A 112,606-nucleotide genomic window follows, 5' to 3' on the forward strand; every position below is an offset into this window, starting at 1 on the left:
TAACCAAGGCTGGATGATCTTATAAAATGAAACGGACAAAAACAAACGAACGGCGTTACAATGTTTACATCGACCCAGGTCGAGGTTCGTGGGCGCCGCCATGTTTATGGTCACGTGTGAACACGACAAGATGGCGCCTACTGGCACGCTCTCGTGTATGGGCGATTGCATTGAAGGGCCGCCCTGTGATTTTAGTCAATTGCACTGCATGGAAAGAGGCGCGCTTTTTTCGCCCGGAAGAGGTTCCTTCCCGTCCAGCGTAACAATGTCAGGTAAGCTTGACCTTTTATGCCCATTTGCGTAGATCATTAGACTGCGATTTTGTGCAGGAAGCGCAGTGATTCGCGCAGGCTAATAGTCAAGAAAGTGATCACAGAAATGGTGCTGCGCGTCACAGCGCTCTGCGCCTATGCCTGATGGCGGGGGTCCGTCCTTACTGTTTGATTTATACTTGATGTAGCTGAAAAATATACCGGGCACGGAACTTTACCCATTACTATAATTATTTACACATTATTTTACTGATATGAGCTCCATTCTTAGTTCATTATGCTTTTATTGATGCACAGTTGTGATTTCTAAAATGTGTGCAGGTCGGAATTTGAGCCCTGAAGAGGCTCTGGAGATTTTCTTCAGCTTGCCTGATAATCCATGTTGTAGCGACGCTGAAGGGGATAGCTCGAGCGATGAAGAGTACCAACCAGAGTTAGCACCATCTGATGAAGATGCCGAAAATACGGCACCTTCAACGGAGCCGTCAAGAAGTGCAGGAAAGAAATCTAAAAGGCAACGTGCTCAACAACAGAAGAAACGAAAAAAACGGCGTAAAACTAGCCAAGTCGCTGATTCCACCCCACTTGATGAGCAGCGACATGAGGATGATGGGTCACTCTGGACATCAAACGAACCAGTGAATCTTCCAGATACCACAAAATGCTGGGATCAGCGCTATTCGGATGCTCCTCGGAACACCGCTTGTGAATGTTTCGCTCTGTACTTCACGGAAGACGTGCTTGACATGATGGTCCTTGAAACCAACCGTTATGCCGCACAGAAGACGCGAAAAGGATGGTACGATGTGACAAAGGAAGAAATGAAAGCCTTCATCGGGGTTCTACTTTTGATGAGTGTACATCCGCTCCACCACTTTTATTTGTATTGGAGCAGCGACTCATTCTACCGAGTGAACGAGGTATGCCGGGTGATGACATTCAAACGGTTTCAGATGCTAATGAACTGCCTTCATCTGCATGACAACACTCAAGAATAGAAGAGGGGCGAGCCAGGACACGATAAGCTCGCGAAGGTCCGTCCTCTTGTCGATGCCCTGAACAAGAGTTTCACTGCACACTACACACCATCCCAAAACCAAAGTGTCGACGAAAGCATGATTGATGGGGGGAAACATGATTTCAAAGGGAGATCAACTCTCAAGTAATATATGCCCATAAAACCCATCAAACGCGGGTACAAAGTGTGGTGCAGGGCGGACTCTGCAACAGGGTATCTCTGCCAGTTTCAGATATATGAGGGGAAAGACAGCGTTCGACCATCTGATGTTGGCTTGGGGGAGCATGTTGTGCTGCAACTGTCAGAGGGAGTCAAGGAGGGCACACAGCTCTACTTCGACAATTTTTTCACCACCACATCCTTGCTGGAGAAGTTGTCAGAGAAGGGTGTATATGCTGCAGGTACACTACGCACCAACCGAAGAGACCTGCCTCCTGAGATAAAGAGTGACAACAAGCTGCAAAAAGGCGAGTACATCTGGAGGAGCAAGGGAAAACTCACAGCTTATCAGTGGAGAGACAACAAAAATGTGAACGCGTTGTCCAATTTTCACAATCCAAATGATGTGTGCGAGGTCAGCAGACGGCTGTCTACTGATGCTAAAATTGGAGTGACATGCCCAAAAGTTCTGGCTGACTACAACCAGTGGATGGGAGGGGTGGACAGGTTCGACCAAAAACGAAACAGCTACCGCTGTGACAGGCGTTCAAAAAAATGGTGGTACAGGATTTTTTACTACCTCCTAGATGCCGCGGTCGTCAATTCATTCATTCAGTACGGTGCCGAGAATGAGGGTACATTCTTCTGGTTCCGCTTAGTCCTAGGACGACAACTCACCAATGGGCTCAGCTTCCGGACCAACAAGTGCGCAACGGCCCATAAACACAGGAAGAATGGGAGGCCCAGTGGTCGCCAGATGACCCGGGTCCCGCTGGAAATGAGAAATTTGGGGCAATCTCACCACCCTCAGCGAGTGGAGAGCAGGAGGAGATGCAGGTGGTGCTCAACAAATAGCAGGCAGGTGCGCACGAACTTCATCTGCATTCAGTGTGAAGTACCCCTTTGTGCTGAGTGTTTCCACCCCTTCCACTCATGAATTTCAGTGGACACCACTTCTAGTGCAATGTGTTTTCTTCAAGTTTAGTCCTGTTCAAATTTTACCCGCTTTTGCAAATAAAGTTCCTTCATCAAAGACAGCGGTACGCATATGTACCACTTGCAGTTGGCAAGTACGAGGATGGTGGTACAAATAGGTACCACTTTTATCTCGAAAACTATAGGCCTATCGAGGTCGGGACAAGTTGTTATTGACCATGGCACAAGCTCCTAATCAATATTTATGAAGCATAATGTCCGAAAAATTCAGGAAAAGGTCGCGCCTTATAAAGGGTTAATACCGTAATTGCACGATTCCAAGACAAGTGTTTTCTAAAATATGGAACATCAAAAATCCGGCTCGTCTTGCAATCGAAATCATGCCCTCGTGGCCCCTGCAATTGCTAACCAATCCCGCTGGGAGAGGCGAGGAAGAGGGGGACGGAGAGAGAGAGAAAGGGAACAATAGCTGTTGGAAACTTTCCAAAGAGCACGTGATAGAGCTGGTCCAATGGAAGGCACTTTCACCCGCTAGCCATTTATGCTATCTCGCTGATCTCGACGAGGCTGGTCTCGCCATTTGCATCCCGCATGTGGTATTGTTCACTTCAATCATGTTCTCCTACTATATTGCATTGAGATTTGGTATGGCACCCACTCCCATGTTTTACCCAGTTGCATTCAAGCGCACGGTTATTGAGGCAGCAAAGGCAACTGGAAATAACGTGGAGGCTGGAAGGTGCTATGGTGTTTCCGAAGCAAATGTGCATAGGTAGCTTAGCCAAGAAGAAAAGTTGTGTGAGTGTTCGTTGAGCCGGAAGGCCTTCAGGGGACCAAAGTGTGGACAACAAGCCAACATCGAAGAGGACCTGGCCGACTTCATCAGGGATCTGCGCAGCAAGTGCGTCGCAGTCACCGCCGAAATGATCCAAGTGAAAGCACGTCAACTCGTCCGTGAGAAGAAAGTCCTGCCCACGATCTTCAAAGCCAGCAGTTCGTGGGTGCAGAAGTTTATGAAGAGGAAAGGATTCTCCTTGCGAAGACGGACGTCGGTATGCCAGCGACTCCCACAGTACTTCAAGGAGAAGCTGAGTGAGTTTCAGCGTACCGTACTTCAGCTTGGACAACAGCACGGGTACACGCTCGGACAAATCGGAAATACAAATCAGATGCCTGTCTGGTTCGACATGCCGTCGAACGTCATTGTGGATGATGTGGTTGTGCAAGAAATGAAAGTGCGCACGACTGGCTGTGAGACGCAGAGGATCACAGTCAAGCTGTCTTGCACAGCGGATGGGAGGAAGCGTCCTCGTTACGTGATATTTAACAGGAAGACCCTGCCCAAGAATGAATAATTCCCTCATGGTGCTGTCATCAGGTGCAACGAGAAAGCATGGATGACATCCGAACTGTTCGATGACTGGTTGAAGAGTGTCTGGTTTCACCGTCCAGGTGCTCTCTTGCATTGGTGCTCAATGTTGGTGGTGGATGCGTATAGGGGTCACACAAGTGACCACAGCAAGGGACTAATCCACGACCACGGCAGTGACCTGGTCATAATCCCAGGCGGCGTGACGTCGCAGGTACAGCCTCTGAATGTCGGCATGAACAAGCAATTCAAGGATGGGCTCCAGAGGCTGTATGCCGAACGGAGCCAACAGGTGACCAGCAGCTGACACCGACTGGCCGCTTAAAGCGTGCATCACTGAGTCAACTGGTGTCGTGGCGGAATGCCATCCCGGACACAGTGATTACGCGTGCGTTTAAGAAGTGCGGCATCTCGAACGCATTGCAATTTAGCTCAAAGATTGTGGACTTGTCCTACATATCACGTTATACGAAAGCAAACACGAGAAGCAACCGTGACTCGCACCCTACATGACTAACGAAAGGGCACTCCAAGTGAAGTGAACCTGGCACTCCTTGTACTGATCTCTGTGAATTACTCGCCACCATGTGCAAAGGCAACTGCAGACTTTGTAGAAAGAATGGACAGCTTGTCTAATGCCATCAACACCTCAAAGATAGCTAAAAAGGTAAAGGTATGCTATGCAAACATGAACAGTCCCAGCACCTGTAAGTTTTGAATCAATGCCTGTCGTGGACTTAAAGACTGAACTCTACAGCCCACAACAGCAACATACGATAAGAGGGTGGCAGATTACCATCAGTGGTGTGCTACTACTGAGAGCTGAAATACACAGGCATTTTCCATTCACACATCTGCAAACTCGACGGCTGCAACAGGATCCACCTGAAAATCTCTCTACTGTAATTCGTAGCCTGAAATATATCCATGTCAAAGCTCATGAAACCTTAAAACCAGGGCAACTTGAGGAAGACAGCTCCCTCATGCTTTCGGACCTGGGATGCAGTGGTTGTGCCTCTCAGACCAGAGTGCCTGAAGCAATACAAAACACAGAAAACACAGAGACCACCACCACACCACAGCGAAGCGCTCTGCAAAATGATCCACCGCAAAATTTGGAAGAGGGCATTGTTGAACATAATATGTGCTACTACATGAGTGGATGCTTTATCAAAGAGTTTCCTACGAAAAGCTCAAAGGACTGTGTTTGGCGAATGCTGTGAAGGTCTTGTGATGACTGGAAGCCAGATTTACATGCAAATGCATATTTTTTTTCCCTGCTAAGTGTTTGGCTGTAGACGTTGAAAAGCCATGTCATACCTGCCAACTTGGGAACATCCAAATTAGGGAGATTTCAAAAGCCGGGGGGGGGGGGGGGGGGGGGGGAGAAAGCCGTTGTTGGGTGGCTTTTATTTGCATATGTAACGGGAGCACACTTCAACCCAGCAGGCTCATCGGGCACAAGTTTTGCAGCAACAGACTTTGCCCTCTCCAAGAAACTATCTGGGTGTCAAGCTGTGACAAGGCTATGACACTTTCTCAAAAGAACGTGAGGACACAAAACTATGTCTCTGTTCTCTTTGCGAGGTACGCAAGGTCGAAACAGCTAGTGCAAAGGCACCTTTGTTGCCCGAAAACATGGAGGAAATGCCCGGAAACTAGAAGTGCTAGAACTAGAACCATGACCAGAACCCCTGAACTCCGTAACACAGAGGCTCCGGGAAGCGGCAGCGATGCCGATGGCAATTGGGCTGGTATTCGATTGACGTTTTCGTCTGTGTGCCCAGAGAAAAAGCAGGCGTTTGAGATATAGAGAGGGAAACTGCATTTTCCGGGAGATTTGCTTCTCGGCCGTACAATCGTACAAACCAGTCCGAATCCGGGAGTCTCCCGGATGAATCGGGAGAGTTGGCAGGTATGCCATGTTTGAGGATGTTTTAATCAAATTTGGAACAATGTTTAAATGCATCTGAATGTATATTCAGCACGTAGATGCATATTTCAAGTTTTTGCTGCATATATCCAGGGGCCCACTCATGCCGCTACGACTGCAAGGAAAGGACGTGAGAAACATCAGGCAAAAGTTCCTAGAATCCTAGCTAGCGGGCCCTTGTACCTGGCCTACTGCAACCTCCACGGGAGTATGCTTGTCAGCTTTTTGGCGACAGACCCTGTCGCTCCTGCAGGAAAATGCAATACTGCTACGATCGCTAGATACCACAGTGGAAGCTGATTAAAAAAGACCAGCTGGAGGCCAGGCAGCCCTTTTGGCACGTCCTTCCCTCATCAACTAGCACACGGGGAAGGGCATCTACCACCGAGACGCAGGTGAGTCATACCCCTGTGTTACCCCCCCCCCCCCCCCCAGTCAGAACCAGCCAGTAGAACAGCTCACTGCACGTCAGCGTAGCGCTTGATATCTGAGGACCTCTTTGACAATCTAATGCAGTATCACCCCCCAACACACCCACACTGTCCTAGTCCCACCTCATAAATGAGATTATCTTGTCTCTCCTTCCAAAAGTGGCCATAACACCCGTCCCCATGAAAGAGGATTGGTTTGCTTCACTTCTCTTCCTTGGCCCCAAGAAGGAGGGCTGTGCTTAGCAAATCCTAAACCTTCATCAGCTCAATTCATACTTCAAGCTCGAACACTTCAAGATAGAGGAATGACATACTGTGCAGTCTTTAATCCAACCAAAGGACTTCATGACCAACATACACATGCAAGATGGCTACTTGTCCATCCCAATACATCCCGATCATAAGAACATCCTTTGTTGGAAGTGGGAAACCCACTTGCATTGGTGAAATGTTCTTCCATTTGGCCTAGCTTCAGCCCCGCAAGTATTTATGAAGCTCCTCAAGCCACTAGTGACCCTCTTCCGTTAGAATGGGTTATATGGGATCGTGCAGACTGTATGAAAAAGCACAAATGGAAGGTGCATTTTCATAAGAACTTCTTCAGTGTGTCGGAACTGGACGATTTCACTGGACAATTTCGTAACGTGTGCAGAATGGATTAGCTGTGCCACAACTGCTGCCTGCACCTCAAGAACGTACGTATCAGTTACCGAGGACACCACCTGATGTTCCACGCACCTCACTGGACACCACCTACACTGATGAAGGTGAGATTGTAGAAGGCCTGAACGCAACCCTGAGCTCTTCCTTCAAAAACGTTTCTCTGCTGAAACCACCATCGCGAGTGAGGGAGTAATCCTGACAGTTTTATGCTAAATGAATGCTCAGCAAAAATGTGGAAGCTTTCAGCAAAGCCCTTCAGAAGAAAATGTCAGCACTCAGCAGTGTATGTTGCACAGTCAACAGAGCAAGATGTTGCATGCCATTTTTGTCCAGAGTGGATAGAACATTTCTAGCTGGCTTTCTGTGTTCTCCTACCAAGAATGGTGCTGGTTATTAACACTTGTACCAACGAGCCTTACAAAAGAAGAAATTATTGCTGTCACACCAGAGGTGACAAAACGTATATCTGACAGGTCAAGAACACTTTCTGAAAAAGTAGGTGTGTACGCGAGTCCTAATCCATATGCGGGACATGATTTGAAAAAAGAAAAAGAAAAAGAAAAGAGGATGTTTCCCTGACTCTTCATTACTACACAGACGATGACCTTGACTGCTCCACGCAAAGCCCCAACAAACATGATGTAGTTGCGGAATACGTTGAAAGAAAAAAGGGTCATCGTGTGAAGCAGTACATGACAAGAACTATAAGGGAAACTGACAACATTTTCCGAGAGGCTCCTCCGAATGCAACTGTGGGACCCTCTAAGTTCTACTCTCTGCAACCAAAGTGGGTCAAGTGCACCTTATACAGAAAAGACTGCCTCTGTGTTTATTATGCGAACTTCACATTGTGCTTGACTGTAATAATGAATGCAACTCGCATATGCTTGTCCACTGCGAGTGCTGTAAAAGCATTCTTTCCGTGTAGTGTACCATTCGGAAGATGCGTCCTCCGGGAGGACAAAGAATATTGTCACAAGTGTGGGTTGACGTAGCGCGATCTGCAAACAGATGAGGAATATGATGTCACATTGACAATGCGGAAGAAAAGAGATCTGGGTGATCCCGCGTTCCTGAGGGAAGTGAGGGACATTGTTCTGCAATACATCCCCTATGAGTATGTTCGTGGAACTCAAAGAAGTGCTATATCTGCAGCAAAGTCGTCCCTTGCGGGATGATCGGCAGTGCTCCTTTTTGACTTCACCGAAAACTGGAGTGTAATCGTCTGCATTCTGTTCAGGGTTATCATTGGTGTCACAAACAAATTTCCATTTTTACGTGTGTGGAGCTGCCGGTTTCGGAGGGCACCGGCAGCTTTCTAAACTTCAACTCGCACCACCCCATCGTGGATAAACGAAGTCTGGTGAGGACCTTGCTCCATCGATCCCAGCGGCTACGTCTACCCCGGAACTACAGGCATCCGAGACACCTTAATCTCCGAATATCTCAGCAAACGAGGCTCCCCCGTCGATTTATTCAGAATGCACAGGGGAGAATACAAGGGACAACAGAACATGACACTACCCGCTTCAGCCAAGGGACAGTGACGATTCCCTATGTCAAAGGCGTTTGAGTCCATCCACATGATGTTATTGACGCTGAAAAATCGGGACGACATTCAAACCATATGTCAAACTGAGAAACCTAGTCTCGAATCCAAAGGACCCCATCCCACAAGAAGACCAGTCTGGAGTGGTCTATGAACTACAATGCCAAGACTGCAACACGTGCTACATTGATGAGGCAGGCCGCAAATGGAGCACTCGCTTCAAAGAACACAAGCGGTACGTAAAAAACGCGACTCACACCACAAGGTTCAAGACGGAACTTACTGAGCATTATTGGGACATTGTTTCGACTTCAACAACACAAAGACCTTGGCATGCGAACAAATGTGGGGACCCAGAAAACTTCTGAAGTCTTGGCACATACGCAGTAATCCTTCAACTTGTAAAAAAGAACGTGGCCCCTTTCCCAAACTATACTCCATCTCCTTAAACAGCGACTGGTTTTTGACTCTCGCATTCAGTCTGGCACTGATGATGTCTGCCGTAAGACGGAGAAAACGTCTGATTAAGCAGTTGAGTGATTTCATGCCAAATCAGGCAGGGTGGTCTGGTCGACCTCTCCAATTTTTTTTCTTTCAAACATATATTAAAGCCTTGGCTCTAGGAGGCATATTGGTGCTGAAAGTAGTTGAAAATTATTGGTTGTTATTTTTTAATGAATTACCATTCAGATGTGGGCATTTCGACGTGGGTTTTTGGCTTCCCCCTGATTGTGTTTTTTCTGTAGAAGTTGCAATAAAGCATCGTTTATCGTTATCAACCACTGCATTTCCTACGAAGTTTGATGCCACCTATTTTCATAACTATTCAACATATTCAGATGAATTCTTTTTCACATATTGTCAGGGATGGGTAGCATTGCATCCGAAGTTCTGAAGATTCTAAGCTTTACCTTTGAGGGGATAAGAAATTGCAAATTTGCCTCATTTCCAAAATATGGTACCTTTTGGGAACTTCACTAGTCGTCTACCAATTGTGATACCCGAAAGTCATCTACATCATTGTGTTTCTCTCAAAATGCACTTTCTTTTTATAGCAAGTACATCGTATTGTGATTTGGGGCAACACATCCAACAGTCTTTTTGTGAGGGGTGTCTACTAAAAATGCGTAAATTCAACAGTGCGCATCCCAGATATTCCTACTCGTGGCATCGTTCATTTTACTGACAAACATTCATGACAACTCAAAACAGCACATAAGAAATGAAAAATTGCTTCAGAGATAGTCAAAGTTACGTTGCAAACGACGTTCGAACGTAACTTCAACCATCTCTGAAGCAATTTTTTTTTTTGCTTTGCTTTTGCTGTTGCAAAATCACAACTGAGAGACGACTAGTGAGGTTCCCAAAATGTACCATATTTTATTAATGAGGCAAATTTGCGATTTTTTTATCCCCTCAAAGGCAAACCTTAGAATCTTCAGAACTAAGGATGCAATGCTATCCACCCCAACAATATGTGGAAACAAAAATTCAGCTGATGTAAAAGAGTTATGAAGATACGTGGCGTCAAACTTCGTAGGAAGTGCAACAGTTGAAATGCCCACATATGAATGATAATTCATTAAAAAACTATCACGGTGGCTAGCGTTACAGGAACGGTAACGGAAACAGACAGTTGACGTTACAGGAGTGACGTCACCGGGGACACACACCAGCGCCGCAGCGCGGCGCATATCTGGGCGGTTTCAAACTAGCAGCTCTGTTTCCAAAGTGCGGTAACACTTGCAGCCTGTTAAAGCTACAGCAGCGGTAACATTAGCGGCCAGCTACAGTTACCACAGTTACATAGTGACGTCACTGGCGACAAAAGCGCCGTAGCGCGACAGCGGCATCGGGTGGCACGGTGTCAGCTGACCACACGTGTTCCCCGTGGTCAGCGGCTGAATCAGCACGGCAGCAGTAAACGCAACGCGCAACGTCACATGCTCTGTGCGTGTGTACCCAACCTACGGCCCACTCGGAAAGCGCTGGCGCCATGAAGCTAGGCGACAAGTTCAGAACGTTCAAAGAATTCAAAGAACGCCTGGAGATGTATTCAAAGCAGATGTTTACGCAGGTCTACACGCGCAGTTCGATGCCAGTCGCGGTAGCTCGCTCTTCAAAGGGTGTAAGAACGTACATAAACAAGAATTTATCTATGTAGGAAGCGAAGTTTTGCTGCATTCACGTAGGTAAGTATATCTCAGCCTTCTCTGCTTTTCACTGTGTAGCTAACATGGTTGGCATTCGTTAACATATTTCTCATCTTTAATATTTACAGAAGAAGAAGACACAGAAGTCTTCCCGAGCCGACTGTCTGAAGCTGCCCTTGATGATGCAGTTGACCTCAAGATCATTTCGATTCGAAGTTTTTTACAGCTGATGCTTGGGCTGCTGTCTGTAACGTTGTGCGTACCTAGAGATGCAATATGACGTGGAAGTGCAATTTGTGTAGGGAAACTCTGGATGATGAATCTATTTCATGCGACTCATGCCTGCTCTGGTATGATACACGTCCATCTAAACAAAGCCTCACAAGTTCAGCGCCATGGTTCTGTGAGAAGTGCAGTAGAAAATAAATTGTCCTGATTGTTCTTGTAAATCCCTGGCTCCCATCCCTGCACAAATACACAGTTTACTGCAACAAAGTTAGTGCATGATGGGACAACTTGAAGACAGGGGACAAGTTGAGGTCACTTCAGTTCTTTGCTAAGTGTAACATCAGGGAGGGGAGAGCTGATGCCTGTGCTTGGAATTGGAAATTTTGTAAGACACTGCACCGTATGCAATAAATGGATCCAGTGTGCTATGTGCAAGGTGTCCTGGGACGGAGTTCATGTTGGAGTGTCTTGCTTGCCTTTCTTCACGTGTGGGATGTCGGCGTGCATGAATCTGGATAGCGTTAAGCCATTAAGTGCTTCCGGCCCACTGATCTCGATTGTAAAAGGCTGGATCGCGGATAGGGAGCGCAAGCGTGAAGAAACCGGCCGCCATCTTACTGTACCTACAACAACCGCCGCAGCGATCACGGCAACTTCTTGCAATTACAGTCGTACCAATTGTACTGGCAAGGATACAGGGCCTAAATTTATAGAGGCGAGTCATTCTTTATCAAGGAATAAATAGGCGTCCATTGTGTATGTTTAGTTGACCATTATGAAGTGTTTTTTTGCCCAAGACGAGCACTGGATGCAGGTTGTTTGATCGCTCTTCCGAGGTTCAATCGAACACACTTGCATTTTTTCCAGGCAGCAAATGCAGTTCGAGTGCATAATATGCTTGGGAGAACGTGTTACACTACACTGGTAGTGTTGTCATCAATATATGTGCGAACACTCGAGCGCTTTTCTGCATGCATTGCTAGCATGGTACACGGTGTTCTCTACGGACGCGAGTGCACATTCATTTCTTTGAGTTACCTTCGCGCACAAGTGCGGTATTACGTCATAATGAGACCAAGATTGTCACCCCTTTTTCATGTATTGGCATTGTTTTGTGCCTTGGTTTGATTTGTGAGAAAGAATCCTACGTAACGGTGGTGTGGCGCGACTTGAGTACCGCCTTTGTGTCTGAGCTATATCGTCAGCTTGTTGCGATAATAATAATTTGTAGCGTGTCGTGCTATTTGTAGCAGTTTTTAAGGCAAAAGTGGTCTCTCAATACATATTTCCTCATGGGGCTACTCAGAGGATCGTCTGTGCAGTGTGATGCGACTGAGTGTACAGGTAAGTATCATGTTCCCCATCCACGGGTTTCTACTTTACAGGAAGGAACCACCTCAGTGCACGCACTGTGGTTAGCCTCTCTCAATTTTGCACATTTTCTAACATGTTCACATCTGAAACACATCTTATACACCTTAGGCTCCTTCACCCAGCAATATAATAATTATAGTTCTTTTTAGAATAGTTTTTATCTTACCTTTAGTAGTTATCTTTTCAATTTTTAGAAGATACAGGGATTGTAAACCCTGTTTTAAACTGATGTTTTAACATTTGTCCAATGCATTTATTAAACGTATTTATTTTTAACTAGTTGCATTCAAACCGATGTTCTGATGTATTATGACCTTTGTTGTCGATGCACCATAAAAATTGGAATAATCATCATCAATACAGGTTACTTCACAGCTGCCTCGACATACTCAAGAAATGGGTGCAGAATCTGCGTAATGCCTAGAAACTTTGATTACCATAGCACCTCCAGAAAGTAAAAGCATATGTGTCACATGGGATTTTTAAAGGTATTCACAGTATATAATACCTTGTATTAACTGCTGCAGATCTATGCCGCCTCTACAGTACGCCCTCAGAAATTAAAACTTGTCAGGGAACTGTGATAATTGTTTCAGTTAATAGGCATGAACATATATGCTATAAGTAGAAAATTCTTGAGAATGCACTTCTCTGGCTACTGATGTTGTTTACATCTACTGTTGATCACATTCATTTATCACATATTATATTCTTATATATTATTCTTCTTATATATATTATTATATTATCACATATTTGATCACATTAAATTTAAAATTCAGCATCTATGAGAAAATATCAGGAGGGAAGTTGCTATTCATTGCTCATTCCAACCTAAAATTGAGTGCTACAAATTTAGAGAGTGTACCTGTCCATTGTCATACCTAATATATATATTGTCATTGTAGGAAGATCACAAAACAATAAATGTAGTCTTTTGCAACCTCCCTGCACGTTCATTGTATCCTGAAACGCATAAGTGCAAGAAATAAATGTTGAACTTGAAAAATGTATATTCTCTTTACTCATCATCAGTGATCTTCTTTACAAAAGCATATCGTGTTAGACTTTTTTGTTTACGATTCACAGACAGGGTACATGAGGGCCAAAATGACAAAATCACAACTGTTTCAAGCTCCAAATCGTCCTGTTGCAATTTGCAGACCATATGTGTGTAGTGCAACAGGGCCCTTGCACATCAAAATGTAAGATGGGAATCACAGCTAATGCAAAGTGTTTCCTATGAGAAACTTCGATGCTGAACAAAGCTGTGCAAACTGCGGAAGGTGCCATAGAAGATCTTCAGAAAGCATGTCTGGTCTCTCAACGGTGCTACGACGCTCCCTTTTTGATGACGATGATACTGATTGGAGTTTCAGATGTGCAGCTGCATTTTTTCGAATGTGCTCCACATAACAAGCATGACAAAGTCAGCACTGGATAGCAGGCCCCCGTCCCTAAGCAGCTTTGCTCAAGCTGCAGTTGTATTCAGCAAAAGCATGTGAGTACTCGAGAAGGACATTCAGTTTGGCACAACCGCGCCTGCAAATAATCAGAACAAATGAAGGAAGAAACAAACAAACATAGAAGGGTTGTACTTCAAAAAGAGATAAGTCCTGTGTCTCAAGGAGGTGTTACCACTTTCTGATTAACTTAATTGATTAAGCTTGCATCACTACCTGGCGTGATCTAATTGCGTGAAGTAATTATTTGGGCTGCTTCGGTGTGTCCATATTTGTGAGGCAAGGCACCGCTGTCGTTCACTAAAAGATTCTTTCTGCGGCGATGCTTGATATAAATCATACGAAACGCATACACTGCTAAAACAACGGCTGTGATTCTACAGAACGATCTCTTTCTGCCTGTGAGTATATCTTTCCCGGACCGTTCATTATGGAACAATTTTTGTCCAGAACGCAGCATGGGATATTATATACATGGTTGTTGTTAACCTCACATCGTTTCTTATTGATATATTGGCTGGGAAACGTGCTGTAGTACAATCCCCAGTGCTGCACTGCAGTGACTGTCTAGTTTCGGAATGCAAAACATAACCTAATTACGAATCGAACTGCAGGACACCTGTGAAACACTGTTAGGATACATCAGTATACTGGCACCTTACAAAATTGTGTGACGACAAACAACGATCAACGCCTCCAGCGCAATAAATACTCACAATCTCCGTTGCCTCCCATTGTTTTCTATGGGCACACACAGCACTTTAGGGCCTCCCAACATGGCGGCCCGAATGCACGCCTCTCTCCCACGAGCCCCTCTCCCATGCGCGATCCAGCCTTTATACATGGAGATCAGTGCAGTCGACAAGACGCATGGAGGAAGGAAACACAGGAGCGGCCGTTTCGAACAGATTTCCGTGGGACACCTCTGGCGGTCGCCCCTGGGTGTACAAACAATGGGTGTACGTGCTCCGGCAATGAGTCTGTTTTGTCATCGTTTGTAATCTCAGTTAAATAAAACCATCTGTAAAAATGTAACACTGGTCACTCCAGGGAAACCGCTAACATGGCGCAGCACGACAGGATTGACGACAGATCTCAGCCATGAGTAAAGTTTCAACGTGCCCATCGAAATACCGACACCCACGAGGCTACAGACGTAAGAAACATGGCAGAAAACGGCTCGAACGATGATTTCCGCAACGAAATACTGGAAATCAAGAAGCAAATACGTGCCATCACTGAGGCATTGAATGCCTTGACGAACGCAACAAAAACGAGCGGAACGCAACACGAAGCTCTGCCGAATAATGAACAACGTCAACCTCCGCATACCACACGTCAGGTTCACCGAACGTAACTGACAATACGGACAATTCATAACGCCAGATGGGAAGTACGAGTACCTAAGAATGGCGTTTGGTTTCTGCAAGGCTCCCCAGACTATGCAAACAGTCATGCGCAGGACATTCGAAGTACTTCCAAACACAATCACCTACATGGACGACGTGGGACAAGGCTCCAGAACGATACAAGAAGCGCTCAAGATACTAGAAGCAGCACTCATCAGAGCAGTGCAAAACGGTCTCTGAATCAACATAAAGAAATGCCAGCTCATACGATCCAAAGTGACATTTCTTGGTTACGTAATCAACGCCGAAGGACGCACTCCCGACCTCGCGCGCACAGCCGACGTAGACAAATTTAGACCGCACGAAGACTCGAAACGACTCCTCTCGTTCCTTCAGTTCTGCAGCTACTACAGAAGATTCATAAAGGATTTCTCCGCAATCACACAACCTCTACGAGAAATCCTGCAGAAGGACTCCAAGTTCTGCTGGTCAGGTGAGTGCCAACAAAGAGTTGACAACCTCAAAACAAAGCTGAAAAATCCGCCCACGCTAGCTGCGTTCCAGCTTCAACGCCCCACCACCGTGTACGTTGACGCATCTCAGGCTGGTCTCGGTGCCATCCTCGCCCAAACACACAGCAAGATAGAAAAAGTCGTCGAATTTGCAAGCAGAGCACTCAACGCTCGAGACTCCCTCATGCACGCAAGTATGCTGGAATGCATGGCCCTCCACTGGGCAGTAACAGAGAAATTCAGCATATACCTCGGGCGGACCAAGATTCACTGTAGCCAGAGACAGCATGTGTCTCACTTATCTTGTCCAAAACGGCCTCAAAAACCTCAGATTCGCACGCTGGACACTCGACCTCGCGGAGTACGACTTCATCATCAGACACAGTCCAGGAAAGTCAAATGCAGCAGCTGACGCACTACCCAGATTGCATGAGACTTCGGAGAAGCTCAAAACCTCACAGAGTGCAGAGGACACCATGTGTCACTTAGTCGTATCCAGCCCTGGATCTTGTCTGTGCGATCACCAGGCCAATGACCCATTTTGTCGATCCATCATGCCTAAGATCAGCCAGGGTACAGGCTATCAGCTGAACAACGGCATCATAGTAAAAACTATCGTCCGTGACAATTTCAGTCGTCAGGTAGTCGTCGTCCCCGAAACACTTCGGGAAACTGTAATTAAAGTGTGCCATGACCAAACTGGACACATGGATGTATCAAGAACGAAGGACCAAATACAGAAAAAGTTTTGGTGGCCTCAAATGCCGTCTGAGATCGCAGAATATGTGCGCAGTTGTGACACCTGCAGACGGATAAACCACAGGACAACTGCGAACGAAGGTGTCCTTATTCCAAGAAAAATTCCAGAGGATCCCAATGCTGAGATGATGACAAGAGTTTATTCCCAATCTGAAGTCGCCTCAAGCTACTTTTGATGCCGAGGAGGAACTGTCTGATAACGAAGGCGGTGAAGGAGCTGATGAGGATGACAGCATCACTAGAGGTGCTGAATCCTGTGAGTCTTCGGTGGACAACAGAACATGGAACAAGAACAGCTAAGGAGCAATGCAGACACTTTTTCAAATGAATTTTCCCGAGCCTGATGACATGGACACACTCACTGGGTCCTTCAGAGGATTGTGACCACAGATATGCTGGATCATCTTAGTGAGCAAACAAACATTTACAGTACACAGGCTAATGGGGATTGTGTGGCCACAACAAAAGAGGAGCTGGAACAATACCTGGGACTTTATTTGCAAATAGGGTTAGTTCAGGTGCCTGTTACACAATGCTATTGGGAAGGTGGTACATGGTACATTCCTGTTTGTGACACTATGTCAAGGAACAGGTTTCAAAAAACTGATGCAGTGCATTCACATAGTCAGCAACATCGATGCCAGGATGATGACAGAAAGGACAACAAACTTGGGAAACTCCGTCCGTGGATCTCAAGCCTCCAACAAAACTGTGCTTCCATTGAACAGGAAGAATTCAATGCCGTGGATGAGATCATGATGCCTTTCAGAAGCCGCAGCAACATGAAGCAATACATGCCTGATGAGGCAACCCCTGGGGGTTTCAAACTCTGGGGCCGTGCAGGAGTTATTGGCATCCTGTACAAATTCGAGGTGCATCAAGGTCGCAGCAACAAAAACGACGACTTTGGTCTTGGTTGTGACACGGTCCTAGAAATGTGTTCAGGTGTTCCACAAAACAAAGGGTTCAAAGTTGCTGCCAATAACTTTGTCAGGAATGTAGGCCTGGTGGCAGAAATGAAGAAAAGAGGCATCGAATACGTTGGTACATTGTCTAGATTCCTGGGAAAGATCCACGCCCTTGTATAGACTATCGCCGGCTAACTGTGATAGCACGCGGGGAGACTTATCTCATACCTAACATAAGAGAACGGGTAGAAACTGAAAGTAAGGCAAAATTCATTTCTACGATTCATCTGGTGCGGGGATAGTGGCAGGTGCCGTTATCTGAACGTGCAAGTTCATGTACGGTACGCAGCACATGTCTCTCCCTTGCTACCGTCCCAGCATGTTAGTGTTCGGGCTCAAAAACGCACCGTTTTGCTCCTCTAAGCTTATGGATAGTGTTTTGAACGGATTGAGCGACTTCACGCTACCTTATTTCGATGACGTAGCGGTGTTTTTGAACACCTGGAACAAACATGTTGTACACCTGAGAACAGCGTTAGGTTGTCTTCGACAGGCAGGACTCATTGTGTGTCCTCAAAAGTGCTAACTGGGGAGTGCAGAAGTAACTTAGCTGGGGCGCATCATCGGGTAAGGGTTCCGCCACCCCCTGGAAAAATTGCTGCTGTACTCGACTATCCCCAACCCACGACTAAGTCTGATATACGGGCCTTCCTCGGCCTTGCAGGATATTGCCAACACTATATCCTGAACTACTATCAGTTAGCACCAACTCTTACGGATGCACTTCGCAAAAGTGAGCCCCAAATTGTAGAGTGGGACTCAAATAAAGAGGAGGTGTTTCAGTCGCTATAGGCGGCGCTGACATGGCAGCCTGTATTAGCCGCACCAGATTACATTCGTACTTTCATTGTACAGTGCGACACGAGTGATCGTGGTATTGGCGCAGTATTGTGTCAGCTTGTCAGCTGGATGGATGCGGCCGAGAACGACCATGTCTATACACAAGCCACAAAACGACTATTCGGGAGGGAGCATATAGTGCATCAGAAAAAGAGTGTGCATGCCTCGTGTGGGTGGTACAGAAACTGTCATGCTACCTGGCAGGGTGAAGGTTTATCATCGAGACAGCTCACTGCGCTGTAACGTGGCTGCAGGACATGTCCCCCCCCCCCCCCCCCCCAAAAAAAATGACCGTTTACAGCGGCGCAGCCTTGCGCTTCAGTAATACAATAATAAGATTCAGTACAAAAGAGGAAGTCTACGCGGAAATGCCGATGGCCTTAGCTGAGGGTTCTGATCACTGAATGAGACAATGTTGTGTAATCAACTGTAAATAAATTGTAAAGGAGGAGTACGCCATATTTCTGGTACATGTGACTATGATCCATGCATCTTATTTGAATATTATGTGTCGAATGATTCCTTTAGTGTAGAATAATTAAGGCGAGAGATGTGGATCACTCCTTGAGCAGGAGTTGCTATGTTGCCATTGTTCACAATTGCTGTGGCCCCATCTGAAGCAAGCGCAGGGTCCACAGTGTCTCGATGCCGAGCATTCTCCTGACAAGCTGCTCGAGGATCAAGCCTAGCTGAGATCATGGATGCCTTGGTTCAAAAAATTAATCCTGCCATGTGCTCATCAAATCAGTGGAGCAACGCAAGAAACTGCTTCCTTCGTGATGACCAGCCAGCAGGGGAGTTGTTGTTGAGACACACACCGGACCATGGGGTGCCACTCCCACGCCGACTGCTCTCTTCGCCCAATAATCAGAATAAACTACTTGATGTCTTCGGAATTCATCAATCAAGACAACAAACGAAAACTTGAGAGTTTGGAATAGAACTGTAATTTATCGGAATAAACAAGCATATAATTGAAATAACGATTGTATTCTTGTCATCATTGTTCTGAGAAAACAAGGCCCGTAATGAAAGAAGCCCACTCATCCCGGCAACACGATGAATCGTCCGCAGAAGCAGGAGGCACGGTGCCCTCCCTATTCTCATGCACATATGAACTGTCAAGATTGTTTCGAGAATTCAACTGACGTCAGTGCACAGTGACTTAAAAGTGCTGGTCCGCAAAAATGGTCTGTCTGTTCCCATCAACATTTTGGCAATGTAATAAGTGTTGTTTGTTATTCGAGAAAGACCCCTGCATGGTACCTACATTAAGCTACGGCTCAGACCCAAGATCCCAACAATGCTCACACGTTGTTGGGGCTTACAACAGTTTTATCACAGTAATAGACCTCCATAACTACATCCCTGTACAAGTACTGTAGTCCCGTACAAGTAGTATATTGCCATATATAAGTAGACTTTTTTTCTTGTAAACTGATGTCAGGGGTGTCAACCTATACGCAGGATCGGTCGACTTATACGCAGAGATACACGGACCGACCAGATCAAGCGTCCCCATCTTGCAACATTGGTGGCCCAGGCAAGTGGTGCGTCATGTGACATAATGCGGAATGACACAACATTTCACTTTGTGGACGTTTCTCGGCGAGTGTGTACGTTTTTCGAAGATACCATCACACCAACAGTACACCACGTTGTTTAAGAGAAAGGTAATCCTCTTTGCCGAAGCAAACAGCAACGTCGCAGCGGAGCACAACTTCAGTGTTTCCGAAAAGTGATCATACCTGGCGGGATGACGTCGATCCTGCAACCTCTCGACGTGACGCTAAACAAGCCATTCAAGGACAGAGTCGGTGTGCTGTAGCGTCGGTTCTGCATAAAATCATGACGTTGGTACTTCTACATATTTTACCACACGATTATCATTACTGTTGTGAATGTTTGGAACTTGTATAGGTGGCATTGTGTGCAGGTACAGATCAGAGCCGTATATAGGGAGAGTTGGGTCATTCTTTGACGTTTCGCCGCCGTGGGAGGAGGAGCGTTCCGTGACCTAAAACGCGTCATCATCCCCCACTTTACGCCGTCCTGGGGCGGATTACTGGCCATTGCATCGGTGCGTCGGCCTAACGTGGCAACGCCCACTGTCGGGCAAGCGCGTGCTGCCGACGCACGATCTGTCCGCTGGGTAGGCGAGCTATGGCGGGCTAGAGTGAACGGTGTACCGATCGCCCCCTTTAGTACATGGAGAGCGCGTGGGCATGGCTGAGGACAAGATGGCGTCGATTTGCACGAGCATTTGCGGTGTTGCTCGCCTGGCGGGAACATTTTTGTGTCGCTCAGTAGAACACCTGGCTTCGAGTCACGTGCTTCTTCCGCAAGATGCGTGGACCCACACCGCACCGCTTTGAGGTACTGAAGCGTGCCATCCGCGCCAGAAGGCACCAGAAATAAAGCAGTGTCGCACAAGGACTGTCGTCGGACTGTGGGACCGCTATCCGTTTTTGCTTCTATTTTCATTCATTAGATCCAGCGCGTGGCCATGCGTACGTCATTGTTGAAGCGACACCGTAGCTATATAAGCACCATAGCTGATTACGCGCTATACGTTACGAGACGGACGGGAATGGAACAGCGAAAGCGAACTTCGCGGTCTTGTTTCTTGTCAAGTTGCAACGGGGGCAGAAAAGGTACGTCCTTGTTCCGCGCACCACGGGATCGACAAGCTCGACAGGCTCGAGCGCACGACACCTTAGAGATGTACAGGTGCGACAAAACGACGGAAATAATCGAGAATAGGGCTGGAAATAATCGAGAAAATACAACTGTTTAAAATTGATTTTAACTGTTTGTTTGAAAATACAATTATTTATTATTACTTTATTTTATTTTTTTGCGAACCGAAGGTTGACAAAAGAAACGGTCAAAATTTTCAGACAATGTCGTTGGGCTCTATACCAACATGTTCCGGGACGGGATTTCCTGCGCAGCCTGCGAAATATTCAGATTTACGGGGGGATCGCTGTCGTTATGGGCATCACTAAGCTTGTTGGCTTGCTTTCACCATTTTAGCGCGGTTTCTATGTTCCTTACGTGAAATGTTTACTGGCAAACGTCACGTTGAGATTTTGAACATGAGTGTGAAGTCTGGCCAACCAGACTGGGAATGACGGCCGGAGAAAACAATTTTGTTACGCACTTACGTTCGATTCTTCTCGCTTTATAAATGCTGCGGGTCCTTGTCGCTTCATTATGCAGGAGGATTGCTCATATAGTTTTTTAATCGAACCAATAATCACGTAAAGACATATAGTAACTATGGCCCTTTTTCATTTGCACAATATTTCTTCTAAAAACCGACAACCAACCAAACAAACAGAAAAAAAGCTTTCTGCGATTCAAATTTACAGGTAGTTTTATACCTGTACCGCTTTATTCTTTTATAACACGGCTCTTTGCTTTAACGGCTGTCTCAGAGAGAGCTGAAGGTCGCCAGATAGGCCCGAATGTTGTGAACAAACAGAAGTTTTCATAACTGTACGATAGCAGACAGTATACTATGCTTATACATCGCTGAGAAAACTTCAAGGCTCAACCCTGCGTGAACTCATCCGGCCTTGAATACCGTTACTGTCACTGTTGTTCCATATGATATGCCTCACATGATATGGTGCTCACCTGCAGGCAAATTCACGACATACGGAGGCGCTTCACGACGTTCTACAGTATTTAGACGACTGGGAAGCCCACGCTGGACAGCGTGGATTTCTGAGTCACGGCACTGCAGAAGGGCTGCGTGTTACCCTGACAAGCACCAAAGGACTTCTAATGGACTTAACTCAGGACGTAGGCTACGCATACCTTCTTACGTCACGACTCAGTCAAGACTGCGTCGAACGCCTGTTCGGCATCATACGGCAATCCCTCGGATGCAATCAACACCATTTGGCTTCAGAGTTCTTAGCAGTAGTGAATTGGTTGAGCTTCTACAATCTCGCAAAGGCTCCAGAAAGCGGCGCTGTTGGCGAAGGAGTTGTTTCTGCTCTGTTGCGTCCTGAGGTTGCATCTCCAACGCCGTCTTCTTTAAGAGAACGTGTCGACGCAGCGTTGTACGTCGGAAACCTTAAGGGTGCAGAAGCAGCACTGGACCATTTGCCGTATGTCGCCGCGCAAAGCGATGCACGCCTGGTACACTACATAGCAGGCTGTGCTGCGCGCAAGTGTCTGTCCAAGCACCAATGCGTAGAGAGCAGAGAACTGTGTTTTGGAAACTGGGAACAGCCGCCGTGCGACACGCCCGATGATATCACGAGGATGTTTGATAGGGGAGGCTTGCTATGTCAAACGCCAGCTCTTTACAGGCTTGTGCTTGCGGTCGAGAATGATGTCTCGCAGTGCTTTAGCGCTATTGAGCTTCACTCGGAGGCGATACTAGACGTGATAGCGTCTGTGAACAGGGCTGGCATACCACTTGTTGGGTGCCGTGAACACAACATTGCACTAACAAGGAATGTTGTTTAAATTTTATTGCCTGACGCGGGTACATTTTTTTATCAAAGGCCTCAACCGAGAAAAACAAGAACGCGACAAAAGGCGACGCCTCAATAAGCTGGCAAAATGTTGACTGAATTCTGCTGTGATTGGCGGCGGTTACAAGACGCGAACACACGTGGGTCTGCGCTTAAAGTCCCAGACCGGTCTCTCAGTATTTATCTGTGTGTATAGTTTCATTCAGGGCGAATGCTTCTGAGTAGCTTTGTTGGAAGCTGAAGCGTTCTTTTCCCCCTCCCACGCCTATTTAAAATGTTTCCATTTGCGTTCGCCCTGTGTAAAGCTCACACTCAGGGTTGTTAAGTAACCAAGTAAAAGTACAACTGAGTACTGGTAACTAGATACCTTTTGTGTATCTGGAGTAAAATGGCGAATGCATTTTGCTGCAGGTACTAGTAAGTGTAACGGAGTTTCTTTCTACAGGTAACTTTTACTCTTTTTCAAGTATTGTTTCAGTACTTTTGAATCAGAAAATAATTGAAAAAAAAAATCCAGTTCCACATACCACCTTGTTATGTGTCGTCTAGAAAGTACTTTAAATTATAGAATTAAATTGTAGAATCATGGTCTTTGTTCACGGGCATCTAGTCGGTGTATAACCAATTTTAAATAAAGGCATTTTATGTTTCATATCTGATATACGCACAGAATTCACAAAACGAGGCAGAGGACCCGAAGAGAAACGGTAGTAGCGTAACAAATTATTCAATTCGTAGTACGTAGAAAGTAACTGTAAAAGTACCGAGTATATTTTTGGTGGTATCTGTAACTGTACCGGTCTATTTGCAAAATGGTGTAACTGTAGCTGTAGCCCAGATATATTTTTTAAAATAACTTTAACAACCCTGCTCACCCTCCCTTGATAGCGTCGCGGTTAAGACAAATAAATGCTGGTCTGAAAAAGTGGTGGTGGCTTTCGCGTATCTGTCACATTGTTTCGTGTCTTAAAAAAATAAGTACGAGCACTGCGCAAGCTACTAGCACGCGCACATTTTCTTCTCGCGGCAGAGCCGTTCCGGTCGTATGATGGGCAGGACTCCAGGACACGCTTGGGTGCACTTCGCCAAGCTAATCACGTGGTAGTGGAGGCGTTTCCAGAGACAGCGCATCGAGCCCGTGGTAGCCACATGTCGGCAGGCCCGCCGTCCGGCGCAGTCTGCAGCCTCCGTTCGGCACACCATTCGTTCTAGCCCGCCATAGGCGAGGAGCAACGACGCTACTCTCGATGGCATACGGGAGTCTGTCAAGCAAAAAGCCTAAATTTGACGACATTAACTTACTTTGTATTTACTTCAAAGAAATATAAATTTTTTTACGTGGAAAGAAACCTTCTTGCACATACTTCGCTAGATGAGCACGTAAGACACGAATCAGCCAATGCAGTGCAGTGCCGTCGGCTGCCGTCATCGGCTCGAAGAGAATCCTTCGGTGCTCGGAGCTGTCTCTTTTTCTTTTCACGTGAAACATGTGTTGAGGGTTAATTGCGTATTGTATTTTAGCATTACATTGGTAGAAGACGAGGACGGTGATCTGTGCACTATACGCCGCGTGGAAGATTGCTATGCTGACGAGGATAAAGTTATTTGGTGGACTCACGGTGTGCTTGCTGAGCTTTTCGAGTGACCTCCTCCTCCTTTTTAGTTGTACAACTAAACTAAGCAGTTATTCGGGTAAGAGCTCAGGGCGACACACAGCCTGCTGTGGCTTCCAGAGAGTTGCCGGCTACAGCAAGCAGCCAAGCTCAAAATGTGCACAGCGGAGCAGATGTCGACGGAGGAGGAGGCAGGTGCCACCATCAATATCGCACCAACTCCTTGAAGAGCGAACGAGAATGGTGGAACAACAACGGCGGACCGCAGGAAGCATTGACCGCCTATATTAGGTATGCCAATCAGAGTTACTAACAATACTGACAATAAAATATGTGCTGGCTCATTCCCGTGGGAACTGGTTCCAATATCACAATATTTTGCGCACAAGCTTCTGCATGACTATCATCATGACAATGCATGACTATCCATGACACAAGAAAACGATGCAGAGACGAGGACAGATAGAAAGACACAAACCAGGCATTGACTCACACCCGATTTATTGAAACGATGGAAAAGCAATGTAGAAACATAGCACATGTGCATACCCGGGAGCAAAATAAAATTCATTCACCCTTGTCCCTTTGTGTTACACACCCACCACGGAAAGCGAGCCTGAGAAACAAAGCTATTATCTGTTATCAAGAAATGTGGGTTCTTTTGGCAACAACATGATAAGGCTGACTAACACATCTTTCTTTTCACCAGCATGTGTAAGTACGATATGCTGCAATTGTCTCACGTGTGGTCTGTTGGTAAGAGGCACTGATGATCATACTACAGAAGTTTCTTAATTGTGTCATGGATCTTCTCGACTTGCCCAAATCTACAGCATTTTGTGTATGTGCCTGCCTAATGACCATTGGCTGTGGTGCGGTTCATGAGTCAGTGCGTCTGGGCATTTGTTACATTTTGGTACACAGTAGCTTGTAACAAGTTTCGTTTGATGTGTAACCTCCCAACTTCTGATTTTTCAGGCATGTTCGACAGTCGCCATGGAGAGGCTGCCACGGAGAAAGAAAAAAAAGAGCGGCGGCGAAGGGTAAATTATTTCCTCTCTCAGAAAATGTGCGATTTGAGGAGAAGGAAATAAAGGCGTATAGACAAACACGAGGCTTGGTGCTTTTTTTCTACAGCTTCACTACACACTCGGCTGTTTGCTGCATGTAGCTTTGCCACAGTAGTCCACCAAACTTTCGCAGAAGCGTGCACCAAGCACAGATACATGATTTGCTGTTTGTACTTTTGCTGGCCCACCATAAAACCATCGACGTGGTGTGCCACCAAATTTCCTGGTGGCCCAGTGGTCTGCAAGGGTTTCTGGTGGCCCACTGCAATTTCTGGTGGTCCACTACAGTTCCTGGTGGCCCTCGTCCCAAATTACGTGCTGGTAGTCCACCAGATTATACGTCTGGTGGAATTTTCAAAAGGGCAGAAAAAGCATACAAATGAATAGCGCAAATATTGCTAGTTTTTTTTTATTGCAGTGTCCAAATACTTCATAAATAAAGGAATGTCATGTTTGTGCAAGACGAAGTTAACTTCACAATGGTGGGTTACAAACACACTAACTCAGCTTATGCGGGTGATAACATTCCCTACATGGGAAACACTCATGTCATGTCCATGTTTCCATATACATCCTGTATGTGTATACACGAGGCTTTGGACAGTCGGAAGAAGGAAACAAACTGCTCTTCCGACAACCATGTGAAGACATCCTTGTGAACACGAAATGTCCTCGTTGACTTCACTGAAGCGGCTCCTTGTTCCACTAGAAACGCGTACACAAGCGCCATTTTGAACGATGAACATCGCAGCGTATGCGTCGGCTGACCTCCTCGCCCAATGGCTACGAGCGCCATACGCCCGGCGACGGTGGTCGCGTTTTCTTATTCAACCCGAGTAGCCAGGGAGTTGGGTAACGACGTCAGAGCCTTTATCATCACGTGACTCCAGAGTAGCCACATTTGAGCGTAATTTTCGAACGGCTAGAGTTACGCTGCGCTCAAAATGGCGGACTGGCCTGACGGGTGAGACGATGTCTGTTTACTGGCATACTGTCTGTTTAACAACTTACCGCAGATGCGTCCACTCTAGCAGATTTTGAAAATGTTCGACAGTTTTTAACCAGTCCTACATTTCGAAATTGAACACCACCCATATTGTCTGTCAACAACAGTTGGTAGCAGACGACGCATCGTCGTCTGCTAGCTTGTGTGTGACGTCAGAACGACGGCTACCCTTCTTCAGAGCAGAGTAGAGTAGAGTTGTCACTCCCTGGCTAATTTTTGCCGCAGAGTCATGACGTCATTTCCGCTAATCTGGCTACTCTGGCTGAGAGTAACTCGGAGTTGCCAGAGTTGAATAAGAAAACGAGTAAGGTCACTTCTTCCTTCTGACGACGAAGCGGGTCACGTACAGCACGCGTTACTATGGAGACGACGCTGCGCTACGCACCGACAAGTGGCCAGTAATCCGCCCCTGGTCAGAGCCACCATTGCACGCCTCATCGCTCCAGCTGGTCGCATGGAATAAGGCGCAGTCGTGCAGTGAAGAACTGCGTCCAGCTTCTATTTCGGTGATTTGGATCGCGGTTTAGCTGGACATGGGGTGCTGCAGTGCTGTGGGATGCAGCAATTCCGGTCGGAAAGGTTTCCGCATGTATACTTTCCTGGGGGACGCGAAAAGACGGCGTGAATGGCAATTGAGAACCAAGCGAGGTGGTGGCTGGACACCGAAGGCAAAAAGCCAGCTCTGTGAGGTAAGTTTCTTGCATCTTAGTGTTCATTAAACATTCCTTGGTTAGTGCGGCGTCTTCTTGTTGATATTTGAAGCACACATAGCAAAGATAGGCCCAGACGCGGCCAGCTCGGCCTTGTGTTGTGGGCGTATCTTGCCGTGAGCACGTGCATGATCGGCCAGACTTTCACCACTTGCCGGTGCAATCTTGTATGTGCATATGTAGCCCTTTTCCTTAGCGTTTCACATCAGAGCAAACGTTAGAGCTGCTGAGGACCGTTGTGCAGGATACATGAAGCTGTTTATTTGTCTTTTGCGGATCGCCAGTGCTTCTTAAGATCCTTTAATCACATGCTACTTTTCCTATGCTTTCTCAGGAATTAAATTCCAGCCAGGCATTCTGCATGATGTCTTTGAACTGTTGGATGCAAAAGTTCCTGCCCTCAACACTCAAGAGAAGTGCTGCCTATTAATGATTGACGAAATGGCGATACAGCAACGACTGGAATACGACCCAAGCACCAGCTCTGTTCGCGGATATGCCACCCTTCCAGTACCCGGAAAGGACGGTAAAGCTATTGCTACTCATGGCTTAGTTTTCATGCTGTGTGGAATTTCTACACGGTGGAAACAGGTTGTGGCGTATCACTACACAGGTGCTTATATTTATTTATTTATTTCATTTTCTTTTCATTTATGTATATCCCCCAAAAGTGCTCCAACAGAACATATGACGGTTTATTCTTTGTAGCTCACAGCTACGTATTGAGCGACTGCATCCCATAATGTCTGTTCATGTGTTCTCTGTATAGCAGCGGTTATAGCATGTGATTTTACTAAGTGGGATACAAGTTTTATGTCTGTTTATGATGGCTCTCAATAAAATTGTTTTCTTTGTGACAACAATGTCATTTTTGTGCTCAATGTGTGTGTCATTCGTGTTGAGCCGGCTGGCGATTCTGGCCGGGACCTGGCGATTCAGGTAAAGAAATAGTTTAATCATTTACTTTTCAGACACGATGAAGGACGTCAAATGTCCGTAGTGTAGCACCACTATGAAGATATCACGATATGCAACGGTCATGCCGCTCACCTGCAACGTTGTTCACATGGTTCATTTGTGTAAGTTGTGATGTCCACACATTCCAAGGGCAGTATTTAACGAGGCAATATTGAAAACTCTCTACTTCGCCACAGTTCGTATCGTCTAAGGACATATCTGACTACACCCATATTAGCTACATATTTTTAAGTGCTACCCGTAGTTTCTCTCGTTGCAATAGTTACTCGAATCCCCGGTTGTAGTTGTTACTGGAATAGGCGGTATGCGGAATGAAAGTGCTGGTCACATAAAAACTGAACAACCAGACGGCATTATAGAACGAAATCCCGGAAGTTCTAAATCGACTTTTCGTCTAAAACATTGCTCGTGATTATCGTGCCTGAGGCATCCGCGTCGTTCACGCTTCATACAGATTTAATCATGGCAAAGGCGACAGGGCAAACATGTGCTGTTAGTCATTTCAGAACATCCACACAACTCAACGTTGCGCGTTTGATTCTGTTGCGGCAGAGCTCACCAACATCCACAGAGACTCAACTTCATACGATTCAAGCATGCACGCCGGTGCGCAGTGAGGCCCCTAATGGCGGACGTGCCCAGAGGGATCGCCGACCTGTCAATCAACTATCGCCGGGGCGCGTCATATGACGCGGCTTGACATTAGGCTCCTCCCAATGGCCAAACTCTCCCTATATATGGCTCTGGTACAGATGAGACCAATGAAGCTTCGGGTATTCATTGACCATGTGTAGAATAACCTAATGAAGGGTGGGAAAAGCATAAGGGGATGCCCATCATCTCTGCCAAGCCCCAGAACCAAAAAACAGAAGCTCGCCAGTACAAGCAGGGCCCTTGTGAACGATATTTGAAAGGATGATGTCGGACATCTTCCTGTTTTTTCCCGACAGCAGGCAACAGCGTAAGAACTGCCCGCGAAGTGCCAACAAGTTCAGCTTTGTAACATGTTGCAAATGTACTGTGTGCCTGTACTTTACGAAAGAACAAAACTGCTTTTATCAGTTTCACAGGAGTGCCCACTGTATCATATATGCTACATCTCATGATCTCCATACTGTGTGAATAACGATCTTTTTTTTTTTCTCTTGTCCAGGAGGCATTCTGACCTGAATGCTCACATCTCACGTTTTTCCTATAGTTCTATTGGGATGTGGGCTTTACAGGGTCTTGAGCAACTGGCCTCTTCTCACACTAGAGTGTCCCACAATGGTCCTCGTGATCATAGGTTCATTACATTTTCTATCCACATGTCACCTGCGAAGACACACAAAAACCCTAAGCTCATAAAGAACTGCAACACTTAAAATTTTGTGGCTATTAATGCAGATTTAGCCTCATTCTTTGAAGAATTTTCTGCAAATTTCAACAACCGATCTGTGGAAGAAAACTGGACCTTGTTCAAGAGGAAAATAAGAACACTAAAAAATGCTTTCATTCCTTATCATTATGTTACCTCATCATAATCTTCACATTGGTACAACAGCGCTGTGAAGCGACTGCTTGCCCAGAAGAAACACTTATTTCGGTCCGCATGTTTGTCAAACATGACATGGGTGTGGAATCGCTATGACACAGTGGAAAAGGAGTTCAAATATTGTGTCAGAAAATCCAAGGCTTCCTTTTTTCGTAATACTTTGCCATCTTTGCTTCATAACAACCCAAGGGAATTCTGGTGAACGATTTCTCCGCCTGTGAGAACCTCCCGGCGATTAAATGATGGATTCGGCTCACTAGCACCAGGTAATCAATGCTGTACCCTTTTAAATGATTCTTTGTATCTGGCTTAACCCGTGAAAAACACTTCATTCTTGCCTCCTGTTCACTCTCCTAACTTTCTGCAGATGGAAAGCATTACAATTTCTTACAATGGAGTACTAAATAACTGAAGAATGTAAGCTCCGATGAGAAACTGGTCGAGTTTCAGAAGTATGTGACAAAGCTCAGGACGGCATGCAACTATCCACTTAACCACATTGGAAACGCGGACAAAACGCCTGTGTTCACTGACATGGCGCACACTAGTACAGCTCCGGTCAACCTTAATAACAACACTGGAAAAAAATTAGGTCTCATTTCCGAGTGCGATAACAGCCACCCTTTGAGCACTGGGAGAATGTTAATTGAACAAAATCCTTGCGTGAAACTAACAGAATAATTTTGTTCAATTAAGATTTCCTCATGACCCCAAGGGATGCTGTAATCACACTCGGGCACGAGACCACATTTTTTCCAGTGTTATTATTAAGGTTGACCGGCGCTGTACTACCATTTGTGGCAAAGGAAGTAAGGATATTTACATCGTAACCAGGATCAATGAGAAGATCAGAATAACAGTGATGTTGGCATGCACAGGTGACGGACACAATCTTCCACCTTTCATTATCCTAAAGCGAAGACAAGGAACGATTCGCAAGAAACCTTATTGTCTGCGTTCAGCCGAAAGTCACGACTGAATTAAATAGTCGCTTGGGCCTGACCCTGTCATCTGTTGAGCGTATACATGGGCTTGGGAGACACAGTGAATCTAAACATCGCCCGGTCATTCTCAGCCTCTACAATTACTCTGAGAAATCCAATGTGCTGCGCAACTGTTCAAAGTTGAAAGGATCCAGTATTTCCATATCGGAAGACTACTTAAAAAAGGTCCGGCTGTTACGGAAAAAGCTGTGGGAAAGCGCGGCTGAGAATAGATGACGTGGCGACAGGGTCTCATTGCATTTACCAAATTAAGGATAAACAATGATTTTTTTTCTTGGGATACTATCTTGGACAGGAGGATTCTGGATAGATCTTTACTGTTATCTCGGAAAACGGATTGACGTAATGTTTGTCCAGGTAACTTGAGATTACTGAATGTAAATGCTAGAAGCCTGTTGAATAAAACGATAGAATTGGAAAATATTTTGATGTCTTTTAATCCACATGTTACTGTAATTACGGAGACGTGGTTGTCAGAGGATATAAGTGAGTCTGAGATTATACTGCCAGGGTATAATATTGAACGCTTCGATCGCAAATCGAGGGGAGGAGGCGTAGCAATACTATTGAGTAATGATATTTCTTTCGTTAGACTACCTGATATAGTTGGAGTGCAGTCAGTCTGGGTGAAGTTATTGTCATTTCATCCGAATATTGTTGTTGGAGCTGTTTACCGCCCACCGCAAAGTGCTGTACAAGTGCTGGAAAACTTGTTTGCCCATGTCGATCTTCTGTCAAAGAAACATCAGCTTATCGTTGCCAGAGACTTTAATCTGCCTAACGTTGATTGGTCAAATTTAAGCCCAGCAAACCAGAGTTGCCAAAGTACACATTTCAGATGAACTTATGTCAAGTGGTAAAAGATTACACTAGGTCATGTGGTTCGTCCAATTCCATTCTTGATCTCATTTTTGTATCAAAGGGTATTGAAGAGAACGTTCGTGAGTGTGCGGTTCTCAACGGTATTTCTGATCATGAGTTAGTACTCCTTGACGTTGAATTATATCGTCAGGCATCGTCCCATAGGCATAGTAGATTTTATGATTTCAGTCGTGCTCAAGATGAGTGTGTGTTTGATTTGTTGGACATTAATCTCGAGAAGTTTTGGGATGTTTTTGATGACCCAGCGTGTGGTGTTGACGAGCTATGGGCTTTCTTTGTGAAAGCTCATAGCTCGTCAATTGCCAACGTGGTCAATTACGCGACAGGGCACGATTTATTAAAAAAAAGCGAAAAAAATATTTCTACAATTCCGAATTATCCACCCTTTCGTTTCTTTGCTTCCGCATGAAATCAGTCATTTATTATTTATTCGGAAAATGTCATGGTGGTGGTGGTGGTGGTGGTGGTTGTGGTGGTTGTGGTGGTTGTGGTGAAAGGGCTCGCCGTTGTCGGCCTCACAGAAGTGGGCAACGTCATGAATGACGCCCTGGGGAATGTGTGTCCTGGGCAGACTTCTAAGGGAACTGTGCCGACATATGTGTGAAAGCGATATACCACCAAGGAAACCGAAAAAAGTGCGTATTCATAATCCTCAGGATATTCTCCATCTGAAGAGGAAGGCGAACGGATTATGGAAACAAAGCAGGGCCCGTCCTGAGCTCTCAGTTTGTTTTCGGGACATATCCAAAAGACTGGAAGGGGAAATTCGCTCTGCCAAATACCATTTTTATAACGTAACTTTGCACAAGTTTCTAAAAGAGGAACCGGCTAAGTTGTGACGTTTCTTGTCCCCAACTAAGAAGCAATTTGATAAACTTCAGGTGGGCGACACTGTCTCTTGTGACCCTAATGTCATTGGTGAGTTCAGAGTATATGAATGAGCACTTTTGTTCGGTGTTTACACATGATAATGGACTACAGCCGGATTACGATGAGTACATTGGTCAACCGATCCCACTCTGCATCTCCTTGTTTGGTGCCGTGGAAATGATCCACGCGTCTTAGATGGAAATCAGCAGCCAGTGCATTGAACATTGCTTTCCCAAAGCGAGGTTCATGGATGTTGTCGACGAAGATGATGCGGTTAGGAGGCTTCTCAACAAGGTGGGCTCCACGCTGATGGGCGCTGATATCGCAGAGCCGTTCACGGATGAAAGCATTGTGAGTGAAGTAAGGGTAGAATGTGACCCACAGGATTCTGACAAGGGTGACGAAAAGACGGAATCTCACCCAGCGACAGTAAGTTCATTGGCAGCGATTGAGTACATTGCTTCCCTGAAGCAGCTTGTGTGCAGCAAAGCTCTGGAGCACGATCATTTGGCCACACTGAATAAGCACGAGAGCGCAGTGATAGGCTCGACTTTCGGCGCGCAGGCCCATAAAATAAACTCACACAGATGTAAATTCTGATGTTTCCTGGCTTCACTATGGAAGGCTCACTTAATAAGAACACTCGGATGTAACGCACAAATACCGCGCGACAGTGAAGTTCGTTATACAAGTGGGCTCGACTGAATTGGGTGAGGCTACGACACTCTATCATTCCTTCCGTCAACCACAGTTGCAAAGACGTATTGCCTTAGGCACTCCAACACTGCATTTTGAGCAGTCGCAGCCATTTCATCAATGAAGGCAGTGGTCTTCGTCTGTCCACACCAGTGGAGCTTCACTTCACCACGTTTTGGAAGCGTCTTCCGGAACAATGGTCACACATGGTCGCTTACACTCTGCGGATGTTTGTGGTTAACCAGAAAACCTGTGTAAATGCACTTGGCACGAATGAGGAACACGTTCAGGTATTTCGTCTGTTGGCGGAGGGCCATCAGAGACGAAACTATCGTACGAGGCTAGACTGACGATAGCACGTCTTCTCGAGAAACAATGAAACACATGATCTGCCATGACCTCCAGCCTTGGATGGTCATGTCGCGAAACACGTAAACGCGATATCTAATTCTTCAAGAATGCATTTGCGCAGCTTTTAAAGAAAAATGAGAGAAGAAAGGCCCAAGGCCGCAATTTTCCGGGAGACTAGAGCGCGCATCCGTACATTCGGGAGACTGAACGAAATCCGGGACAGTTGGCAGGTATGTAATTAGTGTTGGCTAGGTTACTTGAGTGTCCTTTGCGAGCACCCTATGCAATGCATTATTAGGAGCACAAAAAAAAAAAAAAAAAACGGCAAGTAGTAGTTGGGTTGAAACTAGCCAGCCCGTCATGTTGGCCTAATGCGAGTGACAATCTGTCCTGCATCAAAATGCTGGAGTTGGACCAATCCTCTCCGGAGAGGGGCGGAGAAGGGAATACAACAGCTTCCCTCATCTTTCCCTTTCAACTCGTGAAGGTGTCACTCCAATTTGCTCCAACGCCATGTCTTGTTTTTTTGTTTCTTGTGTGTGCTGATTTCACTTGTTACAAACCTCTGTAACTGGAACTACAGTCATATACAGGGTGTTTGCTCTAACTTGTCCAGAAATTTTATTTAAAGCCAGCGATAAAAGATAAAGAAGCGCTACTTTTCAGCTACTTGACTAAGAAACAGGTGCTACTAGTGAAGCAGTACCTGTTTCTTACTCAAGTAGCAGAAAAGTACCACTTGCTCTTTTATCGCTCGCTTTGAATATAATTTCTGGACACATTAGAGCAAACACCCTGTATAAGCTACGCTCACAACAACAAGCTTTCCCCCATGCACTTTGCTGCTAACCTAGGTCATCGGCTTTCAGGAGTCACGTGGTGCGCAGCGTCCCGCGCAGAGAACTGTGGGCACCATCATCTTGGGGCTCTCGTTAAGCAGATGTGACTGTTCTATTCCAGAGTTTTGTTTTGCACCCAGGATGCTGCGAAAGCTGCGATATGCCATGCTGCGTGGCACTGTGTTGTAAGGGATATAAATTGTACAGATTTCCTCCCTGAAAGAAGGACGAATATCGTCACGCAGCGTGGGTGCACATCATGAATCACAAAGGATTCAAAGTTACAGAGCTTTCAAGACTTCGCCAGGTACGGCTACAGGCCTATTGCTCTGCCAACTGCTGCAGCAACGTTGGAGGAAGCAGTTACAGTTAACTTTTCTTTGGAGGACCATTTCAAACCCAGTCAGTTACAACAGAACAGGGCTGAGGGCAGACAGCTTTTGGAATGAAACACTATCCCCGTGATACCACAGAACGACGAGAGCAAAGCCTGCAAGGAACTGCCAAATCCGTTTCCTGTGACAGACATTCAGGAACCAGTAAGGAAAGGTTCAATAACACACTTTTAAATTGTTACGAACAAAACAAAGGCAAATCCCTACGAGGTGTTAGAAGATTGTAATGAGGTTTGATACAGTTTCATGTACTGTATTAAATACAGCACCAGATGCCCGACCTAAATGAAATTCATTTTGTATGAAGAAGGAAGGAAGTACTTGAAAAGGTCAACTGTAGGACTCAAACCCACATCTTCTGGATTACCAATGAGACCAGTAATCCAGAAGATGTGGGTTTGAGTCCTACAGCTGGCTAACCCTTTCAGTGACTTCCTTCCTTCTTCATACATTGTTCTTAGGAACTAGAGGCTTTGTGTGTTTGTCCTTCTGTGTTCCAGCCTCAGAACATCAATACCCATCGTGTTGATTTTGTAAACTGACTAAATGTACTCGAGTGGCAGAGTGGTGTATTGTTTGCAGAGATGTGCTGTAACTACTTTTTAGTAGTTTAACAATAACCACATCTGGTCATATATGGCACACACAGTTGAAAGGGACTTTTTCCTGCCAAAACGAGGCGTCTCATGTCTCTTTAAATCTCTGCACTCTGCCATATCAAGTACACATTGCTCTTTACATTGACAGACACATGCTGCCATCTATCGCGATAGAGGGGAACAGGTATTTTGAAACTATACGGCATTGGAAAGCCCACACTTTTCGTGTTTACCTGAAAGTTTTGAATCTCTGGGCAGGACACACCCAGACCACAGCTGGAAAACTTTTTTATTCTGACACTGCCAAGGGACCAAGCCACTGCATGAGCAGGTACGTGTTTGATACTGGCAGATATCAATAGAGGTAACCCACTTCTTCCGCTTGTGCCCAATGTGGCACAACATGCAGTCAGGTGAATGAATCAACAAAATGAGGGGGCGCTTTTGTTTTGCTGGTAGGGCAAATTGTCCTTCGAAAAATGGCTCGTAGACAGCTTATTCTGTTTCCTTTATTGCAAATATATCGCTTTTTGTGAACTTTTACAGTGATGGACACTCGAGTCTCCTATGGAGAGACCGCGCTCCTGGCAATGGCGCTGACAGCGAAGACTGTGAACTGTCGGATGACAATGATGAAAGCTATCATCCAGAATCAAATCAAAAACCTATGACTGTGTAAGCTCGTCTTTAGGCACAGAGAGTGGTGAAGACAACCTGAGCACACGTTTGCCACGTCCACAAGAAAAGAAGGCTGCACCACCGAAGTGGTCGACCAGAAGACTGCAACGGGACAACGATGCCATCAAATTCTCTGGAGATGTCACCCTTCCTTCTGAGATACATGATATGAACACGCCACAGCATTTTTTCAGGTTTTTCATGACTAAGGAGATTCTAGAGTAGAGCACTGCCCAGGCCCGCACCCGTCCAGGGCCCAACGTCTTCTATAGATTTCCAGTCCGGGCCCGGCCCGGCCCGGGCTCAGCCCATATCAGACTGTTTCCATGCTCAGGCCTGGTCCCAATGCTGCTCTATGCTCAATGCGTTCTCGAGGCTCGGAGGCGTATTTAGATTTACTAAAGAGCCCAAATGGTACTATGGTACTGTGAAGTTACACGTAAGGTTTGTCTGCGCAGCGTGGTGACATGTTGCACATGCCGCAGGGTAGGAATGCGGATAATTTGGACCCCCTGGGGTTCCTTTGAAGTGCGCTATCCTCTGGTCTCCCTTCAAATCCGCGTATTGAAAGAGCACAGCGCAGCCAGAAAAAGGACGCAGCTAATTAGCTAATTGGTGGAGAGTGAGGAGGTATGCTCTTTGTTTTACAGGCTGTGTTTCTCTGCCGGCAAGCCGCTGTGTGCTTGGTGCTTGCTTGCTTGGGAAGGCAGCGCGCAGTGGCGCATGGGCGATATGTATGTACCTTGTGGATCAAGAGACTCATTTCCGCTCTATTGCGCATGCACCGGTGTTATTCCCCCTTCTCGAACTCACACGCGAACGAAATATGTGAGAACACCCAACCTAACCGACCCTCGTACCGGACTTTGACACAAACGAAATATGTCAGAACACCTAACCTAACTGACCCTCGTGTCGTACTTGCTCAGCGTGCCCGCCACATCAAACGTCCCCAAATGTGTGTGAGTGCACGTGTGAAATCCAGACCAATTACACGAAATAAGCATGATCACATATAAAAAAGTGATAGCTCTCAGATGAGAATACCATGATACACCACGCCCAATGAAAAAAAAGTGACATTAAAATTCAGCTGTCCAGTCCCGCCAAAAATGTTCGCGTACATGCCTGACCATGATCTGTCAAGCCCGTACCCGGCCCCGACCTGGTGGTGAAACCCGAGCCCGGTCCAGGCCCGCATAAAAAAACGCAAATCCCGGCCCGGCTTTGCATTTTCGGGCCTTTCGGGCAAGCCCGGGCCAGTGCAGTGCTCTATTCTAGAGCACATCACGGCACAAACAAACCTGTACTCCGTGTAGTCTCGCCCTAATAAGCCTGCCGCAATCTCTGTGGAAGAAATTCAGCAGTATTTTGGCACTACGCTGTTTATGTCAATCGTGCAGTTACCGGCTACCAGATTGTATTGGAACACATACGTGGGACAGGCTGCAGTGTCATACGTGCTTTCTCTGCAACCGATGGGAAGAGATCAAACAGTTTTTACATTTCAATGATAATGCAAGGTTTGTCCCGAGTGGCGAACCTGGTCATGACAGGCTTTCCAAGATACGTCCGCTTTTGACCATGCTGAACGACAGCACGTCTCATTCCCAAAGAAGAGCACCTAGCGATTGGTGAGCAGATAATCCACACGAAATCTCGATCTTCTCTCAAACAGTACAATCCTGAAAAACCTCACAAGTGGGAATACAAAGCATTTGTACTGAGCGGCGTGTCAGGCTTCAAGGAGCATCTACTCCAGCACTTACTATCATGTATCACATAGAATTTCCCTTTAGATTCAGCTAGAAATAGCCGCCTTCAAAGATGGAGAGACAGCCCTGTGCGCTTCCCTTCTCCCTAGTCACCCAATTTCCCTCTTTCGCCATCTTTCCTCTCGGCTCTGAGTGAGATAGGCACCATAATTTTTGCTCCCCACTGTTTTCTTAGTTTTGTTATAGTTTTTCGATCTCGTTCTACACCATTTAGTGTAATCAAACTTTGTTAGTCTTCCTTTTCGATCTGTACACCTGTTCCGAACCGTCCTCAAATCGTCATTTAAACTTCTCCTGACAACTTTCGGTTGTTCATGGATCAACTACTCATTCTGAAACTTACCTTACCCCGTGCAGGCGCACCAGAACAAGCTGTGTTTATGGCTAACCCGCTTAGGGCGTAAGAAACTTTTGCTAGGATAGGCTGTCCTCAAAACTAGCCCGCTTAGGGCGCAAATAGGGCGCCTAGGCACACCGTGCACCATGCAAGCCCGTTCAGGGCATGATTCGTCACATTTACAGCACACGGGTTTTTGGTACCAGCCCGCTTAGCGCATGAGTTTTTCTCCGCCCGCCTATAGCCCGCCTATAGGGCACATGTGTGACTGCTCCCGTAACGCAAACTGTGTGCCATACAAGACCGATTAGGACCCAATTTAGGCACTGTATAGTGCATGTAGGGCCCAAGTGTCTTTCTTCTATGGCAAATTTAGTTCGATAAAAGCCCGCTTAGGGCATAATTTTACTGCAGAGAACAGACTATGTATCACCTTAGTAATAGTTACCACAGAGCTTGAGAATGGCCTTTTACGAGGCGAGGTGCAACCCAACTTCTGACTGCGTACATGCATGATATATCGAGAGCGACACCATCTTCTAGTGTCGCCTTGATTCCTTCTCGAGCCCCCTTGTCACTAATATCTAATGCCTTCCGAGGAAAAATTCCTATGCTCCTCCCTGATGAAGCGAGTGCCTTCTGCAACAAATCTTTTCACCCCTCTTTAGAAATGGCCTCCCCTAGCCGGGATGCACGGATGCCATCGAGCAGCAGCTCGCTGGCATTGTTGCCTTTCTACAAGACTCAATGGCACAACGACAAAACGTCATATTTGACGGCCTCGAGGAGGTGCCAGTCACCGGGGAAGACTACCAAGATTTTGAGGTCCCACAAGACCCCGCTTTGGAGGCCAACTCTGATCCTGTCTCAACAGACCCCACCTTCGGGGCCCCACCAGATCCCACCATGAAGATCGGCTCCGTGGGGGCCCCAACGGACCCCACAGCTGAGAATACCCCAGCAGTGACAGGGCAGACCTCTGCCACTTCACCTCCCACTGCCACGGTGGAAGACCCTAGGGAGCAGCCTGGTGTGGCCTTCCTCCTACCACCTCCTGAGGACACCTCTACCTTATGTCCTCCAGAGGTGGCAGACTTCTTGTCAAGGGCCTGGAGTCTGGAGGGTCGAACGGAGAGGTGCCGCCGCCCTAAGCGAATGCCACTATTGAAGCTTCCCTTCCTCCGACCCTCGACAGGGAGATCCTGGTCTTTGGAGCAGGGCGCTCCTTCGCCGTTAATCAAACCAGAGATAAGAGACTCCAGCAGCTCCAGGATTCCAACCTGGAGCTGCTGGAGGCTCCGGTAGTTCTCACTGGAGCAGTTGAACGCCCCCCCTCGAATACCGCTGTGGCGGTGACCAGAGCCACTGCCATCATAGTGCGAACAAATGGACTCATCCTGAAAGAGCGGCGAGGGGGTGTCATAGCGCCCTTCCCGGACTCAATGAGGTCCATGGCACAGGCACTACCAGAGCCAGCAGGGGACGATGCAGCCCGATTATTCGGGCGTCATTTTTTGACGAGCATTCAAGAGAATGCGGCCCTGCTGTGTTCACTGGACTCCACAGTGGAGACTGGGCTGAAGTGGCCGGTAGCAGAGGGCGCATAAGTGCATAAGCGCCCAAAATTCGCTTTCCGGCATCCCTTTCCGGCACCCCTCCCCCATTCCCGGCCAACAGAGGGAGGGTCTACGGCCGCCGAGGTGGAGGTAAGAACCCCTTTGTCTATTTCCCACACACTCTCCAATCCAGTAGGTCAAATAGCACGATGCCTGCCTCAATGGCTATCTCTTACCCAAGACCCTTGAGTACTTCAGGTGGTACAGGGTTATCGGTTAGACCTTGCGGCTCCCCCAGTCCAACGCCATCCTCCACCGAACCTATCGTTATCAAAGACTCAGACACAGTTGGTCGATCGGGAAGTTGGCCTCCTCCTCTCCAGGGGTGCCATTTCACCAATTCCGCAGAGAAACGTGCAGTTCCTATCTCCTCTCTTCCGTGTACCCAAGAAGGACGGGGGGGCATCGCCCAGTATTAAACCTCCGAAACCTCAATCAGTTTATAAGGTACGAACATTTCAAAATGGAAGGTTGGGATACTGTCAAGTCGCTGATTCAACAGAACGACTTCTTGACACGGATAGACCTTCAGGATGCATACTTGTCAGTCCCAATCCATGGAGAGCACAGACCCCTTCTATGTTTGAAATGGGGTCAACCTCAACTTTTCCAGTGGAATGTCCTCCCCTTCGGCCTCGCATCTGCCCCACGGGTGTTCACAAAACTCCTGAAACCCGTAGTGGCCTTCTTTCGCTCGAAGAGCACTCTGATGGTAATCTACCTCAACGACATCCTTCTGCTCCACCAAGATCCTCAGGAACTCCTTTTGGTCACAGAAGAGTTGAGGTCGACTCTCACATCACTCGGCTTCCAGGTCAATGCCGCAAAATCCCACACTCTTCCATGTCATTGCCTCCGTATCCTCGGTTTCTCGCTCAATACCCAAACCATGCCAGTCAGTCTTTCACCCGAAAAGATGGAATCTCTTTCCAACCTTCTGAGAAGTACGTTATCCAAACAGGTTTCCTCTGAGAGAGACCTCTCTCACTTGATTGGTAAACTGAATGCAACCACACTAGCTATTTTTCCTGCCCCCTTGCATTACAGGGCCCTCCAACACCTCTACAACACAGCACTGTCTCGGGGCACTTGGGATGCTCCAATTCCCTTATCACCAGAGGCTTCAGAGGAATTGAGGTGGTGGGTGCATAAACGTGCATAGTTCATCAGGCAGCCACAGCTAATTATATGGTTAGCTACATTATACCACAGTATTAGAATACGGGTGCATGTGATTCTGTTTATATGGTGAATCTCACCTTTAGTGGATATAACTGTAATACAGCGATTGAGCACCATGTTCTTAAAAAAAGTTGACCGTTTCCGGCGCCTCCTCAGGAAGGGCATTTACCCGTACACATGAATACGGCTGCATGTGATTCTGTTTATATGGTGCATATCACCTTTAGTGGTGTAGGCACTTCTTTCTTTTCGTTTTTGTTTATTCGCCGCAACGTGGCGAAGGTGTGAGCGACGTAGGAGAGGGGCGTGGCGGGTGAGGAGGATATAGGCACACGGGCGCGTGTGGTTCGCGGGACTTTGGTTTGACGCAGCTGTGCGGTTGGGATCACGCCTGTGTAACTAACAAGGTATGAGATAAACTTTTGTTGTTTGTTGTTTGAACCTTTTGCTTGCTGTGTCTTCCTTGGTGACGGAACGGACGGCTGGCGCCCCGAGGTTGTGGAAACACAGGTTCCCACAGTGGATATAACTGTAATACAGCGATTGAGCAGCATGTTCTTAAAAAAAGTTGACCGTTTCCGGAGCCTCCTCAGGTAGGGCATTTACCCGTACACATGAATACGGCTGCATGTGATTCTGTTTATATGGTGCATATCACCTTTAGTGGTGTAGGCACTTCTTTCTTTTCTTTTTTGTTTATTCGCCGCAACGTGGCGAAGGTGTGAGCGACGTAGGAGAGGGGCGTGGCGGGTGAGGAGGATATAGGCACACGGGCGCGTGTGGTTCGCGGGACTTTGGTTTGACGCAGCTGTGCGGTTGGGATCACGCCTGTGTAACTAACAAGGTATGAGATAAACTTTTGTTGTTTGTTGTTTGAACCTTTTGCTTGCTGTGTCTTCCTTGGTGACGGAACGGACGGCTGGCGCCCCGAGGTTGTGGAAACACGGGTTCCCACAGTGGATATAACTGTAATACAGCGATTGAGCAGCATGTTCTTAAAAAAAGTTGACCGTTTCCGGAGCCTCCTCATGTAGGGCATCTACCCGTACACATGAATACAGCTGCATGTGATTCTGTTTATACGGTGCATCTCACCTTTAGTGGATATAACTGTAATACAGCGATTGAGCACCATGTTCTTAAAAGAAGTTGACCGTTTCCGTCGCTTCCTCAGGAAGGGCATTTACTCGTACATATGAATACGGCTGCATGTGATTCTGTTTATATGGTGCATCTCACATTTAGTGGATATAACTGTAATACAGCAATTGGGCACCATGTTCTTAAAAGAAGTTGACCGTTTCCGGCGCCTCCTCAGGAAGGGCATTTACCCGAGAGAGACCTCTCTCACTTGATTGGCAAACTGAATGCAACCACACTAGCTATTTTTCCTGCCCCCTTGCATTACAGGGCCCTCCAACACCTCTACAACACAGCACTGTCTCGGGGCACTTGGGATGCTCCAATTCCCTTATCACCAGAGGCTTCAGAGGAATTGAAGTGGTGGGTGCATAAACGTGCATAGTTCATCAGGCAGCCACAGCTAATTATATGGTTAGCTACATTATACCACAGTATTAGAATACGGGTGCATGTGATTCTGTTTATATGGTGAATCTCACCTTTAGTGGATATAACTGTAATACAGCGATTGAGCACCATGTTCTTAAAAAAAGTTGACCGTTTCCGGCGCCTCCTCAGGAAGGGCATTTACCCGTACACATGAATACGGCTGCATGTGATTCTGTTTATATGGTGCATATCACCTTTAGTGGTGTAGGCACTTCTTTCTTTTCGTTTTTGTTTATTCGCCGCAACGTGGCGAAGGTGTGAGCGACGTAGGAGAGGGGCGTGGCGGGTGAGGAGGATATAGGCACACGGGCGCGTGTGGTTCGCGGGACTTTGGTTTGACGCAGCTGTGCGGTTGGGATCACGCCTGTGTAACTAACAAGGTATGAGATAAACTTTTGTTGTTTGTTGTTTGAACCTTTTGCTTGCTGCGTCTTCCTTGGTGACGGAACGGACGGCTGGCACCCCGAGGTTGTGGAAACACGGGTTCCCACAGTGGATATAACTGTAATACAGCGATTGAGCAGCATGTTCTTAAAAAAAGTTGACCGTTTCCGGAGCCTCCTCATGTAGGGCATCTACCCGTACACATGAATACAGCTGCATGTGATTCTGTTTATACGGTGCATCTCACCTTTAGTGGATATAACTGTAATACAGCGATTGAGCAGCATGTTCTTAAAAGAAGTTGACCGTTTCCGTCGCTTCCTCAGGAAGGGCATTTACTCGTACATATGAATACGGCTGCATGTGATTCTGTTTATATGGTGCATCTCACATTTAGTGGATATAACTGTAATACAGCAATTGGGCACCATGTTCTTAAAAGAAGTTGACCGTTTCCGGCGCCTCCTCAGGAAGGGCATTTACCCGTACTATGAATACGGCTGCATGTGATTCTGTTTATATGGTGCATCTCACATTTAGTGGATATAACTGTAATACAGCGATTGGGCATCATGTTCTTAAAAAAAGTTGACCGTTTCCGGCGCCTCCTCAGGAAGGGCATTTACCCGGGAGAGACCTCTCTCACTTGATTGGCAAACTGAATGCAACCACACTAGCTATTTTTCCTGCCCCCTTGCATTACAGGGCCCTCCAACACCTCTACAACACAGCACTGTCTCGGGGCACTTGGGATGCTCCAATTCCCTTATCACCAGAGGCTTCAGAGGAATTGAGGTGGTGGGTGCATAAACGTGCATAGTTCATCAGGCAGCCACAGCTAATTATATGGTTAGCTACATTATACCACAGTATTAGAATACGGGTGCATGTGATTCTGTTTATATGGTGAATCTCACCTTTAGTGGATATAACTGTAATACAGCGATTGAGCACCATGTTCTTAAAAAAAGTTGACCGTTTCCGGCGCCTCCTCAGGAAGGGCATTTACCCGTACACATGAATACGGCTGCATGTGATTCTGTTTATATGGTGCATATCACCTTTAGTGGTGTAGGCACTTCTTTCTTTTCGTTTTTGTTTATTCGCCGCAACGTGGCGAAGGTGTGAGCGACGTAGGAGAGGGGCGTGGCGGGTGAGGAGGATATAGGCACACGGGCGCGTGTGGTTCGCGGGACTTTGGTTTGACGCAGCTGTGCGGTTGGGATCACGCCTGTGTAACTAACAAGGTATGAGATAAACTTTTGTTGTTTGTTGTTTGAACCTTTTGCTTGCTGTGTCTTCCTTGGTGACGGAACGGACGGCTGGCACCCCGAGGTTGTGGAAACACGGGTTCCCACAGTGGATATAACTGTAATACAGCGATTGAGCAGCATGTTCTTAAAAAAAGTTGAACGTTTCCGGAGCCTCCTCAGGAAGGGCATTTACGCGTACACATGAATACGGCTCCATGTGATTCTGTTTATATGGTGCATCTCACATTTAGTGGATATAACTGTAATACAGCGATTGGGCACCATGTTCTTAAAAGAAGTTGACCGTTTCCGGCGCCTCCTCAGGAAGGGCATTTACCCGTACACATGAATACGGCTGCATGTGATTCTGTTTATATGGTGCATCTCACCTTTAGTGGATATAACTGTAATACAGCGATTGGGCATCATGTTCTTAAAAATAGTTGACCGTTTCCGGCGCCTCCTCAGGAAGGGTATTTACCCGTACACATGAATACGGCTGCATGTGATTCTGTTTATATGGTGCATCTCACATTTAGTGGATATAACTGTAATACAGCGATTGGGCACCATGTTCTTAAAAGAAGTTGACCGTTTCCGGCGCCTCCTCAGGAAGGGCATTTACCCGTACACATGAATACGGCTACATGTGATTCTGTTTATATGGTGCATCTCACCTTTAGTGGATATATCTGTGACACAGCGATTGGGCACCATGTTCTTAAAAAAAGTTTACCGTTTCCGGAGCCTCCTCAGGTAGGGCATTTACCCGCACACATGAATACGGCTACATGTGCTTCTGTTTATATGGTGCATCTCACATTTAGTGGATATAACTGTAATACAGCGATTGGGCACCATGTTCTTAAAAGAAGTTGACCGTTTCCGGCGCCTCCTCAGGAAGGGCATTTACCCGTACACATGAATACGGCTACATGTGATTCTGTTTATATGGTGCATCTCACCTTTAGTGGATATATCTGTGACACAGCGATTGGGCAGCATGTTCTTAAAAAAAGTTTACCGTTTCCGGAGCCTCCTCAGGTAGGGCATTTACCCGCACACATGAATACGGCTACATGTGCTTCTGTTTATATGGTGCATCTCACCTTTAGTGGATATAACTGTAATACAGCGATTGAGCACCATGTTGTTAAAAAAAGTTGACCGTTTCCGGCACCTCCTCAGAAAGGGCGTTTACCCGTACACCTTTGTCGACAGTTTCGAAGCGTACAATTTGCTCGCACTACCGCCAAAGGAAGCTTTCAAGAGTGACCTAACGACCAAGAGATCACGGACGAGGACTATCAGTACGCCCTCGAAGCTGCAGAATTCTTGTGGTTAAATGTACTCCTGCCGCTGTCCTGCATGCAGATACACACATGCTTTCGAAAAGAAACAGTCACAGGGGAGCCGAACCTCAACTAAAGGGACTAGTGAGCCGCCACAAAATATAATGTGCCCCATTAATTTACACTAAGCTCCATATATAAACCATAATTTGTTCGAATGTGTTCTAACATTATAAGTAATTTAAATACAAATAACTTTTTTGGTTCTGCTCAGCACTGTTTTCAAACAGGCTTTTCATGCAATTACCTTCTTATGGATTTTCTTTATGGATTTCGGAAGAGTGGTAGCCCATGTTTGAATATTCCAATTCTCGATGTCGCCAATCACTCTAAAAATGCTATTTAGCACTGTTTTCACGATGTAAGGTGTTTTCAACGTGATTTTTCCATTTCCGGCGCATGTTTGAATATTCGAATTTTTGACGTCGCCAACCCTCTTTATTAACAACAATATAGACTGTACCCTAGTGGACTGTTGCCGCCTCTTTGAGCTCTGTGCTTTGCTTCTCCAGTTGGACCTTGAAAAGGCTTTCGATAAAGCGAGCCATGTTTTCCTTTTCCTGCTGTTGCGGAAGGTAAACGCACAGAGACGACATCAGTCACAGACCTTGCTTGCTACTTGCCTTTGGTGCAAAGATTCGTTCTTTGCTGTAATAAGAGCTGGGTCCACAACTTTTTCAAGCTGGTACGTTGACTTTTTTTTTTCTTACGCTTTCGGTTAGCTGCCAGAGAGACGCCCCTTCAATACCTTTCAACTTGCCAGGTCATAGCACAGATACCAATTAAAAAATTATTATAACAGAGTTGGGCTATAACATGAACATCGAACACAAGAAACACAGTTCTTTTTTATCTCAAAATTTAAATCACTCCAACTTCATGGACAGCCCAGGTACCCTTCTTCAATTGATTAGCCACTGACGTATATCTCCCACTGTAGCCATTTCACCCAAACTCTGTGTCCCCTTCCATGCATACACTGTCTAGACATATTGTTCTCTGGAGGTCACTTTCGCCCTTTGCCCATCGGTTTAGCCTTCCTTCCCAATCAGGTTACTAGATCATAATCCCTTTGGCACTTATAATATGCCGCTTCCTGTGTGCCACCTTTGCCAGCACTTTTAACAGGTTTCCCATTTTTCTTCATTGAAACATGTCAGATTTCTGCATTCCTTCCGTTAACCCCTCTACTGTGCCTGCGGGTTTGTGACCATGTTTTTCCAGCCACGTGGTACTTGTCAGCCCTCTGTTAATTTGTATCCTTTACCCTCTCTCTTTTCGTATATTGATGTGTGTGCCATCCAACTGTATATATATTTGTAACTCCAATGCTGTTGTTTTTGTACCTGACAAAATGCAGTCCTCTGCATGAAAGCTTGTATCCCTTAAAGGAAAGCTTCAGTGTTTTATATTTTTGTTGTTACTTGTGCCAAGTGGATCTTGACCCAACCCTCTACATTCTTCAACTTTCATATTATGGTAAGAAATGTGGAATTTATGCCATCAACAATTAATTCAGCTAGATTCAGTTCCATTTGGATTGAATAAGTTTATGAAGTAAAAATGAAACAATGTTGAATTTGGTACCTTACCAGCTTTTCTAATGCAGAAATAGAGAGAGAGAAAGAAAAAAACGCACTTCTTCATAATCCACTCTATTCCTCTAGAGAGAAATTGACATGTCGACTGGAGCTGTTGAGCTCCCTTCTGCTGCACCTTGTGGTGGACCCACCACTATCACATTCTGGTAAGAAATGCGGAAGCTACTCAATAAACAATTCATTCCGCCTATCCGCTTGATTCAGTTTGGTTTAGTACGAACAGGTTTAAGAAACGAAAATGAAACAAGAACATTGCTTTCGTTCCCTAGCAATCTCCTTCAACACAGAAAAGGAAAAGAAATACTGCAAGTAAAGCCCTTCCTTTTCTGCGATTCTGCAAAAACTCGCGGAATTGTGGGTCTGCTGCAGAATATGAGGTTTTGCGCAGAATTTTGCAGAAACCACTCGCGTAACTCCGTTTATGTGCGAGATGAATGGACTTTGCTTGCACCGGGTTGGCTTGTGTTACAGCGTAGATGTGGCAACCGGATAAGGCCACCAGGCCGTGATATGGTCCTATCTGTGTGCTGGAATCTGTGGCTCTAACATATTGGGATCCTGGAGTGGAATGCAAACGCTGACCCCTGCTTTGGTGTCCATAGCTGTCAAGTGCCTCCGTGTGACAGTAAACTCTGTACATGCAGAGAGGTCACTTAGCAAGTACAATTTGATAGCCAGTGAAACGTCACTCCCTCTCAGAAGAAAGTACAATGTATCTTGTTATGCTAAGTCACAAAAGTTTTTGGAGTTGTAACGGTGTTCCTTGACACTAAGAGCTAATAGAGAGTATTTACTGTCTGAACTAGGGCAATTTGCCTTTCACCGCAGAAAAATGCAGAATTCATAGTTACCTGCTGTGGAATTCAGGATTTGTCGCAGCAGAAAAAGAAGGGCCTTAACTGTAAGTGTATTATTATTCGCGGTGTATTAATTTTCTCGAATCACGATGTCTGTCACTTTCAGACATGTATTCGTGTACTTAATTTTGCGTTTCGAGGACAGTCCTTCCCTTCCTGGGGACAGCACAAAGGCTGGGTCAGAAGACAGTTTTTTTTTTTCCTTTGTGTGACGTGAAAAGATATCGTCCCAGAATGGGGCTCCGTAATCTACACCAGGTTCCTAGCGGGGGAAACACATGGGCACCCGCGTTCCCTGACGTCACCACACTTCAAAGGGATTAGCAAATTACTAGCTGCTCATTGTATACCACAAGGCCATCGGCGTCCCGTAGAACCAGAGCAAGTTCGTGACAGAGTTCTGAAACTGGTGCAAACGTCAGTCGCAAGTAGTGCAGAAACACAGCGACCAGACATGCAACAATGTCACTGTCACTGTCACTTCAGTATTTCACGCCATAGAAAGCGGCCGAGCAACACACAACGTACTCCTTGGCTGCCATCTCACACACCAGGCTGCCAGGTGAGAAACACACTCTTTCGACTGCCAATCTCTATGTCCATAAGGCTGATTCATTGGCCATTCAAGGGAAATGAAAGCGTGGCTCCTACTGTTTCTATGACGAGGAGCTCCGGTATAAGATAGGCAGGTATGCTGAGAATGGCAACCTTGCTGCAGTTCAAAAGTTTTCTGAAGGCTACATGCAAACAGGACTAGTTTCAAACACGTGAAATAAAGCATAGAATAAAGTAATGCACCTCAGTATTTTCCGTCATTGTTGTATTAACTCATTTGGCACAGTGTGCTTTTTTTGGACACAGCCAGTATAACTTTATTCGCGCGAGTACAATTTTTCTGGCGTCGCGAAATTCGCGAAAATTAGTACACCATGAATAATAATGCACTTACAGTATGCCCTCACTAATTTACTCAATATGTTACACTAAAACCTTAGTACAGTTGCACATCTTTGCATGCTTGGTCTCTGTGGTCTCATGAAACTGCTTTCGGCACGTGGATTTGCGTACCAAGTGAGCAGTGAGGAGTGCGGCAAAAACGCCGCCGTGGACAAGGACGACGATCGCCATTTTAATAGTGTCCTGCCCACTGCGGTGCAGCTTTTGGATTACTTTGCAATTGACGAGGGTGTCACCGTAGCCGGACTGTTGACAGAGTACGAAATTGTCTGGTGCGTTGGAAACAACACTCCTTTGAATTTAGGATTTAGGATTTTTCCGAAGGGGGGGTGTCCTCTATGGACAAGTGCCAGGTGCATGCTGGGATTGGTCCATTGAACCCTATTTCAAGTCTGGAATTGAGAGGGGGGGTCAGGACATCCGGACCCCCCCCCTAAATCCGCCCCTGATTGGGTCAGACTGGTGGTCCGAACTGATCCATGATCCGATCCGATCACTGATACGTGGTCACAGCCAGTTCCGATTCCAGGAACCAGAAAGACACTGGTTACTATTGTGAGTCAGCGCTCCTAGTCGGTGACAAAGGTGCGCTTGTTCTTGTGTTTTGCACAGTTAGAGAGCTGTTTTTGCAGTATTTTGGGTTAGTAATGATCATTGGCTTCGTTGGTAATGCCCGCCTGTTCTGTACATCACAGCACAAGTTCTACACAAAAAGGAATATGCGTTTTCCGCTTCCATTTGGGTGCCAGCTCCGGACATCAGCTACCCAAATGGATCAGAATCGTCCACAAGGGTAATTTTACACCAACTGCAAACCCACGCATAGGTGAAACAAGATTATTTCGATGTGTTCTGCATTTGAGGCTATCTCTGGTTGCTTTTCTGTCGCGTTGCTGCTAGAAAAACGTAGGGCATCACATTAAGCCTACTAGCAGATCTCGACAAAGCACTTTGAGGAAGACCAGTTTGAAAGAAACAGAGCGGATGGTCGTGTCCTTCTCAAATGGAACGCTGTACCGACGATTTGCTACTGGGCAAGACGGCTTGTGTGCCTGGCGCACGATGGTGAGTTATCTTTGGAAAGTGGTTGGCTTTTACTAGTATTTATCCATATGTTTGATGAGGGCTTTCATGTACTTAATTGTTCTGCACAGAGACCTGCTTGCCAATCTGAGGAATCCCCTGTCACCCAAAACGGTAGTGGCACTGAAGAAGTCACAAGCACTAACACCAATGCAGGCGTGCGCAAAATTGCCATCCCACATCCTCAAGATGTCATTGCTCTTTACGTCTATTCTGTCCATTCACGCGGACGTTTGAGGTCTGGTAACGAGTACAATGCGCTTTCACTCTTTCCGCATTCTTCTTCCAATCAGCTCCTACTACTTCCCCGCGCAATGTACCAGTCCGAAAAGCGCGGCACCATTATTGGGGGGAGACACACGACGTGCGACATTCCGTCGCAAGGGCCGACGCGAATATGGAAATGGTCCATTAACTTAATTGCCTCTTAGAAGCCATTATCCTATGACGTGACATTCGATATTCGAAGGACAATTTTGTAGATATTCGTATTCGATTCATATTCGAAAATTTCAGTATTCGCACACCTCTAGAGATGTAGTGTAAAAGGGGGGGGGGGGGGGATGCTAACTGCAGCCTCTTACGAACTGTCAATACCATGCTCTGCCCAGGTTCTGCAAAACAAGTAGCTACAGCATTTGCATCACAGAACGCAGTCCTTCACATGGGTGGTGGCACATGCATTACTGCAGTACAGGGTGAATGTAAGTACATAATCTTGTTGTCTCCTTTTGTGTTTGCCTCTGGCCACAAGAGGCAATATTTCATGTGCAAGCATGGGTCTGATAATTAATGCCATACGGCAGATGAATCCGCTGACTGTAGCATGGATGACGAAGTCGTGACAAGCGCACATCCTGACAGTGAGCTGACACTGAACGGTATGCAAGGCAGCAGTGTAGTGACTTCAGTATTTCTTCATGAACTCCATATTATTTATCACCCAATACAGTCGCCGTTCAATTTTTCTGACTCTATGGAGACCGCGCAAAAGTCCGAATAATCAAGCAGTCTTTTATACATGAACTCTATGGAACCCTCGGCCATTCCGTGGAAGAGTTAATCGAGCATGTTCGAAAAATCGGTCGGCGACTGTAGATTCAGCTGCAGAGAGCTTGGCATCACTTTCATTCCTTACGGACGCTACTTCGTCAAGCATGAGAGAGACATCCTCTGGAGTCCTAGATGTGTGTCCTAGATTCTGTTTGGGACCCTGTGGCCAGACTGTTGAAGGAGTACACAGAGATTGTCACGAGGGGAAATTTGTAAGTGTGGCGTCGGTTGCTCCCTCGCCACCAATTGGGAAGTTGTCGGGTACATACGTGATTCAGTCATTAAAGTGTTTGCTGTGTTCGAGAACGTGTCGTGTCGTCCCTCCTCTGTCCCTTTCTCGGGTTCCAATTTTTCACCATGTACCTGCTGGCCTGCACCCTTGCCCTTTTGCCATCCTCTGGAGCCCCTACATCCATGAGTGAAGCAAATCTTGCGACACATGGACTTGTGTTTATGCTGGAGGGATCGTCAAGCAGATGGAAACACACCATTGGATATCATTTTTCAGGTAGTTCATTAATGTCGTACTGAGATTCCAAGATGTCAGTTTAGTGTGTGGGGAACATTTTCACTGTTTGGATAAGGCCTTTCTGTCGCATGAGTGGGGTAAAAGAGGAGGACGATGACCTTGGAGGCAGGTGGTAAAAGAGGACGACGAAGTAGTTGGTAGTGGCAGTGTGGACGTGGAAGCACACAGGAGCAGATTGTAAGATGTACGTGATTAAAATAGCGCATTGCTTGGTACATCTTGTGTTTGTCGTTGTGTTTCGCCTTCCACTGGGATCAAATGGACAGGCTTTGCCCCCGGGGGTGGGAATAGGCTCCCACAAGTGTGACCATGATTGTCAATTGATATGCGAACGAAATCTGAAAATTTTATCTACAAAAGAATTTCAAGCGGTACTCTTGGTTGGATAGTACTGTATAGTACCGAGCACGACTATTTACTAGCACGAGGGTTGATGACTTTAATCATCATTCTAGAGACGTGACATTTGACATGAATGTTTCTTATACCCATCTAATTTTGCAGGTAAATCCCATCTCCCCTGAATCTCTACGGGACGTGGTGTCATCAGAAAGTGTGAAGGTGTTGGCGTTGCAGTAGGTACGTTTGTGTCAGACATGGAACTATGCTACCAGGCCTTATAGAGAAAGTGTGGGATTTCTGCAATCCGCAGTGAAACAGCAGTTTCATGTACCCAACCACGTGCAGAAGACAGCGACCACAAGCGTTCTTCATTGCTGATGCACCCCATACATTGAAGAACATTAGAGCCCATCTCGTAACGGGACAGTCCACACACTTGCCAAAGGAGACTGTCGTGCAGAATGGCCTGCCTACTGCAAAAGTATTGCATCTCACCATATGATCCCACCAAATGACAGTCGTCAAGCTGGCATGTGTATCACGCGACATGACATTTTCTTTGCACGTGGGTATCGATCCGGCATGTAAGGAGACTGGCAGAGATCAATGCAGAGTTGTCATTGAACCTTGCTCCACACCTTGAATTACCTTGAATTAATTAGGGGTGGATGACGTCCGAACTGTTCGATGAATGGCTCAAGTTGGTGTGGTTTCGCCGAACGGGGAGCCTGTTGCGCAGTCGCTCAATGCTGGTGCTGGACTCTTTTAAGTGTCACAGAGGTGATCACAGCAAAGAAATGCTTCGAGCAAATGGCAGCGACTTGGTAGTCATTCCGGGTGGCATGACGTCGCAAATTCAGCCCCTGGACGCTGATCAACAAACCTTTCAAGGATCACCTTCGGAAGCTCTACAGCGACTGGATGGAACAAGAAGAGCATCAGCTTACTCCAACCGGGCGTTTGAAGTGTGCTTCTCTGAGCCAAGTGGTTACGTGGATCCTGGATGCATGGCGGGCAATCTCCGACAGCATTGTTGTGCGGGTGTTCAAGAAATGCAGCACCTCCAACGCGATGGACGGAAGCGAAGACGACCTCTTATGGGAGGACTCGGACAAGGAGAACAGTGGTGACTCTAACGTGTCATGATTTGAAATAGATGAAAGCTGAGAGTTCTGTATAAAGTGAGTTGGGTACCGATTTCTTGTCTGCTTTTCTCTTTTTTTCCGAATTTTACGAGTGAATATATGGAAGTTGTCCAAATACTGTATGTATGTGGGGTCGTGCAAATACGGTATTTCGACATTCAGATAATTCCGACATTGGTCGTAGATCCCGTAGATCCGAATTGACACGTTGTTACTGCACATGGAAATGGACATGTCTTCTGTTGAGATTCAGCAGTCTGCTACACAACTGTACATTATGGTGGGCCTATCGCTGTCACACGCAGGTAAGAAATTTACTCTCTTCTAAGGAACCTTTAGTGCTTGTCTCCTCGCGACAAATTGATACTACTCACACAGCTGAACCTGAGGAAGCTAACAGTTCCTTGGAAGTGAGCAGAATGCTGCCAGAGTCTGTGCTTTTTGACAGTAGCAAGAAATCTTGTAAAAGTGGAAATAAATGATTCGAAAGATTTACAGTTTGAGACAAAGTTGATGGAATAGGGCACTGGTGTATTTCTTCATCAGAGCAGCTGCTTGCTAGCCATCATGAAAAGACTGAATAAGAAATGGGCGACCGGCTGTCCTTCTCTTAGTATGTTTTTTTTTTTTTTTTTGATTGGGTGTTAGCGCCGCGAAGCAACTGTGGCTATGAGCGACGTACAGATGTGGACAGACGGAGAGAGGATAGCAGGAAGGAGTGGGGGACAGGGGGGTTAGTATGCCTCCTGGGCCGACTTCAGGGGGAACTGTGCCGACATTCGTCTGGAAAGTCTTCGGAAAACCCAGGGAAAACCTCAGACAGCACAGCCGGCGGTAGGATTCGAACCCACCACCTCCCAGTCTTCAGCACGACCTTGGTTACCACCAACGAGCGGACGCCTTAGCCCACTCGGCCATGCCGCTGGTCTCTCTTAGTATGTGTGACCACTCCTGTTCGCTGTTAGGGTGTCTTTCCAATAGACTCTATTGGAATGACACTCTACACAGAGGTGCTGCATTCCTCCATTCAATAGAGGAATGCAACACCTCTGTGTCCCATGAACTTCTGTCCCAAGCTGTGCAACATCTGATAAGCATTCTAGACAAGCATATCGCAGCACACTCGCACAACTCACCACTTACAGAAGTAATGCTGCCAGGCTCCGAAGATGCATGTTTCATATCACCGTGTCAGGAATGGCTGTACTGCGGTTGGATACCGTGCCAGCACGAGTTCCTGATTGATGATTTGAAATGCTGGCTGAATGTTGCACAGAAGGATTTCTGCAATCCGCAGTGAAACAGCAGTTTCATGTACCCAACCACGTGCAGAAGACAGCGACCACAAGCGTTCTTCATTGCTGATGCACCCCATACATTGAAGAACATTAGAGCCCATCTTGTAACGGGACAGTCCACACACTTGCCAAAGGAGACTGTCGTGCAGAATGGCCTGCCTACTGCAAAAGTATTGCATCTCACTATATGATCCCACCAAATGACAGTCGTCAAGCTGGCATGTGTATCACGCAACATGACATTTTCTTTGCACGTGGGTATCGATCCGGCATGTAAGGAGACTGGCAGAGATCAATGCAGAGTTGTCATTGAACCTTGCTCCACACCTTGAATTACGTTTCCTGGACAACAAGCACTCTGATAAGATGAACGTCTCGTCAGCAGTGGCTGTACTGAATAAGGCAGTACAGTAAATCTCGGTTATAACGAACTCGACGGTCGCGCGCAACCCGTTCATTATATCCGAAGTTCGCTATAAATGGAATGGACAAAAAATTTGATCCAAAAGGCCAGCAGTGTAAGAAACATGAGTCATGTGTGCCGTTCATTGAAAATACATCGTTAATGGCGCCTGTTTATACACAGTTGCGGAGATCACGACGTTTTCTAAGTCATCAAGGTGGTCCAGGTGGGCCGCGGCGAGTGCCTTCGCGTACACAAAATCGCGGAGCGAAGCAACATACTTGAGTGCCTCCGCTGTAGTTAAAATGTAAGGAGGGGAAGACACTGTGTCATCATCATCGTCATCGGAAAGTTCGTTTGGCGGCGGGCGCACGTCGGCAATGATGTCCGAATCACTGAAGTCCGCGACGGCCTGTGCGTCGTCATCTGCTGTCGCGAACTCCTCGAAAGACTGACAGCCGTCAGTCAGATCAAACGTCACACCAAAAAAGCCTTGGCAAGGAAGACGCCGCTGCCAAACGGGTGCACGTGCAGCGCGCGCTGATGGTGACAGCGCATTGGCTGCAGAGCGAGGTCACGTGCAAGCGGCGCCTGACAAATCCGCGGGCGTCTGACGTCGCGCGCTCGCCTTCTCCAGTGGTCGAGGGAGCTCTTTCGGTCGCAGTAACCGAAGGCTCCTCGGCAATTCGTTCATAATAGGCGGGGGCAATATCCATAGACTCAATACAAATTTTGACGGTCGTTCGTGAGGCATTCGTTATAACCAAAGATTCGTTATAAGTGGGGCTGTTATAACCGAGATTTACTGTATCCACAGGGACTCGTCGAGATGAAGAAGATAGCATGTGATGCCCTCACGACTGCAAGTTCACTGCTGGTTTTGCCCGATAATGTTACGCAGCTTTAGCATAGCAATGAGCCATGCTGAGGAGGACAAGCATGAGGGATCAGTGGAGTTTCTCCAGGGCTTTGCAAAGCTCTTCAAGGCTCTTTCAATCAGTGCACCTAACCAGAGGGAGTCATTCAAACCAGTGCAGGCAGGACTACTTGCGTCAACAACAGCTTCTCTGCAAATTCAAGAGTCACCTGAGTCAAGATGCCCTTTAGAACCTTTTCTCAACAGTCAGACTGAAGAATCCAGTGCTGCGACCACTAGAATTTAAATCAACGCTTTGCCTAATCACAGTTTCACAGCTCTTCTGTCCTAGCTCAAGAGTAAGCTACAGTGTGTGATGAAAGAACTGACTTGATTGACTTTATGCAGTGTAACACGGAGTGCAATGATATACAGTCGCCGACCGCTTTTTCGGACTCGACGGGAACCGCGCAGGTGTCCGAATAATCGAGCAGTCCGAAAAAGCGATTTTCGTCCAAAATACACTTTTATTCATTCGTAGGTTCAAAAAAATTGTCAATCTGCAGCTGCCGTGCGTTTTTCATTCTTTGCGCAAGAATGTCTGCTTGTATGTCCCGGAGAGTCGTGTCTTCACTGTACACCGACGAAAGCAGAGCTACCGCGCGTGCCAGTTCCGCGTTCGAAGGCACCACCACCGCAAATTGTGATGAATCCTCCTCCGGTTCCGACTCGCTGTTGGGTCCATCGGACACCTCGCGAATGATGTCGTCGTCTGTCAGTTCAGCGCATGGTTCCACTGCGCTGTCCATGCCCACGAACTTCTCAAACGTCACGGAGGCTGGTATTCCTACGCCGCCGTTGCGCAACTCCATCAGGATGTCTTCCGCGTCGGGAATATCGGGCACTGGGTCGCAGCTTTTGAAAGATTCTTCGTTGCGAACAACAAATCCCGCGTGTCGGAAGCAGTTCCGAAGGGTCTGCTGCGGCACTGCTTTCCAGGCCTCCGACAGCATACTCATGGCCGACAATAAGTTGACCGCGTAAGTCTTTCCGTTGTCGAGACACAGAAGGGTACGACTCAACAGCCGTCTCCGATAGTTCACTTTAAGGTTGTGGATGACCCCTTGGTCCATCGGTTGGATGACACTAGTCGTGTTTGGCGGAAGAAACTCCAGCTTGATTGCCTGCAGATTGAGTATGTGCCCGTGCGCTGCGCAGTTGTCCACGAAAAGCAAAACCGCTCGTTTCTGGGCGTGGAACTTCCGATCCAGCCTTCGTACGTAGTCCTCGAAGAGCTGCTGCGTAATCCATGCTTTTCGATTTGCTTCGTACCACACTGGCAATGACTTGGTACCTTTGAAGCACCTGGGGTTGTTCGATTTTCCTATCACGAGAATTGGTAACTTCTCCGTGCCAGACATGTTGCTCCCGACCATGACAGTTACTCTTTCTTTGCTGTGCTTTCCTCCGTGGCAAGCCTCGCCAGAGAAAGCGAGTGTTTTGTCCGGCATCATTTTATAAAATAAGCCGGTCTCGTCACAATTGAAAATGTCGTCCGGCGAGTACTGCTGCAGCAATGACTGCAGTCTGTCGCTGTAGTTCTCCACGATCGTCATATCGACAGCACCACTTTCCCCACACATTTTTTTGAACGCGAGATCGTACCTTTTCTTGAAGTTACGGAGCCAGCCGTCACTGAACTTGAAGTCATGAATGTCCATCCGAAGGGCAAGCGTTTCTGCCTTCTGCTTCAGCAAGTCTCCAGACACGGGGACGCGCTTCGCTATTGTGGCACTGAGCCACATATGAAGAGCTTTTTCCAGCGCTGGGTGACTCCCTTGACTGAAGTTCTTCATTTGGGACGTGGACACTTTTCCCGCTGCTGCTTCTATCTTCACATGGTGCTTGATGTAGTCCGACACCGTCTGTTTAGAAATGCCGAACTCCCGGGCGACTTCTGCTTGCGACCGGCCACTTTTCACTTGCTTTATGATCGCGGCCTTCTTCTCCATCGTCGTGGTCTTGTATTTGCCGCGATTCCTGGGCTGCTTGGCCGTTGGTTGCGGCAAGGCAGAAGCTGGTGCCATTTCACGTGGTCACCTAACAGAGTCAAATCACCTGAAGCGTAAACGGCTCGCGCACGCGGAGCCAAACAGGCCACGTGACCCAACCCCTCCAACCAATGAGGTCCTTCTGTTCACGTGTGAAGGAGAAGGGGGTTGGAGGGATTGCTCCGAAATCCGGAAGGCTTTGACCCCGCTGAAACGAGGCCGTCCACAGCAAGCAGAGCCCGTGATGACTCAACCGCGCGCGCGAACTTGCCCATCTGGACAGAAGCGAAGTCCTAAAAAGCGAACCGCGGGGGCAGTTTCGCGTCCGAATTTCCGGTCGTCCTTATACATTAGCCCTATGAGGCGCGTGACCGTGCCATGAGGGCGTCCGAATTACCGAGCATGTCCGAAAAATCGGCGTCCGAAAAATCGGTCGGCGACTGTACCCCGTAAAGGTGAACCGGAACCATTTGACTTGACGTTCTCATCAGGGGACTTCGACGACATGGAGCAGCAGTCCCTCACATATCTTGCAGGATATATAAGCAATGCAATGTGGCGGTACAAACTTTGTGAGAAGTGCAAAGACTTTCTGCGAGATAGCCCTGCCCAGACTCATGGCCGCATTTCTTGCCCTCAAGTCCTACCAGCAACTAGACGAAGAAAATCCGCTCGCCACACCATCCATACATGTGGTTCAGCTGTTGCAACACGCTGACAAGGTGTTTGGTCCTTTGTTGTGAAGGAGTTGAGGAGCAAACAAGCAGGCCAGTGCAGATTCCAGACTGCCATGGACTTTCTGCGAAACTGGTGGATTTTTATTTAATGTTACGAATCCACTTGCGAAAGCCTAATGCTCTGGCTGCAGTAAAACATAAGCCTTCCGAAAAAGCTTGGCGCAAAAGTGTTGGCATGAGGACATTCAAGCAACATGCAGTACCGTATTTGCCCGAATGTAGGTCGACCCCTTTTTCCCAAATCAGCTTCTAAAAACTAGGAGGTCGACTTACAATCCGGTCAACGCTTCCGTGGTGTCCTAATTTCCGGAGCACTTGAGGGAAAACCCGGGAGAATGCAGGGTCCATGTTCCGGATTACGTGGCATGCGTCATTTGCGCGATTTGAGCACTGCCAAGCGAAACTGAACACAAGACGCTAAGCGACACTACCGTGCACATCATGGGGAAGGTTCGGCGTTCACTTCCTGCATCTTTCAAGCGGCGTGTAATCCTCTATGCTGAAGAGACGAAGAACTGTGCCGCCGAACGGGAGTTCGGTGTCTCCGAACGAGTTGTGCGTCAGTGGCAAAAACAACAATCAAAACAGCGATCTTCGACTGCAGCGCAACACGCCGTGGGTTCAGAGGGCCAAGGACAGGACATTACCCGACACTTGAAGCAAAGCTGAAAACATTCGTTGAAGAAACGCGAGACAGCAAACTTTTGGTGAGCTGCGAGATGATCCAGATTGAAGCAAGACGCCTTGCCAACGAAGAAAACATTCCGGGCTCACAGTTCAAGGCAAGTCGACACTGGGTCACAGACTTCATGCGACGGAACGGGCTGGCCCTTCGTCGACGGACCACGATCGCCCAAAAGCTTCCTGAGGCGTACGAGGAGAAGGTGTTGGCGTTCCACCGCTATTTCCTGAAGCTCCGGAACCAACAAAACTACATGATCGGGCAAATCGGCAATGCTGACCAGACGCCAGTGTTTTTTGACATGACGAGCAACACTACAGTGGCAGCGAAAGGCAGCCGGGAAGTGAGCCTTCTCTCGCCGGGAAACGAGAAGTTCCGTTTTACAGTTATGCTGTCGTGCCTTGCTGACGGCACAAAGCTCAGGCCGTACATCATATTCAAGCGGAAGACACTGCCAAAAGGTGAACAATTTCCAAAAGAAGTCATCGTTCGGGCGAACGAAAACGGCTTCATGAACTAAGACGTGGTTGCAAAATGGATTCGTCTTGTCTGGTGCCTGCGACCTGGAGTACTTTTGCGACCGAAGAACCTGCTCGTTCTTGACTCCTTTCGCGGACACATTACCGAAAAGGTGAAGAAGGTGCTCCGTGACGCAGGTACGGACATGCTTGTGATTCCCGGGGGACTCACTAGTCAACTGCAGCCGCTCGACGTGAGTGTCAATAAGCCGTTTAAGAATCACGTGCTTACTCCAGCCGGGAGGATCAAGAGGGCGCCACTCACGGAAGTCTGCAAGTGGGTGGCATCGGCGTGGGCAGCCTTGCCCCGGGACCTTTTGATGCACGTTCAAGAAGTGTGGACTGTTTGGATGATGATGTCTCCTACAGCAGTGACGAAGAGTGCGGCAGCACGACAGAGGAAGAGTCTTCTGACGAGAGAGGCAGAACCCGAGACGAGGAGGGAAGAAGGACGACACAACAAGAATTCTCGAAAACATGCACCAGCTTGTCAGCGCCCTCTCGTTTCTTTCGATCTTCTTCTGACGACGAATAAATATCTTTTTCTGTGTGAAAAACTTTTTTTCCATTTTTGCCTATCCAAAAGTGTGTGTGTGTGGGGGGGTCGACTTACATTCGGGTCGACTTATTTTCGGGTAAATACGGTAGTTATAGCTACTACACTAAAGGAACGTCCCAAGGTTAATGCAGTTTAGGGAAAACGTCCTGCTTATTTTCCCTCATAGAACACTCGTTTCTCATCCGTGACATGCAGAGTAACGTGGAGGAGCTGTGTTCCGCGTTGAGAGAGTGCGCGGGAAAGAGAAATGCAGCCACCACTTGGCAGCACAACAGAGTCTGCTCGTCACCATGCATCAGTGTCATTACTCTATCTCCTATTTGGTGACTCTGGTCACCGTATTTGCACGATTGCAAGACAAGTTTTTCTTCAAAAAATGGTGCCGCGAAAATGAGGGTCGTCTTGCAATCGAAATCGTACGCTCCCGCCAAAAGAAAGGAAGAGGGAAACGGCAAACAGAAGGGGGGATTGAGGGGCGACCCCACGTGTTGCTTGCAGCCTTCCAGTTTTCTCCTCCCTTAGTTTTTGGATGTTTCACGTGTTCTCCAGTGCTAGTTGCATTTTGAATTTCCACGTGCGTTTCGTGATGGCCCCCAAGCGTGTCTTCTACTCTGCCTCGTTGAAGAGAAAGGTGATTAAAGCTGCTGAAGCCACGAGGAACAACGTTCAAGTTGGACAGCGTTTCGGAGTTTCCAAGCCGAATGTTCGAAGGTGGCTTGGCCAACGGAAGGAAATACAGTGGAACCTCGTTAATATGTACCTGCTTAAACGGTAGTTCCAGTTAAACGGTAGTTATGTCAACTTCCATAGAGGCCCATATATTTTCTGCCCGTTAAACCGTAGCAGCTTGCAGTCCTCATATCGGTTAATGCGTACCTCCTCCATCGCGAAAAACCGTCCACCGCCACAAGATTCCTCCCTCGTCGACCGCTCCGCGCATGCACGGGTGCCAGGGTTCAAGGGCGAATAATACGTGGCTTCTCGGGATGGGAGGAGGACACGTCATTCTCTTGCGAGGCGAAGTGACGCTCTTCCGCGGAGAGGAAGTAGGCCAGGGGTTCAATACGCGCCCTCGCTGGTTTGGTTTCTCGGGTCTTTTGTTTGCTACGGTCATTCGAACTCTGGGACACGTACAGTGCGGACACTTCAGGTACGGTTGTTACTGTTGTTGGAGAGACGCAGAATGGTGAAGCACCGAGTTTTAAAGATCAAGGAGAAGATAGACATCATTCACACCATCGAGTGAGAAGCAAAGGAGTCGGCATTGGCACGCGAGAGAGGACTGCCACTAACGACAGTTTGCGGGGTGTGGAACTCCAGAGAGAAGATTTTCAAAAGTGTTGCTTCCACCAGCGTTAACCGGTGCCGTGTGCGTGGTTCCGCGTTTCCAAATGTTGAAGCTGCGGTGGTGCAATGGCTCAAGCAAGTGCGGGCAAGAAACCTACCAGTCAGCGGTCCACTCCTGATCGAGAAGGCCCAATGTTTTGCCTTGCAGTTGAACCATGACGACTTCGTGTGCAGCAGTGGTTGGCTGGCAAGATTCAAGGCCTGGCACAGCATCAAGGGTTGTATCCGGCGAAGCCGCAGCGGCAGACATAGACGGTGCCCATGACTGGAAGAACGGAAAGCTACAGGAAATTCTCGGTGGTTATGCTCCCGAGGACATATTCAACATGGACGAGTCTGCACTATTTTACAGACTTGGCATTCAGAGGCGAGGTCTGTACCGGCGGGAAACACGCCAAGGAAAGAATCTCCGTTGCCTTTTGGGGTCAACATGATAGGTAGCGAAAAGCTGTCACTCCTAGTCATCGGAAAGACTGCAAACCCAAGATGCTTCAAGGGTAGGAAGCTGCCGTCGGGCGTGCTTTATCGAAGCAATGCGAAAGCATGGATGACTTCGAAAGTCTTTGAAGAGTATGTGCGACTTTTGGACCGTCGGTTCACGGCGAAGGGAAGGAAGATAGTCATAGCGCTGGACAATGCATCGTCACATACCCAGCTGGAGAACTGGACATCCGTGGAGTTAGCCTTCCTGCCCCCCAACACGACTGCGATTGTTCAGCCCCTGGACCAAGGGGTGATTCGCTCCGTGAAGCAGATCTACAGGAAAAATATCATGCGCAGGATCTTGCTGGAGATGGAAAATGACAAGACCTACGCAACTGATCTCCTCGGCGCAGTTCATTTGCTACAGCATTCGTGGCAGCAGGTGGAACCTTCGACAGTTGAGAACTGCTTCCGACATGCAGGGTTCATGGTGTGCACGGACAGTACAGTCCAGGGTGAGAACAGTGAGGAGGACAACGCCGACGACGAATGTGAAGGCATTCTTTTGGAGTTGCTGGAGCGCCAGGGTGCTGCAGACAGTGTGCAATTCCATGTGTTTCCGGACATTGATAACGGAGTGGAAACGTGTCCCGACTGGTCGGACAGTGAGATTGTCGCCTCTATGGTAAGTGAGTCGTCGTCCGCCACAAGTGGTGATACAGACAATGACGAGGACGACAGAGAAGAGATTGAAGATTCGGAAGGCCCGTCAGTTGCAGAAGCTGTGCAGGCATTGGAAGTTATGCGACAGTTTGCCGTAAGGAGGGGACTCCTTGAGGAGCTCAGCAGTGGGCTCGGCGCGTTCGGAAAGGTGGTGATCGACACAAGGCAACCTCGGTGTCAAGCTAAAATCCTCGACTTTCTTGTGGAAATCGAATAAATGCCGATATGCTATGCTTTTTTATGCTGTGTTTGACTTGTTTGCTTCAACCGCGCAGGTAAGCGAGCAATATTTTGTAATTTCGGTTAAACTGTACTACCGGTTAGTACGTAGTTTTTTCGCGTCCCCGCCAGGTACGCACTAATGAGGTTTCACTGTATTCGACTGTTCCAGCACGAGGAAAACCTTTGGTGGCCCAAAGACCGGGCGCCATGTTGACGTAGAAAAGGAAGTCTCCGAGTATTTCAGTGTTGCGAGGCAGATGTGTCACGGTCACTGCGGAGATGATTCAAGCAAAGGCACGTCAGATCGCACGCAAGAAAGGCCTACCGCACCCGACATTCAAGGCAAGCAGGTCATGGGTGCAAAAGTTCATGAAGCGAGCAGGATTCTCGTTACGAAGGAGACCGTCAGTCTGTCAGAGGTTGCCTTCGCACTTTGAGGAGAAACTTTGTGAATTTCCACGATTCGTGATACGACAGTGCCAGCAGCACTCCTACCCTTTGGGCCAGATCGGCAATGCCGATCAAACACCCATATGGTTTGACATGCCGCCAAACACAACGGTCGAGGACAGAGGTGTGAAGCAAGTGAAGATTCGCACCTCGGGGTGTGAGAAGCAAAGGGTGACAGTCATGCTGTCCTGCACAGCTGACGGTCACAAACTGCCACCCTACATCATCTTCGCCAGAAAGACGCTTCCGAAGAAGGGGCAGTTTCCACGGGGTGCCGTCCCCAGGTGCAACGAGAAGGGGTGGATGACGTCCGAACTGTTCGATGAATGGCTGAAGTTGGTGTGGTTTCGCCGAACGGGGTGCCTGTTGTGCAGTCGCTCGATGCTGGTGCTGGACTCTTAAGTGTCACACGGGTGATCACAGCAAAGAAATGCTTCGAGCAAATGGCAGCGACTTGGTAGTCATTCTGGGTGGCATGACGTCGCAAATTCAGCCCCTGGACGTGGCGATCAACAAACCTTTCAAGGATCACCTTCGGAAGCTCTACAGCGACTGGATGGAACAAGAAGAGCATCAGCTTACTCCAACCGGGCGTTTGAAGTGTGCTTCTCTGAGCCAAGTGGTTACGTGGATCCTGGATGCGTGGCGGGCAATCCCCGAGAGCATTGTTGTGCGGGCGTTCAAGAAATGCAGCACCTCCAACGCGATGGACGGAAGCGAAGACGACCTCTTATGGGAGGACTCGGGCAAGGAGAACAGTGGTGACTCTAACGTGTCATGATTTGAGATAGATGAAAGCTGAGAGTTCTGTATAAAGTGAGTTGGGTACCGATTTCTTGTCTGCTCTTCTCTTTTTTTCCGAATTTTACGAGTGAATATATGGAAGTTGTCCAAATACTGTATGTATGTGGGGTCGTGCAAATACGGTATTTCGACATTCAGATAATTCCGACATTGGTCGTAGATCCCGTAGATCCGAATTGACACGTTGTTACTGCACATGGAAACGGACATGTCTTCTGTTGAGATTCAGCAGTCTGCTACACAACTGTACATTATGGTGGGCCTATCGCTGTCACACGCAGGTAAGAAATTTACTCTCTTCTAAAGAACCTTTCGTGCTTGTCTCCTCGCGACAAATTGATACTACTCACACAGCTGAACCTGAGGAAGCTTACAGTTCCTTGGAAGTGAGCAGAATGCTGCCAGAGTCTGTGCTTTTTGACAGTAGCAAGAAATCTTGTAAAAGTGGAAATAAATGATTCAAAAGATTTACAGTTTGAGACAAAGTTGATGGAATAGGGCACTGGTGTATTTCTTCATCAGAGCAGCCGCTTGCTAGCCATCATGAAAAGACTGAACAAGAAATGGGCGACCGGCTGTCCTTCTCTTAGTATGTGTGACCACTCCTGTTCGCTGTTAGGGTGTCATTCCAATAGACTCTATTGGAATGACACTCTACACAGAGGTGCTGCATTCCTCCATTCAATAGAGGAATGCAACACCTCTGTGTCCCATGAACTTCTGTCCCAAGCTGTGCAACATCTGATAAGCATTCTAGACAAGCATATCGCAGCACACTCGCACAACTCACCACTTACAGAAGTAATGCTGCCAGGCTCCGACGATGCATGTTTCATATCGCCATGTCAGGAATGGCTGTACTGCGGTTGGATACCGTGCCAGCACGAGTTCCTGATTGATGATTTGAAATGCTGGCTGAATGTTGCACAGAAGGAAGTCCTTTAACTGGAGCACAACCTGGAGGCTCCTGAAAGTGTCCACTGCTTCATGTACTTGATAGTGCTTGTGGTTCCAGTGCTTGATGTTGACTCTTTTCAGAAAGCACGAAGAGGTACCTGGCACCCGACCAGCTCAGGAGCATGAAAAACACCGGTGCACGTGCTAGCAGGTAGGATTTACTTGTTCCCGTTCGCTGTAAATGCTCTGCAACAAGAGTGTAAAAATAGCTGAAACATTCATCATTCTAATAGAGTCTTCCCTTGCATATTTAGTACGATGCAACTGCCCTCAAAGCATTGAAGTTAAGACTTGGCTGCAGCTAAGTAGGGTATGAATTTGTCAATGCTGAACTTCTACCACTACCCTCAGAAAGAGCTTTACAGAGAAAGATTGAGAATATGAAGCTTCAACCAGCCATACCTCATAAGCTGATTCAAATGTGCAAGTGAAGATGTGGTTGCGTGGATAGGAACAACACACACACATTTTAGTGTGAGTTCACACCAATAGCAACAATTTCTCCATTTTAAAAGGCATTTTCGAGGAGCTCCTTCCTGCACTTTGAGTGAAATTTGAGCAAACGTGAAATTGGAGCTACATAGTCTCTATGAAATGCAGCTGACATCAGGTCTGGATTTCGAGCCCACACATAAGACTATAAGAGGGCAGGCAACAGCACCACTGCCCCGGGTGCACTGTTAAGGAGCCCACGCGCCTAGCAATGAATGGTCTTGTCATCATGCCGGCCAGCCTGTCTTCTCTTTCGAAACAAGTCATGGCATGAATGAGAGAGTATGCAAGAGCTGCGTCTGAGTCTACCTCAACCTCACAGGTCAGTCTAGAACAGATAGTGTGCTTTGACAACATTTTGGCATAGATTCATTCATAAGACAATTTTACAGGCTGGACAAACATCTACGCAGACAATAGGAGGCGTACGCTCAGTCTCACAGTTGTGTGGCCTATTAAGAATTACCCTGATACGTCGGTACCTTTGTATGAGTGCTGTACCCCTTACCGAAATATGGTATCGCGATACTAATACCTGTTACTTGGGTAAACAGTATTGAAATACCTATATTGATAATTCTTTTGTGAAGTAACGGAGTACCGCTACCGTCACTACAAAGAGTAATAAGATAAATTTTCCAATACTTTTGTTGGAAATACAAAGACGATGCAACATAGAAAATCACGCTTATATGAACACCCCATTTATATAACAGCAAATTGGGAGAGGGCAGTTCTGCAGTAAAGAGACAGCACATTTATTATGTAGCTCAGACACTTTGCTTGACTTTTATCAATAGCTGGTTCCGACAGAGGCCAATATGGCAGTTGCGTTAGCGTCAGGCTCGGGCGGCCCTGGCGGCTCTGAGCCACCACAGCCATGTATGGGGATACACGACTCTGGCCTATGTATACCGTGAAGTCCAATGACCAAGGAAAGCTATCCGGAGTTAAGAATACCTCAGTACATGTAAGCGTGACTCTGGGCAGCTGAGCAGTCGAATCCCTAGCGCACTGTTAAGGGCTTGACCTCTGTTTATTGACGTCAATTCTCTTGGTATAATTCCTGTTATGGATGATGTAGGTGTGCCCACAGGCTTCTTGTAGAGCGCTAGGCAGACCAGTGACAATGAATAATAGTAAGAAATATGGTCGATGACTATAGGCCTACGCTCTGGTTTCTTTACTGGAGTGGTCTGTGACATGGCGGTATTCAGGTAATTGCCCTTTACTCTTCTTGCTGTCACCCTCACAGTTTCTGTTGCTTTGTTGCTACGATATTTTAATTTAATTTATCTACGATAATTTTACGTTGCCGATGTCGTCACAACTGTCCTCAACTAACAACCACGTGCACCGACTGCCTGATGCTGGGGCGCTCGTTGAATAGCTTTCACTCTCCTCCGCAAATGCCAGTGTGACCTACGAAGCTGCCAGTCAGCAGCTTGGATGACGGAAACGCGGACCCTACGGCAACTACACTACTGAAGTAAAGTTCAAGATAGTGAACTACGCTATTGAAAACGGTAACAAGGCAGCAGTGAGCTAATTTCCGTTGGAACTTGGCAAGGCAACCACCGAAAGCACTGCACGCCCAATAGGGGACTCCTTTAAGAAAAGCCAACGTACCCATCGTGATGTGGATACGGAGCTGTCTGAGTTTCCGCGAAATCCTCGCGGAGTCAGGCCTTTGCTTGGAGAACTAGACTGTGATATCCAGGCTCACATACGTGAGTTATGAAGGTGTGGCGGAATTGTGAATGTGCAAATATGCATAGCAGCAGCATTAGGAATCGTCTGAGCCCAAAACCGACACTTTTGCCAGAGTTCGGTGGAACCCTTGGCAAGCCATGGGCAAAATCATTTTTGAAGAGATTGGGACTTGTTCGACGAAAGGCAACAAAAGCTGCGCGAAAGCTTCCAGATGACTTTCACTTGGTGAGGGACAAGTTTCATGAGACCGTTACTTCTCTCATGAAGGAGTTAGACATCCCAAACAACCTCGTGATAAATTTCGACCAGACGGGTGTAAAGCTGGCACCAGTAAGCGCCTGGACAATGGAACAGCACGGCATTTCTAAAGTCGGGGTAGCCGCTTTAGACGACAAGAGAGAAATCACCGTCGTCCTGTCGTCAACGCTGTCCGGTGACATGCTGCCGCCTCGAGTGATCTATGCTGGTAAAACAGAAAAGTGCCATGCCAAGGTCACCTTCCCTGACGGTTGGGATGTGTGGCATTCGGAGAGTCACTCGAGCAACGAAGCCACGATGACTCGTTTCGCTGATCACATCAACGTGCCCTATGTGGAAACCCATCGAAACCAGACTGGTAACCCTATATTTTTTATGTCTTATGTCAGGACCAAACGTTTCCTCTAGAAGCTCACAGACAACAGCATCAAGTATGTTTTCGTTCCTGCTAGCTGTACAAGCGAGCTCCAGCCAAACTATCTCGTCACTAACAACATTCTCAAGACGTTACTGCGGGATTTGTTCACGTAGTGGCATGCAGAGCAATGCACTTTGCAATGAACAGCAGTGATTGTTACACATTTACGAAAGCTTACCTCCGCAGTAGCGTAGTGAAACAAATACAAGCTGGCTGGCTGATCCAGTGTTACGAAAGCCTCAAAGCATGGGTCAGCGATGTGCGTACTGGGTTCATGAAGGCGGAGATTAACGGCGTCCAGGCGGAAGGGTACCACGGTCAACATGAGCACATCAGTGAGTTAACTAGAGAAACTTGTGGTTATTGAGTGAACTAGAGAAATTTGTGAAAACTGTGAAGCAACTAGTGACTGCATTGACCTAAATTCAAGTTACTGCCATACCGTAATAAAGGTGTGAATGAGTGACTTCGATTGTAAATTTTCTTATTGAAAATTTAAATTTTTTGTTAATGCTACTGTATAAGCATCATGGTAGGGGACCGAGAGACACGGAACAACAAGGACGGACAACAAATTCTCAGATGAGTCTATACCAGCTTGCCTGCACCCTGTCCCTTCTTTCTCTAGTGCTATCAGCATATTTCACGAGGCTTTGAATTCGTGAACAAAATGCAATCGCAAGATTCGCGAAAATTACTACTTTTAGAGTAATCCTCACGTGCATCCTGTAGGTAGCAGCAGTATCACATGTGTTGCACATGCCATTCCCACCAGTGCCCTCCCCTCCCCGTGTTTTTGCCTGTAACCTCCGAGCACATGGTTTTAAACTCCGACGTGATAACGCAGGAGGACCATACTATTTACGACATCTTCCTAGCAGATCTCAAGTATACTCAGCCGAGTGCTGGTTTTCAGCTGGTCGGGATGAGCAAACAATGGCTACAATGTATTGTTGTCCCAGACCATTTGCTCCCTTTATATTTCCACAGAGAGCAATCCCCGCAGTTAGGGACGTAGAAAGGTCCGCCCAGCTTCAACTACGTACTTTTCGGATGGATTCTTCTAGACCTGCTTCCAGCTGCTGCAGTATGCGTCCCAGCACGCAGCACACGTAGCAGTCACTATTTCGGTCATTAGATGATGATGATTGAGGTTTTATGGCGCACAAGTGACTATGGTTATGGTGTGCCAAAACTGTGGTGAAAATTATGACTAGTTATAAATCAAAGTATAGTGAACCCTCGTTAGTATGACCCCAGATAATCTGACATGCTCGCTTTATGACCATTGTTCTTGGGAACCGTTTCCCTGCCATGTAAATTCACCTCGTTGGTATGACAATCCGCTTCTCCGACAATGACCAAGATTTTTGTCAAAGGAACGGTCAAACACATGTGTTGTCTTCTCGTTATTATGACCGCGTCACAAAATCTTTGGAGTAGCCCGAGAAAGATGGTGACCCTATAGGGTCATTAAGTGACTCTGAGTCACAGGTACCCAGTACAGTTAAACTAGGACGCCAAGGTCATACATGACTCCCGATTTTCGGACTTTGGGATCACTCATAGCACATTTCGGACCGCTGAAGTGCTTCAAAAGGGAAGTGACATCGAGACCAGGTCACACTGTGCTGCTGCTGTTGCAGAAGTTAGAATGACCGGAATGAAGCGGACAGAGTTAACTGCTGGGATGAAGAAACGGATCTGCATTCGCTTTAAAGAGAGCCCTTCCTCACACCAAGACCTGGTTGAATGGGGAAAGCGGGAGCTTTCGCTGGATGTAGGACGGTCTACCATCACTGCGAAGGAGGCTAGTGAGGCACTGAAAGTTGCATTACTATTCTTTGAGCAACACAAGGACATTTATAATGTGTGTGCAATTGATGGTGCAATCGTCCATTTAGATAACTTGATTATTGATGATTGCACCAACCAAACATTGGTAACCAACTATTTCAAGAAATAAATAATCATGATTGCTTGTGTAGGGTTTTGTCCTCGTGTTGTTTTGCCTTTTGTCTTTCCGTAGTGGTCTGTCCGGTCAGACGAGGGCGCGTTTCTCGTTAGTATGACAATTCAGTTGATGACGAAAATCCACGGAAGCATCAGTGGTCGAGGGTTCACTGTATTATGGTAAAACAGTATCACAAAGTGTGACACGAACCATGATCTGACGCGGTAAAAATGTGTATAAAACTATATAACTGATAGGCAGCCAATACTATCTCTGAAAAAGTTGTGACTCCTTAAAAACAGCAACCAGGGTTCATCGCCCAGCAGGGGAGCTGTTCTCGATGAAGTAATGCGTGCATTACTTCGTTTGCAAGCTATCATTGGTCGCAGAGCGCAGAAAGCGTGAAGATACCTCTCTCGCGCGCAACCAATGCTAAAGCAATTAAGCATGCAGTTGCATTGTTGCACTGGGCGACCGCCTCATGAGACCGCCCTTGCATTCCGTTGCCGGAAACGGAAGAGCACAATGTGAAGGAAAGATTTGTGGGAATATGTAAGAGTGTAGCAATATGCAACTTAATTGCGATGAGACAATTTGCTCGGACTTGTAAGAGCTAAAGGGATGAAAATATGTGAACGTGAGCGGATTGCATTACGAAGATGCTGACGGTATGGTGGCGCTCGCGCATGAAATTTTGCTGCAATTTTGAACAAACCGAGAGGCGGGAACAAAATTTGTGCAAGTGTAATGGCCATTGGAGCGATTGCCATAGTTCTTGTCTTGTGAACACCGTCGCAGTATTCATCTAAATTTTTGAGGACATTCCTCTAATTTCCTCGTTTGACAAGTACACAATAGTTATTCGCTATGTGCGGGCATCGTCGCGTGCATGGAACATATGATGCAGCCGCATCCTCGCGAGCTCGGGCCATCGACAGTGACCAGCGAAGTGACCATTGCTAAGCTCGCATTGCCGACGTCTATTTTAGTTCCCCATGAGAATCAGTGCTTGTCAAGTTCTTCGAATGGGAGGACATCCGTCCCCACCCACCCACCCACCCATGCACACACGCGCACACACACACACACACACCTGACGCCTTTGAGCAGAGTAGGCTAGACAGGAGGAGCAAGCTGAGACAGGATACTGTGCTTACCTTGTTTGACTTTCGGTGTGAGTATACTTGTGTGTGACCCATTGCATGCTTTTTGACTGACTCAGTGGTGGAACTGACAAACTGCTGTTCGTAGCAGTTCTTGTAGCAGGAAAAATGCAGTTTGGTAGCATGCATCCATCGTATATTTCTCGTGTGTGAAGTAAAATTTTCAGACATGTTTGAGACTTCGTGTTGTGTCTGTCCCTTTGTGTTCCCTAGTCTCGGGGGTTTTACATTATGCGTCATTTTCACAAGCTCGCTTGCTTCCTAGCCATTTTTTCATTGTCAAGAATATGATGTTCTTCAGTCGCCGAATCAGAGTGCGGTTAGATGGTAGAGGGTACCAAAGCGACAGCAGCACTTCGTAACCTGCAGTTCCACAGCTGAATTTGAGCTTAATTGTTTCCACTCACCATGCGTTGCCCTTGTTGTGTGGTTGAAGAGCTGCCTTCTGATCTTCATTTAGAAAGGGCATGTTTAGGAGTTCCTGCAACTGCTCTTCTAAAGCTGCTGCCCTTCTTCGAAGTTCCTTCACTGTGTTTCGAGAAGCTGTCTGCTTCAACTCAAGGTCATCTTTCTGTCTCTGGGCATCATGGAGAAGTTTTCTTAGCTCTGCAGATTTGAAGTCGTCACCTTTGGCTGGGGCCCAGGCTGACAGTGGGACCACCTCCCTGCTTTCGTTGCTTGCATTATCCAGACTCACTGGGATGTCCTGCTGCACAGGGTTTTCTTCAGCAAAATTGTTCTGGCTTGCAAGACCGATGGTAACGTCCGGAGACTGATCCACTGATGTCTGTTGGCTTCCTTTGAGGAATGTGTATATAAAAAAATCACTTTTTGGACGGAACGGAGGACAATGAGCTGTGTGCAGTTAGTAACAAAGAACACAGTAGCATAGAAAGTGACGATAATTAAACGGCATTGTGCATTGATTCCAACTGCTATTCTGCCTCCCAATCCCTGTTTACCTTTTCCAAAATCATGTACCCTAAACTCGGGGGTCATCTTATATTCAAGGTCGTCTTAGATTCGAGAAAATACAGTATATATCTGTCGTTACATTATTTTTGTAAACTGAAGAAGGGCAGCCTCCACATGGAAGCTTGTAATATTAAACGTGCAATGTTTGGTTCTGTGCAATTTCTTTCGTAAATGTGTTTTGTAGATTTCATTATGCAAAATATGCAAGAGTGTAGACTTATATATGCCCTCACTGACTACGTGTCCACCAGCCATAAAAGCCATATACAGTCAACCCTCGATTTATGAACACCCTCGGTTCCCCGAAAAATCGTTCATAAATCGAAAATTCCGTTAACTGAGTACTATCAAGCAAATTGAACAGTATTTCCGAGTTGGGATTGTGTTTATAATGCCATATATTGTGTAATTTTGCCTTTGACCATGCCTTCTGCTGTATCAGTCTCACAAAGAACAGACGTTAGCGCATTCACACTCTGTTTATTATGCGATACTAAATTGTTTAATTTTGCTTTGGACCATGCCTTCCGCTGTGTCAATCTTGGAAAGAAGAGATGTCACCACATTCGCACTGGACTGCTCTCGGATACCCTCCGGGATTTTTAACCTCCGTTTATTAATCTCCGGGTGACAGCTACCACCTTATTCATCAACTGAGGTCAGGAACACTTGGTCGCACCTTGTGCGACCCCGGAAAACCCGTTCGTTGTTCGGATTTCGAGGGGTTAAGAACCGAGGGTGCAATACCTGGAAAACGGTTTGTCCGTTCAGGCGTCATTCATAAGACCACGGAATAATCCCTTTGAAGGTTTCTGTTGACCTCGGAACGATTCGTTCATAAATTGAGGGCAAAAACGCTGGGCAACTTCTAGTTGGTTCCCAGAAATTCCGTTCATTATTCGAATATCGAGGTTCATAAAACGAGGGAAAAATGAATGGAAAAAGTTTGGTTCCCCGTGCTCGTGTTCATAAAACGAGGGAATTCATAAATCGAAGGTTCATAAATCGAGGGTTGACTGTATATAATATACACAATTTGTCGATCTCAAATTCAAGCACATACCTTCAGGATGACAATACTAAATCAGTTACGTGAATCAGAAACTAAACTGTAGCATCTTTTGCTAACTATCGTAGTGGCAAGGGCCTCTGGGATTTTTCACAATGGGTCCACACTGTGGTACGATAATACCAACTCTATAAAATGGAGGAGAAACATGATGTCATTGATGGAGCGGTGCGGAAACAGGCGAGCTGGTGGCGACGAACATCCACAATGGAACCCTGAGGTTGAGGGGCACATAAACGACACAGATCTGAGGTCTGCTTTGTTTATGTCCCCTCAATCTCAGGGTTCTGTTATGGATGATATAATGGAGATATGGATCTTTGACCATGTTTACTGCTGTTGCCAGAAAAAAAAGATTGCACTAACATGTTGATGATTAACTGCTAAAGCTATGCCAATAATTATTTTGGAACTGCGGCAACTAAAAAGTGAAGTCATACAGCCAAAGTGAATAGTACATAACCAAAGCTACTATGAAGCAAAAAAAGAATAAAGCAAGTACAACTCCTAATGGTATGAAATACAAAAATTACACAGAACAAAACATAAAAAATTTAATTGAACAAGTTTTTGTGCAGAGGTCACACTTCTTCAGGTTACAAAAGGATGTAACGACAGAAATATACAGTTAATGAGAGGGAGAAGGAAATGACACAGAAAGAAAAACAGAATTGGACGTCAAGCACAAATGGCAACAGCATCAGTTCTGTTGCTGCCATTTGTGGGTAAGGTTCTTAAGTTCACTGATGTTTTTCTTTTACATCATTTCCTTCTTCCTCGAGAGTTACCCTATATTTCTGTCATTAGATTCTTTTTTGTAACGTGATGAAGTGTGGCTACAGCACGAAAGCTAATGATGATGATTCAGGGTTGTATAGAGCAAGGGCAGCTTCGCACGAGAGTTTGTTCTCTCAAATTTGTGATGTTTGATTCTGTGTAATTCCTTTGTGTTCCATACCTAATGTTACATAATGGAACTGGGTGTGTGCACAGCTGCAGCAAAAGCGAAGCGAAAATCAAAAGCTGCTTGTGGCACTTCCAGCACTTTCTTTACATGTGTGGTTGTGGCATCTGGTGTGCTAAGAACAGTGCTCTGTCCAAGTGATCTGTAATAAACCAAAGGACGTATGCCGAAACATTCCAACGCTGTTTTCTTAAACGACCCCACAAAAAGATTTGCATAATTTGGAGAGACACGTGAACCCATAGCAACCCCGTGGATTTGTATGTACTGTGCATTAGAAAAAACGAAGCTAATTTAGTTTAAAACTAGTTCTAAAAGGGGGAATTATGACTGCTGTTTCAAAAATATTGGATGGATATAATTGAATAAATCTCTCAACGTATTTCAGACCTTCAGAATGTGGAATATTAGTGTACAGGGAGACCACATCCATCATAGCTGGGTCATTCCAGGCCAAATCACCCAAAGGTCGTGCTCGACCACCCTCAGTTTTGCTTCCAAAAATGATCATGCACTCCTTACTGCAAATAAAGATATTTTCCCCGAGTTTACGGCAATATATAGAACTGCTGTCGATTTAGGCGGTGTCAAAGTTCGTCAGAATCGCGAAAACCATGTTGCGAAAAAAGTGACCTATCCAGCAGGGTTTTGCGTCTAGGTGAACTTTAGTGACATAGAATGAAAGAGCATGGCCCTAACATTATGGCGCTTTCTCTTCTATGGTAATATTGTGGTCGTATGATTTGGTAGTATTATTGATTGTGTGCTTAATTTCATTATATACTGCTTGAATGTAGTTATCGATTAGAGGACTATTTTTGCTAGGGTCTGGAGTCCAAGTGGATGGCTTCTTATACACGTCAGCGTTGCTAATGGGCGTACCGTGGAAAAATGTTCGAAGGTGCATAGGCCCTGCAAATCGTTTAGCATTTCTAATTCATCTGTATTAGGCTGTGTAGGGACTAAAAACTAAGGCCTTTAGATAGAACACTGAGTTCCGGTTGACTTAGCTCAACAGTGGAAAAATTAAATACCAACTGCGAAAGTATGGAAGAGGGTGGCTCTATTAGGTAAAGGGGCTAGCACACATCTAGAGGGTCAAGTGACGTTAACGCAACATCTTCATGGCTGGCTTTGTTGCATTTAACAGAGTTTAGCTCATTAAGCCTTTTAAAAGCAAATGATGTTAGCTCAGACAGATCTGGTTCGCTAACACTGGGTGCTAATTGGCGTAGCTGATTATCAGAACCCTTTATCACATGAGACATCTTGCAATCTCGGATAATTGAAAAGAGACATTTTTTAACACATTTTGCCAAAGTAGAGCACTTCGCGGCGAATGAAAATAAAAAGTTGCACTCAATTTTAAAGTCATGCCTTTGGGGCTAACTCCATGCTTAATACAATCTGATAAGAAGGAACGATGAGAGACTAACTTAATTTTTTTGTCAAGTACTTTGCGTGCATTTAAAAAATAGCTACTGGAAGCATGCGGCATATGCTCATGAAGTCAAGTGTGGCTACGCCATTTACCCTTTTTGGTCAATTGGCGTTGTTTCCTAGCGATGTTTCGTTTTTGGCCCAACGATGTCTCTGGTTGCAGCGCAGGATAACCGTTCTCAGTTCGGCTCTGTTGGGGTGAAGATTCTACGGATGGCCTTACTTCTGGCACGGGGTAGATGTCTGTAGTTGAGGCTGAACTTGGCTCGATGAAGACTGAAGAGGTTGAAGGTCCGTCCGAGGTTCATTGCACTTACTAGACGTCTCCGACTCAGGGGAGCCACTGGAGCTTGCAGCTGTAGCACAGGAGGCAGCCAGAGTGGGGAAATCTTCCCCGTGGACAGGCAGCAGAGAAGGAACAGAAGAGCAAGGTACGGCATGATGCGTCAGAATGCTCCGGTAACGAGAGCCAAGCGCACGAGATCCCTTAGGGTTCATGTGATGACCATCCAGGGCAAGGAATTGCCAAGAGTACATCACGATTCCCCTGTGACGATGGGCATGAAGGTTATATGAGGAGAACTTAGGAATAAACCGTATAAGAATAAATTGTCAACTGAAACTGATTAATTACTCGAAAAAATCACTAGGTTTCGACACAGTTTATTTTTTTCCTGCGAATATTTTTCGCTGAAGGTCCCGATACGTATAACACAGGCTATGTAAGCATGCAAACTGAAATCTAACAGTTAGGATGATTATTTAATTGGTGAGCATACAGAAATTCAGATGAAGTACCTTCATGAAACGCCCAGTATAATACCATTACCAAAAGGGCTAAAGTGCAAGCGGGCTGCCGCTTGTGACTTCTGTTCAATGTCCCTATGGAAATATTTGGCCTCATGGAATATCATATTCCATTCCGAATATACAACTCGTCCCTTCAAGGTTCAATTATGAATATTTGCACAGCTCTATCAGATGCACGAATTTTCAGTTTACGAACATTGTGATAGGCATGGGCTTTAGGAATATACTACATCCTTAAAGGGGCACTAAAATGTAAAAACAAATTAACTTCAAATCACGTTCCATTATGTTGATTTCATACTTGTTATCATAATTCAAAACTTTGATTGCGTTACGAGGCAACAATAAAAAATACGGGACTCTTTCTTGCTTCGGCGCTAGGCAATGGTCGTTTTTTCAGCTCGTGCACCGGCGTGTTTAGTCCATGCTGCACGTGCATGCGCGTGCAATGCCATTGACCAGTCCCGGCAAAAAACATAGTCCACATTGGGAAGTCAACTGGCGCCCCTGTCCGAAGGACGGGAAAATAAATGTTGTCAGTGGAACATCTGCGAGAACCGTTGTAGGCTCCAATTCAGTGAGTCTGTATTGAGTCTGTAAAAATGAAGCAGTGCGCATCGTGCTGTGCATATACGGAACACTACGATCGGACCCGTTCCAAATCCCCATGGCCTCGATGGGTAAGCGCACAGTTGTCCTGCTGTCTCATTGGATGCCACCAATCATCGCTTCCTGTGGATTGCATTTGTTGCCGCCAAAGATGGCTCTGTTTTCACTGCATTTTTCTTCTAAACCGCAGCGCTGTGTGAACTAATTTTGCTTGATGAAAGATGAAAGTCACTGAAAAGGTTAGCCAGCTGTAGGACTCGAACCCACATCTTCTGGTTCGAGTCCTACAGCTGGCTAATCTTTTCAGTGACTTTCATCTTTCATTGTTAATTTCTTAGGCAAATTGAGGCTTTGTATGTATTTGTCCCTTCTATGTTGTTCCAGCCTCAGAACATCCAGTTCTTTCATGATCATAATTTTGCTTGTATTATACTAACTGAAACACGGATTTTCATTTCAAAACAAGTTGTTTTTGCATTTTAGTGCACCTTTAAGGATTCCCCTTCTGTCTTCTTGGATGGAACGTTTCAAAATTGCTGTCAGATGTGAAACGAATTCTGAGATATGAAGAATGATTGACCATTAAAGGGAAAGAAGAAAAATCTGCAGTGGTGTTTTGGTCATTGTGACCAAACCAAATCCTGCAAAATGCATTCAACGATACCGTGTACACATACTTTGGCCACAAAAGGTAATCTATGTGGAATTAAAATTGTGTATCCATTGCACACCCCCACTAGCCTTTCCCTGCACAGTTTGGACATCAAAGTACTCCTGCATCTAGTAAACATTATTGCATCTGGAGCATCTAAGGAAATGTTGACATTATGATCATCGGACTTGACTGCAACAGGGTAGCAATATTAGGCACAATTAGCGATATTAGGTGCACGGCTGAAGACGGTCATGGGGAGAACGAAGAAACTGCACTTTGCAATTGCAAAACATTGCTGACAAGTTGAGAACCAAACCGAAGTGAGGGCATCATGTAACACAGTGATGTACAAATGCCTAGCACAATTATGCTCCCTAGTTGTCAAACACATTTTGCATTAAATGTCCAAATCATGCTAGTGCCAATAGGCTCTTTTTGTTAGGAGTACTTAGAAGCAATAGTGATCTGATCCGTATAATTTTGAAGTGAATACTTCTTAGACATGCTTCACATTGCAGTTGGGGATTTCAAAGTAGTGAGCTTACAAGTAAAAGGTGTGAATGTCTGTGGATATCCATGCAAAAATTGTACATTCATCCACCCTTGCACTTCCACCAAACAAAAGGCTCCTGTGAGCGGAGCACAAGGGGGAACTTTCAGCAGCCTCATCCCCAACTGTACAGCTTTACTGGGAATATGTCTCACAACTGCACACAACAGAGGTTCTCTAGATATCGACTATGCATAGGTTGCCCCCTCTTGCAGGCGCACCCATGAATGCAGCTTCCGCATTTCATTCTTGAAACTCTCATATAAAATACTTGTAGACATACAAATATCAGGGTCTGCATAACAAAACGCAAATATCGAACACCCCACATGCTTAAACAGTTTTACACTTGTCCAGTGTTGTAGCGCGCCATCATAAGAAAGTAATAAACGATTCGTGGGACATTTCAGTCCTTTGAAGGGTAGTGTTAAATGCTTGTAATTGCTGGGGCTGCTGCATACAACAACTTGGATATTGAGGCAGCCACTTGGAAGTACAGCTGTGATCTTCCTACTTATCTCTAAATGAAGCGACGCACAACACACTCAAACGACACACACAATGTCGCAAGTCAACTTGTTGTTTGAGCGTGTTATGTGTCGCTTCATTTATAGATATGTATCAACCTGCTCGGTCTCTGCTACAATGTCTTCCTACTTTGTTGAACACAACTGCTATTATCGGAACTCATTTAGCGTGGCCTGGTACGTATCGTGAAAAGTGAGTCATGCACAGTTTACATATGCCAGCTGAATTGTTCGCAGTGTTCTTTCCACTGCAAGCCAATAGTTCAACACATACACCGCACATAAGCGTAAGCTTCAGTGTAGCCATCAAAACGAATGTAGTCCTAAAGGAGCCCAGCCAACCAAAATATTTCTGTGTCTGGCGAATTACGAAAGAGTGTAACTTGATGTGACAACTAACACAAAAAAATTCTCTGTACGCAGTATTTTTCTTGGAATGCCCCAGAACATCGACGCGCACGTTCCCCCTCGACCCGTTCTGCAGGCTGAAACGAGGAGGAGGATTGTGATGTCATCAGGGTTAGAAGAGAGACTGCGCTCCAATTGGGGCTGGCACTTTTTGCACTTTTTTTCTTTTTTGTTTCTATTCCCAGTTCTCTCTCAGCGTAGCACACAGCGCTTCTCCAAACGAGCAAACCAGTCAACGGGTTGTACCGCGATGACATCAAAACGACTCCGGCGGTTAGTTGCGGGCATTACCACCGTTACTCGCAGTCACGATTTTCAAAATCAAATTCTGTGACATGTATGCATCCGTCGAGTGAATCACTTGGCATGGTGCGTTTCAGCAGTCAGGTTAACGGCTTGGTTTGAAAAAAATGGTTGTGACTGAAGCACTCTCTGTGCTCTTTTAAGGCTGTACTGATCAGTCCAGCTGTTCTGATGGGTATATAGTCGTGCCTCGTTAATATGGACACTTTTGTTCCTCGCTAAAATTATCCATAAAGTGAATCGTCCATAATAACAAATCGTCCAATATTTTATAACATTTATTAGGAAGAAAACTCAGTAATCAGTGCTTTCTTGTACACATACCTCCTGGAGCTCAAAGTCGACAGAATTTCAGCAATTTTGATTGCTTGAGATCTGTCCCCCTTATCTTCGAAGAACTGGAGCGCCGTTTGCAGACCTGCTCGAGCCATGTGATCTGTCCTCAATGATGAACTCGGGAGAAACTGAAGTCACACAAAGTCCCCTTGCTCTTTATGACAGCTATGACGTCATGATGCCCATACCAGAAGCATCCCCTGCACTACTGCTAGCCTCCTTTTGACCTTTAGGTGTCTTCAGTGACACAGGAGGAAATTTCAAAGAACGGCGCGTCATCCTCTTGCGTTCTCGTAAAGGTTGTTACCCTGGAAGGGTGGCACAATAACCCCCAGAATTCTTGAGTGACAAAAGAAAGAAGAAATTTGGAACAAGGCCTCGTCATCTGATTCTCCTAGGGGTTGTCGTCCTGAGAACATGTCCATAATAATGAGGCAAAAATACATAGGGTTCATATGGAATTAGAACCAGCTTGTGCTGTCCATTGTCCGAAAAGTGGGTTTCCATATTACCGAGACACAAATACATGGCAAAAGTTTCGTTCCATAATTTTGTCCATATTTTGTTTGTCCAAAAGTTTGTCCATAATTCGCGTCGTCCATATTAACGGGGGCCATATTAACAAGGCGCGACTGTATACACCAATGCAAGAGGGGGTGCCAGACCCAGGAGCCTGGTTGGGCCATAAGGCAAGGGCGAAAAGAATTTTTTAGCTCAGAAGTGCAGATGAGCTCTTTTGCACCTTCCTGTTTACAGGGCTTCTTGTGTGCGTGGGGCGAAGGGCACATTTATCCTGCTCCATGCAGATAATCACCTGGGGATGGCTCTGCTGACGAGTATTGACTCCGGTGTACTTTCTGGCAGGGTAGGGTAACGGCAATGGTAACAGAAACAGTATATTACCGAAATTGGAGATGGTAACGATAACGGAAACTCATACCACGGTCCTCCATTACCGGAAACAGAAACGGAAACAAATTTGTCGTCCGGTATTCAATTCGAGTAATGGCTATTCCTGTTGTGCGATGACATTTGTTTTTGTATTTTGATGACTCAGTTCCCTGTAATGCTCTAAATACTACACGAGAGCATTGAAAGAAAGCGCAAATTGGATCTCGAGGGTGCATCCCTCACTTACGTCGTCCCAGTCCTCATAACTCCATGACATCAACACATGACTATACTCCACCATAGCACGAGGATGACAGCCTACGATTTTTAGTTGCTTATTTTGTACTTTTTTTTTCTTTTCACTGTGGCCATGGCAGTATTATTTAACATTGAGAGCGTCCGCTGATGAATGCCACATTGAATGAAAGTTACGCCCATCTTGAGTTGCTGGACTCAGAGTGACTGAAGACTGAATATATGTTCCTACATATTTTTTTTCTTCTTTTCTTTAAATCTTGCAAGATGTGCGCATCCCAACGCTGTAAAATTACTTGTGTAGTGTGCACGCGTGACACCAAAGCAGCACTTGGGCAAAACAGGGTGCTGAGAGAGCCGGACAGGCTGTCCTCCCGCAGCTCTGTAACAACCCTTCCATTACAGGAAACAGTAACGGAAACGTAACGGAAACGAAATTGAAAGGCCGGTATCAGAAACGGATAACGGAAACGAAAATATGGCAGTAACGAAAATGGAAACGGTAACCAAAATACTTTCGTTATCCTTCCCTGCTTTCTGGTGAGGTTACCTTGAATGATGCAGCGAGTCACAAATATTACAACATCACTGACTCTGCTAAAAGTACTCTGGGATTAGACACTGAGCAAAATGTGGTAGGAAGGGAAGACCACAAAATATTCTAACAGCCCAGATTTACATAGTAGGTTACACTTTAAGCATCAGCCAAACTAAAGTTTTGCAAAATCTATTTTGACAGAGAAAACCAACTGAGAGTTATAGCCACAGAGGTGAAACCCCGTCAGCAAAGAACATGTAGACCATGTATAGAGGGCAAGGCATACCAGAATATGGCAGATACCAGTAGCGGACTCGCGTATATAGAAATGTGTCAATTTATTTTTTATTATATGTTTATGGCACGAAGCAGCTGTGGCCATGAGCTGTGTGCAGAGGGAGAGAGGATAGCGAAAAGGAGAGGAGAGCGTGTGAATGTCCTCGACCTTTGATGTTTGCTCGGGCTTGAAATGTCCCTGAGGAATGTTACCCGATGCAGAAGCTTTCCAATCACTCTTCTCATGGGGAAATGTGGAGTAATTGAAACTTCAGAATGTGGGGAAACTGATTTATACCTATTCTGTGAATGCAAATGTTGTGTGTGTTAGTTCTGAAGGCATGCGAATGTGCTCGAAGATCATTGACCAGGGGAGGTGTTTTCTTATACAACCAGTGTACATAAAGTAGTTTCAAGCCCGCAGGTACACTACATCACGAACCAGAGTCGTGCTTACACCCAAGCCAATCACTAATATCCTCAGACCTGTGGGGGTTTCGAACTGTAGGAGCACTTCTGTACCATAGTAATGTAAATGTAATTGGCCCAGCATCACCAGCTTGTTTGCTTCCTAACCATCCTTTCATTGTCGTTTGGATAACATTGTTTGTGGTGCGCTGTTCAGAGGAGGACACAAACTTAGTAACTGATCCAGATGGCAGGTAATAAACTACCACCACGCTAATAGGTTAGAATATCGATCTGCTTTAGACCAGTGGGTTTGACAGGGGGATCAGCAGAATCAATACTGCCAACAAAGATGCAATGTAGTTGTGAAATGATAGGCAAACCCAACACCACTGCCTTACCCTGATTGCATAATGTATACAGTCAACCCTCGATTTATGAACACCCTCGGTTCCCGGAAAAATCGTTCATAAATCGAGGGATTCATAAATCGAAAATTCCGTTAAGTCAGTACTATCGAGCTGACGAAACAGTACTTGCATGTTGGGATTGTGTTTATAATACAATATATTGTGTAATTTTGCTTTCGACCATGCCTTCTGCTGTACACTTGGTCGACCCTAATGCGTCCCCGGAAAAGCAGTTTGTTGTTCGGATTTCGAGGGGATAAAAACCGAGGGTTCAATATCTGGAAAAAGATTCGTCCGTTCCGGCATCATTCTTAAGACCACGGAATAATACCTTTGAAGATTTCTGTTGACCTCAGAACGATCTGTTCATAAATTGAGGGCAAAAGCGCTGGGCAACTCCTAGTTGGTTCCCAGAAATTCCATTCATTATTCGGATATCGAGGTTCATAAAACGAGGGGAAAATACATGTAAAAAGTTTGGTTCCTCGTGCTCCTGTTCATAAAACGAGGGAATTCATAAATCGAAGGTTCATAAATCGGGGGTTGACTGTATTGGCATATTAATTCGCAACTTAAATACTTATTTTGGCCTGCCAATGACCAGGTGCATAAAGCGATGCAGTGATATCCTGCAGCAGTAATTATTACTTTGGTGCTTCTGTGTCTCATTTCATTGTTCCTGTTACTTCGTTCCACTGATTTTGTTTCAGTTAAAGAAAAGATCTCTCCAGGTAATGCAGAAAAACAATGTCGCACATTAAACTACTATATGCATCCGTTGACAAAGTGCTGCGCGACGGAGCTCCAATTGTGAAAATGAATGGAACTTCAAGTGCAGAACCCAAATGACACACTTGGTAGGACGTAAGGCATTAAAGTGGTATCTAACATGGCCAAAGACTGCTGTCATCTTGTAAAGCAGTATGTGAAAAGCATTCCCACAAAATATTTCTGTCCGAAGTTGTTTCACCACAGCGCAATTAATTTGGAAAATTAATTGCTGCCGCTGCCGCTGTGACAGGCCTGAGCGCTCCAACTGCAGACCACACCCACTCTACTGTGACGTTGGTGGTAGAGAGCCCCTCATTCATTCGTAGGAAAAACCGTCTGCTACGAACATTGTGAGCTGTTTCTTGTTGATTTCTATTCTTTATATGATTTATATCACGTTTTCTAACGAAAAACAAAGCATATATGCAGCCTGAGAAAATAAGATTACGATCACAAGAGTAATATATCCGTGGCTTCTGTGCAATCTCAGAATTCACAGTAGCAGAAAGCAAGCGATGGTGGCGGTATTGTGGCGCCACCTGTTAGCGCCTGAACCAACTGCGCGCTGAAAATGGTCGGACAGCCTGCACACTGTCGGGAAGCACGGGGTTTTCGTTGTACAAGACACAGTTAATTTCGGGCTGCACCACTCGTTCTTCACGTAGTGTCTGCGTTCCCAAAAAATCGTGGTTGTGTCGTGGACAGAATTCAAACCCTCCGTTTCGGATATCACGTAGCCAGAGAACGCATGGAGTCTCCGAAGCGGTAGCAGACGCTCTGGCCTCCGCGGTGTTGCTCACCTCGATCATGTGATCCCAGGTCCAATGAGGAGTGTCCTCACCACTTGCGTCACATAGTGACGCTTATCATGTGTATCGTGAAGGCGAAGGAGGGTGTTTCACGCAGGGGAGGTTCAGGGAGCTATTGCAGGCGTCCCAATTTCGCTACGGTTGCACTAATTGTGGGAAAACTGTTTTCGGCCGCCTAACATTCCCAAACTTTTGGCGGTGACGGACCCCCGGAAGCGATGAGAACTAATTCAAGGACCCCCCCCCCCCCACACACACACAAATATACCGGGATACGCGCTGTGTACACAGCATTGCAGACCGCGTTTAATATGCGCGACAGGGTTTTTTTTTTTTTTAATTGGGTGTTAGCGCCGCGAAGCAACTGTGGCTATGAGCGCGACAGGGTATAACAGGGTACGAAATTACATTTGTGCAGGCATAAACATGGTCAAGTGACTGTCTAGACAGAAGCGAAGTTGACTTCCAACGCCGCGTTCAGTGCCAGGTATCATCTGTAGTGCCACCATCACTGCAAGAGGTCCGCAGGCTGCCAAATATAAAATGCGCTAAACACAGGAACACTCTCAGTCAGTTCGAACTCGAAGCAAAACGATATGACGCACTGTATTTCCCATGCTAGCCAGTGCATAACCAGCAACCTCGTCAGCTGCTGCGTGCTTTCGATACAGCTTCAGAAACGATTCCGGACTGGTTTCTTCGTCTTGTTTGTATGTGTATGACGCGTACAAACGTGCATTGCATGACTTTTCTATCAGAAATTAGAAGCTAGCCGTTGAAGCATGCTTGTAGCAATTTTGGAAGTTCTGCTTGTTTGGAAATCGGGCAGCATGTACGAGCGCGTGTTTGTGGGGACGAAAATCCTCACTGAAATGTGAGAGACGGTCGCGGACCCCCACGGACACTCTCGCGGACCCCCACGGACACTCTCGCGGACCCCCAGGGGTCCACGGACCACACTTTGGGAAACACTGCTCTAGAGTGCTCCTTTAAGTAGCACAGTGAGGAGGAGTTTGTAGAATCGGTAATATTGTGACACACAGCATGGAATAAGTAAAGCAGGGTTGTGGGACATATTCCCCCCTGTAACAGTGCGCTGATATGGGGAAAGTAGTTGGGTCAGTATTCCTGGTTCACACAGTGTAGAAACATGATTGAATATGACACAGTTTTTGTGCCGGGGCCATTTAGTGGGAACTTTTCACAGACAGCTATGCGAGCACGAGGAATGTATTTGCGTGTGTCAGATACCCAGCAGGGGTTGCTCCGTTACTTCCCAAGTCGGAAGATTTTTCTAACACATGGTGTGCTAACCACATTAAATCTCCTCCGCACCAAACAAAGGTAACTTTAAGTGGTCTCAACATTAAGTAAGGAACCCGTTTAGATGCTCATTAACTTGAAAGAAATGAACCCAAAGTCCAAAGTAGCACTTCGTGTCATATGGCTTATGCTGCATAGTTGCCACCCATTTGTTTCTGCTCTATGATGCATCTATGTAGGTTCATTAGTCCTAACTTTAACTTATTAGCAGAGAGCGGATTTCCAGGCATACGCCTTTTTGTTGGGGTCGTACAGATGAGGCCTTTGATGTTCTAAGCATGAATCAGGCCGAAGGAAACCCATTAGTACCCTAACGTGAACGTGCCTTTCTTGTGATTAGTGCCTTTTTTTAAATAGGCATCGATAAGTGCCTAAATGTGCACTTTACTTGCTCGTTCATGTTTATTTTCCGAGGGCACGTTCAGGTTTATTTTCGCCGCGTCACATCACGCAATGCAAGTGACTCCCCCTGTGGCAGAAAGTAGATTATTTTTCCTTGTATCCAGTGCAACACCATGTCTGCCCTTCCAGCTGTGTTTAGTGGTGACCAGGGGAGCTATTCTCGATGAAACTAATGGGGGCATTACTTGCACGTCACGGGCTCTTGGGTGGAGTCCATGCGACACGCTCCAGCCGAATGCTCCGCCCATTCCTAGGGACATTTGTCCCTAGCGAAGTCATTTCCAAGTACATTCTTTGCGGTGGCATGCTCTGTTGTAAGATAATGTAACGAGGTGGCGCTACGTACAAGATGTAATAAATGTGGGGGCAAAACGCAAACGAAATCGTAATGTGGCAGTAGAAACGTTCATGAGAAAGCCGTTCATGAGAATTTTTTATTTCCAACTTTTACAGTTTCAGCAAGAAATTGCAGAGAGTCCTTTATGTAGACATGCATGTGAAGATTTCCAAAGCGATACAGTGGCGCCATACCCTACGCTTTGACTTTTACAACATTACACCGAAGAGTTGTCCCTAGATTTCCCCTAGCCGGCAGACACAAGCTAACATCGCGTTAGGCCGTACGTCATTTTGACGTAGGCAATGACGTACAGCATCACTTTTAACGCAGAAAAGTACGGCAGCGTAGAGGGTGCATTACTTTGATCAAGGACAGCGGTATGATCGACATAGCATACATACTTTGGGTTATGGTGTTTTATCATGTTCGGCAACTGTTTTCGCGATTCAACGATGGCGTACACTGCATTTGTTTGGGATAATGATGACCGGTGTACAGTCAACCCTCAATTGATGAACCTTCGATTTATGAATTCCCTCGTTTTATGAACACTAGCACGAGGAACCAAACTTTTTACATGCATTTTTCCCTGGTTTTATGAACCTCGATATTCGAATAATGAATGGAATTTCTGGGAACCAACTAGGAGTTGCCCAGCGTTTTTGCCCTCAATTTATGAACGGGTCGTTCCAAGGCCAACAAAAACCTTCAAAGGGATTATTCGTGGTCTTATGAATGACGCCTGAACAGACAAAACGTTTTCCAGGTATTGCACCCTCGATTCTTAACCCCTCAAAATCCGAACAACAAACGGGTTTTTGCAGAAGTGTTCCTGACCTCAATTCATGGCTAAGCTGTCCGCTGTCACCCGGAGATTAATAAACGTAGGTTAAAAACCCCAGAGGAAATCCGAGACCAGTTGAATGCGAATGTGCTAACATCTCCTCTTTCCAAGATTGACACAGCGGAAGGCATGGTCCAAAGCAAAATTGCAACTATTTAGTATTGCATAATAAACAGAGCGTGAATGCGCTAACATCTGTGCTTTGTGAGATTGGTACAGCAGAAGGCATGGTCGAAAGCAAAATTACACAATATATTGCATTATAAACACAATACCAACTCGGAAATACTGTTTCATTTGGTCGATAGTACTCACTTAACGGAATTTTCGATTTATGGATCCCTCGATTTATGAACGATTTTTCGGGAAACCGAGGGTGTTCATAAATCGAGGGTTGACTGTATATTGTTGTTGGTTCGTACTTCACCACATAGCACCGCACGTCCGATGTACATCACCACACAGCATCTCCACTGAGCCGTTTCTCCAATGTAACGTCGTGCAAGCAAAGGGATGGTCTCAGTAGTTTACACAGAATTTCTTCCTCCAGGGGGGGGGTCTGACGAAGTATTGTGCAATGTCACAAAATTGTAGGGGGGTCTCTTCCAGATTTTGGGGGTATTAGGGTGTGAGTGTGGGTGGGGGACGGATGTCCTCCCATTCGAAGAACTTGGGAAACACTGATTCTCAAGGGAAATAAAAAAAGATGTCGGCAATGCGAGCTATGCATGGTCACTTCGATGGTCACTGTCGATGGCCCGAGCTCGCGAGGATGCGGCTGCATCATATGTTCCACATCATATGCCCGCACATAGCGAACAACTATTGTGTATTTGTCAAACGAGGAAATTAGAGGACCGTCCTCAAAAATTTTGGTGAAAACTGCGACGATGTTCACAAGACAAGAACTAGCAATCGCTTCAACGGCCATTATACACTTGCACAAATTTTGTTCGCGCCACTCGGTTTGTTCAAAATTGCAGCAAAATTTCATGCGCGAGTGCCACCATACTGTCAGCAACTTCATAATGCAATGCGCTCATGTTCACATATTTTCTTCGCTTTAACTCTTACAAGTCCGAGCCAATTGTCTCGTCGCAATTAAGCTGCATATTGCTACACTCTTACATGTTCCCACAAATCTTTCCTTCGGATTGTGCTTTTCCGTTTCCGGCAACGGAATGCAAGGGCGGTCTCGTGAGGCGGTAGCCCAGTGCGACAATGCAACTGCATGCTTAATTGCTTTAGCATTGGTTGCGTGCGCGTGAGATATCTTCACGCCTTCTTCGCTCGGCGACCAATGATAGCTTGCAAACGAAGTAATGCACGCATTACTTCATCGAGAATAGCTCCCCAGGGCCGTATGAGCTACTTACAAAGTGCCATTAACATAACTAACAAAGTTACAGGAAATGTTACTTAGACAGAAACGCACCTTAGTTACAGTTGCTCGTGAAATGTTATTGAGTTATTTCTCAGTTATTCATTTTCAAGGTTCCATGTAAAACTTTGATGCAGTGGTTCATCTTGCCAGGTCGCTGGATTTTCTACCTTTCTTTAGACACACAGTGTATCATACGTAATACTTGTTGAAAACAAAGTTCTTAAACAACCCACAACGTGAGTGGCACCTAACACACAGGACCTAAACTCGAATGGGAATTCGATTGAAGAAGTAACTTTTCTCAGAGTGCAAGTTACTCGAAAAATAATTAAATTACTACGGATACACGTTTCAGAAAGTTGTTGGTTACAGTAGTTACCTGACAAAGTTCTGAAGTAAGACGGTTTTGCCAGCTTTCGATGTGGAGCAAGGGCAGTGCTCAGCAGCATCATGCTGCTGAGTACCAGGCGACCAGGCGACGTATAAACGGCTACTAGAGGCAATAAACGCCCCTTTTCTGTAACACAAAACACGAAACCACAAGCTTCCCGCACACACGCCATTATGGAAGTAGTTGCTTGGCTATGCTTGGCTAGGATTCCGCCTAGTCGGCCTGGCCTAGCCTAGCCTACCAGACAAGACGCTAGATCCTGAGGGGTATGTCTTCCAGGTGCTTCCGCGCAAAAATGTAGCTCCTACTTGTCATTGGCTGCTGCGCGGGACGCCTTGCATTCTAGTTGCCTCCGCGGGAAAAATGAAGCCATTATTTCAATTTCATCCATTTTTGTTGTACTGTTTATTAATAGGCCTGTTCTTTCACACGAATGTTGCACGGACGGTTTTCTTCGCGTTGTTGAAATACTGGGAACTTTTTGCCTGCTTTGTCGTGTGTTGGGTTTGTGTGTTGAAGTTGAAGGGTTGAAGTCGTTGAAAGCGAGCCGTCATGGAGGAGGAGGAGGAGGAGGAGTGTCGTTGGGAGGAACCCGAGAGGTCTGCCTGCCTGATTAGGCGGCATGTTTCTCGGGAAGGGAAAGGTGGTGGAGAGGAGGAGAGGAAAGGGTGAAGTGGAAGACCGAGCGGAATCCGCTCGCGGGGAGGATAGCTGCGTCCATGGGCCGACTTCAGGGGAACTGTGCCGGCATACGCCTATTACACATCTGAGGGAAACCCAGGAAAAACCCCAGACGGCACAGCCGGCCCGCGGATTCGAACCGCGGACCTCCCAGTCTCCAAGCGCACGCGTTACCGCTGCGCCACCGGAGTTGGTGGCCGTCATGGCTATAGAAGCCCGCTCATATTCGAAACGTTGAAAATGTATCTGAAGCATGCGAAGCACTTTGTAATTTGTCAGCATTTGTATCACCGCTATGTTTATCATGGGTCATCATGAGGCACCTCACGCCAGTGATATGAATTTGATGGAACAACTCGGATTCAAGCCAAGTCTTTATTTTCGAGAAGCAAATGAAGTCATTATGTATCCAGAATTATAGTTTTTTTTCTGTATTTATTTATTTATTTCGGCTCTTGCGCAACAACGCCTTACGACATTGCTGTGGCGGGGAAAATAAAAGTAAGCAATAAGTACAGCATACAAAAAGAAAAATTAAAATGCACACATTTCTAAGACAACAGGTACTCAGGTCCCGAAAAAATAAGCTCTATACATCCGTTGGGCTGAATTTTCCTGCAATGATCAATCTCGATATGTACGATGGAGGTTCCTTTGTCATATACTAATTTTATCATGAATAATATTATCTGAAAATTGCAAACGTAAGTTGTCCCCTTGTCGACAAACTATCCCAACCTAATCTTGACTTTATCTCGCTTATATTAACATCCATGCAACTCATCTGGCCGCAATATTCTGAACCCTCTCCTGAAAAAACATTTCGTGCGGATCCCATACTGTACATGCACAATCCAAAGTAGGGCGAACCATAGTAATGTATGCATCCATTTTAACTCGAGTACTAGCCCGTTTAATATTATGGAAAACGAAGTGAAGCATCTTTCTTGCTAATTTGCCTTTTTTCATGCCAAATCAAATCCCATTTCAAATCCGGGTTTGTCAAATCCTCTGCAAAATCCAGAAATTTTGAGAATTTGGTAGAGAACATGGCCAGGTGGTCAACTTACGAGCGTCGTGCTGCTATTCACTGAAAGTATATCGTGTCTGGTTAGCCGGGGATTAATAATAAAACACACGAAGTTTCAAATTTACAAATGCAACTAAACTAAGGCAGACACTTGGGGTAGTTGGTACGGTGTAAAAACAGCACAAAGAAAGAGGGAGATATACACCACGGCGCCGAACGTCCAACCGATTTAATAAAAGGAAAAATATACATGTACAACAATTATTTCTTATGTAATGTCTTCCCGCAATTACAGTTTTCTGGCATCTTCCACCAAACTGTACACTTTCCTAGCTCTTTTGTTTTTCGCTTTTCTTTTTTTTTCTAACGTACAGGCACGCAACGCTTCGGAACCGGTTCTGCAGTAAAAAGTTAAAGGTATCAAGAATATATATGAGGAATACTTCAGATTTCGAAGAATACAAGTTGACACGCGTGTGGAAACAGTCCGGGTGCAATATGTCACGAGGAGCTTTTACAATTTCGCTGCAATACCACACTACTATATTGAAAACAATGATCATGTATGAACAAATGAATAAAGTGCAAGAGAACTGATGTACTCTATAACATTTTTTTTTTTTTCGTATTTGAGTCTTGTATCGTCCTCGTCGTCTTGTGTTCTTCAAACTCAAGGAAATGTTACATCTTTCAATAGCCTTGTGTCCAGCTAGACAAAAAGTCCAAGTGAAAATTCCCTAAAACCTGCCGGAGATCGGTATTTGGTTGGCACAAGTCGCTGCAACTTGGGCTGACGTCGTCATATTGTCACCTGCGAAGGCAGTTCGCAAACTGCGTTGGGGGCTCAAAGCAGTGGCCTAGCCCAAAAATATTTATGGAAGAGTTCTATGGGGACTTTACATGGGTGAGGAGGATTTCATTATCATCTCCCTCTTCCAAATGCACTAACCAAACTTACAATTTTTTTTTGGGGGGGGGGGTTAAACCCCCAAACCCCGGCATATAAATGCGGGCCAATATTGGCCCAGCGTTGAGAGGAAACTCCAAAACAGCAGCTGCTGCTCGAAACAACAAAGCAACGATGCTAGTCTATGTAGTTCAATTCGATGTATACAAGGCCATTTCTACATTTTTTCTTCAGCTTGCAAAATTATTTTCAGACAAGGTGAAAACCAGCTTCATACATTGAGCCATAGTGACGCGGACAGCATTACTGAAACGAGTAGGAATTTCCATTTCCTACCCGTTTGTAATATGTATAACCTTTGACAATAACAGCTGTCGAGCAGGTTGGTACGTATACATATCTATTCCAATAGCGGCAAAACGATGGCAAGACAGGCCACACGCGACCAGCAGCAGCACTTTGAACCTTTGAATTTTATTTTTGCAATACACACACCTGCCAGATACAGTTGTAAGGCACACTGGTGTTATAGAATAGAATATCGCGTAGAGGGGTGCAGAAGATGCATGGGATACCTTATAACCATGGTTGGTTGAGAATCTTATTACATATATTGGGATCATACTTGGCCCATCATTGCTGGTGCCTCATGGGACGCTATCTAGCCAACTAATGCCCGACTAGAAACCAAGCTTGGTTCTACAATGGCCCCAACGGCAATGCGTGCTGGTCCCCGTGTTTGTTAGGACGGTCTATCACATACTGGGCCAAAGTTGGCGGTATTCAGTTGGCCCGAGTAAGGCCGATGTCAATGAAAGCTCGGCCCAACTATAGGCCGAACAACGTTTAGGTATAGGAATGTCGTTTTTCTCAATGGGAAGCACATTGCTCTGCTTACTGTTAACAGATTCTTCGTCCCGCTCTGGTTCATAAATTTGGTGCCCATGTGTTGTCCTGACCCCCCTTCTCAATTCCAGACTTGAACATAGGGTTCAATGGACCAATCCCAGCATGCACTAGCGGACCCCCACCCCCGGGAAAATCCTTGATCCGCCCCTAGGGTGAAGTCACCTGTGCGTTGCAGAGCAGCATGGGTCGAGCGTATCGCGCTGCTAAACGAGCACAATCTTGAAAATAATATCGTAGGTGACCAGCATAATATGACTTATTAGCTTAGTGCTCACGTTTTTTTTTCTTTCGATTACAACGCTCAGTATCACTGCCGACACAGTCGTGTTAGTTAGGAAGAACGTGTTTTTCGAGTAGAAGCCGCAGTTCAATTTAAGCTATCATTTGTATGCGTGTGTAGAAAAGGGGCAAGATCTGACTGCCCATCCCATTGACACACATACATTTCTCGTTTCTTACCCTCCTGTAACAAAATAAGTATTTAAAGAGATTGAAACATTTATTTTACTGAAGAACAAGCTTTCGGACGGAGTCCGTCCGAAAGCTTGTTCTTCAGTAAAATAAATGTTTCAATCTCTTTAAATACTTATTTTATTCACTTGCGAGTGCTAGACTTCTCCCATTTTTGCCTGTTAGTTTCCTCCTGTAACAGGTCAATAAATTGCAATACGGTCCTAAATTTTCTATGGCAGGTACATGCTGGTATGTGGATGTCCCCAAGCAACATGCCAAATATGGCCCAGCATTGGCAAAACGTTGGCTAGCCAGACTGGCCAAACACTTTCCAAGTTTGGCCAAAGAGTATGGGACCAGTGTGGCATTGGTTCCTTGGCCAAAGGTTTAGCTGGCCAATGTGTGCCCAAACACAAGTCTGCCGAAGGAGCTCACCAGATGTGGGCCAATATTGGGCCGAGTTTGACTAGCCAAAGTTGTCATAAATGGTCTAAGCTAGGCCAGAGAGTTTGTTCCTTTTGCCAAAACGGCCAACACTTGGTATGTATTTGGTTGGCCAACAACTGCCCAAATATGTTCCCCAGGTTTTGACGTGGGAAGCCATGTGAGTGGCTTACTACAAGCACTCACGCGCCACTGGCACCCGTCTTTAGCTCTGTGGCCAGCGTGAGTGTTGTATACCCCACCTGCCTCACATCGGCACTGGGGGTGAGGGGTAAGCGCCTCAGTTAGCGAACTGGGTGGAACATATACTCAAATACACACTATGCGGGGTACGTTCACCAAGTGTTTAGTGGGGCGTAAAACGTTTGTAACGGTGACTAGGATACGTCTTTGCAATTAAGCCGTGCATCTGCAAAGAGTCAAGTATAGCCAACAACTTTCCTCGCATGCTTTCATGTGAAATACTGTGTTTGTAATTCAGACTCTCGCCTCCAATGTGATTACCTGAGCGGAGCTGTAAAACCAGGTTTACTCTGTTGCTCGAAGAGTGTTGCTCGTAAATACTTTGCACAGACAGCAGCACGCTTACGTTGAAAACACCTAATGCTCTCAAGTGAACTCTCAAGTAACTTCTGACCAGGTGCTTTATCTCCATCAGATATATTTTATATATTTTAGGGATTGTTACGAGTTTGGCCAAGGTATGCATGCTGTAAAAGAAGTTAAGGGTTCTGGCCCGCATCTCATAGGCTCGCGGTGTAGGCATTCTGCCGCCATTGGTTTTTCCTTGTCATTAAACGCTAGGCACTCCACCCTTACGGACGTCTCCTCCTTCTTATTTAATACGTGCCATACATGGTTGCCAAGCTATTGCCAATCATTGTCTGACAGAAGGCTGACATACCGAAAAAGTTGCTTTGTTGGCCAAGCAACCTGCTGCCACACATATTTGCCATATGCTTGCCAACAGTGTGCCAGGCCAGTGTGGGACATTGCTCTGTATTTCTGAACTTTATTTAATTTTATATTTTTCACTGAATGTCGACGTTGTTTGCAAACCACAGCAAGTGCATTCCTCACGATGCGTTATGCAACTTTGAAAACTTGACATCGCACTTTGTCCTAAAACAACTTGATTTACTCAATATATTGGCACAAATCAGGCCAACGTGATTGTACCATACATGGCACCAAATCATTTACCAAACTTTGGCCAACCTCAAATTTTATTTTGGTGGCCAAAGAACCTGCTGGCCAAAGGCATATCAGACCCCTGCCAACCTCTGGCCATTGGCCACTGTTTGCTTGGGTCAATGCAGGAAAAATACACGAAAGGGGATTGCATTACATGCATGGTGTGAAATCGTTCGTTGGGGAGCTTCGCTCAAAGACAGGGACTCAAGCATTCCATCGCAGCATCATTTATTTGCGACCATGTCTCACGGTACCCGAACCAAGAATGACAAAAGTAAACACCAAAAAAACAGTTCACGTGCTCCCCGCACGATCGTTGTCTTCTTCCCTTTGTAACACGTTTACAACTTCAGCCCAAAAATGTTACACGAAAAAAATGTTCTAACACACTCCCCCCCAAAATGGGCTAGCGCGCATTTTTAACCGTTGGCCAGTTCTAGCGGATACAGCAGTTGCACCGGTCTTCTTCGCAAAGTGCCATCAGGTAGGCGTACGGTGCAAGCCCTGACTTTCTCATCCCTGCCGCAGAATACGTCCACAATCCTGCACAACTTCCAGAGCGGCCGTGGTTGTTTCTCATCGTGCAAGATGACTATGTCGCCAGGTTTGAGCGCTGATGACTTGAAAACTCTCGACGAACGAGATGACTGCAGTTCGGCCAAGTATTCCTTGTGCCATCTTTTCCAAAAGTGGGCAAGACCCCTTTGTCGACTTGTCCAAATTTCGTCTAATGATAGTTTCGTTGAGGTAAGTTCTCTGCATTGTGGGGTAGGTAGAGACGTCAGACGTTTACCGACGAGGAAGTGCGCTGGGGAAATTGGCATTTCTTCAGAGCTGTTGCTGTAGAGGAACGTTATAGGCCGTGAGTTAATCACCGCTTCCACTTCAGTCAGGATGGTGACTATCTCTTCCGTATCAAGGAGCTTCCTTCCTAGTACCTTCTTCAGCGATGTCTTGACGGATCGCACAAGTCGTTCGTAAAACCCGCCCCACCAGGGCGCCCGCTCCATAATGAACCGCCATTCTATTTTGCTCGTCGAGAAATGATCTTTCACCACCGGATCCCTTAAGGCCAACCACAGCTCTTTCAGTTCGCTCCTACTTCTCTTGAACGATAAGAAATTGTCAGAATACACAATGCGGCATAGCCCTCTCCGTGAGACGAACCGTCGTAGAGCCTGTAGAAAACTCTTGCTGGACATGTCCTTGGACAACTCGAGATGTATTGCCCTCGTGACTGCACATACAAAAAGGACGATGTAACGTTTCTTGGTACTGCTAGCTTCCTTCACCATCAGAGGTCCGGCAAAATCAATTCCCACCACTTCAAACGGTAGGCATTCCGTTACTCGGTCCGCTGGCAAAGGAGCAACCGTTTCGCTTGCTGCCTTGGCGTTCAAACGCTTGCAGGTCACGCAGTCGTGAATGACCCTTTTTACAAGTCGACGAGCTCTGGTAACCCAAAAGTTCTCTCGTAGTTGCACGAGTGTATCTCTGATGCCCGCATGAAGAAGTTGATGATGAGTCTGACGAACCAGTAGCTTCGTGTAATGATGATCTCCAGGCAAGATCCTGGGATGTCGCTCGTCGTACGTTCCACGGCTGAACTGTAGACGTCCGCCAGCCCTGATAATCCCGTCGTTGTCGATGAATGGTGTTAGGTCCCTTAATGGCGAGTTGCTCGGAAGTTTGGAGCCCTTTTCGATACAGCTCAGTTCGTGCTGAAAGGTCATCCGTTGAACTGTCGTTATCCAATGGACTTCGGCCTTTTCGATCTCTTCTGTTGACAGTACTCCACTCCTCCTGACATGCGATTTCAGGTTATGAATATAGCGCAGGACCCATGCTGTTGTCCTATGAAGCTTGAGTACGGAACTGTACTTGTTGATGTCAAGTAAAACCGGTACTGTGGATGTTGAAGTAGCTGTGGTTAACACCTGGGATTTCATTTCTTCAAGTTCTTCGGACGCAAACCGTGTCGTTGGGGGCCTTCCTGGCCACGAGCTCTCGTCGCTGACGATCCACGGTGGTCCCTTCCACCACAACTGACTCTCGATCAGTCGTTGAGCTGATATTCCTCTTGTCATTAAGTCAGCGGGATTCTCTTTGCTCGGACAGTAGTGCCAAGGATGCGAATCGCTGTTCTTTTGAATTTCGGTCACTCGGTTCCTTACGAATGGTTTCCATCTTGCTGCATCGCCCTGGATCCAATGGAGTGTGATCATACTGTCGGTCCAGAAATGCACGCCGCTAACGTCAAGCTTGAGGTTTCCGCCGATGTACTGAAATAGGCGTGATGCCACGAGGCTCGCCATCAACTCTAGACGGGGCAGCGTCAGTTGTTTTAGTGGAGCGATTCTTGACTTCGCCAGAACCAGTGTCGTCGTCGTCCTTCCTGTTAAGTCCCTTACGCACAGGTACACTACCGCGCCGTAGGCTGCGGTGCTTGCATCCGCAAAGACGTGCAGCACTCTGGTGTCGGCGACGTCACTTAAGCCATACTCGTAAAATCGCGGTACTTGTATCCGCGATAAATGTCCTAGGTCGTCGCACCAGTCAGCCCATTGGTGTCTGATGTCATCTGGTAGAATTTCATCCCATCCAAGTTTAAGTTGCCAAGTGCGTTGAAAACAGAGTTTAGCGGTTACGAGAAATGGCGAAATCAATCCCATTGGATCATACAGCCTTGCTGCTGTCTGTAGTACGAAACGTTTCGTATCTTTACGTTGCTCGGAGATCTGCCTGACACTGTCCACTGCGAATGTCAGGTTGTCCGTCGCGGGATTCCAAGATAATCCAAGAACTTTCAGTACACCCGCCACTTGACCCTATGGCATCGCTGCTGTTGCTTCCTCCTCAAACAAGTTCCTCATGGTCGGACTATTGGACGCCCATTTGTGCAACTTCATAGAAGCAGTTTGGAATATGCTCTTCGCCTCACGGTAAAGTTTCTCGGCACTTCCTTCATCTGCTGCTCCAACCAGAAGGTCGTCAACGTACAGTGACTCGCTGAGCAACGTACACGTGACGGGGTATTCGTCTTTCAGGCTCCGCAGGTGGTGTTGTAATGTAGCTGCCAGTAGAAAGGGGCTCGACGTGGTTCCAAAAGGGACCCTGGTCATTCTGTACGTTTCGATGTCTGGCAAAGGTTGATCGTGTGTCGGAGCTTCCTTCAGCCACAGAAAACGTAGTGCATCTCTGTCAGCGTCGGTGACGCCAATCTGTAAGAAGGCCTTCTCGATGTCAGCGACCATAGCCACCCGATATTTCCTGAAGTTCAGCAGTAATGCCACTAGGTCACAGTTCAAGTTGGGGCCACTTTCCAAATTGTCGTTCAGTGACTTCGCCTTGGCATCGTGTGACGAGGCATCAAATACGACCCGCAGCTTTGTCGTGCTGGCGCCTTCTCTGATTACCGCCTGATGGGGCATGTAGTACGTCCTGCCCTGCGATGATTGATGTGGGCTTGCCACCTCCGCAATACCGCTGTGTAGCTGCTGCCGTATGACGTTGTCATACTCGCTCATGAGCTGTGGGTCACGTGTAAGCTTCCTCAGGAGTTGATGAAGTCGCTTTCGGGCGACGGCCTCGTTGCTCTCCAGATCCACTTTTCCACTCCGTTTTCCACGGTAGGCATACTTGATAGCCATCTTCGACCTTCACCACAGTCTCCATGAACGACGTTACAACGTCGTTATCCCTCGTATCATCGTTTTCTGTCTCACGTATTCCCAGGCTGTCCAAATCCCACAACTTTGTCACGAGCTCTTCCAGTGGCCGCTCTTGCGTCACCGTCCGCAGCACTACCGTCTTGTTACAGTGTACAACATTTCCGCCTGTCGGGATGGGACCCTGAACACACCAGCCGAAGGACGTTTCGATGGCCCTCAGTCCCTTGCCGAGGTCTTCCACCTTCCCGCTGACGACTTCCCAATAATAGTCGGATCCTATGAGCACTGCGATCTCTTTGGAATCGGTCTGAATAACATCAGCTGGCTCCAGATTCTTGTCGTTCAGCTTGCTTTGTATATCTTTGTCAATCATCGGAAGAATCTGCTCGCAAATGCTGTCGGTTTCCAATGCTTCAATCTCGAAGCTCTTTTCTCCATTACGACTGCTCATTGACAATCGTACTCTCCTGAAGCTCCGTTCTGTGAGGTGGCCTCCAAACACTTCAACCGTAAGCTCCTCGGTCTCCAAATACTTGCACCCCAGTTTCTTCGCCATCCTCCTTGATATGAAGGACCGCTGGCTCCCGCCATCAAACATGATTCTGGCAAGTGTCGTGGATATTTCTCCAGCCAGCATAGCCGTCGCAGTCTGAAGGAGAACTGTAGCCCTCCTTGAATTGTCAGCAGCTGAATGTAGGCTAACGGACGTCGTTGGCGTTGCGACAGAGTCCTGATCCCCGTCAATTTCTTTCGATCCTTTTTTCGACGCGTAGCTTGGATCGCACATTGAAGCTGCATGTCGGCCTGTGCATTTCCTGCAACGCAACCTGCTCTTGCACTCCCTGGATTGATGATTAAGTTTAGTGCATCGGTAGCACCTCCGCTCAGCTCTGAGAATCTCCTTTTTCTTCGTTAACGGAATGTCAGAATCACAATTCTCCGTCTCATGCTGTTGTGACGAACAGAATGTGCAGCGTGTCTTCCCAGCCAAGTGCTGCAGTGCGGCTACTGAAGCTGTTGGCTGGCGTTTGCGGTCGTGAGAAGTCTTGTACTGTCCCTTGTCGTCGGTTTTTTGGGTAGATGTTGCCTGCTCCCGGCTTTCTACTTCAATTCTAACCAGTTGAAGTAGGTCTGACACCTTCTTCCGGTATTGCCTCACAGCAGGGTCAGAAATTCTTGCCGTTCCGGCGCTGTCTCCAGCTTGAATATCAGATGGAACTCCCACCGGGATGGATGCCATTGCCGATTTTCTGTGATATTGCAGCACAATGTCTCTCGGTAACGAGCGTAGCAGTACAGGGTACAGCAGTGAACAGTAAGAGTCTTCACTCACACCTAGGACATTCAGTCCGCGAATGTGGGCTTGGAGTCTGTCATAGAGCTTACGAAGCTCGCGTACGTCTTCGGACAATCGTACGGGACGAATATTCAAAAGTGCTTCCATGTGATCCTGAATGATGGCAGTTTCCGTCCCATAACGTTGCTGCAACAACTCTACTGCGTCCTTGTAGCATTCTGCTGACAAGTGCAGACCTGCTATAGCAGCTGCTGCCTCGCCGACTAATACCGACTTTAGGTAACTGAACTTGTCACTCTGGGTCAGATCTTCGTTCTGATGGATCAGCCGTTGAAATTGTTCCCAAAAGGCCTGCCAATTTCGCTGCTTGCCGTCGAACTTCAATAACTCCAATTTAGGGAGTTTCACCTTGACTGCCGTCGATCTCGTCGTAGAAGTGGTCTGTATTCCAGTTTGTACAGATCCATTCTTCTTGCATTTCAGTCTGGCGATGCAGGTAATCACACGGTCGTTGTATTCATATGTGCGCGTAAAATCCTCTTCGCTCTGTTCGATCTCGCTGTGTTCGATTTCAGCGTCTACGTCGTTAAGTTGCTGGTGACACGCTTGAAGCCGTTCGATCAACACATCGAGAGCGTCCAATGTGGCTTCTCCAGTCCCGCTCAGTAGACTGTTGGCTTCGGTGATGATTCGGGTCACTTGGGACCGGAGCACCTGACGTTTCTTCGGTAGATGAGACATGGCGTCCGCCGTGTTCGATTCCGTTGATTCGCTGCGTCGTTACCGTTTCAGCAGTGTTCGTCGATCAGAGTCCTTCAATACCTTGAGTCCTCGAAGATCCCGGGTTTCGGCACCAAAAGTTATGTGAAATCGTTCGTTGGGGAGCTTCGCTCAAAGACAGGGACTCAAGCATTCCATCGCAGCATCATTTATTTGCGACCATGTCTCACGGTACCCGAACCAAGAATGACAAAAGTAAACACCAAAAAAACAGTTCACGTGCTCCCCGCACGATCGTTGTCTTCTTCCCTTTGTAACACGTTTACAACTTCAGCCCAAAAATGTTACACGCAAAAAATGTTCTAACACATGGATTGCTTACTGCATACAGAGGTTCAATTACTTTATATATGGTTATCTCTAAATTAAAAACCGGAGACTGGGGGACAAAAAACAACAAACACAGACAAGCTTGTCTGTGTTATGGATCTACACCACCAGCTCGCTTGCTACCTCTCTATCCTCTCGGTACTGTGTATATATTTTTGTCATTTTCTTTGGCGACTGTGTTGCACGATTTGCCCTAAACATACCCGATCATCGTGGTCATTTTGTGACCTTAGTATCAATAAAGAAGTATTCTTCATCGAAGACAATTTGTCGCCTTCTCTTACGTTTTTGTCATTTTTATCTGCCTCTCTTCCTTTCTACTTAATCTGCGTATCAACATACTTTGGTTATGGACACTTCACTTTTGGTAACCATGCAGTTGGAAGGAGAAGTGGTCACGAGATAAGGGTATTTCGAGGCTGTCGGGATCCGGGGCTCAAGAGCAGTGGCAATCATATAAGGCCGAAAATCATGAGACCGAACTATCAGAAAGCTGAAAAGTCGGAAGACAGAGCTATCGAAAAACCGAACAAAGAGGAGCTCTAAGGTGTGAAAAGCATTAAAATTACAATTACTACATAAAGGATACTTTCACTAAGTCGATGTTATATGTGAATTGCTGTAGCAAATGAATCATAAAAAAAAATAAAAAAAGGACAGAAATCACGGGACGCTGGGTGCTGGATATACGTATATAAACTCAATAAACTGCAAACTAAATTTTGAACATTTCTCAAAGAAATTCTAGAAAAATCTTGGGGGCGACACATGATTCACATTTACCACTTGCACTTGTGTCTGTTTTCCCACGGTGGTGGTTCCTCGGAAAAACCCGTTCACGCCTTTGGAAGTTTTTTGGGGGGTTGCAGAATTCGCTTGCGCGAATTCAATCTCCTCTTGTTGTTTTACCAACCACCAACCTGCTTTGTACATGAGCTATGGTGCTTCTGCGCAGATATAGGACAGCGCTACGTTTCTGATCCTTGTTGTTTAGTTTCGAAAGCGATTGCCCTATCTACAGGGATCTCAAGCACGCGGCCTCTTGGCCGCCAAAGAGAACGAAGCTACCCTCTCGAAAAATTTAAAGACGAATTAGGAGAACAGATTTTCAGGCATTGTTTTCAGCCTGGCCCGCCGTACTGCTGCTGCGCTGTCCATATTAGGTAGAATACACTGCATGCGAGCAGTTCTCGAGCAGTTCGAGCAGGCTCTCGAACCTCACAAAATTACGGAGACGGCAACCTGGTATTAGCGTGCGGTATGGTACACTAACACACCGTAGCTAATGCGAGGATTGAGTCGATCTTCTGTCCATCCTAATTCTTATACTAAATCAAATAGTGACATTAAAAGCCGGCTTTTGAAAGAACTCAGTCAAAAAGAAAAGCAGACTGTCAGTTCGAAAGAGAGGTAGTCGAAGTGGCTGAAATAAGTGGTTCTTCCAGTTGTACTACTGAAGATTCTATTTTTCTGATGGATAAGGAACTTGAATTTTTATTCAAATCATAGGAATTTTTTTCACTTGTGTCACTCCTTATCACTAGGGTGGTTTTGTTTGTACATGCAAAAAATGTCATTTTGAGTGTCTTGTCTGACATACTTGTAGAGACTTCTTGACCACGGAGCTATGCAGACAAGGACAGCAGGAAAAGATCACCACTAGGTGTAAAGTTCCTTTTTAATCAGGTCGTCTCAAAACCCCCAATCCCAACGTCCAACCTTCCTTTTCTGGTTTTCCAGAAATAAACCAGTTGATTATGGAGTGGTGTTGTCCTTGTCTGCCACAGCTCCATAGTCTAAGATGTCATACCAACTAGCCCATTCTACATTGTTAATCAGTTTTATACTTGTAAAGTGCTGGACAAAAGTTTATGGAACATACTCTGGCGCACTCCTCCCTCTGAGTAACAAGCTGGCAGCAAATGGTATCGTACGGACTTGCATACAGGTGACTGGGCTACCTATATGCACATGTCTAAGTCTGTACGGTCCCATTCACTGTCACACTAAGGAAGGAATGCGCCGGAGCATGTTCTCTAACATTTGTCTAGCACAGTACTCGTTGTTTTGACATGGTGGGATAGCAATGCACCTGCGCACATGACTGCGTCGGATTTCCTATCAATAGCGTTTAGTTGTAAGCAGCTCTGTCTCTCCATTGTCCCGTCTGTATGCTCTTATTCCTTTTTGCAGTTATGTACCAACTGGCCCAAATTTCTGCACTTTTCATTAAACACAACATAGCAAACCCGAAGCCATGACCCACTGTGAATATGCCAGCTAGCTCTTTCTCTTTGATTTTCCATACTTATTTTTCCAACTGTGAGCTAAGGCAGCAAGTAAATGGATAATTTGGAGTGCTCCTGAACATTCTCCTAAACCTTTGTGAAGGTCGAATAGTTTTTCATACTTTCAGCACTCGATTTGAAAGGCCGCCCACTTATTGGCGTTAGCCTAGTAAGCCCGTTATTTTTTTGTGTTATCCACTATTCTATACTCCACAATAACTCTGTCGGTCCTGTTTTTGTGTACAATGTTATGTATGATATACCAAAGTTTTATGGTAACTACAGTAGTTTCTTTTCCTTGTGGCCCTCCATGATGTGGTCTAAAGTCAATGTGCCCTGCGGCTCCAATGGCGTTCTTCAGACACGTGACTTCCTCACTTCAGACTTCCTCAGTGTCACGGGGGTTCAATGATATAGACTGGCATACAATTATGTCAAGTACACCCAAAGACCTTTTTTCTAATTCTCGTATTATTGGACTACACAAAAAGAACTACCTTTATAGTACGAAGAAAAAGGGGAAAAATGGAGGCATCCAGTACATTCTCCACGTCACTTTTGTCGAGAAACGGTGATAGCTTTTGCAAAAGACATAGTACAGGTCTCTCGCAACAACCTCGACATTTTCTGCTTCACATTTTCTGTGCGAATGAATAAAATGAGTTATAGTTGGTTCCACATAATGTTTAGCTTAGCAATATGTTCTGTGATGCATACTTTGACCATCCAAAAAGTGGCAGAACATGACTCCTTCAGTTCTAAATATTACTGTCATCAAAAATATAGTGCTTAACGAAATGTATGGCATTTGCAACTGCAATGATTGCTTTCTATCAGCACAGTTGTAGCCATCGTGCTTGAGTTATGGTTAGTTCAGTGATCTTCTATCACCATCAGGGTTTGTTCTATCAGCAGAACGCTAGCCATTGTGGCAGACATATGGGCCGTTTGTTTACTTCGTCCAGGTCTGCTGTTTCTTCTCCCGTGCACCATGAAGCTACTGAAGAATTCCTTAGCATGTCCACAGTCCATCTTCTAGTGTCCATAGCTCCCTATAGGAGCACGCTGTTGGCATAAGACAATCCGTGGGGTGGGGCATCGTCACGCAGCTGGTGCCTGTGAGATGCCCTGGACAGCATTCAGGCATGAATGCAAAAGGCCAATGCAATAATCCCGTGGGAGTGGCACACTTGATTACAGTATGCCACCAGAGGCCTTCTGCTGGGTCAGCTCTGTTTGAAGACCTTGAACTGAAAGTAAAACACTATTGTGACTACACGTAGTGTGAAATTACTGAGAATTATAAGTAAACAGTGTCAGTTACAAATCTGTCAGCTCAGCACGAGAACAATTGTGTGCCTGCTTTGGTTGGCCTAGTGAGGACTAGCATAAGCAGGGGTATGCAAATTCTCCAATAGAATCCCAATACTTCTCTCTCTATCCCATACCCAATTCATGTATGGCATCTGACAGTCCTGGCCTTTCTGGTCAGCTACAGGGGTTCCACCTGGAAACAACAGGGTGAAATGTATTTAGGCAACAAAAAGCTTCAAGTTTGCAGCTTTTAACATGCTGGATAGCATTTTACTCTCCGTAATCATCATTTGCAAGCCTTAAATTTTGGCAGTGTCATTTATAAAATCCTCTACAATTTTTGAAAAGAAAACCATCTGATCACTCACTGTGGCATTTCTATGTTATCAAAGGCCATATGAGGACAGGAAAACGTTGTTTGGTTGTTCAAACCAGGTCGGAGCTTAAAACCTGAGCAGTATCACTCGACACCGCTGCTTGATTGCGGATTTCTGAGCCTTAAATTCTGACTGTATTACACGTTAAATCACTCACTGAGGCTTTTATAAGCTATCGAAAGCTGTACGAGAACAGGAAAACATCGTACGGTTGTTGCAACTTGATCGGAGCTTAAAACCTGAGGGGTATCATTCGTAACTGCTGCTTGACTGCAGGGTTTTGAGCGCTAAATTCTAAGTGTATTACACGTTAAATCACTCACTGAGGCTTTTATAAGCTATCGAAAGCTGTACGAGAACAGGAAAACATCGTACGGTTGTTGCAACTTGATCGGAGCTTAAAACCTGAGGGGTATCATTCATAACTGCTGCTTGACTGCAGGGTTTTGAGCGCTAAATTCTAAGTCTATTACACGTTAAATCACTCACTGAGGCTTTTATAAGCTATCGAAAGCTGCACGAGAACAGGAGAACGTCGTTCGGTTGTTGCAACTTGATCGGAGCTTAAAACCTGAGGGGTATCATTCATAACTGCTGCTTGACTGCAGGGTTTTGAGCTCTAAATTCTAAGTGTATTACACGTTAAATCACTCACTGAGGCTTTTACAAGCTATCAAAAGCTGCACGAGAACAGGAGAACGTCGTTCGGTTGTTGCAACTTGATCGGAGCTTAAAACCTGAGGGGTATCATTCATAACTGCTGCTTGACTGCAGGGTTTTGAGCGCTAAATTCTAAGTGTATTACACGTTAAATCACTCACTGAGGCTTTTATAAGCTATCGAAAGCTGTACGAGAACAGGAGAACGTCGTTCGATTGTTGCAACTTGATCGGAGCTTAAAACCTGAGGGGTATCATTCATAACTGCTGCTTGACTGCAGGGTTTTGAGCGCTAAATTCTAAGTGTATTACACGTTAAATCACTCACTGAGGCTTTTATAAGCTATCGAAAGCTGCACGAGAACAGGAGAACGTCGTTCGGTTGTTGCAACTTGATCGGAGCTTAAAACCTGAGGGGTATCATTCATAACTGCTGCTTGACTGCAGGGTTTTGAGCGCTAAATTCTAAGTGTATTACACGTTAAATCCCTCACTGAGGCTTTTATAAGCTATCGAAAGCTGTACGAGAACAGGAAAACATCGTACGGTTGTTGCAACTTGATCGGAGCTTAAAACCTGAGGGGTATCATTCATAACTGCTGCTTGACTGCAGGGTTTTGAGCGCTAAATTCTAAGTGTATTACACGTTAAATCACTCACTGAGGCTTTTATAAGCTATCGAAAGCTGCACGAGAACAGGAGAACGTCGTTCGGTTGTTGCAACTTGATCGGAGCTTAAAACCTGAGGGGTATCATTCATAACTGCTGCTTGACTGCAGGGTTTTGAGCGCTAAATTCTAAGTGTATTACACGTTAAATCACTCACTGAGGCTTTTATAAGCTATCAAAAGCTGCACGAGAACAGGAGAACGTCGTTCGGTTGTTGCAACTTGATCGGAGCTTAAAACCTGAGGGGTATCATTCATAACTGCTGCTTGACTGCAGGGTTTTGAGCGCTAAATTCTAAGTGTATTACACGTTAAATCACTCACTGAGGCTTTTATAAGCTATCAAAAGCTGCACGAGAACAGGAGAACGTCGTTCGGTTGTTGCAACTTGATCGGAGCTTAAAACCTGAGGGGTATCATTCATAACTGCTGCTTGACTGCAGGGTTTTGAGCGCTAAATTCTAAGTTTATTACACGCTAAATCACTCACTGAGGCTTTTATAAGCTATCGAAAGCTGTACGAGAACAGGAGAACGTCGTTCGGTTGTTGCAACTTGATCGGAGCTTAAAACCTGAGGGGTATCATTCGTAACTGCTGCTTCACTGCAGGGGTTTGAGCCCTAAATTATAACTGTATCACACGTTAAATCACTCACTGAGGCTTTTATAAGCTATCGAAAGCTGCACGAGAACAGGAAAACGTCGTTCGGTTGCTGCAACTTGATCGGAGCTTAAAACCTGAGGGGTATCATTCGTAACTGCTGCTTGACTGCAGGGTTTTGAGCGCTAAATTCTAAGTGTATTACACGTTAAATCCCTCACTGAGGCTTTTATAAGCTATCGAAAGCTGCACGAGAACAGGAGAACGTCGTTCGGTTGTTGCAACTTGATCGGAGCTTAAAACCTGAGGGGTATCATTCGTAACTGCTGCTTCACTGCAGGGGTTTGAGCCCTAAATTATAACTGTATCACACGTTAAATCACTCACTGAGGCTTTTATAAGCTATCGAAAGCTGCACGAGAACAGGAAAACGTCGTTCGGTTGTTGCAACTTGATCGGAGCTTAAAACCTGAGGGGTATCATTCGTAACTGCTGCTTGACTGCAGGGTTTTGGGCGCTAAATTCTAAGTGTATTACACGTTAAATCCCTCACTGAGGCTTTTATAAGCTATCGAAAGCTGTACGAGAACAGGAAAACGTCGTACGGTTGTTGCAACTTGATCGGAGCTTAAAACCTGAGGGGTATCATTCGTAACTGCTGCTTGACTGCAGGGGTTTGAGCGCTAAATTATAAGTGTATTACACGTTAAATCACTCACTGAGGCTTTTATAAGCTATCGAAAGCTGCACGAGAACAGGAGAACGTCGTTCGGTTGTTGCAACTTGATCGGAGCTTAAAACCTGAGGGGTATCATTCATAACTGCTGCTTGACTGCAGGGTTTTGAGCGCTAAATTCTAAGTGTATTACACGTTAAATCACTCACTGAGGCTTTTATAAGCTATCGAAAGCTGCACGAGAACAGGAGAACGTCGTTCGGTTGTTGCAACTTGATCGGAGCTTAAAACCTGAGGGGTATCATTCATAACTGCTGCTTGACTGCAGGGTTTTGAGCGCTAAATTCTAAGTGTATTACACGTTAAATCACTCACTGAGGCTTTTATAAGCTATCAAAAGCTGCACGAAAACAGGAGAACGTCGTTCGGTTGTTGCAACTTGATCGGAGCTTAAAACCTGAGGGGTATCATTCGTAACTGCTGCTTCACTGCAGGGGTTTGAGCCCTAAATTATAACTGTATCACACGTTAAATCACTCACTGAGGCTTTTATAAGCTATCGAAAGCTGCACGAGAACAGGAAAACGTCGTTCGGTTGTTGCAACTTGATCGGAGCTTAAAACCTGAGGGGTATCATTCGTAACTGCTGCTTGACTGCAGGGTTTTGAGCGCTAAATTCTAAGTGTATTACACGTTAAATCCCTCACTGAGGCTTTTAGAAGCTATCGAAAGCTGCACGAGAACAGGAGAACGTCGTTCGGTTGTTGCAACTTGATCGGAGCTTAAAACCTGAGGGGTATCATTCGTAACTGCTGCTTCACTGCAGGGGTTTGAGCCCTAAATTATAACTGTATCACACGTTAAATCACTCACTGAGGCTTTTATAAGCTATCGAAAGCTGCACGAGAACAGGAAAACGTCGTTCGGTTGTTGCAACTTGATCGGAGCTTAAAACCTGAGGGGTATCATTCGTAACTGCTGCTTGACTGCAGGGTTTTGAGCGCTAAATTCTAAGTGTATTACACGTTAAATCCCTCACTGAGGCTTTTATAAGCTATCGAAAGCTGTACGAGAACAGGAAAACGTCGTTCGGTTGTTGCAACTTGATCGGAGCTTAAAACCTGAGGGGTATCATTCGTAACTGCTGCTTCACTGCAGGGGTTTGAGCCCTAAATTATAACTGTATCACACGTTAAATCACTCACTGAGGCTTTTATAAGCTATCGAAAGCTGCACGAGAACAGGAAAACGTCGTTCGGTTGTTGCAACTTGATCGGAGCTTAAAACCTGAGGGGTATCATTCGTAACTGCTGCTTGACTGCAGGGTTTTGAGCGCTAAATTCTAAGTGTATTACACGTTAAATCCCTCACTGAGGCTTTTAGAAGCTATCGAAAGCTGCACGAGAACAGGAGAACGTCGTTCGGTTGTTGCAACTTGATCGGAGCTTAAAACCTGAGGGGTATCATTCGTAACTGCTGCTTCACTGCAGGGGTTTGAGCCCTAAATTATAACTGTATCACACGTTAAATCACTCACTGAGGCTTTTATAAGCTATCGAAAGCTGCACGAGAACAGGAAAACGTCGTTCGGTTGTTGCAACTTGATCGGAGCTTAAAACCTGAGGGGTATCATTCGTAACTGCTGCTTGACTGCAGGGTTTTGAGCGCTAAATTCTAAGTGTATTACACGTTAAATCCCTCACTGAGGCTTTTATAAGCTATCGAAAGCTGTACGAGAACAGGAAAACGTCGTACGGTTGTTGCAACTTGATCGGAGCTTAAAACCTGAGGGGTATCATTCATAACTGCTGCTTGACTGCAGGGTTTTGAGCGCTAAATTCTAAGTGTATCACACGTTAAATCCCTCACTGAGGCTTTTATAAGCTATCGAAAGCTGTACGAGAACAGGAAAACGTCGTACGGTTGTTGCAACTTGATCGGAGCTTAAAACCTGAGGGGTATCATTCGTAACTGCTGCTTCACTGCAGGGGTTTGAGCCCTAAATTATAACTGTATCACACGTTAAATCACTCACTGAGGCTTTTATAAGCTATCGAAAGCTGCACGAGAACAGGAAAACGTCGTTCGGTTGTTGCAACTTGATCGGAGCTTAAAACCTGAGGGGTATCATTCGTAACTGCTGCTTGACTGCAGGGTTTTGAGCGCTAAATTCTAAGTGTATTACACGTTAAATCCCTCACTGAGGCTTTTATAAGCTATCGAAAGCTGTACGAGAACAGGAAAACGTCGTTCGGTTGTTGCAACTTGATCGGAGCTTAAAACCTGAGGGGTATCATTCGTAACTGCTGCTTCACTGCAGGGGTTTGAGCCCTAAATTATAACTGTATCACACGTTAAATCCCTCACTGAGGCTTTTATAAGCTATCGAAAGCTGTACGAGAACAGGAAAACGTCGTACGGTTGTTGCAACTTGATCGGAGCTTAAAACCTGAGGGGTATCATTCGTAACTGCTGCTTGACTGCAGGGTTTTGAGCGCTAAATTCTAAGTGTATTACACGTTAAATCCCTCACTGAGGCTTTTATAAGCTATCGAAAGCTGTACGAGAACAGGAAAACGTCGTACGGTTGTTGCAACTTGATCGGAGCTTAAAACCTGAGGGGTATCATTCGTAACTGCTGCTTGACTGCAGGGTTTTGAGCGCTAAATTCTAACTGTATCACACGTTAAATCCCTCACTGAGGCTTTTATAAGCTATCGAAAGCTGTACGAGAACAGGAAAACGTCGTACGGTTGTTGCAACTTGATCGGAGCTTAAAACCTGAGGGGTATCATTCGTAACTGCTGCTTGACTGCAGGGTTTTGAGCGCTAAATTCTAAGTGTATTACACGTTAAATCCCTCACTGAGGCTTTTATAAGCTATCGAAAGCTGTACGAGAACAGGAAAACGTCGTACGGTTGTTGCAACTTGATCGGAGCTTAAAACCTGAGGGGTATCATTCGTAACTGCTGCTTGACTGCAGGGTTTTGAGCGCTAAATTCTAAGTGTATTACACGTTAAATCCCTCACTGAGGCTTTTATAAGCTATCGAAAGCTGTACGAGAACAGGAAAACGTCGTACGGTTGTTGCAACTTGATCGGAGCTTAAAACCTGAGGGGTATCATTCGTAACTGCTGCTTGACTGCAGGGTTTTGAGCGCTAAATTCTAAGTGTATTACACGTTAAATCCCTCACTGAGGCTTTTATAAGCTATCGAAAGCTGTACGAGAACAGGAAAACGTCGTACGGTTGTTGCAACTTGATCGGAGCTTAAAACCTGAGGGGTATCATTCGTAACTGCTGCTTGACTGCAGGGTTTTGAGCGCTAAATTCTAACTGTATCACACGTTAAATCACTCACTGAGGCTTGTATAAGCTATAGAAACTTGCACGAGAACAGGAAAACGTCGTTCGGCTGTTGTAATTTGGTCGGCGCTTAAAACCTGAGGGGTATCATTCGTAACTGCTACTTCACTGCAGGGGTTTGAGCCCTAAATTCTAACTGTATCACACGTTAAATCACTCACTGAGGCTATTTATAAGCTATCGAAAACTATATGAGAACAGATATACGTTTTTTGATTGTCCAAATTTGATCGGAGTATCATTCGGCACTGTTGCCTGTAAATCTTCCGAAATTCAACTTATTTAACGGATTTCACCACAGCTGAAACAGGGCGCGAATGTTTCACTAAAAATTCGGGAGTACAAACATCAAGGAACTAAAATTACTTACCTCCATGTGGTAATTAGCATGAAACAAGAAGCACAACACACACAGACGTTCACCTACGACAGCGCGAAACCGACGACTGAGAACTAGTGATGGGCGATACTATCGAATCATTCGATACTATCGATAGTATTTGACTATCGATTGTTGAACTATCGAGTGAATCTTGATTTCGATACTATCACGATAGTTTTTGGAGTATCGATAGTTTCGCGACCGTTGTCAAATATAGGTGGCGCTGCAGTTAAAACCTCATCGAGCTCGCACGTAAGCCAATCTAAACCGACCCAACCGCGCTGTATTTTGCTGTTGCTCTCACGTACACCTTAGTTTTCTCGCCATAAATTTAAGACGAATAAAATGTTTGAAGGGGATTGTTTTTAAAAAAGAGACCCTGAAAATGCAAAATTTACAAATGCAATTCACCATTGCGGTTCCTTCGCAAATTGTCGATATTTTTTCACTCAGAATTTGACACTGTAGGATAGAAAAATAATTCCTTAAAATTTGGGACGTATCAGTGCAAGTCGACCGATACGCTTTAGTCCTACACATTATTGATACTTTTTTTTGCTCGACATCGGTGTAAGTTTGTATGCAACACGCATAGTTTGCACTTTTAAACTATAGTTTGAGCCACGGCACCATTCAAGCGTGCATCAACTATTGTTGTTGCTTACCGCACTTCCAGGCCATTATGGAGGTTTTTAAAAGTCTGGAACCATTAAGTCCCAAATTTCGTAGTTTCGACAGTTCGAAAGACCGTCGTGGAACTATCGATAATAAGGAGGATTGACAAAATCAAAGAAATAATTTTGCTTCAAGTGTCAACTTTAGCGCAAGGGATATTTCATTGAACATAAGTAGAGTAGGTCTGAGGAGCAACGAGGAGGGAAAACTACACAGGACAGACACGGGACAAGACGTCGTTGTTGGTTCTTGTCCTGTGTCCGTCCTGTGTAGTTTTCCCTCCTCGTTGCTCCTCAGACTCAAGGAGATGTTTCCGTCCAATAGGATATTTCATCTTTCGTAAATCGCATTTAGGTTGATATTTGTTCTGCTGCAATAAAAATACGCTTTTGAAAGGGGGATATGTTTATTGAAAAAAAGGAGGAAAGGTTAGTTCGGCGTAGGCCGAATTGCTATTCCTTTAAAGAAAAGAGAAGCTTTCTGCTCAGAAAAGCAACGTTGTAAATTACGAGAAGTGCCAGCTCACTCCGCTGTTGCAGTCAGCGCGCACACATGCAATATACTATCGATAGCATGTAATAGTAGGGAGGCAAAGCTGCAAAACCGCTCGTGCATAATGCTCCCGCAGACAACCGTATCCAATTCAACATCTTTTCATGCAGTTTCAAATAAGCTTTATTGCTAAGTCATGTTTTTCCTGTCCCGTGGCTCCGTCACCACAGGGTATATCTGTGAGTGACATAGTGATATATTTTCACACAAGCCACTGTTACCCCTTTCGGCTTTCACTTCAGTTCGAGCCTTCTCGGCGCTGCTTCCTTCACAAATCTTATCCATAATTGATTGCAACTTTTCGCATTCAAAAAGTTACCAATTACGAGTTTCTGGCTGTGGAGAAAAAGTCTAAGAGACGTCACCACTGCTGAAAATAAAAACATAACTGCTGGAGAGTGCCACAAATACCTGACTACAAGGGCATAAAAGGAAACATTGAAATGATCAGGACAAGAATCCATATTTGCCCTGTTTGCTCCGGTATTCCGTTTTGCCCATTTATTGCCCTTGTTTCTTATACTCGAAACACGGAAAATTTTCTGCTAGTTCCCAGACTAAGAGCTCCACTATAAGAAAGATATATTATATAGAACGGTAAGGAAACAGGCGAGCTGGTGGCGGCGAACATCCATAACGAACCCCTGAGATTGAAGGGTCACATAAACGACACATATCTTAACCACAGCTAAAACTTTATTCGAAAAAAGTCCTGGACAAAAGTTTTATCTGTGGCATTTGTGTCTGTATAGTTTGTGTCCCCCAAAATTAGAGTTTCGTTACGGATTAAGTGTGTGCAATATTTTCAGTGCCTGTAAAGTTTGGCTTCAAGTTGGGCGTTGATTCTTCAGCCTCGCATTATATACGCTAAAAAAAAGAAGATGAAGGTGTTTAGATAGGTA

At 46.0% G+C, this 112,606-nt stretch overlaps 6 protein-coding genes and 2 long non-coding RNA genes across 8 annotated transcripts; 2 read left to right on the forward strand and 6 right to left on the reverse strand.

Annotated features, from left to right (window-relative positions):
- The first annotated feature begins 1,441 nt into the window (after nt 1-1,441).
- On the forward strand, nt 1,442-2,386 carry LOC135392272 (piggyBac transposable element-derived protein 3-like). Its single transcript, XM_064622987.1, has one exon. It carries the CDS (start codon nt 1,442-1,444, stop codon nt 2,384-2,386), a length of 945 nt encoding a protein of 314 aa, XP_064479057.1.
- Nucleotides 2,387-55,816: 53,430 nt separating this feature from the next.
- Nucleotides 55,817-57,463, reverse strand: LOC135392273 (tigger transposable element-derived protein 4-like). Its single transcript, XM_064622988.1, has one exon. The coding sequence runs from the start codon at nt 57,374-57,376 to the stop codon at nt 55,817-55,819; it is 1,560 nt and encodes a 519-aa protein (XP_064479058.1). The 5' UTR covers nt 57,377-57,463.
- Nucleotides 57,464-59,423: 1,960 nt separating this feature from the next.
- Nucleotides 59,424-62,546, forward strand: LOC135392274 (tigger transposable element-derived protein 4-like). Its single transcript, XM_064622989.1, has 3 exons — nt 59,424-59,766; nt 61,358-61,555; nt 61,621-62,546. The coding sequence occupies exons 1-3, from the start codon at nt 59,424-59,426 to the stop codon at nt 62,544-62,546; spliced, it is 1,467 nt and encodes a 488-aa protein (XP_064479059.1).
- Nucleotides 62,547-64,605: 2,059 nt separating this feature from the next.
- Nucleotides 64,606-88,662, reverse strand: LOC135392925 (uncharacterized). Its single transcript, XR_010422308.1, has 4 exons — nt 88,437-88,662; nt 75,302-75,755; nt 71,168-71,558; nt 64,606-64,948 (listed from the first exon to the last, which is right to left on the reverse strand). It is a non-coding gene; the product is annotated as an uncharacterized LOC135392925 (long non-coding RNA).
- A 5,823-nt stretch (nt 88,663-94,485) lies between these two features.
- LOC135392275 (uncharacterized) lies at nt 94,486-96,738 on the reverse strand. The gene has a single exon (XM_064622992.1). It carries the CDS (start codon nt 96,736-96,738, stop codon nt 94,486-94,488), a length of 2,253 nt encoding a protein of 750 aa, XP_064479062.1.
- A 156-nt stretch (nt 96,739-96,894) lies between these two features.
- LOC135392276 (uncharacterized) lies at nt 96,895-97,593 on the reverse strand. The gene has a single exon (XM_064622993.1). The coding sequence runs from the start codon at nt 97,591-97,593 to the stop codon at nt 96,895-96,897; it is 699 nt and encodes a 232-aa protein (XP_064479063.1).
- A 10-nt stretch (nt 97,594-97,603) lies between these two features.
- LOC135392277 (uncharacterized) lies at nt 97,604-99,775 on the reverse strand. The gene has a single exon (XM_064622994.1). The coding sequence runs from the start codon at nt 99,773-99,775 to the stop codon at nt 97,604-97,606; it is 2,172 nt and encodes a 723-aa protein (XP_064479064.1).
- Nucleotides 99,776-103,384: 3,609 nt separating this feature from the next.
- On the reverse strand, nt 103,385-110,534 carry LOC135392926 (uncharacterized). The gene is made up of 3 exons (XR_010422309.1): nt 110,466-110,534; nt 103,881-103,939; nt 103,385-103,682 (listed from the first exon to the last, which is right to left on the reverse strand). It is a non-coding gene; the product is annotated as an uncharacterized LOC135392926 (long non-coding RNA).
- Nucleotides 110,535-112,606: the final 2,072 nt, after the last annotated feature.

This window comes from Ornithodoros turicata, chromosome 4, assembly GCF_037126465.1.
Source record: "Ornithodoros turicata isolate Travis chromosome 4, ASM3712646v1, whole genome shotgun sequence".
Classification (NCBI taxonomy): Eukaryota; Metazoa; Arthropoda; class Arachnida; order Ixodida; family Argasidae; genus Ornithodoros; species Ornithodoros turicata.

What these genes read in the sequence shown, in the direction of transcription:
- LOC135392272 (XM_064622987.1), top strand. Translation starts at nt 1,442, where the DNA reads ATGCCCATAAAACCCATCAAACGCGGGTACAAAGTGTGGTGCAGGGCG.
- LOC135392273 (XM_064622988.1), bottom strand. Translation starts at nt 57,376, where the DNA reads ATGGCACCAGCTTCTGCCTTGCCGCAACCAACGGCCAAGCAGCCCAGG.
- LOC135392274 (XM_064622989.1), top strand. Translation starts at nt 59,424, where the DNA reads ATGCTTGTGATTCCCGGGGGACTCACTAGTCAACTGCAGCCGCTCGAC. An exon ending in TCGAAAACATGCACCAGCTT is followed by an intron (nt 59,767 to 61,357) that starts GTCAGCGCCCTC and finishes CTTCGTGTGCAG; the next exon opens with CAGTGGTTGGCTGGCAAGAT. An exon ending in ACTTGGCATTCAGAGGCGAG is followed by an intron (nt 61,556 to 61,620) that starts GTCTGTACCGGC and finishes TCAACATGATAG; the next exon opens with GTAGCGAAAAGCTGTCACTC.
- LOC135392275 (XM_064622992.1), bottom strand. Translation starts at nt 96,738, where the DNA reads ATGGGATTGATTTCGCCATTTCTCGTAACCGCTAAACTCTGTTTTCAA.
- LOC135392276 (XM_064622993.1), bottom strand. Translation starts at nt 97,593, where the DNA reads ATGAGCGAGTATGACAACGTCATACGGCAGCAGCTACACAGCGGTATT.
- LOC135392277 (XM_064622994.1), bottom strand. Translation starts at nt 99,775, where the DNA reads ATGTCTCATCTACCGAAGAAACGTCAGGTGCTCCGGTCCCAAGTGACC.